Below are 144,179 nucleotides of genomic sequence, written 5' to 3'. Positions count from 1 at the left end.
TTTGCTTTGCCTTCATTTTTTCAGGTACTCAGAACCATCCATGATATTTTTAGAGGGTATATGGAAGGAGGAGATGCTAAATATTTCCTATGTAACATTCTTACATTCAGACCTTTGGAGACAATATGTTCTAGATTTGGGGAATGCCCAGCTTCTGAAATCTTGAGGACCATAGGCTTTGGTACTTAGCTAAATGTGGTGTCTTTGTGGGAAGTCCTTCACCCATGCCACATGGAGGAGCAGGTGTTTTAATACCCCAAAGGCCTGGAACTATTCTCCTTTAGGAAGCTAACACTCAGGGAATGGGTGGTGGAGACTGAGGCCAAAAAGATGAGAACCTGAGAGATCAGTGAACATTTTAAAACTCAGTTAACGGCTGCCAGGTCCCTGATTTATGTGCCACATGAGAAGCAGAGAGGGCATCTATCCCTTTTGTCGCACTGTTTTGCAAATCAAACCCACACTATACCTTTAAAAGAAAAAAGGTGAGCAAAAGACAGGTGACAGTCTTTCCCCCCTTTAAACAGGTTATAGTAGGTGATAGTAGGTGGAGGCTGGTTCAATTAGCAAAGTTGTTGGGGGAAGTTGTTCTCCGCCCCTCCCAAAGCAGCAGGTATCTGAAGCTGAGTCTTGCATGGCTCTGTCATGTCTTGCCTGGCCCTCAAGTACGAGGTTGTTGCTGTAGCAGAAAGAATGGGGCCAACTTGGTTATGCCAGAAGTTCAGAACCCATAGGCTAGAGGCCACATTAAATCCTTTTGGGAGCCAGATGGAGCCTATAGTCTACCAATGATCATCCATGCTCAAGGATGTGGTCACATGCACTCTGAGGGGGAGTAGGTTATTTTCTTAGGTACCAAAAATCATATATTTTGTATGATGTGCTTTGAAAATGTGATATATCCCTCCAACAGAATTGCAGTATCAGGAGGGTGTGTGGAACATGTGAAACAAATGAGGCGGGCACACACAAACACACTTATTATACACACACTCTCTCTCTCACACACACACACACACCACATATAAATCATGTGAAAAGACCTTCTGTCTTTTAGTGTTAGTGTCCTGTCTATAAGAAGAATAAATTATGTACCTTCAAGGAAAGAAGTTAGGAGGATAAGTACAAAAAGTGCTCTGAAATAAGAACTGCTTCCAATCACATCCCTCTTGTCATAGTAACACGAGCACAGTGTTAACATTTGTGGCATGTGACAATTAACTAAATTGGGTTTTCTGTTCTTGAACAAGGCACTTAATTTAGTGATAACAGGAATTATTTTTGAAGTTACCAACATTCAAAATGTATCATGAGGAAACTTCTTTTCTAATTCATATGATTGCCCAGGCAATGTACCTATTTCATTCAAAAAAAATTGATGGGTGGGCGTGCATTTTCTTGTCACTCTGAACATACAAGGTTATGCATTCATCAGGGACCAGTTGTCATATTTGCCATAGAAAAACGCAGCACCTGGATTTTTGCCCTGAGGGAATGGCCTCTCCCACATTTGGAAATTATGGGATGCATGAGAACATTAACATCTGAAGATTCATAGCATGCACTTAAAGGAAATGCTGGCATGTAAAGAGCAATTTAAGGGAGTCTTGTGGAAGTCCTTTTGGTTTTCCCTTCTGCAAAATGCAGACATAAGAGCTTTACCCACATTCTATAGCTCTTATAAGGTAACACGCAGAAAATATTACCATATTCAGAAAGAGAGAACTTCAGCTGCTATTGTGGCTATGTGCATATTTTAATTTATTTGAATGCATGCAAATTTTAAGATGACTATTGACGAACATTCATTCTGAGCTAAAAAAATACCTAGTAGAGTGGCAACATCAGCTCTAGGATAGAATAAGAATAATAAGGCAGAATGAAGCTGTAGATTCTTCAGTTGTTTGCAATTTCCACTGCATACATGTTCTGTGGTCTATAACTGCCCCTAAGTCTAGAGCCACTAAAAAAACAGGAACATTTTTAACCAACACTAAATTGTCACTCTGCCTGGTGGCTAACACCCTAGAAGGCATTAACAGGTAAAGCAGAGAAATGTTTTAGCAGAGTCTATAGCCGCCTCACCAAAGGAGAAGAAAATGTAGCCCTTCATAATTGGTCAGTTAAGCTGTCAGCTGATTTGTCGGAGTCATATGATCACACAAATTCTTTCATAGCTTCCAGTTACAAAAGAGTAGATTGCTTTGTTAGTGGTCCAGAACTTTAGAGAGTTAGCCTACCATGCATCATGTCCAGGCTTTACAGCATACTCATTCAGTCAAGACTGCAAAATGGTCAAGGATATGAAATACAAAAATAAGTCAAAAGGATCATCTGGAGAACATCTGGTTCCCTTGTATAATGTTCTTTTTTAATCCTCTGCTGGCAGAATTCCCCCTTGCATATTTCATTAAGTTTCCCTCTGTATAATGAACAGCTGATACACTTCAATCTTCATTAACATTATTACAAACAATCCTCATCCCACCAATACTCTACTGATTTTGCCCTGTAGCTAAAAATATAAGTTTCTTAATAGATATAGATATATAATAGGATCTATTTTTAAAAGCTCATAATAAGATCTTGACTAACTGATTAATATCAGAGTATAGAGATTTCAACAACTAAACTAGTCCTAATGTAGACAGGTGGCTGCAACTCCTAGAATACAGATGGAAATTTTATTTGCCTGCTATTTAACCGTCACATGTTTTATCTAGAGATTTTCCCTGGGTAGAAAATACAAACACACGCACACAAGAAAGGGAGGGAGATGGAAAGACCAAGTGGATGTAGAAGGAAGAGGAAACTGCAGATGATCGAAAACGTTCTTAGTTGCCAGAAAAGGCCAGCTCTTCCATCTTAGTCAAAAGTCCTCCCTTCCCCTACAAGGAAGATATGCCCTTTTCCATTCCCTCTGCCCTAAAGTAGAAAAATTCATATTTCTTTAAAAGAACACAAAAATAAGTATTGTATTTGTTTGTCTCGTGGGACACAGAATTTCCTCATACGTGGTGCTTTCAGAGACATCCAGCTAAGTTCTCTGGATCTTTTTCCCCTGACACTTCTGGTCCCAGATAATAAAGATGTCTCATTTGCCAGAGGATTCTTCAGTCTGTAAAGTCCTGCAGCTCTGAGAATATCTTGTTCATATAGCAGGCTGATCTGGGATAATCTTGAGCCTTCTAGCCAGGGATCAGTCTTTTATTAAAGACACCCGGCGTTGTTCCAGTCATTCATTTCTGTCTGCAAGGAAGGGTCGCTGAGTTCAAACAGAGGATCCATGTTGACAGAACTCGAGAGGTAATCGTTTCTCCCTTCATCCCAGGGGTGCTGAAGGAACGAAGTGGCAATTAAGGTTTCATCAAACTCCAAACTGTTCTGGTTGGATTCTGGTAGGCCATAATCCTGTCCAACCGGGCACCATTCCTGTGGACAGTCAATATGCCTTCCATGCACGGTCAGGTCTACATCCCTGGTTATTGGGCTAATGGGAGGCGTGATCTCCAGATCCTCAAAGGTGGAGAAGTCACCATTTAAGGTGGTATCGAAGATAGCCTCCCAGTCAAAGTCACCTTTCAGAGACCCAAGCTCTGTCTGTTCTTCCTGAGTAAGCATAGGGGGACTGGAGAGGCAGGCTGTCTTGTACATCCGTTTTGGTAGTGGCTGTTTGCGTTTATGGCTCATTTTCCCATCCACTAGGTTCCAGTTCTGGTCGCTGGTGACTTCTTCAAACTCTTTGAGCAGCTGTTGAGACTCCATATTGATTTTCAGCATGCTGTTTCTCCAAGAAGTCGCCACTTGGTTAGCAGAAGAACTGGAGCTGGCATCTTGCTGAACTCGGCCAGTAAAGGCTGGATGGATCTGCACAGGGGGCATCCTGCGCTTTTTGAATGCCCCATTCATCAGTCTGTCTGCATACTGAGGATCAATTTTCCAGAAGCCACCTTTTCCTGGTTCATCCTTTTCTCGTGGCACCTTGATGAAGCACTTATTCAAGGACAGGTTATGCCTAATGGAGTTCTGAAATCAAAAGAATAAACAGAGTTTAATTTTGGCAGCCTAATTAAAAAACCAGGTTAAGTAATCCTGTTTGGCATGAATACAAGATGAAGCTGCCGTACAGAATTATGAAAGTCTTTTTAGCAAGGCAGCAAACTGTAGTGGTTTAAAACATTGAGACTATGAGATCTGGAGTAGTTTTATAATACCATGGCAAGGAGTACGACACATGAACACATAGAAGCTGAATCAGATCATTGGTCCATCAAAGTCAGTATCGTCTACTCAGACTGACCGGCAGTGGCTCTTCAGGGTCTCAAGTAGAGGTCTTTCACATCACCTACTTGCCTAGTCCTTTTAACTGAAGATGCCAGGGATTGAACCTGGGACCTTCTGCATGCCAAGCAGATGCTCTGCCACTGAGCCACAGCCCCTCCCTGCCTACAGACAAACTGATGGCCTCCTTCTATCCAACATGCCTTAAAAATGGATTCACGTGTCTTTATGGTCCATCATGGTCATTCACAAAAGCAAGCCATTAAAATAACCCTATTTAACCACATGAAGTAGATGCAAATGTATTACTGTTTAGATCTCTCAGACCCCAATAAGAATCTGCTACGAATTTTATTTTATTTTAAACATTTTTATGCCACCTTTCCATTCAATCAGGGTCCCCAAGGCAGCTCACATAAAAACATTAGAACAGTTGAACAATTCAATGACAACATGCAAAATTTTAAAATAATTAAATCAAAGCACAAACAATACCAGTACCAGGGGGGAAGACCTATAACCACTACTTGGGGTATACCAAACCAAACAAAAAAGTGTTTCACCTGCTGGAGGAATACACTCATAGAATGAGTCAGACAAATCTCCCTGGGGAGGGAATTCCAAAGTTTTGGTGCCAAAACTAAGAAAGCCCTTTCTCGGGCCTCCGAAGATGACCAGAGTGAACATGTAGATTCATATGGGAGAATGTGCCTCTTTTGTTTTTTTTTAAGGGACTTTAAGAAAGCTTGATTGATCTTAACATTCTATCATTTATCCAGAGTTATAAGGGGGAAAAGAGGGATAGAAATCTTAGGGAATGTCTACCAACAATGTAGGCTCAAATAATTCTTGTGTAGAGTTGACTGCCAGTGCCACAGTCCTTAAACTGCCCCTTTATGAAGTACTCTTCAACCAAGAATTCTTGGTACTCTTGGAAAATTACAATTCCTACCTTGTACACTAGTTTCAGTGACCATTTTAACCCTGTGCACATGTTACCGTGAATGTGCATACATCTCTTTGAAAGAAAGAACGAATGTGTGTCAACTTTGCAGCTGGATCCAGAGACCAATACCTGGGTAAATGTGGGCGTTGTATCACACATGCAGCTATACATGCACTGAACGTCACATGAGAATTATCCAATGCATTTATTAAAAACAAGTGTATACTGTACACAGAGTGAACGTGCATTCACTGTAACTTATGAACCAACCTATGTAAAATCCATATTTAGTGTACACTTGATTTTTCTTTGTACATGTGTTGAGCAATTCTCTTGTTACATTCAATGCATGTACAGGTGAGAGTGTGATTGAAACCTCACAATTATCCAGATACTGGTCCCCAGGTTCACGTATAAAGTGGATGCACGTTGGGTCTTTCTTGCAGGCAGATGCATTCACTATAATATGATCTCCTGCTACTACCTGGCAGTTGGCAACCCTACCCCTAGCATTGCCATTTCTTCCAAAGCACAAATCTGGCAAGGGGCAGAACTCACTCAAGGGCAAATCCTGGCCTTTTCCCTCGAATTTTTTTGTTGTTGTTGATTTCCACTCACTGGATTTAATTTCAGCCTGAAAAAGTACACTGACGGTGGTGTTTTCATCTGCTTTAAAAAGCAGATAAATCCTTTGAAATTGCTGCTCGGTTTGCCTTTGCGGGGGGCAAAGCAATAACTCCCCCTCCCATTTTCATTGCACACTTGTATTGCCCCTTTTTCTTTTTGCCAACGGGTCACATTAATGCTACTGCATCTGTGCAAAAAAAGGGCGGGAGGCAGTGGCATTATGCCGCTGATGATGCTAAGTGTCTCCCGTGGGAAATCCCAATATTTGGAAGAGGTGATGGATGACATGCAGCGGCTCAAATTTGAACCCACTGCTGTGTGTTCCACAGAAAAAGCTGCTGTGAGGAACGACAATGGCCAAGTCAGAGCTGCAGCTTCTAATCTCACTGTAGGGGAAAGTAGAAGAAAGCCCTGTGTGTTGAAAAGGTTCCTCTGCTATATGAAAGAAAGCTTCATCTGGCTACTGGCTAGCAGAGAAACTGGTCATGCCAGTAGAAAACTGACCAGTTGGCAACCTTATAATATTGCATGAGCTATAAAGAGATGTATCTCAGACATTCTCTCTCTCTCTCTCTCTCTCACACACACACACACACACACACACACACACACACACACACACACACCATGCTTCTGGCAAAAAAGGGAGTTCCCATTGTGCAAAGTTCAGAGAGGACAGGACCAACACTTGAGAAACACTTTGTCATTTCAGCCCAGCAAGTCAAAACTCCCACATTCATGCCTAGTTACACACACTGGGGCCAGAGTCCTTCTTAAAATTGTAAACTTATGATCTGATGTCATGTCTTTGTTTGGCAGGGCCTCGTGCAAAAAATAAAGAGTGGCAAGATGCAGGGAAATGAGAGCTGGAGTGTTTAGGGAAAAAAAAACTATCTTTCCTTTAGAGTCCCTATGTTCTTTTTTCTCTTAAGCAGTCATTATAAATAGGGTCGCCAGGTCCCTCTTCACCACCGGTGGGAGGTTTTTGGGGTGGAGCCTGAGGAAGGCGGGGTTTGGGGAGGGGAGGGACTTCAGTGCCATATAGTCCAATTGCCAAAGCGGCCATTTTCTCCAGGTGAGCTGACCTCTATCAGCTGGAGATCAGTTGTAATAGCGGGAGATCTCCAGCTACTACCTGGAGGTTGGTAATGCTAATTATAAAATACACCACATGTTTTATGCCTTTCCGTTTCTAGGTACATGTATTATTCTCAGCAATATCCTCAGAATGTAGAATAGAGAAGACAACTGTCCCTCCTCTTCAAAATGTGCCTCTGTATCGATGCTTTAGAGAATGGAAATGCAAGCTGAGCATATAATTACCATCCCAGTTTAAAATAAAACCCTGCTAGCTACATAGCTGACATCTTGTGTGCAGTCTGATGCTGAGAGGACTGTCCCATCAATTACAGCCACCATGGTGTAAATGTAAAAGTAACACCCTGTGAAAGAGCCACTTAATCTGGCACAGATGGGGCCACAACACAGACACCACACATACTTCAGCCTCTCCGTATATATTTGCACACTTCTCTGAGACACATATCTGTGCACCCATGTGGCACGTCTGGATTGATTTGGCCTTTGTTCTTATGTTCACCCACGGCATCGTAATAAAAAAAGAGAGAAAATTATAAGAGACCTGAAAACAACCACAAAGAGAATGCCAAAAGAGGGACATTTTCTGTTCCCATAGAGCTATTCTAAAAAGAATGAATGTGCACGTCTGGAGCGACTTGCACAATTAGAAAGGAAACTCTGTTATTGGGTAAATAACACCCTCTTGTAGTACACAAAGCCAAGAGGGTGTTAAAAGATTGGATATGGTGAAGGATTGGGGTGGCTTTTTTTTTTTTAATGTTGCCTAGATATCTTTATGCTTATTCATCCATAATCCTTATTGCCAAAGACCAGAAACAAGGCCTGAATGCCTGGAGGGCTAAATAAAAAACCCATTCCTCTAGGCTGAAACTCTCCGGGTATCTTGGCTCCTTTCCAAAGCACACAGCTCCCACAGGAATCTCTCTCCATCTCCCCCCTGCTTATGGGTGGCATGACATTTTGACTCTGCACTTACAGGAACCGGGGCTGGCAAGGCGGGTGAGAACAAGGCGATGACCAGAGAATAGGAAAGAAAAGAAAGAAATTCCTGCAGATGTACTGGTCTCCAATGAGTCAGATTTTACTGTTTAATGAAATTTTACAAGGGTCAGAGAATACCCCTCCCCTTGGCCCAGAGTCACTTTAAAATTGTTGGAATTGTCTAAAGTTGATTATTACCCAGCTAGTTAGCATATTTCTCATTCTTCCCTGCACCAATCAATTACACCACCTGCATCTTTGCAGAGAGGGATGGAATACTATTTTTTAAGGCAACAGAAAGGGGGGAATTATCTTTTAACCTCTCCATCAGAGTTTGCAAAGAAAGTCAATATTCAAGGATCGTTCCTGTCTGTTTGTATAACACCTCCATCTTTATTACATCTAGGAGTGCTAAAATCTACAAGCAATTTACTCAGGAAGAATCTCATAGGATACCTAATGCATTTATAAATAGATGATGTTCACTGCTCCTATTTATTATTGTTTCCTCTAAGCTACCTGGTGCACGTCCAAGATGCTGTTGCATACAATATGGAAACTAGGAAGACTGGAGTACTGGATTTGGATTCTGAAGTTTTCACCTAGACATGAAATATAGTACTATTTCTAATACTACTACCTATTCCTCACCCTGTCTTCCCCATCTGTAGAACAGGATTCCTACATTTCACATTGTTGTTGCGAGGATGCACAAGATAAAGTACAGAAAATGCTCTGCATTTTAAAAGTGACATTTAGAGGAGAAACTGCATTACAATCAACATTTTATGTTCATAAGGAAAAAGACATGTGGCTCTCTTAGCCATCGTAATGCATTCTACCATTCTTCAAGCCAATTTTCACGTGTTATCCCCATCCCTACCCAACAGGAGCTTCTCCAAATATGAAATTCCCTATAAATTAAACCAGGAATACCCTTGCCTCCCCCAAAGAAAACTGGGCCATCCATACAATCTCATACTTAAAGTCTCAGCATGCCACATAGGGCTGCCAGCTCCAAGTGGGAAAATACCTGGAGATTTTGGGGGTGGAGCCTGGGGAGGGCGTGGTTTGGGGAGGGGGGGATTTCAATGCCATAGAGTCCAATTGCAAAAGCAGCCATTTTCTTCAGGGGAACTGATCTCTGTCGCCTGGAGATCAGTTGTAATAGTGGGAGATCTCAAGCCACTACCTGCCTGAAGGTTGGCAACCCAAATGCTTCAGTGGTGCTTTATTTTATTTATTATTTATTTCATTACATTTCTACCCTGCCCTTCCCAGCCAAAGGTTCTTTACTCTGTTGATACACTTACAGCGCATTTCTCAAATGCGCTGGTGGCCGCGGTGAAAGGCCTTAGGAGGCCGATGAAGGCCTCAAACGGCGCAGGGGCCCACACCGACGACGCACGCCGGTGTGGGTGGCCCCAGCACCAGTGTGCAGGCCTGGACGCCGGTCCCCGGCCACGGCAGCGCCGGGCCCGGAAGCCGCCGCAGCCTCCCACCAGCCTCCAGCTGCCGGCACAGAACACGGCAGCGAGCCGGGAGGTGTTCCGGTTCCCCGGGAGGCATTGGGCGGGGCCGACGTTAAAAGTATGTATAAAATGGAGGTAGAAAGGCTGAATGTTAAATCCAAATGTTACTTTACTAGGGTTGCCAACCTCCAGATATTAGCTGGAGATCTACTGCTATTACAACTGATCTGCAGCCGATAGAGATCAGTTCACCTGGAGAAAATGACCGCTTTGGCAATTGGACTCTATGGCATTGAAATTTGGCATTGAAGTCCCTCCCCTTCCTCAGGCCAAAGCCGAAGGGGGACCTGGCAACCCTATTAATTTGGTGGCAGTCTTAAACTGTGGTTTTAAATTCTGGTTTTTATTATTGTTATTGATATTGTAAGCATCTTGTGCTCTGTGAGTTGAAAAGGTGGCTCATAAATGTTTTAAATAAACAAATTGCAGCAGAAGATCCACAACTGTAACCTATGCCACACTGAGCTCACTGGAAGAAGGTGAGGATATAAATATGAGAAATGAATAATGTCAAGAACAACTTACCGTCTGGATGTCTTGTATCACATTGTGATTATTCCCCACCGCCACCTCCCTGCCAATAGCCAGGAAACTCTTTTGAGCAGTTCTCTGTGTTACAACTCTGTGCAGGAATCATTCAACACCACCATGAGGAGGAGTCCAGTTTTGGCAGCAACCGTGTGTCTCCTGTAACCTGTGCTCCAACTTTAAATTATCAACTGTCCTGTGGCCATGAGCATCTTGCCTCATTTAGGACTTAAGAGACCTGCTTGAGAATGAGGTCTGTGTTGGAAGGGTTGGGCTCAAACTCAACCAGATGTGCAGGCAACCTCTTAAGAAATTATAAGAGGCAGGAAGCAAAATTATGATGATTCCATTTGATGCCATCAGCATGTCCAATCATTAAGTGACCTGCTAATCGTTTAGGAGAATGATGATGTCGTTTTAGCATAAAATGATGTCGTTTTAGCATAAGGATAATGTGGCGAGGAATATCTCAGTGGGGTTTCTGTCAGAGACTCATTGCTATTGCTTACTCCTCAAGAGTAGCCACAACCATACAAATGATGCAAATGCCAGGGATATCCAACATAAAGGTTCCTGGATCATATGTGGACATCATTTTTCATTCAACTGATATGTATTTCTGGGGGGAAACAGTGCTTGCGTCGTGGGATAAAATGATTCAAGAACAGGATGAAAAATGGATGCTTGTAATATGCTGTTTTTCAGATGTCTATCTGGTGCTTGGGATTGGAAGGAAAGCACCACTCACTGTCTTAGGAAGAATATATGAAGGACAAATAAAAGATCATGAGGCATGGAGATGGCTACAATAATAGAGCCCAAATAAGCATCTTCTAAAGGCCTACTGACTAAGAACCCTTATTTGGGGTTCACGTAGGGTTGCCAGGTTTCTCTTTGCCACCGGCAGGAGGTTTTTGGGGCGAAGCCTGAGGAAGGCGGCGTTTGGGGAGGGAGGGACTTCAATACCATAGAGTTCAATTGCCAAAACGACCATTTCCTCCAGGTGAATTGATCTCTATCAGCTGGAGATAATAGCAGGAGATTTCCAGCTAGTACCTGGAGGTTGGCAACCCTCCCTTATGTTTGATATCCCTGGCATCTTCTTTATGGCCCCTTCTTTCATATATTTCTCTATCTTCAGAGTCAGTCTTGAGAAGTATCAGCTGCTAGAATTCAATTACTGTAATAAGTACTCAATGAAGTGATATTGCCAGCACCTTTGATTTCCACATTCCAATGGCTCACGGGAAGAAAACGGGGGGGAGGGGGGCAAGAAGGGCGGGTCTGTTTAACCCCAGTAATATGCAAAGTGGTCCACTGTTTAAAATGTTTTCCAGGTGTGATACAAATTGATCTAACTGGTACCTTCTATTTGTGAAATGGTAAAATCTGGAAATGGAAATTAATGGGTTGGAGGGAAGAATAGGATATGGAAGATAGTTTCTCAGTGTGAGAAGTTAACTTTCAAAGTCCTTGCAAAAGGAGAAGGAGCAAAGAGATGGGGGACAATCATGGAAAGCTCAATGACCTGCTCTTAAATACACTGAAGCTTAATAAGGCATGGCCCAGGCTAGCCTGATCTCGTCAGATCTCAGAAGCTAAGCAGGTTCAGCCCTGGTTAGTATTTGGATGGAAGACCACCAAGGAATACCAGGGTTGCTGTGCAGAGGAAGGCACTGGCAAACCACCTCTGTTAGTCTCTTGCCATGAAAACCCCAAAAGGGGTCGCCATAAGTCGGCTGCGACTTGAAGGCACTTTACACACACACACACACACAAGGAGAGTTATACCCTTCTAAGTCAATTGAACTCAATGCGTATAGAAGAGTGTAATTTTGCTTAGGATTGCACTGTAAATTGCAAGTATCCTAGGGCAAATTAGACATGATCTTAGCAGATCTGTGAACAGATCTTCTCATAATTTATTAAACGTAAATATTAGCTGAGTGGAGCCCCAGTTTGGATCAGAGTTGTAATATTAGTGAGGAGGCAAAAGAGGAAGAGCCTCTTCCTCTTTTGCACTTCATCTTCCCACCTCCTTATCCTTCCGCCTGTTTTTATTTATACCCTCTTTCTCGCCAACGGGTACGCAAAGCGGCTTACAATATCAATCTCCCCGCCTCCATTTTATCCTCACCAAAACCACCCCTATGAGGTAGGTTAGGCTAACAGACAGAATGAGAGACTGGCTCAAAATTATCCAGCAAGCTTCTATGGCAGAGCAGGGATCTGAATCTGGGACTCCCAGATCCTAGTACATCACCCTAACCACTACACCAGTCTGGCTTTCCTTATATCTCCACCTGCTGTTCATCCTTACTGGGGTGTTGTTCTCTTCTTGCTTCTATACTCTGCATGGAGCCATTTTTATTCCAGAACCACCTTACATGACTATAGTTACTGAGGTTTCTGCAGTCTTAGAAAAAGGACAAGTATTCCCTCAATCATCCTTAGCCTGTGTCCTGCAAGGGAGACATAATAAATGATTGCTATCTTTACAACGAGAAAATGCCTGTTTACATTTTCTGCCTTCTAATTTACAGCACCCTCTGTGTGCTACTAAATGCTTACTGCAGGCAAAACACTTTGATAGGAAACATACCAAGCAATCATAATTGCACCCTTGGGGAAAGGAAGTGTAGAAAGGAGCTACTGCATGAATACTACCATAATTTATTTGCTTTCTAGTGTTATGGGGGAACATCAGGAGAAACCCCTCTTGGCAGAAAACCCTCAGCCTGACCAATGATGTAGCAATATGGGTCTCCTATCAGATGCCAGAACTGAAAATTAGGGAACCTTGATCTTAGCTGGATGAGGAAGAATGATCCAGAAAGTAAGACACTAGTGCCCATATTAGGACTACAGAGAACCATTTGTTGATAGACCACAGATTGTTCTGGACTCTGCACAAGGAAGCCAGAGAGCACCATATCAACTTCTCAAGCGGAGATCCTTCATATGTAACACTTCCCTCACCAGGAAGTTGTGAGGATTAAAACCGTTGTGAAATTGTCAGTTACAGCAATAAGAAGCCAGATTATCTATATTGATTTGGGAGAATAGGTAGCCTTTAACCACAATGAAGTATCAATGGATTATGTTTTCTTTCCCTCTCCAGGAGCAAAAATAACTGCATCATGAAACTTCACCAACATGACTGATTGGCCCCACTCCAAAGGCAGCTGTCCAAGTGGGGAGGGGCATAGTCACTTACCTGCCATGTGGGGTCAGCATGCCGGAAGTAGCAGAAATTATCCGTAATCCACTTATAGATGTCTGAGAGGGTGATCTTGGTTTTCTTGCTGGCTTCCATTGCCATGCAGATGAGTGTGGCATAGGAATAAGGAGGCTTCACATGGGGATTAGTCTTGTAATCTATGTCTTCCAATGGTTGGCCTTGCAGATGTGCAGTCCTGGATGTGGAGGAGGAAATGGGCTTGCCTGGCGTATGGGGCATCCCCATGCAAGCTGGATCACCAGCCAGGGGAGAGCATGGTGCAGCTGATCCAGGAATTTTGTGATAACCATGGGGATCAGTGCTGCACGGAGAGGAGGAAGACTTGCCCATGTTGGCATTGATGATAGAGAACTCTTGAAGCCACTGTAAGCTGGTCAAGCTGTCGTCCAGGTTGCCTGAGTCTACCATGCTGCTCTCCTGACCTTTCTCTTCCTCTGACTGCACGTTCAGCCAGTTGTCAGTCATGTCAATAGAGGCTAAAATAGGAAGGTCCAGCATTCAGGAGTTGAGGGGGAGCAGGAAGGGGGGTAAAGGGGAGAGGGCAGGGGTGACAATCCTGCAACAACAACATGAAGAAGTTTAAGGTCCCTAACAATTGGGGCATCTAACAAACACACAGCCATTTGTTTTCTAGCCCCACACTCGAAAAATACTGGAGCCAAATATATCCTTAATGCCTCCCCTAGAGAACTGAGTCACGCCTGGGTGTAGGAACTCAAATCAACCTCCTTAACTATCTTGCTTTCTGTAGACCATGGTGTAAGATGAGAGTTGGGATTCATCCTAGTGCCCTCTTCTCTCTTTCATGGCAAGATCTTTCTCAGAACGGCCAAGAACCTAAGTTGCTTTGTTCCTACTGAAACATCATTAAAACCCAGATAGGAACATCCAAATGAAACAAAGACTGGGACCTTCTTCTGGGTAATAACATTCCCTTCCATCTCTTAAATGTCAGGAGTTACGACGTGACACCTGCCAACATATGCCCAATTAATCAGAGCAATACAAGGTAGCATGTATTTGATTTCTCACTTCAGATACCAGCACAATCATCTTTACAAAGAAGCAGATATGCATGAGGACATTTAAAGGCTATTTAAGGCTGTTTTGTTTTCCAAAGAACATTTATAAAAATGCTTGCCATCAAAATCAGTAAACAATAGATTCCTAAAGCCCCCACTCCCCTCAAACACTTAGGATTTCCAAAATTATCCTTGGGGTGCCTAATCAAAATGGCAAATCTGTTTCCAGCAGCCACAAACTTGAAGCCCTTTAATTCAACGCAACTGGTATCAACCTCAAGCATTATGTCGACATTAGACCTCTTGATTTCAATAGAACTAAGCACGTAACGTTTTTAGGATGGGGCATTACTAGTGAAACGAAGCGCTATCGGCTCAAAACCATCTGCTCAGGCTCAGCTGTTGCTGGATCAAGTGGTAAAATTATACCGATGCGGCTTCAAAAATCATATAGACCCCGTTCGCAAAATACAACACGCGTTGTCGAAGTTACTCAGATTGGAGAGACAAGCCAAAGATCGTGGGTGGCTACTGCGAAGCACTTGTCATATTTTCAGGCTCCCAAAACTAGAATATTTGAAAGATACCAACCATCTGAACATTGGACACACGCAGCTAAATCGAAACGCCAAATGTTTTAAGGAGAAGCCTGTTACAATGGGTACACTTGTAACTGTACACTTGATTGATTGATGGGGAAGGCCCTCCATTAGGGCACCAGACCTTAATGCGCTGGGGTGGGGTGCAATTTCCAGCCTGACATGATACAGAAATAGGGCTAAACTTATTCTGGGACCCACCCCGGTCAGAAAGAAAGAATTCTGTTTCTCTTACCTGATCCTACTACGAAAGCCCACCGCTGCCAATTTTTTACAGCTAAACTGGACTGTTGCGCGGGGTGTTAAAAAAAAGAAGAAGGGGGGGTCCAACTTCTCCTGCTCTCCCGTCGGATAAATTATGACGCCGCTGGCTGCCAGAGCCCTTTTATTCCCGGAGCCGCTGTGATTTGTAAGCCCCAGAAAGGGCTGTCAATAAGTAGCTGCTCCGAAAGGCTTCTCCGGGCGCCATGGCGACGCTCCGCCTCCGTAAACAGCTTCCGCCCTTCCCATTGGCCCTCGCGTCTCCATGGAGAAGGCGATCGCTTGGCGGTTGCGCTCCCCCCCCCCGCGCGCGCTGTTCGGCGACTTGGCGCAAACTTGGACACCTCCCCCCTCCCCCCCGCCAATCCATCTCTTTCCTCTTCTGTCTCCTCTTTTTCACCACCAGTTGATTTTTAGTCACGGATCGGGGGTGGGGTGGGACCCCCTTCCCCAAAGCAATAGGAAAGTTTGAAAGTGCGGATCCTGCCTTCCGGCATTCACAAAAGACGCCGGGATCCGTGTTTCAAAGGGCCTCAAGTGCATGTGTGTGCGTGGGGACGGGGGGGGGGCGTACGCGCTCCAGGCCAAGAGCGGCTGCCCCCCCCCCCGCTTTGCTTAGGGAGGTCGATTGGTATGTGGGAGCTGCCCCCCCCCGGGGGGGTGGCTTGGGAATGATCGCTGTGAGTTTCATTAAGACAAATTAAAGTCCACTTGAAACTGCTCCCAGATGCCCATTATTCTTCGGGATGCTAAATGGGAATGGGGGGCGGGGGGAGGGAGAGAGAGAGAGGAAAAAAAGAAAACACACCAAAATCCTTCTGCCAAGAACAAACAACCCAGCAACCAGAAAGATCCCTGCCCTGAAAAGAAAGGGACCCATTTCCAACCGCCTGCTCTTTCCTTTCACAAGAGCAAATCGCTGCACTCCACCCTGTCCTTAGCTGTTGGCTTGCCCAGGTTTCTTTTTCTTTCTTCTTCCCCCCCCCCCCAAAAAAAAGCATCCAGCAAGCATTACCTCGCCTTTGAAGTTTGTATTCGGGAGAAAACGATGAAGAGCTATTGCGGGGGGGGGGGGAGGAGGAGGAGGAGGAGGGGAGGGTATTCATGTGCAAAGGTCTCCCTTCTTCTTGAACCTTTGCCATGGCTGAATTAATAGTTACCCTTTCATGCTGCTAAGAATTTGGGCCCAAATTGACCCCATGGGTAGCTGCCGTGCGGCAAAGCAGAGTTTTCACCAGGGATTGGCTCGGGAAACTCCGCCGCCCCCCTTCTCTACCTGCTTCAGTTCTATGAAGCTGTGTTCGATTGACCTTTGGGTAACCCGAAGAAATTAGATCGAGGAGGGAGGGGGAAGGTTGGGGGACAGAAGACCCTCAATCAAAAAGATTGCTGGATCTTTCACCCCTTTTAATTAAGAGGACTGTAGCCACCGTCCTTCAAAAAATAAAGTTGGGTCATCTTGGGATCACAGAGACACCAGCCCTTCATGATAGGTTCCTGCCCTCCTCCCTCATCTAAAATGCAGAACATTATTGACAAGGATATTATTGGCTTTTTGTCCTGCCCTTCCCCCCAAAGAGAGGAGACATCTCCTTGTCATTTTAGCCTCAAAATATGGATGAGATTTACAGACCGAGGTGACCCAGGTATTTGAACTGAAATTTCCCCCCTCTAAATTCAAGGCTGTTCACATTCATTTTTGTATGCACCTCCCCACTCATCCCTCTGCTAGTCAATTCCTGGTCGAGGTTCTACCTGCAAGTTGAAGGGTGAGCCATCAAGCTCCTGGTTAGCTGATGCTCTGAGATGTTTTATTACACAGACTTTCCTCTCTCCATTCTTCTGCTGACATTTCAGCACCACCTGGGTGGTGGTATTATTCACAGTGTCTCTGTTAACCAGCCACCCCTTCTAGTTGCTGAAATCTTATTGCACAGTAGAAGAAGAGTTGGTTTTTATACCCCCATTGTCTCTGCCTTTAAGGAGTCTCAAACTGGCTTACAATCGCCTTCCCTTCCTCTCCCCACAACAGTCACCTTGTGAGGTAGGTGGGGCTGAGAGAGCTGCGACTGGCCCAAGGTCCCCCTGCAGGCTTCATGTGCAGGAGTGGGGAAACAAACCCGGTTCACCAGGTAAGAGTCCACTGCTCATGTGGAGGAGCAGGGAATCAAACCTGGTTCTCCAGATTAGAGGCCACTGCTCCTAACCACTACACCGCGCTGGCTCTCATAGAATAGTAGAGAAAGGAGTTATTGGAAACACCCAGTGCCCAGCATAGTAGAAATGTAGAGAACAGCTTTCAACACCTTGTTTTCTCTTTGACCGCTAAGTCACACTCAACAGGCTTCCTCAGGGCTGCCTTGGAAGTGCCAGGAAAGGTCCCCAACAGCGTAAGTTACACATATTGCTCCAATTCCTTTCTGAATTCAGAGAACTTCTGCTCTAGTACTGGGCATCTGACATTTACTTGCTTCACAAAGACATCAGTCAATGCCTCTGCAAGGCACTTTTCCTTTTTGGAACTGAGCCCAGCACCAACGGTAGAAGTTACAACCTCCTACATGCTCACTAAAGTAAAATTTTAAAAACATCCTGCAAAACCTGAGATAAATTATGCTCTCCGCAGTTCAAACTTCAGCTCTGCCAATTACGTTGGCGCAGATACTTGTCTAAAAACGTAAGACACAATTCCCCCTTAACATCACATTGTCTAGCTCTACAACAGTTAGCAGCAGACCAGTTCCTGACTGAAAACCAAAGTGTCTAATACCTCAGTGAAACTATCATTGTTGCTGTTCCTGCTGCGGCTAGAAAATGTTTAATAAGGACTCTGCTCATTGGCAGAATTACAGTTACATGGCAGGTGTTGTTTAAACAGTTGCAATTAACGGAGTGGTTGGTAGAGAGGAACAAATAAAATGGGAGTCTAGCGGCACCTTAAAGACCAACACAACTGTATTTGGGCGGATGCTTCCATGGATCAGAGTCCGTTTCTTCAGATGCGGTGAGTGGATCCCTCACAGTATTGTCATATTATGTAGGAGATATGGAAAACACATACACACACAAGGGTCAAGGGGCCATGACATGCAAGAATGATAGGTTAAATCTAATTGTCCTTTTCTTGGTTGGATTCAGATTTGACACAGAGACCAACCACTAATTATACTGTGCTAGCTAACACCTTCAGTGGACAGGGAATCTGAAGTGTTGCAAAAATCCTTCTCTGTCTCTGTGTTAACACCTTTTAAAACTTACGTTAGCACAATTAGATTTCACCCTGGACTTTCCTCCCTTTCATAGTCCCTTGCCTCGATGTATGTTTGTTTCTTTTTTAATATCTTCAACATAAAATGAAAGCAGAGTGAGAATCAACTCATTGCATCTGAAGGAGTGGGCTCTAGTCCAGAAAAGCTTATGCTGAAATAAAATTGTGTTCATCTTTAAGGTGCCACAAGACTCTGGTTTGGTTTTGCTGCAACAGATGAACACAGCCACCTTTCTGTGATTTGTATGTTTTTTTTAAAAAAAACACTGAGGTAGAAGGGAATGAGGTTGGAAAAACAGTCCTAAGGAACAAGAAGGAGTTGGTTTTAATACCCCGATTTTGTCTACCTTTAAGGAGTCTCAAACTGGCTTACAATCACCTTGCCTTCCTCTCCCCACAACAGACACCTTGTGAGGTAGGTGGGGCTGAAAGAGTTCGGAGAGAACTGTGACTAGCCCAAGGTCACCCAGCAGGCTTCATGTGGAGAAGTGGGGAAACCAACCCAGTTCACCAGATTAGAGTCTGTCGCTCATGTGGAGGAGTGGGGAAACCAACCCGGTTCACCAGATTAGAGTCTGTCACTCATGTAGAAGAGTGAGTTCTCCAGATTAGAGTCCACCGCTCCTATCCACTACACCAAGCTGGCTTTAAAATCTTGTTTTTAGATCTGGAATGCTCAGCTGATGGCATGTGGGCCACAGTTGGTCCCTAAAATGATGTTATTCAATCCCTCAGAAAGCCAATGAGTTCTGGTTTGCAATTCTGGGAAGTATCATATTAACCTCCATACTGTGGGAACAATCCCTGCCATGATTGCAGGCCTTCTGGCATGAGCAACTGAAGACAAACACAAACACAGCCCTGATGTATCTGGGTGCTAAAGTATACAGCCTCCCCATGGTGTTTGCCAATCTGTCAATATTGGCTCACCTTCGAACAGGAGAAAGATTTCCCTTTGTGGGAAAAATGATAACTTGCTGATAATACACAAAAGATGTCCTGTGATCAAACCCAACCCAAGTACAGAATCCAAAGACAAAATTTGTTGGAGGGAATCCTATAGCAAACGTTTGAAGAGTTTGGCAAGAAAAGGGGATGCCATGGCTCAGTGGTAGAGCATCTGCTTGGCAGGCAGAAGGTCCAGGTTCAATTCCTGACACCTCCAGTTTAAAAAAGGATCAGGAGGTAGGCAATGTGAAAGTCCTCATCCTGGGATACTGAACAGCTGCTGCCAATCTGGGTAGACAATACTGGCCTTGATGGACCAATGGTCTGATTCGGTATACACCCTCATGTGTATGTGTGTACAAACCTTGAAATTCACAGCTATGAATGGCATTAGATTTAGGGTTTTGGGGAAAAAAGAAGTACTGAACTTATCAGGATGGCAATTAATGTAATCAAATTCAGACAACCAATACAATTTAAACGTGTGCTTTCTAAACAGTACCCATCAACTGTCTTTATTTGAAGTACTTAAAAGTGAATAAAGGCACATGCAAGAAAGTCTCCCTCATCACCGTATATCCATGTTTTCTATGTATACAAACATACATGGATTTAACAGACAGTTACGACTTCCCATTATTTGGTACCTGAGGTTACATTCTGTCAGAGAGTTCTCAGGGAATTGCTGTATTGTTCTGCATGTTTGTGGATTTGCATTTTTATGTACGTTCTAGCGTGTGTCTTACAAGTTACATTCAAATGCACATTTACTCATAAGTAAGTTCACTTGGCTAGAGGGAGAGTTTCTTTCAAGTAATCTTGTATAGGATTGGGCTGTTAAAGTATGTTATTATTCCAGCTTGATTATGGCTCGTGACAGCTATGCTTAAACCGACGAGGTCCCTGAAAAGCACTGTTTGGGGTATTTGATAGCATAAATAAATATAAATTGCATCATGCCACTAGAAAAGTTTTTTAAAAAAAACTTCATATGTAATTCATTTTCTTTTGCAAGAAACTTTGGAGAACTTCTCAATAATGATGATGAATGTTTGAAATTCAAAAGGATAGTTCCAACTATTGGCCAAACTTTTCAACTTGCATGAAATGCTCTTTCAGATGGTTCTAATCAGAGGGAAACACCCTGGGTATGACTCTACTCCCCCCCCCCAAATCTGTGTGGGAAATAAAAAGCCTTGAATTACAGTAATTAGTTTGTAAAAACAGGCTGTTTGAATCAAATTGGAGAAGAACCAGTGACCAGTAGTTAACCACAGACACGTGAATTCAAAATAATGTCTTCTATTGGTGTGGGGGACCATAATAACGTCTAAAACTAGTTTGAATGATTAAATTCAAATCTCAATTTGCAAAATTTCAAGGCAGAAATTCAAAATTTCTCAACGTTTAAATTAAAAACCTGAGGGTTTTTTTTGCAATGAAAATGTTTGGAGATATATACATTTAAAGCAAAAGCGCACCTGCCAGTACTTCTGATGTGGCAAGACTAGAATTTAGTCTTATATAAATCTTCCCTGTGCATCGCCTCTTTAAAGTTCTCTGTATATGTGTAACTGCTAACTCATGCCTAAGCTAGAAGCCCCTTTGTCTGGGTTACAGGCTCTGTTTGGCTCTTGCATGCCATCTTCTGATTCTAAAGCATCACTACAACTCTCCAATAACACATCTGTGTTCCAGCAGCTTTAAATGTAATCACAAGTGGCAGTCATAGAATCATAGAGTTGGAAGAGACCACCAGGGTCATCAAGTCCAACCCCCTGCACAATGCAGGAAATTCCAAACTACCTCCCCTCTCACACACACACCCAGTGACCCATACTTCATGCCCAGAAGATGGCCAAGGTGCCCTCCCTCTCGTGATCTGCCTAAGGTCATAGAATCAGCATTGCTGACAGATGGCCAATTATCCTCTTCTTAAAAACCTCCAGGGAAGGAGAGCTTACCACCTCTTGAGGAACCACTCTAACCAGGTTTGTTATTCAAATCCGGTGGACTCATTGATCAGAGTGTATCTTACAGCTGGTTTTCTTCTAGTGTGCATTAACTGACCCCTTGCGTATATGGGTACTGTGGTGCACCCACATGCCCCACTGCCACAAAGTGGTGTGCACAAAGTTCTTTTGAGAGCCGCCACTGATGCTCCGTTGTGGCAGGTAGCCCTGTGCAGTCCCAAGGGGGTTGTGTGGGCCACTATAATGTGTAAATCACCCCTAAATGGCATTACAAAAACATCTTTGAAGAGAAAACTTTGACCATCACATGTATTGCCCAGGAATGGAGGCAATCCATTGTTATGCCCATGCCAATATGCCTGTTGCTGTTTTCCATTCTTTGTTATTCATGTTTCTTTCATCTTTTTTTAAAGTTTTTTTCTTCACAAGAGAAAATTGGTACAAAATGTTTTATAGATGGTACCTCTCTCCGAAAGATCTTCAAAAAATGTTAAAGACAAATCATGCCAATTGCTGGAAATGTTCAGAGACTGAAGGGACCTTTTCCCATCAATGGTGGACATGCAAAAAAAGTCAATTTTGGAAGATTGTACACAAAGACATTCAAAGTACTTTGCAAGCGTAATTCGAACTAGATCCGAAATCCATGCTACTGGGAATTGTTCCTACACAAATAAGTCCAATCCAGCGGGAATTCTTCCAATATGCAACTACGGTCGTGAGAATCCTGTATGCTTCATATTGGAAAAACACCAAATCCCAACAAAGACTGAATGGATGCACAAGTTATTCAAATTTGCCACGATGTCAAAATTAACCTGTTTGATAAATAAGCAGCCATTAGACGACTTTTGGCGTAAATGGCAACCTTTTTATGATAAATATGCATGATGTCTGAAACTAGTCAATTGTATTTAATAGGGCAATTAGATTTAATCAGAAATTAAAAACTAAAAGAATATAGATCAACAGTGTAAATATTTGTGTAGGATTATGTAATGGTCATCAGATGGTATATTAATTGATTGGGCTTATAATAGATTAACTTGTATCTGAGATATGTAAAGTTTTTGACTGATTTTGAATATTGAAATATAACCATTTCCCTTTTTCCTTTCCCCAGTTCCCCGTTTATTTCCGTATCCTAAAAATCCATCAATAAAAAATATATTTTTTTAAAAGAATGTATTCTGACCCAGCCTAGGAAGCAGAGTAACTGAAAATCCCTTTCTTAGCATAAGTCTGAATATGGCACACGAGAGGCTGATATGAATTCTCAACACATACAGTGTTTTATTTTACTCTTACGGGGAAATGATCAAGTCACGGTGTTAGAAAGGTTTCAGGTTTAAACTTGGCAGGTGAAAAGGCACGAAGAATGAGGGAAACTTTGTACAACTATATACAATCGAGAGTTTGTCACAAGAATGTAGGTTTTGTTAACGGGACAGGTATTTGTAACTGTTGAGAGAGATCACTGAGCATGTCACTCCTTAGATAAACAGGCATAAGCTTATTTGACACAAAATTGCTAAAGTCTGTGGAGGCAGGTTCCAATTTTCCTTCTGTAACACTTGATAGGGATCACCCCCGTTTCCTTGGAGCTATTTCCCTCAGATAAGGACTACTGGTTTCACTTCCCTCAGGATCCTCCTGGATCCTACACTCCTCTTCTTCTTCCACTCTAGCTGCCAGCCTCTAACTGCCACTCTCAACTGCCAACAGTAGAATTCTTTTTTGAACGCCCTGTCAATCAGGGTTCTCAGACCGATGGGTATAAGGCATCAGCAGTTAGCTGTCCATCACAAAGGTCTGTTGCCATTCACATAGCAAAAACACCCATTCCCCCCCCCAGCCAACCACGCCCAAAGTCAATTTCAGACAGCATCCCTTGTAAACAGCTTTATTCACCCTTTAAAGAGTCATGCAGTAATAAATACATATTGCATCGTTGCCATAGAGGTGTACATGAGCTTGCCTAGAGAGCTCCATCTCTTTCACATGGGGCATAGGCTCAAAGGTACAGTCTGTCTGCACTCTCCAGCAGGCTTACACAGCCTCCCTGTGCTCTAATAGCCTGCTTCACAAGGAAGTGTTCCAGACGAGACCCCTTCGTATCTGGCAAGTTCGGTCAGTGTCAAAGAGCCGTGGGAGGTCTGAACCTCAACTGTTGCCTTCTGCCATGCTGCAGAGTGAGCAAACAGAGGATTTAAGAGGAAGGATACATTTTGTATGGCTTCGCTTGGATGTTCTTCCTTATGTCTGAGGAACAGTCCCAAACATTTCAAGTACCAAATTTTTCAAGAACTCCTAGAATACATAGCAATACCTTTCTTCACAGAAATAATTGGGTGTACTCAATAAAACAGACACTAAGGCATTCCCACCATTATTATCTCATTCTCAGGTCTTTCCTCTGTGTATTGTTCTGTATGTGGATGACGAGCTATTGAAAATATTGAAATGAGCTGTGCCTCACGGTGAAAGAAATTTTGTTCATCTTTAAGGCGCAATCAATCTTGTAATTCCACCCACTTAAAATACTGAATTTTGAAGAAAAAAAACGCACTTCATCTTAGTTTGTTCACATAGAAGTGAGCTGGGAGGGCCTACATAGCTGACATTCGTGGTGTAGGTCATCAAAGCGGTAACCATCCCCTCAGAGTGCTTGGGAGGACTCAGAGACCATAAACATTTCAACAACCTCCAAGCTGAACGCCTCTCAGTCTGTTAATTGATAGTTTGAGGGTTGTAGCTAAGGTCTCTTGGGCCGATTTTCCATAGTGATCAGTCAAGTATAGTAAGGCTTGAGATGGGGCTGTTTTTAAATAGAAAGCTGAATGTGAGTACACAGAGGAAATGATTGAATTTGGTATGTTCAAGTTATCCCACTTACATAATTTTGTATGGTTTAAAAAAATCTGCTTAACCAGGAAAGATGGTGGTCCAAAAGGAATGCATACACACAGTATGGGAAGCAAAGACCCCCTTAAATCTATTTTCAGTTATCTTAAAAACTAGTGTCTCTATACAGCCAAAGTCAGTGCCCTGTGTTGTTACTAAACATTCCTCCCATTTCAAGTGAAAATGAAATAGTGAAGGGAACGGCAATTATGTAGTTTGGGAGGCGATAATACGTACACATGCCTGGGTTATTTGACCACATAAGGTAAGGTGGTATAGAAAGACCCAAGAAGATTTGAGTCTTCACCTTTGAAGATTCCTGCCTATTAATGGATATCAAGGCAATATCTGACCCATCCTTTCCTCCTCAAGGGCCAAAAGTCTATTTAGAAACACTTCAGGAGACCAATTTAGGCTTGCAGTTGAGATTTACCTTTCAGGGTCTGATGATCCACATCATACCCTTTGATCTTCTCATTAAGGATTAGGTAGAAGCAAAGACTCAAGCTGAAGTGAATTTCCCCTCTGCCATTACGTGACCCTTCTTACTAAATAAGCAGTTAATGCAGCAGACTTAAATTATTGCGTGGCTATATCATTAATTGCTCTCTATAGTAAGACCAAAGGACTGAAAATGCAAAGTAGTAGAGGAGGATATAGTCCTGGATGACAAAATAATGTAACCTTTAGGATTTGCAGACTCCCGTCCCACTAAATAGGTGCAGTTGGTCAAGTGTAGTCTCTATCCATAGTTTCTGCTATCTTCCTCTCTGAACTGACCTGTCTACCAGCCACCAAGCTTAATTTCCAGAATGATGAAAGCCCCCACTGATTTTAGTATAGATATTTCCAAATAGATTGTTTCAAGGAGACTGTACTGGTGCTTCAACAGACAGCTGGGCTGAGGTAGGATACAAAGATGAGATTGTTGGGAGCTAGATTGAGCAGATGGGTCCCAACCAAAGGCAAAATGCCACTACTGGGAGTGCTTGTTAAAATGGCTAGGAAATCAGTGCATCACCAAGGAAACCATCCTAATATGGCTGTAGAGTGAACAAACGTATAACCAAGACTGTGCTGATGGGGCCCTTATCATTAGGCTAGAGTTTGCATGGCCAGGCATGCAGTCGTGCAAGGGACACTCTGTCCCCCCTTTAAACCTCACCATCCGCTTACGATATGCTCCTTCATTATCTTGGTGCTTTGTGTTGAACTTCAAGGGTGGCATACTTCACCTCTTCTTCTACTCATGCTGGGATTCCACACCAGAAAAGTCGGAGGGAGCGTTTTCACGCATAATAATTCTTTGTTGCCAGGCCAGCTGCCTACCATCTCTTCCTTCCTCACTACGAGTATTTAGAAGTTCCTTATTTTTCATACAATATCCTAGGTACAACTCTGTGGAGCATAATCATTATGTCCTTAATTTTATCGCCTTGAGAAACTCTAGGAAACAAGAAACCATACATCGCTCAAATGGCTTGTGGCTCTACCTGCGCAAGTTCGAAAGGCATCTCTAACACTATAGCAGGGCGGCAGAGGAGCTAACTTCTTTTGCTGACAGAGCTACTGCACACATTACAAGGTGCCCCAGGCGTATTTTCCTCTGCATATAAATGAGACAGGGAGGAATGACCAATCCAGGTTCTGCACTGCATGGCTTTGCTAGTAGGAGTTTTTCTGGTGCAGATGTAATATTAGTACAGGTACACATTTTACATGCACCTGTTTTAAAACATGTAATGGATGGCGCAATGCTTCTTCATATCAAAAAGAGGGAGAATGGTGTTATGGCAGTCACCAAACAAATCTTTGGATGTGCCATCAATATAGAGGCAGAAGGGAAGGATGAAGTGACCAGGATATTAGAAGACAAAGAATGGAAGTGGATAGAGGTACCAGCCATTAAATCCAACTTGAGACATTCAATCAGTCTTTCTAAACGTTCATGTGAACACAGACTAAACACATGAGGAATTTGAATCAATCAATAGAGATGCTGGGTTACAATGCTATTGAAAAAATAAATATCATTGTGCAGTGTTTGACAATGTTAATGCCCACAGCTGTGCTGTTTCAGAGTTTGAAGGGAAACACGCCCAGAGAAGTGCTTTTCCTTCTTTGTACAATGTGACATCATAGAGGACACAGAGGTCCCAGCATGCACTGCATAACTTCATCACGTTCCTGGTTGATGCTGCTGGCAGACAGGTGACACCTCCAGGTCTGGCTGTGATTCAGAGCATTACCGTCTGATTTCTGGACACCTAAGAAGAAAAAGCACCTGTTATAGAGAAGAAAAGCAAGGAACAATGTAGTTCACTCCAAATAGGTGGGAAAGGGGGGGTTAATGGAACTGGTACAGATGTAAGGCAACAGAACATTCAGACAGGTTCTTAACAATGTGGGTTTGGGTTAATAGGACCCACATTACAATGAAGTTTAAATGCAATTTCGGATCGCCTTCCAACATGCCCACCAACTGAGTCAAAGCCTTAAACAAATGCATTACAAATGCGTATATGTTTTTCCACACATGCTCACAAAGAATGGAGTTCAAAAATCCTTTTACTGCCATGTGTAAATTCAGTATATATCTCCATTGAGCCCTACTTGTTTAAAGGTTGCCCCATTATGTTGCCATTTATCACAAAGATGCACCTGAAATTGGGTACCACTGTTTAAAAAAAAGTCTTTGCATTCTGCTATCCATACTAAAATATAAATAGAGAGCTTGGTTGTGGGGGTTTTCCCCCTATCAGAGGTTGTATTTTTATTTCTCTTTTAGAGAAACACCCACATTTTCCAAGTGTCTTGAAAACTGGATCTCTACCAAAACGAACAGCTGTTTCTAGCATATTTGTTGCAGCTCTGACAAATTGGCTAGTATGTGTAGAAATATCCTTTACGGGAACCTACTATGTCAAATAACATCATAACACATATACCAAATACATGCACAAACATCTTCCATATCAAACTGTGGTGTTTGAGATCCCTTTTTAGCTTAATTTGGTGGTCCCAGACTGGCAAGCAGTGGTTTTGCAGCATGAGCTGTGGCTCAGTGGTAGAACATCTGCTTGGCATGCAGAAGGTCCCAGGTTCAATCCCTGGCATCTCCAGTTAAAGAGACCAGGCAAGTAGGTGGTGTGAAAGACCTCAATCTGAGACCCTGGAGAGCCGCTGCTGGTCTGAGTAGACAATACTGACTTTGATGGACCAGTTCAGTATAAGGCAGCTTTATGTGTTCAAATGGCTACTGGCTTAGGCAAATGCCCGATGAGGCTTCTCATTCTAGGAACATTTTTATTTTACATCTAATTGCACAGCTCAGGAGCAAAAGGACCGTAAGAACAACCCCTCTAGTTCAGGCCTTTGGTCTTTGATATCAGGCAGACCCAGATATTCCAGCAAGCTGATAACAGAATAGGTTACTTTAAGGCGAATACTCTGTTCCCTGTCATCTACCTACAATTTCTGTCTTGGTTCAGAAGCACCGTAAGCATTAAGACAGGTATCTTGAGCAGCCTGACAGCTATTTCTGTACCTGCATTCTAGGTACAGATGATACCCATGAAAAGAATTCTTCTGTAACAATAATTTATAATAGACAGTAGAGGTTTGAATACTACATTGGCAGTTGCCAAGTTTCTTTCCCAGTCAATTAAATTTTTAAAAAAATATTAATTATTTTATTGGTTATCTAGTTATCTATTCATATACGAATATAAAAATACATAGTTCCGTTTTCTTTCATTTCAATCTCAGTGCGACACTGTTCAAGGTCGAATTGGCTACATGAGAAGCAGCATCAAAGTAAAGTAATAGTCAGCAGAGGTAGAGGAGGTAGCTGTGCTGCTGTCCACTCTTCGTTCTTTCCAAGATCTGTCCAGATGATGGACCAATTTCTGCACACGTATCAGAGCGCAGAAATGCACATCCTCTGAACAGTCCTGCGAATTCAATACCTAATACAAAAAAAATCCCCCCAAAATAAGGTAGTGACATGTCACAAACAAATATCGTGATAGAAGCCCACAACACTCGAGCACTTACACTCTATACTAGTTGCAAGAACAACGATGGATTGATGGAAACATGCCCAGGTATAAAAATCTTGTGCTTTGGTTTGGGTAAGTGTGACATTCCTGAAGTAATGGACTTTGATAAGAGTGATTTGATGACTGATGTTGATAAATAGTACTTGGAGACAACTTTATATGCTGCATCAGTTGGAAAAAAATGGAGGCAAGTATGCACAATATAGTACTAAACTTTATCACGGCGGTTATTTGGAATAGATGTTAGGAACCTTGCTAATGCTTTTGATGTATAGTTTAGTTTGTATTATAGGATACGTTGTGCTGAAGCTCACCAGGGTGTTACTTTTCTGTGTGAATTTTTTGTGTTTACAATGACTATTACTTTTAGCATTTAACAATACTCTGAGAAAATGATTGTGCAGAAAGTGGTTTGAAAAGGGTTCAGTACAGGCATTACTGCACTGTTGCTTGCTGGTGCTTTCCCTGCTCTGACTTGTACCTCTAGAATTAAAAGAAGTTGTACCTCTAGAATTAAAAAACCCCACCATACCATGTCAAGTATGGGGAATGGAGTCAACTAGAATTAATATACCTTGGAAGTGTCCACTATGAAATGCAATTCCTATAACATCCCTGGCATATCCAAGATTCAAATTATCTACATGTCTTGGATGAAATATGTTTATGCTGCAATCCAATGAAGCCCGTTCATATATCTAAGATAAGTTGTTTCATAGCTGGAACGTGACAGCCAGCCACACTAATCCACAAAATCAGCTGAACTACGGTCTCTTACATTTACCTTTTTTCTACTTGGTTTGCTAGTCATAGACAGAAGTCTTTTCAAGGTCAATAGGCCCAAACATTAGATCTCTGTAGTCCAACATTTCCTAAGCCATTTACACCAGTGGTTTTCAACCCATGGGTTGGGACCCCTGGATGTATCAGAAGCCCCTACGAAGCCACTATATTTGTTTTGCTGTTGTTTGGAAGGGTCTGCTGTTAGTATACATGCTTGAAGAGCAAGGGTGCCATACCTCTGACATCTCCTTGCACACATGCTGGAAAAATGGCAGGATGGTGAGGCAGTGTCACTCGGAATGCAAAGGATCCCTCCATGGCTCTGATGCTCGGCTTGCTTCTCATTATCGTACAACCCATGGTGCTCAGCTTGTGTGTCCTATACATGGTTGTCTTCTCCTACTTGGCCACTGACATCTTGCCACTACTGAGGTCCTAAATCTAGCTCCTCTTCATCCTGTCATGTGACTGATGTTGTTTTCTTGCTACTTAATGGGTCCTATGCTTCTACTTAGGGTTAAAAGGTAGGTCCTGGGTCTGGAAAGTTTGAAGACTACTGGTTTACACCACTGAGCTCCGGGAAGCCCTTCTGTGGGTGTGGTTCAATACAAGTGGTAAAAATGACTATTACCTGCCCTTGCCAAACTATTATTTGCTAGGAGAGAAAGACAGAACTTCACATGACTCATACCTATTCCTCAATGCTTATGGGACAGGACTCCGGAACGGCAGCTGTTTAGTAGAGAAGACCAAAAGCAAATGGTGAACAAGAGAAAAGACAGACACCACAAATGTATATGTGTACAACAGAGAAACGGAAAAAATACAATTGAAAAACATTTGCTATGCTGTACCTCTTCACTACCCTAGATTTCCCATAGACACCTTTGTGTTGCAACACTTTAGGATAATGTTCCAAATGAGTTGCAATTTTTCAGAAAGTCCAGTCAGGATGACAGGGGTGGTTGTTGGCATGGTGTACCCCAACTTCTAGATGTCTGTGAAGAATCTAGGGTGCTGTTCAAGACAAGAGTCTTTTTATTTCGTAAACAATCCCTCCTATCTCATTGACGTTAGAGATATCAGTAAGAAATGCATGTTCAAGGAAAGGCATAGTATTAGAGAGCTATGCTGGGCAAAGAACAGTAAACTAATACTTTGTGATCCAACATTCTTGTGAACTTTGCCACTCATATTCCTCACGGACATCAGTAGTTTTGACTACAGTTTGGTAGCCCAAAGTGTCATTAAATTCATGCGTGCCCTATTGTTTTGATATACTAAGAATGGCACCAGGAACTTATAGGAAAAGGTTCCAATGTGGATAACTGAAGCCCCAGCCCACATAGACAGTGATGTCACAATATCACAAGCTGGAGGGGGCTGCTAGCAGACCAAGATGGACACATAATCCCACCCTGTTCCTTTGGTGTTCATGATAGTTTTAATTGGCTGGAATAGCTTATAACTGGAACCTAGCCTTAGCACAAACCCAGCTTTATTTATTTTTCAGATTTACACCCCATGTTTCAAAATGACTTCCAGCAATGACAAAAACAAAAAAATAACAACATTTTAAATCACTACGCTTTGATTTATGCTAAAATGAACTTTAAAAATTAAGTTTATCCCTTACAACGTACCTGGCAATTTAAACCCAGGTTCAGTATTTGACACAGGACAATTTCAGTAAATAGATTTAATACCCATGTTAAAAAGCAGCAGCCAGGGTTTCTCCTGTCCAGCTGAAGTTGATATAGCTTGGTAACTATGTCAGAGGGATTTTATGTTAGTAAGCAAAACAATGTCCCCCAAGATAGTCTGCTTGCAAATGGAAGACTCTCTTCCGAAAAGCAAAATACCTAGCTAGAGAGGGACACCACATTCATCTTTTGCCTACTGCTGGGTACTAAAAGAACACAATTTGGCCCTTGTGACAATGGCAATTTCCTGCCATGAGGAGAGTCTGCAGCAGCACAACCCCCTAAAGGCAAACTAAGACAGTCACAACTACCCTTAGGGCTGCTTCTCATGCTACTACTTCTACTTGGGTACATATACACACAACAAATCATATACAACAAATCATATAAAATATAAGTGGCACACGCTGCAGGGCATTAACATTTGAAACCATCTCTACGCGTTTTGCCCTCTGACATATGAACCCAAGTCAGTGAGGCTCTGATTCTCCCGCTCATCTTCCTTTCCAAGTAACTGTCTCCTCTCCAGAAAACGTCACATTTCTTCTACTGGTTTACCCTACTTACCTTAGTACTTATTCACATGTTAAGGAAAGAGATAACTCAAGAGACTGAAGACCCAAAACAAAGAGGGTGAGATGTCCTGGGATTACCCCCCCTCAATTTAAATATCTACAAGATGCTACTGAAATAGGAGCTCAGACTTTGGGGTGAAGAAAATGGAGTGTGAGGGAAACTAGAAGACAGCTTTAGAAATGCACCTCTGCTGATACAACAGCCATACAATGTGTTATTCCAGCCATACGATAAAGGGCTTAAAATTACATGCATCTGTAAGGCAGGCAGCTCAGAAAGCCATTTCCCAATCTTCTGTACATATAGATTGTGTCTCACTAAATACATGCTATATCCTGTCTGGCTACAAAGCAAGGAATGGATTTGCAAAAGAATGTACCACAGGCTGTGCAGCTAAATGAAGATTTGGTTCTGCTTTGCATGGACATAATGAGCTGTCAGGGATCTGCAAGAGATTTCTGTAAGAAGCAAAGCCACCCAAAGGGTATATTCGCCAGAGGAGGTACCCACCACATCTTGTGCGGATCACCCACTGGGGCTTCCTAACATCCAACTTTCATTCATATAGCACAAATCCTGCTGGCAACACCTTGGAATATTTTTTGTGTGCGTAAACAGATGCAACAGGGATAGTGTGTGATAAGGGTCTTGACGCCATCTAATGCAATTCCTGTCTGTACCCCAGGCCCTATTTCCACTCTCTCCTCCACTAAGTATACACAAAAACAGGCTCTGCTGGAAGGCTCTTAAAGAAACCTCTTCCATGGCCTTCCCCTTTTATAATTTAGCAGTGAAATAAGAGGTGTGGGAAAGCATGCACCAAACAACTTTACTAGCAAATCAGTGGTGAGAGATCATTAGCCAATTCATTACTAGCAAATCAGTGCCATGCAGTAAGAGGAGATAGCAAAGAGGCGATTCAACTGACGGGACTTCTTCTGATGTTGCATCACTGATGCCCAGAGACATGTTTTCCTTTTACTGTGTCTGGGTTTGAGATCCCCCCCCCCTCAGCAAGGCAATGTTAGGGACACTTATCAGCAATAAGGGATACGCAATTGTAGGAAAGGAAATGTTTCTAAAATATTTAATCACATGTTCACATCCTAGCAGTTTTGTGCATGGTTTTCCCATTTAAAAGCACAGACACCTGGCCTAATTTATTCTTTTTATTTATTTATTTTTTTAAAAAACCTCGCATATGTGTCTGTCCTATTTTGTAAAAAAGTTTTTTTAACCAGCTTGCTGTGGCACTTGGGATCAAGATATGGTTCACAATTCTTTCTTATTTAAAACATGCTGTAAAAAAGAGGCTCAATTTCATTTCAGGTTGCACAAAAAAAAAAATCCACACTTCGCTTCTCTCTTATTTTTTGCAGATCTCTGCTAACTGCTCGAAACCTGTTGCTATATTTGCAACATGCCTTTCTGCTACTTGATATTCATTGCATCCTCTAGGGGTGACTTGACTGTAGATAAAGAGTGGCAGCCAGCCTCAGTTCTCTGATTTCTCAGCTTCCAAGAGCTGAAAAGTTCCAAGAGCGTGGAAAATCTTTTCCGATCATTTATTCCATCACCCTCTAATGCAATTCGCAGCCAACCTATCCCAAGGCTTGCATGGTAAAATAGTACTAGGGACTGATTCACCTTATTAGCTTGGTTAAGACAGAAGTAGAGAGAATACTTAGTTTAAAAGAACGCAAGGGGTCATGGATGCACACTAAATTGGGATTAAATCAAGGCATTTGGTTAGGACAATGCCCAGCTTTGGGGTTTTATAGGGATTCACATCATTTGGAGGCACCAACGGTACAAAGTCAGAAACTGGTGCTCCATTTACACCTAATTGCTCCAAATGACCTTGCATGTGGCTGCTTTTAAACGACTCCTGCCCCAGGAGAAAGATGACATTTGTTACTATTGTTATAGGATCTCTTATCTACTGCCACATATGCTGCTCCATAGCAAAGCCTGAATTCGCTACAGAATTTCCCAAGTGGAATAAATTATAAAATAGACAGGACCATTTAGCAGAGGAAGAGGGTTAGTTTGCTGACATCTATATAAGAAAAAGTGTGTGTGTGTGTGTGTGTGTGTGTGTAAAACAGCTTTCCTCCTCAATAACAGTGAACAAGCCCAACAAGGAAGATTCTTACAGATATCTCAAGTTTACAGCCTTGAAGCTTTGGGGAAAGTAAGATAAGCAGGTTATGGGTTGCTCTGGTTTCACAAGTGACACAAATTTACTGATGGGATCATTGGGTCTGACATGTTTCTGTTTTAAAGATTTGGGGCACAAACCAGAGAAGATCAGGACTGAAACAACGGGAGCTAAGCATACAAGATAAAGTGCAGCAGAATTTGGGGACGCCGTCTCTTCTCTGGACGTCTCCCATGGAACCCAATCCATGTCAATAGGACTTGTATAGAATTGTGGCCATGGTTTCCAGCACTGGAATCAAAGCCACCAATTCTTCTAAGGTCAAAATGCCTGTCCACAAAACTGACCACATTCCCCCCCACGTTGCATCTCATCCAGACCCATAAAGAACAGTCAGTAAAATTTGCATCCGTTAAGCAACAGGGAGAGTTGGAAAGGAGGAAAGCGCGAGTTGACCAAATGAAAACTGTGCTGGCGTAGAGTGAACATGAACTTTCACACTGATGAAATCCAGTTAGGGGTGGGGAGATCAATGAGAGAGGAGAGACACAAACGCAACACACCCAGGGTTAGTAACACAGTTAGGTGGAGATGTAACACCAGGGGCTCAGTTGAAGGCTATTCAATGTGGCTGTAGCTAGATTATGTGCATGTGAAACTACTTGTAAGAAAGAATGAAGCCTAAAGGTCATTCGTATTGTACATTGACTAGAAATAATACAAGATTAGAGGTTTAATGTTGGTGCAGAAATAGGGATCTTGCCTGGCTTTCCACTTTGGCATGAATCTGAAAGGATTGTGTAGATGTTATAAAGAGGATCTTCTGGGAGAAGAAACAAGGGAGGTTCCTTTTTTACAGTAAGAGTTGTTCGACAGTGGAATCAGCTACCTAGGGAGGTGGTGAACTCCCTCTCACTGGCAGTCTTTAAGCAGAGGCTGGACAAGCACTTGTTGGGGATGCTCTAGGCTGATCCTGCATTGAGCAGGGGTTGGCCTAGATGGCCTGTTTGGCCCCTTCCAGCTCTATGATTCTATGGCAAAAAGACAACTAAACCACTGATTAAGCTATAATTCCTACAGCCCTATCTAGGGACTGGCAATTTATCCCACCATTCTTAATCTCGTCTAGGGAGAACCTTGAAGTCTGGATCAGGCTCAGATCTGAAAGCAAGCCGTGTCCTTTAGGCCATTCACATAAGGGTGTGTCTAAACTACAAAGTTAAAATTGATTTTTTTGAAGAAATCATGGTAACTACAATTCCATGATGGGGTGCTAGAGCCCACACGGTTGTCGGATGGGACTCCATGAGTTACATCCAGCCTAAGATGACTTGGCCCCAGCCAGTATGGTGTTATGTTACAGTGCTGGTCTAGAACTGGAAAGACCTGGGTTTTGATTCCCATTCAGCCATGAAACTTTCTGGGTGACCTTGGGCCCATCACTCACTCTTCACCTAAACTACTTCACAGGGTTGCTGAGGAGACAAAATGGAGGAAGGACGAACCATACATGCTACCTTCTGGGAGGAAAGATAGGATAAAAATGTACAGCCAAGCCACACAGATCTTTCTCTTGACATGTAATTTTTTAAAATCTTTACAGAGGGGGACATTGGGGGGGGGAGAAAGTATGAGAGAGAGGAAGAAAGAAGAGGCAGGGGCAGGGGAAGTCCAGAGAAGAATATATACAGTAAAAATTAGAAATGGATCCCATGCTGCAGGCTGGGGTTAAAAGAAATTCTAAGGGAGAATGTTGTGTACCCTCAGGAAAAACAAGTTACAGTTCCCAGGGTTCTTTGGAAAATATCACATCAAAAACTGTCCTAAAAGCTGGGGAACCTATCATTTATCTCTACACTGTAGTGTAATGTAGAGTAGTCAGGGAAGACACTGTGGCTCAAGGTGCCATAGCTGAGCACTGTTCTTGCTGCTTACGGCTACATGCTGCGTAATTGTACAGATACACAAATGTTATGTGATGCTTGCTGGCAGGCAGGTGACAGGTATTCAGGGCGAGGGGCATGAAAGATTCCCCTCCCGCCGCCCTACACCCACAAAGTTCATGTTCAGCAGACTGCCACTCACCAGGTAAGCAGGCCTCAGAGCACAGCTTATTGTCCAGAGCTTTCACGCTTGCGTTGCCAATGTCATTGTTATTGTCACACTCCATACCTAGGAATGCGCCTGTCCTTTGGCCTGTAAGGGAGTTAATGTAGTTAGAGAGGGGAGGGGGCTTCGTTTTAATTTTTTCCCCTTGCTAAAGTAATGGAAAAATACAACAGTTTGTTATCAGGGTCGGGGAGGAAAAAACACCCCTCAGCAAAAGCCAACAGGGTAGAGAGTGGACAATAAGGAGTTCGGTTGCGATGCGTCTGCGTTAAGCCATCCTGACTTGTTTCCTCAACTGCCTCCATTTTCATCTATTCCAAGACAAGTTTTGGGGTTTGGGTGTTTGGCCAGTGAGGAAGATACATGGGATACAGCAAGAAATTTGACTGTGTCTGTCGAGACAATAAGCAAGCAGGCACAGAAGTAGCGTATAAGAACAGCAGGGGGATATTATAACAGCTTATGAGTACCTCCAGCTCATATTTCTGCAGACCTCTGGCCAGCATCTGAACTTTCAGAGGTTATGTGACTGCTGAAAATCCACACCCTTTCCCTAATTTGATAGCCTAATAAATTGTCACCTCCCTACCCAATGCAACGCAACAAAAATCTCACACTGTTGCAAAAAGAAAACATGATTAACATTACGTATTGCTGGACATATCCATACCATATACTTAAAACAACCAAATTGTCATTCACTCCCAACAGGGAACTCTGGGAGTTCTGGTTCTGTGGGCAGATGTTAGGGATCTCTAACAAAATTCTCATAACCTTTACAGAAGTATGATTCCCAGGATTCTTTGCCTCTTGGCATGATGGTTTTACTGATATAAAACCTTTACAATCCTAAAGTTTCTTATGAGATGCTCTAGACACAATAGCTTTTAAGCAAAAATTACAGTTGTGTTGTGTTTCATCCATGCTGCTTTCTTAACATCTAAAATGGCTGCTCACACACCTCCTCATACAACTATCATTGCAGTTTCATATGCTATCTAAGCAATCAAGTATATATTTTAGAATAGCCCTCTTTACGTTCTGAAGCGGCGACTAAAATTCACATGTAACGCATTCCAGACTACATCACTTGTGATAAGGCCCTGACCTAGTAAACAATGATGTTTATTTTACAATGGAAACCAAAGGGGTTGAGCAAACTATCTACTATAACAAAAAATACATTAATTTTATTATATATTGTGCACAATTGTATTTAAAAACACAGGGCCTAAAATAAGGCTTCCTAAAACACACATAAATGTTTTAGGAAGCCTTGTTTTAGGCCCTGTGTTTTTAAATACAATTGTGCACAATATATAATAAAATTAATGTATTTTTTGTTATAGTAGATAGTGTTTAGCTCAACCCCTTTGGTTTCCTTTAACTTTTAGGTTGAGTTTCTCCCCCCCCCCCCTTTTCTTCTTCAGTTGTTTATTTTACAACGCCATGGCTGTACAGAAAGAAATTCCTTACATTTCTTCACATTAACATTTCTGGTTAATTTTTTTTTATAAATGTAGTTTTTTTAAAACCACAAAATAGAGCCATACACATAAAGAAAAGGGAGCAATATACGGGACTTAACTAAAAGCAATATTGCCATTCAATTCAAGTGTCAACCAAAGCTCTTACAACACCAGGTCTGCTTTTTAAAAAAAGGGGGAAAAGGCTGAGTTAGAAGATCTTAACCATATATATGCCAATTCACTCAACCACTGAAATAATTTTTTAAAAAAACACAAGAATGCTTTAGGTAGTTCTTTTAAGTAAAGCATGGTGTCTCCATACCTTCATCTGGTTAACATCCCCGTTCAACCTTAAAGATTGGCAAAGAGCGAGCAAAACACTGAAACATCAAATCTGGCCTTCCTGAACAACAGCTGTGTCGATGTTCCCTTCCACTGGGCCATTTAAAAGTCCGTCCATTATCGTCATTCCAAAATAAAATGAATTTTTATGGCAACAGAATCACTCAAAACATTGGGCTCGATGATTTAAGAAGCAAAACTGATCAGCAGTCAAGGACATGGGCTTAACCAGTTTATGGATCGGGCTGCTGAGTGTCTGCTGAAGTATTTGGCTGAATGTAGGAGGTAAGCATGCAAACCACGGAAATTCCAAAAGCGCAGATGGCACTAAAGCAGAAGCATCAGCCATGGAGGGGCAGCGGAAGAGGGGAAAAGAAGGAGAATGGCATTTCCTGACCCATGGAGAGGGGTCTCCTTGAACAGTGATATCATACCCTACCTAAAAAGGCATTCACTGCCTGGTAACTGTACACAGATGAAACAAAATTTTGCAAGGGAGACACAACCAGCCAGGCAGTCTCCTATTCACCTGAATAAATAGCTTCCACAAAGCTCAGTAAAAGGGCAGTTTACGATGGTTATTGGTAAATTTGGTCCATTTTTCCTGGAGGTTTTAAGCTAAACCTACGTAAAGGAGCAGTAGCATGAAACAAGAATGGGCAGAATCATCAACCCCTACACACAAATCTGGAAGCAGCTAATATGCATGTTTTATTCGCAAGCGTGGTTTGTCAATGTCAGCTTCTATCTCTCCTATCAGAGTCTTCCAGCTACAAGTAATCATGGGTGGCCATGTATGCCCCCAAGTGGAAAAGCTCCCATTGCATATAAATGAAATCTGGGGTCTATCCATTCTGACCTAATGTGGGCAGGAGATGAGGAGGAAAGGCAGAAAAGCACACTCAATTCCACCAATGGCTTCCACAAGGACACTGGCAGTGATGGCGGAATCAGACTGGTTGACGATCCTCAGCTTAGAATAACAGCAAGCACCATGGCACTCCTCGAGTGACGAGCATTTACATGTAATAAAAGCCCAACAGCTAGGGGAATCTGGAGACAAAAGTGGTGCAGGGTGGGAGTTGGTGCTTAACCCAACCCTTTCCTCACCTGCTGTTTCACTCTTCCAGATCAGCTCTCCAAGGTGCTTTCCTTTCTATGGAGTTCCAGACATATATTTGAATTCTGCCTGTTGTGTGTGCGTGCGTGCGTGCATGTGCGCATATGTGAATGTAAGTGAGCAAACAAGCTATTTGGGAACAATTTAAATACTGGAAGTGGCAGATAAATTGTTAAACATGTATCCTTTCACCTCAGATCACTCTCCTGAAGCTGCTGTTCCCGTCAAGAAGCAGCTATTGGGCATCTGCTATATGTGTGCAATGTGTCACTGGCTCTAGGAAGCTCAGAAGAAAACCATACAATCGTTAAGAGATAGCAGTGACAGGATGTTGTAGCTGGGACCTAAACTCCCCGAGGGGAACTTCATCTTTGGGAAGACTGCAGTCCACTACAAAATCTCAGGAAGAAATAACATCCCAAATATTTGGAGTGTCCATTCGCTTTTGGATTCAGCCCTGATCTCATTCTCTTATAACCAACTCCCTAAACCCTATTCTGGGATAAGAAATGGAATGGCAAAAGGAAGGGAGGGAGAACAAACAGGCACAAGTCTTAAAATGTCAGAAACTCTGTTGCTTACTGAATTACTTTGAGGAACACTGAACCTCACATTTTTTTACTCAAAATAAAACACTTATTGTTTTCTGCCATCCATTCACATCTCCCCTACGAATCTTTCTTTGATATCTTTTCTGTACAGATGAGTGAACCTCGTCCTGTTCTATGGACCCCTTCCCATCTCCTAGTAGATACCCATTCAAATAAATGGGGCAAGCCAGCTTGACCAGAACCTACTCACTCCCCTTTCCCTTGTGAACACTGTCAGCTAGGTAATATGACCAAACAACATGAAACAAGGAGTAATTGTCCATTCTCTGTTACCGTCTTCCTGTGTGGGGGAGCCATCCTCCTCCTCCATGACATCATTCCCCTGCCACAAAAATTGACAAAACATGAATATTAAAAATAAAGACCCTCGGATGCACTGAAGAAAACAGAACAGAAGTTTCCTAGACAGAATGAGGTTTCCTCTGTCAGAGGTGGTTAAGAAAAGAACTTGCTCCATGTGAAACAAACAAGTGGTTCTTACGTCAAAGTAATCCAAGGACCCTCATTTTGATTTGAATTTTTTTGCAGACCACCTCCTCTTTCACCGACACACACCACATGCCAGACAGACTCTTTTCAAAGCATGTGTGGCAAGCTATGTATGCCCTGCAGAGGCTTCTATTCTCTTACTTCTTCAAAACAATACCCTTACATGCTACACTTCAATGTTTGGAATATCTGGGTCTACAAGGTTTGGGCTCAGAGAGCAGCCAATACTACAACAAAAAAAGACTGTAGCCTAATGTCTAATTGAGAGCCAGCATGGTGTAGTGGTTAAGAGCGGTGGTTTGGAGCAGTGGACTCTGATCTGGAGAACCGGGTTTGATTCCCCACTCCTCCACATGAGCGGCCAAGGCTAATCCGGTGAACTGGATTAGTTTCCCCTTTCCTACATGTGAAGGGTGACCTTGGGCTAATCACAGAGCTCTCTTAGCCCCACCTACCTCACAGGGTGTCTGTTGTGGGGAGGGGCAGTGAAGGTGATAGTAAGCCGGTTTGATTCTTCCTTAGAGAAAGTCAGCATATAAAAAACAACTCTTCTTCTTAATCACTCTCACCCCTTCACTCTAGACAGCAAGAGTGTTCCTTATTAATTAATAACTTCTAGCTAGGGAAGGGGCTTGGAAAAAACTTTTGGAACTACTCAAAGAAATAGAAAAAGACCAGCATCACACAAAACCCGAACATCTAGTATTCCTAGGAAGAGCTAGTGGTTTCTTTCCCAGCTATCAACCAGAATATTTCCTGGCTACTGCTGAGGTGCTCTGTAAGCTAGGTGACAATGGGTTATCAGCAGCAATATGAGCTGCACTCCCATTGCAAAAAAACGTGAGAAGGCTCCATATTCCACATTAGCCAGACAGCATGAAAAGGGCTCACCCTCCGCCTTATGAAAACTTTGTAGCATTATGGATACACTGGAGTTCCTGGACCCTTATTTGAGGAAAGCTGAAGTAAGCTATTCTTTATAGAAGAAGAGTTGGTTTTTACTCCCTGCTTTTCTTTACTGTAAGGAGTCTCAAAGTGGCTTACACCAGAGAAAGAATTTCTCTGATTCAGCTTCCCATACCACTTATGGCAATCAGGGTTGTACACCACGCAAGTCCTGCTGGAGTGTAGCATTTCAGATTACAGGTCTGAATGTCCCTCCAGAGTGTAGGTAGCGTTGTCTATGTAATTTCCTTGATTGTACATTTATCAGTCTCATTCACGCACCTTATGAGAGCCAGCATGGTGTAGTGGTTAAGAACAGTGGTTTGGAGCAGTGGACTCTGATCTGGAGAATGGGGTTTGATTCCCCACTCCTCCACTGAGTGGCGGAGGCTAATCTCGTGGATTTGTTTCCCCACTCCCACGCATGAAGCCAGCTGGGTAACCTTGGGCCAGTCACACTCTCTCAGCCCCATCTACCTCACAGGGTGTCTGTTGTGGGGAGGGGAAGGAAAGTAGATTGTAAGCCAGTTTGATTCTTCCTTAAGTGGCAGAGAAGGTCGGCATATAAAACCCAACTTTTCTTCTTCATTCACAATGTCTTTTGAATGATCTCAGAACCTCAGTCTGGTACTGTGGCTTTTGACTGAACTGTAACTTGATATGCCAACAGCATATAGCTAGCTTCTATTTGAGCAATTATAAAGGAGTGGTTACAATACAAGAACCAAGCAGACTGCATCAGGCTGGTTGAATGAACACAGCCAGAGATTGTAGATGAAACCCAGCGTGGTGGTACTTTGACCACGTAGGCACTGTTGCTCGTGAGTCTCAAATTTGGTATTATTCACCCCTAGGATAGTAGTCCCAGCCACAGAGATATAAAGATGTTCCACCTGGGCAAAAAGGAATAGACTCTAGAGAACAGGTTCACCTAACAAGTTCTGTCCATGATGATACAAATTAGTCAATGTCCCCTCACTGGTCCACACTCTTATTACTTCTCACTGATGTGACCTATCAGACAGTTACAAAAGTTACCTCATTCAAGGGTGGTCCTGAATCAATTCCATCTTAGGACTCATCAGGGATCCTTCTCCAACCAGCTTACTAATTCCTTTGACCAGTCCCTACATCCCCATTTTCTGACTACAGTTTTTCTTGACATTCTTTGTCTCTCACCAGCATTCTTCATGCCAGGCCATATAAATCCCCCAAAGGACAATCACCTGGCCACAATTAGCATTTATATCAAAGGGTATTTGTCACTCTCCTCCCTCAGATCCCGACAGTTAAATAAAAGTTTGTATCTTTACCTCAACGTCTCGCTCCTCTGCTGAAATACTAACAAAATTTGCATCTGGAGATTCAACAGGAGTTGACTAAAAGAAAGAGAGAGAAAGTAAACTTAGACTTACTGTAAAATAGCCTGTATAGATGTTTAAGGCCATCTAGAAAACTGCATAAGTAGCATCCACTCCTACACACCATACATCAATGCATCTCACCTGCTTTTCTTCTGTCCTCTTAATGAGAACGCCAACAAGGCACAGATATTATGTCTGGCTGTCATCACTGTTCCAGCTTATGTCACTCATGAGCAGCGCATACATAAAATTGTATCCAACATCGGGGCTACACATGTTGCTGCCATCTTAAATGTCAGATGAGCCATATAGCCACTGTGTTCCAACCAGACCTCAAAATGGTTTTAACTCCTTTTAAAAACCAGTATATGCTTAAAGTGTCACAAGGATTTTGAAGTCCTTGAATTGCCCTAATACAGGGGTCTCCCAACTTTTCTCACCCTGCAGGCACATTTGGAATTCTGACATGGCATGATGCAACAACATGGCTGCCACAAAATGGCTGCCGCAGGAGGCAGAGCCAGCCACAAAATGATTGCTACAGCTTAACTTTAGTAACACAGTGTAGACCCTCATGCTGTGGTGGCAGCTGCTAGCAAAGCAATATCCGCACAGCCTATCAAATCTCCAATCGTCAACCAGAAGTCTCGTTGGGCAAAAGCCCTACCTGGCCCCACACCGCTTCCTAAAAACACTTGGCAGACACCAGAAAAGGTGTTGGTGTGCACCATGATGCCCAAGGGCACTATGCTGGCGAACCCTGCCCTAGTATGTAATACCTGCAGATAATGGTGGTTTCCAATGAAGACAGAAACTGTGAATATCACCTGCAAAACACCACAGTTTGTACCACATGCAGCTTGGAGGGGCTTGGCCACACTCACATCTCCTTCTGATGGTATCCCACTGGCAACAGCGGGGGAAGGGATCATGTCCCCCTCTTCCTCAGTGCCAGGAGCCACATATGAGCCAGACATAGAAGACATGGTGTCAGTGCTGATCTCGGAGTGCTGGCTTTGGGAGGAGGCCATCGACATGACCGACTGTGCCAGACTACTGCTGACAGGACCTAGGGAAAAGAGGGCAGGGGAGCACGCAAGACATGGAGACGTTACGGAGACTGGTTATCAGCAATACGTTTGCTATTGGGTCCCAAATCCCCCTAAGAATTTCGGAAGTTAAACCCAAACTGCCCATTCTGTTGCCCTCTGAACTTTAGGCTTCGTGCCTTATTTCTTCTAGTCTAATAACGCATCTGACACCTGCACACAAGTCCTTGGCCCGTTCATCAACAGGTTCCTTCAACTCAATACCTGTGAATAAATTTACTTATCTATCTGAGCTGCTTCCAAATATTTAGGAACAGTATATAGAGGATCCTGCAGGATCTTACCCAGTTCCGCAGGACCTGTAAGACCAAGATATTCCACCAGGCCTATGGTTGAGGGCAGCAACAGTTTTCCATCAGAGCTGGCCTCCCTATCTCCCCCCGCCCATGTTCTTTTCCAGTATTTAAGTGGGGGAGACTGGCTGCTCCTCCTGAGTTGGCCAAGACCCTGCATGCCAAATCTGAGAGCCACCTTATTTCTGTTTTAATTGGATTTTAACTGGAAATCTGTTGGTTTTAAATTAATACTGTATGAATGGAATGTTTTATTGTATTTTATGGTGTATGCTGATGTTACCCGCCCTGAGCCCATCCATGGCGACCCTATGAATCATTGTCCTCCAAAATGTCCTATCTTTAACAGCCTTGCTCAGATCTTGCAAATTGAGGGCTGTGGCTTCCTTTATTGAGTCAATCCATCTCTTGTTGGGTCTTCCTATAGGGCGGGATGTAAATCCAAATAAATAAATAATAATAAAGTATAGTATCACCATTAGCTAATTAACACAATCCCCAGAAAATATTATTCTAAAAGGTGGCATTTTGGCAAAGCCATTTTTTAAACCTCAGATGCATTCTGAGTGTGCATTAGATACTGAGTTCAGGCTATGCAGACCTTCCTCTCCAAGGAGTGCAGGATGGGGGGTGGGAGAGCAGGGAACTGGAGAGTGACTTTTCTCAGGGAAACCCAGAATGTGCGAAAGATCCCAGGTTCAATCCCCGGCATCTCCAGTTAAAGGGACCAGGCAAGTAGGTGATGTGAAAGACCTCTGCCTGAGACCCTGGAGAGCCGCTGCCCGTCTGAGTAGACAATGCTGATTTTGATGGAATGAGGGTTGGATTCAGTATAAGGCAGCTTCATGTGTTCATGTGTGTGCGTGTCAAGGAGTGTGTCAGTGACGTGGCAAGACAAGTAGCCTCTTCTATTGTACCTTCTGGGGAAGAGATGGTAGAAGAAAGAGGTGTCCCTGTACACGAAGACTGGTCTATTGCACCTGATGAGGATAACGTAAGGTTTTCACTCTCAGGAGTTACACCACATTCCTGGAAAACATACCAAAAGCAAAGAGGAAAATTGTGAATTGTTTTTTTTAATTATCCTACTTTTGATATGAGATTCTTAAGTGGCTAACAATGATTTAAAAAACCCATGCTGTTATTTCCAGTGAATGAACCATTATTACAGGCTGAGTGGCAATCCTCTGGCTGACTACCAAAGCCATTGTATTCAGCTCACGTTAGCTTTGACAGGCAAACTGCAGAACCTCCCCTCCCAGTGTCTGTTCTACAGAGACTAGCTGCAATCAGACATCATGATTAAAATGGTTTAATCGGGGGTTGGTACAATCAACTCTTGGTTATTTACAAGATGCAAGTAACAACTCCTGGCTTGTCTGCTTCTTGCCTCTTCTCCCTCCTCCAGAAAGGGGAAAGTCCTCTCCATTTCTGGCCCAATGGCTGTGAAGGGCAGCGCTACCCTAATGATGGTTTGTGAATACAGACATCACAACAACCTACAGTTAGTACAAACCCTAGTTTGTAATGCTAAGTTTATAGGGCCGGCCGATAAACCTCAGTCTGTTGGACCACCTGCATTCAACAGTTACCACTAACTGGTTTTGATCAAACTACAGTTTATGCACCATGGTTTATCATGTTGACTGAATGCAGTCTTAGTTCCCAGGGGGAAAAGAGCCAAGCAGAAGCTGAGATAATGTTTGAAAGAGACCCCAAACCCTTTTAGGCCTTTTATGCAGGGACGTTTCCCTGTGGTCACCCCCGCCAACTGCTTCAGGGCTTCCTTTTGATTATGCATGCCTTTTCCGCCCGACAGAGATCACCTTGCTCTCCCCGTGCGTTTTCCCCTTGTTTTCCAGATCCTGTTTTAGCCAGAATCTGGAAAAAGCGGGAAAAATGTGTGGGGAGAGTGAGGCGACCTCTGATGGTTGGAAAAGGCATGCATAATCAAAAGGAAGCCCCAAAGCAGTCAGTGGGGGTGACCGCAGGGAAACATCCCTGCATAAAAGGCCTTATACGAAACAAAAAACATCACCTCTTCATGATGACGAGGAGACTTTCTCCTGGAGATCCTGATTTCAGATTCGCTGCAGGACTTCTCATCTTCTTCTTCATGAAGTACAGAGGAATTCTGGGAGACTGATCTGGGCAAAAGAAAGAAATCCATCAACCCACTAACACAAGTCATGCAGGAAAGCAAAAGCCATCAAAAGCTGAAAGCCACCAAAAAGACACAAGCGCCCTTGCATAGCTAGCTAAGTACATATGAAAGGCAGATTACACCCGACGGTAAACATAACTCAAGGAGAAGGGATGCCAGCCATTTTTAACCCAGCCTTTGAAAGTTTGCAGGACAGCCACAGCAGTGCAGGAGGGAGAGACGAGCAGGTCACTTACTTGGAAAGGCTTTTCTTCAGCTTGAGTCCTTGGCCACCACAATCCGACAAATGGTCAAGGGGGGAGAGTGTCCTCATGGGAGGCAGGTGGCCGTCACTGCCATATGAGGGCAGCATGCCCGAAACGTGGCTGTCCCCGAGAACGTGGACTGGAAGGGCCGCTGGGGATGGAGTGAGAGGCCCGTTAAGGGCTTCCAGGAGGGAGACCACCTCATAGCCAGGAGGGATATTCTCTGAAGACTGGAGGAACCGGAGACGGGTGTGAGAAGGACACTCTCGGCAGGAGCAAAAGACAGTTTAACAAGGGAGCTTGAGACAGATCAGCAAGCTCCAGTCCCTCCCCAATGAATCTGACTTGTACGTAAAGGCTCGAGGCTGATACCATTACGAAATAAGCAACTCTTCTATCAGAGTTGCTTAATTGACATGCTGTTCTCTGAACAATGTATTTTAAGTTTTGCTTAGACTGGTATCTTTGAAGGAGAGGTACTAGTTGCTAGACTTTAGGAGTAGTGGAATGCCATTGGGGGCCAGAGCCATGCAGGGCACAAGAAGCTACACACACACACACAACGAACATGGATATGCACACATTTTCTCCCAGACACAGCTTGCACGTATTCAAACAAAACTTCCACAATCATTGGGGCAAAACACATGCTCTTGCCCTCAACGTGAAACCTGAGGCCAAGTTTACTCATACCCACAGATGAGGTGGTGAAGTTGTGTCTGGACTGTATCTCTTCAGACTGCATTGGGGGGGAGGGGAGGGGGGAAAGAGATCATATAGCTAAAGGCTTTCCCGTTAAGAAAAAGTCCATGCATATACAAAACTAATCTAACAAGCAAGAAATCTACTCCCTGAGTAGGGTTGCCAGGTCCTTCGTTGCCACCGGCAGGAGGTTTTTTGGGGCAGAGCCTAAGGAGGGCGGGATATGAGGAAGGGAGGGACTTCAATGCCATAGGGTCCAATTGCCAAAGCGGCCATTTTCTCCAGGTGAACTGATCTCCATCGGCTGGAGATCAGTTGTAATAGCGGGAGATCTCCAGCTAGTACCTGGAGGTTGGCATCCTACCACCGATACCTACTTTTCTAACTATAACTTTTTTTAAAAAAAGAGACACATATAAGAATATTTCCCCCAAACTGCAGTCAGAAGTGGTACAATCTAGAAAACCTCATCTGCTGTTTATGTGAATTAGGCCTTTAATCTTGACGAATCTCTCTTCTGTATCGGAAGCTTTGCACAGAATCCTGGGAAAGCACACTTGCATAAGACAAATCTATGACTGCATTGCTGGGTTAGAATCCAGATCTCTGTAGTACACAATCAGAGCCTTCAGTGCCTCACTGGCAAAGAGGCTTCCAAATCTCTAGTCTTTCTTCCTATTCATGGCTTCTGGATCATATATTCTGTTTGTTTCTACTGCCATACCACTGGACATTTACAGGAAAGCTATCTAGCTGATGTTCTCATAATTCTCTATTGCCCCCCACCCCAAGCATGCACTTTATTAATGTTTAAAAGTTATAAACGATGAATGACATATATGTTCCAACAGTTTCAGTTTGGGACCCATACTGGTAGATTATGCACTTTATTTTCCCAGTAAATTGCTAAAGGAGCTCTAAACCTGAACAAAGTTGTTATTACAGGCTACCTTCTTTCATCTTAACATAAGAATGTAAGATTAGATTTGATCAAAGGTCCACTAATCCAGCATCCTGTTTCTCACCGTGGCCAGTCACAAGCTTCCAAGAAGCTCAGCAGCTGGCCATGAAGGTAACAGCACTCCCTTTCTGTTGCCCTCAGTACCCAGTATTAAGGGCGGGCTGTGGCTCAGTGGTAGAGCATCTGCTTGGCATGCAGAAGGCCCCAGGTTCAATCCCTGGCATCTCCAGTTAAAGGGACCAGGCAAGTAGGTGATGTGAAAGACTGCTGCCTGAGACCCCAGAGAGCCGCTGCCGGTCTGAGTAGACAATACTGACTTTAACGGACCAAAAGGCGGATTCAGTATAAGGCAGCTTCATGTATTCATGTCCTCTAAACATGGAAAGTCCATTAGACAATAGCAGTTGATAGACCTGTTCTCTGTGTATTTGTCTCATCCCCTTTTAAAACCATTTACATTAGTGGATATAGCCTCATCTTGAGGACTGGTTCACATGCTGTAGAGTCCATGTGATAGACACATGGCCTGTCAACAAGTGTGCACGGAAGGTCCATGCTTGGAACCCAGTTCCCAGGTGTTCAGGGGGCTGATTTGGATTGGGACTGTGCGTCATGGGATGAGGGTGCTTAAATCCTGCCTCCTGGGCTGCCATCCCAACCTGGAATGACCCTGGGAGATGCAAAGGGCAGCTTCCTGAGTCCATTTCAGATTAAAAATTGGGGTGTGTGCATGTGGGGGGGGGCTGAATCTGGTGCCCACATACCCGGGAACTGAATTCCAATGCAGAACTCCAACTTCCATCTGATCCAAAATCCTTGTGATGGCCAAGTGAACTACATAATGTGTGAATTGGCCTTGAGTCCCATAAGTTCATTGTACACCATGTAAATTACTTTCTTTTTTCTCTACTGAATATATTGTCCACTAATGTCATTCTACAATTGAGTAGTCTGTCAGTTTTGAGAAAGTAGCATATTCTGGCTATTTGTTTTTTCCTTTCCATTGGATATTGATCAACAGTGCTTCTCTTTCCCTTCTACCCTGCATGTGTTTGCAAACCTGCAATGGATATGAGCAGGGTAGGGGGTGCACAGCCAATCATCTGTCCCTGGCACATGCCATTGCATGTTCACAAATATGCATTCCTTTCCCACACCTTGCAAACATACATAGCAAACAGGCTTGCTGCATAAAATGTGAATTGACCCATCCCTGACTAGTGTTTTAAACATACCAGTGTGTTTTGAGAGTTTTGGATTTCCTGCACCCTTGACTGTGATGCTGTTGCTACACTTCTCACAGAGGTACCTCTCCCTTAGGTTCCACATTCCTCTCTAGCCAGCGGTTCTATAACTAGTCCATAACAGCTTCTATATAACTAGAAAATAGGGACATTTCTCCCCTAAAACTGAAGATTGCAACAAACCCAGGAGCCATTTCATAGTGGAAGAAAAAAGGGGGAATAAAACCCAACCTAAAAACAGAAGCTGGGTACCCCAGCCATTTCATAGTCCAGAAGAAGAAGAAGAGTTGGTTTTTATATGCCAATTTTCTCTACCTTTTAAGGAGAATCAAACCGGCTTACAATCACCTTCCCTTCCCTTCCCCACAAAAGACACCCTGTGAGGTAGGTGGGGCTGAGAGAGTTCAGAGAGAACTGTGACTGGCCCAAGGTCACCCAGCAGGCTTCATGTGGAGGAGGGGGGAATCAAACCCAATTCTCCAGATTAGAGTCCACCGCTCTTAACCACTATACTACACTAGGTCTCAAATCAGCAAGGGCAGGGGGCAAACCCAGCATATAAACTGCTGGCACACCAATACTAACCGAGTGTTCTTCTGAGTCAGACGTTTGGGACGCGATGATAGGGTTGAAGCTGGTAGGGGAAAGGGGTCCAAGTTTTTTTCTCATCGCTCGGATCTGTAGCAAGGCTCGAAATGCTGCAGAACAAATTATTGGGGGGGGGGGGGAATGAAGGAATAAATCATCCTCCAAAACACTGAAAAGGCACAAATCCTAAAAATGAGAGAGATTGTCATTAAAGGGTTCTCTTTATGAATATTTCATGCTAACTTGGTCAAGATCAAAAAAGAACAGCTTGGTCAGATCTTTAGAGAAGCCTGCTTATAATTCTTTACCTCTAAAGGTAAGCAGCAATACAATGGTCCTTAGCCACAACTGAACTTTGCATGTGTTCGGCATGCTAGGTTAATTGCCTTTACCTCTAAATTGCCCAAAATTAAAGGATCAAACAGGGTGAGCCACTGATTTTCCAGAGAAGCGAAGACTACCTCCTTTAATCAACATCAAGGCATCAAAGAGAACAAGGACTTACGTAGCCTGCAGATGGGGCAGTTGTTGGCTTGATAACGAAGTGTATCAGCACATGTGTTGCAGAGGCATAGATGGCGGCACGGTAGGATCAGTGTATCCCGGACATCCGAGAGGCAGACCACACATTCTGCACTGTTGTCGCTCACCTCGTCCTCTGCCACCTGGACAGGAGGTCAATGGCCATTTATGCTTGGTAATTAGCAGTGCGTTCCAGGCTGAAGTGCCCCGCATATTTTTTTGAGTTTTTCACGCGGAACCGTGGTTCAGGAAGTGACTACGAAGCGGGCGCATACCTGCTTCGCATTGCTTAAGAGCCCCTTCAACGCGACCTTTTGTGTTTGCTCCGCCGCCAGCAGGAAGAATCCCCTCAAGGAAACATGCAAAATCACAGCTGCGCGTTAGCTATGCAGCCGGCAATTGCTAATGGCTATGCAAACAAAGAGCAGGCAAGTGGGGATAAAATTTCTCCTTTTGTATCGGGACCGTGCATTTGAAAGGTCGCATTTAAAAAAAGAGCTTTGAGCGAGCTTCAAAACTGACCCTGCATAAATGGCCAATGAAAAATGCCAGCAGGGTTTTTTGTGTGTTGGGGGGGGGGGGAAGGTGAAGCTGTAGCACTTGAGAAGTATCAGTACATAGTTGTTAACAGATGTCACATGGTCAAATTTAGTTATTTAATTTTTTTTTACTATGTGTACTCAAGGCAGCTTACAAATAGAAAGGAAAAAGCTGCTTATTTCAGATCAAGTTGTTTAATTTGCTTGATTTATTCTAGACCACATTATCTTAGGTCTTGCTTACTTTGGAATTTTTTTTGCTGGAAGGAGATTACTCTTTCACTAACACAAGCCTGCAGTAATTCAAACAGTCTTCCACAATCATGAGGAAACTGGCTTCACTGGACTCAGAAAGGTGTAACTTTGCTTAGGATTGCTCTGCTAGTCATACACTCTTCCACAAGCTGTTGTTCTTGTATCAGAATCTTTCAATTTGTGTATGTATATATTTGTGTGTGTGTTAAGTGCTGTCAAGTCGTTTTTGACTCATGGTGACCCTATGAATCGATGTCCTCCAAAACATCCTATCGTTAGCAGCCTTGCTCAGGACTTGCAAACGGAGGGCCATGGTTTCTTTTATAGAGGCCCATTTTCTCATCGTGGGCCTTCCTCTTCCTGCTGCCTTCAACTTTTCTTAGCATTGTCTTTTCCAGTGACTTTTGTCTTCTCATAATGTGACCAAAGAACAATAGCCTCAGTTTAGTCATTTTAGCTTTGAGGGACAGTTCAGGTTTGATTTGTTCTAGAACCCACTTACTTGTCTTTTTGGCGGTCCACAGTATATTTACAAAAAACAAACTGAAAAGGATTAAGACTGCATCTAATTAAGTCACACAGGTCCAGAGAGAAGACAAGCCTGTTCCAGTATTGGGCAAACTAGGTTTTCTTTTAGCCACAAAGACTCCTACTGCATTAGCAATCCTGACTATAAAGAATGACCACAATAAGCATTCTCCACAAACAGGTCAGACAGCCCAAGTAACATGTTTGAAGTTACAGCTAAATTCCCACCTCAGCACCTCCAGCCCCTTCCTCCCCACCTAAATACCTTTGCTTTCCTTCCTTGTTTGAATGTTTTCCCAAGAGTTACCCCCTTCTCCTTTATTTGACTGATCTGGTTGCTCACCTAAAAGGTAAAGGTAAAGGTCCCCTGTGCAAGCACCGGGTCATTCCTGACCCATGGGGTGTCGTCACATTCTGACGTTTACTAGGCAGACTTTTGTTTATGGGGTGGTTTGCCAGTGCCTTCCAGTCATCTCCCCTTTACCCCCAGCAAGCTGGGTACTAATTTGACCAACCTCGGAAGGATGGAAGGCTGAGTCAACCTTGAGCCGGCTACCTGAAACCAACTTCCGGTGGGATCGAACTCAGAACTTGGACTGCAGTACTGCAGCTTACCACTCTGCATCACGGGGTTGCTCACCTGCCTCTCCCTAAATCTGGATTTTTAAAACACACTATAAATGGGGCCAGAAATTTTCCCCAAGCCCTTTCCGTTCCTGCTGCCTCTATATGTTTTTACAGAACCTTTACAGAACATGTTACATGTTCCTTGCCTCTCCTCCCCACTGGTGAATTGCCTCTCCTCCCCACTGGTGAATTGGAGACCCTGCAATCATACTTCTGACTGGCTCCAAACAACCCTGGCTTGTGTAACTACTGAAGTACCCCTTCTGGATGCATGCTAAACATCTCTGCTACTCTTTCTCTTAGATTACATTCTAGTTTATTTTGTTGCCTAGATGTTCAGATCCATGCTTTGGGAGCTGGACTTATATCGGGAACCTGCATCAATATTGTTATGACTGCTCCAGTGTGCTGATTCTGGAAGTCATCTGCTTGTATTATTCCCCTTAGTAAACTTTATTGTATATGAATTCTCATTTTTCCTTCCAAGCTTGTGGAAGAGCTTCGCCATTGTGTCAGCAGATTCACTTGCAGCTAAATTAAACAGAAATCCCGTGACGCCTTAAAGACGAAGAACATTTACTCCAGAATGCCTTTTTGCAATTCAGAGCAAACTTCACCCGATGTTCATAATGCACATCCATCACAGATATATTTACATTCAAAATTACAAACAACAGAAAGGTGGGAGAGAAGAGATGTTACAAAAGGAGGCTGGCTAGAAACAACAACTAATTAAAGAGGAATCAAGCTAGTCAGAGTAGGTGAGGGCTATTCCTAACTTTAGATAGATGGGCGGAATAGGATAAATATAGAGTCAGAATTAATCAAGGAAGGAGCAGCACGAGACACTTATAACAATTTAAAATCCATAAAGGGTGGATCACACTGAGCTATTAGCATATATAGTGAATGAGGAAACTCAAGGCTCTACTCAAGCCTGTTGAACAGATAATATTAAATCTCTTGATGAATCCTAATTCAGAACCTTTGTGTTGGATTCTTCCCCCCCCCCCTTTATAGCTGTTTCTGTGCATTAGTGCCTAGATTGGCGACCTTCCCTAAACTGGGTGTAGAACCTAAGCCAGCAGCAGTTTTATCACAAGAGTGAGAGAGGATGGGAAGGAAAATTCTTTCTTATGGCATGTGCTAGCCTAGTGTGATTTTGGACTCAAATTGGAAAGTGGGCCTCATGTATGTATGCAGAGTACACGTCTCCAAACACACATAAAAGTAAAAAAGGAAAATAATCTGAAGGTGACAGACAAGGGGTTTTCCCGCATTCTCATTTTCCTCACTTGTGTGTTCCTGTTCCTTTGGGTTTTTGTTGTTGTTGTTGTTCTGCATGTGTTTTGCTCCCTCTACTGGTTGATTTGATATTATATTGATTTATGTCCAACATAAAAACCTTCAGTTTAAATCTGCAGGGAGATATGCAGGACATAAACTGATATAATATTGAATTGACGACTAGAGGGAGCAAAACATGTATAGAACAGACCCCTCCCCAAAAAAACTAGGAACTCACAAGCGAGGAAAATAAGAAAGTGGAAAAACCCAAGAACTAACCTCTTCTCTCTATCACTTGAACACAAATATATATAAAGTCCCCCCCCACACACACTTTTTTTAAAAATGTAAAGTAATCTTTGGAGGATATGATCTTGTATGGAGGAGTGAGGGGTAGATTCTTAATCCTCTCTCTGCCTGCTGTTTTTCTGCTCAGAATAATCTCCCCAACTGCTTCTCCTCACCCAAGGTCCTAATTATTATTTGCATATCCAGAATCTCAAGGAGTGGTGAAGTTAGGGGACCTTGTGTGGGAAAAAGAGCCAACAGGCAAAGCATGAAGTACCCTCCAGTTAAAATTGCAGCCTCTTGTATTTTCATTTATTTAAAAACCTTGTTGGGCCTGGATAGTTTACCTGTATTTTCAAATTCAATTTTTACCTTGGAATCTTGTGTGTTGTATTTGTTTTCTATTCCATAGATTTCCTGAAGCAGGTAGCTCACACCATCCACCTGTAAAATAAATCAGTACAAATTGCAGAAGAAAGCAGAAGCTGAAATATGGACATCTCCAGGAATACAGATTACAACTGCCTCACTAGCAAAAAAAGTTCCTTCTTCCTGTGCTATCTTTCCTGCATCAAAAGATGACTATCACCTTCAGCCCACTTGAACACACACTGTTCGACACTGTGAGGAATTTTCTGCTTGGCTCTAGCCACAAGAATTCCTCCATTATATGTAGGGGATGGTACCTTACTGATTCGAACTAAAGCTATCCTTGGCTGGGTCACCTTTCTCCATGAGCTCCCTTTCCCTTTCTCTAAGGCTCATTGCGGCCCCAACCCTATGGGGGAGGGAACGGAACGGGGGGACGGGGCCCACGACCCCTCCCAGGGGCCAACCCCACCCTGGGGACGGAGGGCGTGGTCTTCCAAGAATGACAGACACGGCAGCTGGAGTAAACAGGCCACAACTTTATTGATTACAGCGTTAGGCATTGGCAAGCATGGAGGGTGGGATCCAGGGATCAGCTGACCCGTCTGCCAGCTGATCACCTCCTGCACCCAACCCGCCTGCTGGGTGCAGCCTGAGATGGCAGTATGCTGGGACCCACGTGGGCGGCAGCCAACCGTGTGGTCCCCTGCCACTTGGGAGGAGGCCAAACCAGGCTTAACCATTCCTGGCCTCCCCCCAAAACCCCTTATTAGGGTCCCCAGAATGGGAAGCGGGGCACGCAGGCCATCTTTCCCCCAAACTGGATCCGGCCCCATGCCCAAACCGCCAACATTAGTTGTGACAGATAGCAGCTAACCCCATGCACAAAGGGAAGGGTGGGCGGGACAAACAGCATGGAGGGGGAAAGAATGGCCGCGGCCGGGGGAGGGGCCGCCTCTTATCCCCCTCCTGGCCCGCCGGCTGGAGTGGTTCCTATTGGGTCAGGGTGGGCCCCGTGACCCCTGGAACAGCCCGCCGGGACCAGTGGATGTGGGGCGGGCGGCCGCGGGGGCGGATGGAAGCCCGTGGCCGCCATTGTCCTGCCTGGGCCGCTGCACGTAGGGCCCGTGCGGCCTCCCTCCCCCTCCCCAGGGGGCCGGCCGGGCCCCCCGACCCCCGAGCCACCTCCGGACCGGCGCCGCAGCCTGGACCAGCTGCGCTGCCGGTGAGTGGGCGCCCGCCCCGTTCCCCCTGCCCTTCCCCCCCCCCACGGGTCCGCAAATCCGGATCCCCCGGATCGGGATCCGCTGCTTGCAACAGGCTGTTGAAGAGAAATACTGGCTTGAGAGAGAGCCAGCATGGTGTAGTGGTTAAGAGCAGTGGTTTGAGGCGGTGGACTCTAATCTGGAGAACTGGGTTTGATTCCCCACTCCTCCACATCAGTGGTGGACACTAATCTGGTGAACCGGGTTGGTTTCCCCACTCTTACACGTGAAGCCAGCTGGTTGACCTTGGGCTAGTCACAGCTCTCTCCAAACTCTCTCAGCCCCACCTACCTCACAGGGTGTCTTTTGTGGGGAGGGGAAGCTGATTGTAAGCTGGTTTGATTCTTCCTTAAGTGGTAGAGATAGTCAGCATATAAAAACCAACTCTTCTTCTTGAAAGAACCATAAATCATTGACCCCCACCCCATAATATTGGTGTTACAGTTCACCACCCCAAACACCTTCTCAGGAAGGGTAAACCAAGCATACACCTGTACCAAATAACCCCTAACCACATAATACTCACCACTTGTTTCTGTTTTAGGGGTTTTACACAAAAGCTTCCATCAGCATGCTGAGGGAGAGGAAAAAGACCTGTCACTATCGCTCAAACAAGGCCTTTAAGGAAAAAACTGTGATGAAACAGAATTCATTCAAAGCATAACTGCTTTAAAATACCCATTATCTGTGCAAGGGGATGCTATCTAGTTCCTCTGTACAATCCAATTCAAGGTCTATCTTGTGCTTCAGAATCTTCCAAGAATTGCTTTGCTTTTAATTTAGTCGCCTTCACTCATCCAGCATTAAAAACAACAACCCAAAAAACCTATTCTAGCACTTATAAAAGATCATTATAGTTCAAAGTGATCTGGAGTTCATAATATTTGTTTCTCCATAAAATGATGTTATCTTTGAATCTACTTGAAATACATACATGATCATGAACAGCTACCGTGTTTCCCCGAAAATAAGACACTGTCTTATATTTATTTTTCCTCAAGAAGACACACTATGGCTTATTTTCAGGGGATGTCTTATTCCGAGGGAATCAGAACTGTCCTCCCTCTCGGCTCCCGTTCTCCCCTTACCACCCCCTTCCGGTCCCGCCCCCAGAGGCCCAGGCGCGCTGGTTGCCGGGCCTTTGAAGTGGCCGCGGGAGACTGCATCTGTTCAGCTGGGCTCCTCCTGTCTTCCCCGCCCCCAGAGGCCCGGGCGCCCTGGTTGCAGAGCCTTTGAAGCGGCTGCGGGAGACCGCCTCTGCTGAGCTGGGCTCCTCCTGGTCTTTTCCACCCCAGCCCCGGGCGCGCTGGTTGCCGGGCCTTTGAAGCAGCCGTGGGAGACTGCATCTGCTCAGCTGGGCTCCTCCTGGTCTTCTCCACACCAGCCCCGGGGTGCCTTATTTTCGGGGTATGGCTTATATTAAGCAAATGCTTAGAAATGCTGCTACAGCTTATTTTATGGGTATGTCTTTTTTTCGGGGAAACACGGTACTCGGTGGTAGGAGGAATACATGAAGGTCAATTAATTAAATGCAGAAGTTTTTTGTTACAATAAGCTGTTTCTGACTGATTATGTCAGGAGTATAACAGCACCATGGCTACTGCTTGATCAAACACCCCTTTGAAAGCTAATGACCTTTCCTCTGATGCTTGAACCCTATAAGTAGGAAACACAACAGGAAAGTTCTGCAAGCAGAGATAACACAACTACAACACATCAGAGATCCAAGCCAATGTTCAAAAAATGCTGTTCAGGGCAAGTTTCATTTCTGCATCTGGTTATGAGCTCTAGCCTTCAACTCCTTGGACGTGATTTGCTTTTATCAGCCAGGCTTCATTTCTGTTCCCCTTCTACCAAGGAGGCCAACACTGATTTGTGTGTCTGGGGACCAGGGCTACCTTTCAGACACTCCCGAAGCAAGTTTTAAATTTGGGACCTGCTTCCTCATACTGGTTGTTTTCCCAGATGGGGTGACTAGTAGACTGGAGAAAACTCTACAGGTACAGCAGGCCCTAGTGACAGAGCAATCCCATCATATCCATTGTCCCAGGTAAATTAATTGTAAGCAAAATGGGCTTTGCCTGCCAGTAAATCTACCTTGAGTGAATTCATGAGTGAATCTACCTTGTTATCAAAGAGTGATCCACAGCAAGCTCTGTGTCCACGTCTACAAGCCTAGAAGCATATGTGTGTGTGTGTGTGTGTAAAGTGCCGTCAAGTCGCAGCCGACTTATGGCAACCCCTTTTGGGGTTTTCATGGCAAGAGACTAACAGAGGTGGTTTTGCCAGTGCCTTCCTCTGTATAGCAACCCTGGACTTCCTTGGTGGTCTCCCACCCAAATACTACAAGTGCTTAAAAGTCATCACGGACAAGACATCACCAGGAAGACAGAACTCACCTTCTCAAAAGTAGCCAGCAGCACATGGCAGTGACCCATATGCTCTGTAAGACAAGAAAATGAGTAGAGATGAAAGTGTTCATGAAGGAGGGTGACACAGGTGTGCTTCAATCGCAAGCATCCAACTTCTTAACAATTAAAACATGCATCAATAGCTCATTAGAGACAGCTTTCATAGTATATTTGTACGCTGCTGCTCCTAATAAGCATTTACACAGCACTTTCAGTGTTCAAAGTGCTCCACGAACATTACCTTGTTGTAATCCTTACAACATCATTGTAAGATGTGCCAGTACCAGTAACACAATACTGCAGGCTGAGAGAGTGTGCCTTGCCTAAGGACACCTGGTCAGTTCACGGCAAATGAGAGGCTGAAATGAGAAGTTTCCTGGATCAAAGGTCATTCATTACGCTACATTGCCTCCCAAGAAATAGTAGCCAACAGGATACCTGATGCATACTCAGAATCTGGTTATGTAAACAGAAGCCATGCTACGAGAATACAATGACAACTTCCAAAGCCATTTGCTTACCGTCTCCCTCGTCCACCACTGCAAGTACCACCATGGGGTATACTTCACGGTCTAGATCAAAGCTCAGCTGCAAGGAGGAAAGAAAAGTCAAGCCATATTGGAGAAATAAGAACTGTTAGACCAGCAGAGTCATACTGATTTATATATATATATATGAATACTGATTTATATATATATATATCAGTGCATTCCTAAGGAGAGTTACTTCCGTCTAAGCCCATTCATTTCAACGGGCTTAGACTGGAGTAACTCTCCTTAGGAATGCCCTGTATGACTGCTATAGCCATGGCCCACTGAGCGCCAAACACAAGTCTACTCCAAAAAGAACATGCACTTCTGCAATTGCGTGGATATTTTCAGAATTTGCTAGGTATAGAAAAATTTCTAAAGAAAATGCCTACTGGCAGAAGAATATTAAGCTTTAGGACAGTTTCTTCCAAGTGGCAAAACATCTAACATTCAAAGCTCTGAGTTCCAATTGTATCATTTGAACACCTCTGTGAAAGGTGTTAATGCAGCAGACAGCAGTTTTAAGAACTGTTCTGTCACAGAACAGTGGCTGCCACCACCCCATCCCTCTCCAAAATGCAGTAAGTAGCTGAGGTTTGCAACTAGTTTTCTCTTGACGCTCAGTCTCCTCCTACATGCTTTGCAAGAAAATACCCCTTTTCCTTTAACCTTCACTGTCTCTTCCTTGTTGCCCAAGACACCCACTGTTAAAAAACCATACTAAGTCCTCCAAAACAGGATTGTATGCCATATAAAGTTAGTAGCCACTGTACAATAAATTTTAAAAGGAGACTGTGCATTGTTTTCCAACATTAATATGATATACTGTATGAAATGTACCATTTCTAGACAAAATTCCCAGGTTTCCATATGACAATAGCTTGTTGCATCAGAAGTAACCAGCTGATGGCTCCTTTAACTTCCTTTTCTTGTTTTGAGAGCCCTACCTCCTCTTCTGTCCATTCTGAGGGATCAACTGTATGAGAGGGGAGACAGAACTGCTGGCAAACTCCTCGCTTGTAACGGACGGTCTCAGACTGTAAACTGTTGTCTTTGGGGATGTAGCTGCCATGGAAAGAATGGAGACAGAGTGAACAGTCACAAAACAGGAGACTGTTCTTGCATCCTGCCCCATTAATGGGGAAGTGAAGCACTTAAAGAAATACAAGAAGACGCTCTTCCTCCATGCGAGATACCAGATTTTTACCACAAACGAGCAAGTCAGATTTCAAAGCTATTTCATATCTACTAACAAAGATGCCCTCTGGCATCCAGAATACTAAGCCTTCAGCCAATGTCCTCTAGTTTATCCTACTCAAAAGGTATCCTCAGGGTTGATACCAGCATCTAGAAATGTCAACCAATAGCGAGGCAGCCGTTCTCCGTTTGGATGACATCTGGAAAATTCAGCTCAGCTCAGCTTCTGATGTGCTTTTTGAGCATCTGCAGGTACCCATCAAAAGCTATTCCAGCTGAATTCTGCACATGCTATCAAAAGCTATTCTAGGCTGAATTCTGCCTCGCCATAGGTTGACAGAGCTAAAAGTCAGCCTGGAATAGCAGGTCTGAGACTCCAGTTCAAACTGCTACAGGTGCCTCTGAGATTATCTGACTGAAGAAGACGATAGTTTAATTGCCTTGGGTCGGATGAGATTCCTTCTCCCTGCATGGATGACTAACTCATCATGAGTCTGTTACCTTTGAAACAAGCCAACGTACTTCGGGTTGCTGTTCACATTCTTTGAACTAACCCCTGTGTATGGATCTATTATCTGGCTTTGCTCTTGCTTTCCATTTCTCAGGTGTCTCAGCTTTACCAGACCTACCTACATACATTGACTCCTTGCCTGATTCTACAGTCTTGCAGCCTCATCTTTTCAGCACCCCACCCACCTAACTTCACTGTTACAGACAAGCAAGCTGCAAGCTATGTGCCTCTGAACGTCCTGCTAGCACCTGCTATGTCACAGATAGCCAAAACATCCTATCTTTGCACAACTCTGGAATTAATTGAACTATTTTTGACCTCTTTGCATTCAGACCATTGGCAGATTTATTTGGTTTCTGGAATTTGCAATTGTTTAAATCAAGGTATCTTTTCTGAAAAGTAGTACTGCTGTTGAAGGGAAATGGCATTTCCCCAGTGCTTAATCCGAAGTATTTGGTTGCTGGGATAAATGCAATTTCATTCCAGAAAGCACACAACCATAATTGAGGTTTGAGAGTACAGTTGCATGCAACACAGAAATGTATTGTAAACAGCTAGAGACATACCCCCTCTGCCTATACAGACAGACACACAAGTGTATCGTTTATTAACCTTATAGAAATTAAAATTAAAACTGTTCTCTGGCTGTAGTATCCATGTGTAAATATGTTCAGATTGCCCTTTACAAACCCAAAACAACTGGCAAACACTAGCTAGACTACCTCCCCCTTGCCACCTAGTAAGCTTAAAAAACCCCAAAAACTTTCTTTAAATTCTTTTCACGGTGCCCTGAATATAGAAGTGCACTCCTTCCCTTGTGCTGTGCCTTTGGATGTGATGGTATGAAAGTAATCACTGGATCATTCTCAGCTTTATGTGTGGTAGGGAGTCCAAGAAAGCAACAGCAAGCTTTACCTCCCCATCTACCTGGAATGCATGCCCCATCCCCGAAGCCACTGGCCATTCACCAGTGGAATAACTCAAAAATGGGGCCAAATTCAGCATTCCTTGGCTCAGAGACTAGGAATGGCCTATGGGAACACGTTTACAAGTGGTCAACTCCCTGCTAGGAGGAGGAGGAGGAAGAGGAGGAGGAGAAGGAAGAGAAGAAGAGTTGGTTTTTACATGCCAACTTTCTCTACCACTTAAGGAAGAATCAAACTGGCTTACAATTACCTTCCCTTCCCCTCCCCACAACAGACACCCTGTGAGATAGGTGGGGCTGAGAGAGCTGTGACTAGCCCAAGGTCACCCATCTGGCTTCATGTGTAGGAGTGGGGAAACAAATCCAGTTCACCAGATTAGCCTCTGCCGCTCATGTGGAGGAATGGGGAATCAAACCCGGTTCTCCAGATCACAGTCCACCGCTCTTAACCACTGCACCACGCTGGCTCCACGCTGGTGCAGTGGTAGTGGTTAAGGGCAGCGGACTCTAATCTGGAGAGTCAGGTTTGATTCCCCACTCCTCCACATGAGTGGCAGACTCTAATCTGGTAAACTGGATTAGATTCTCCACTCCTCCACATGAAGCCAACTGGGTGACCTTGGGCTAGTCACAATTCTCTCCAAACTCTCTCAGCTCCACCTACCTCAAAAGGTGTCTGTTGTGGCGGGGGGGAAGGGAAGGTGATTGTAATCTGCTTTTTGAGACTACTTTCAGTAGAGAAAATCGGGGTATAAAAACCAACCCTTCTCCTTCAAAAAAAACCCAAAAGGTTAGAAGCTGCCTTGTCAATTAGTAAAGTACTGCTATGGGAGGACAGCCTCGCTGGTGCTTGCCAGTTTTGCTTTGTAAAGAACAGCACCAGCACGATGGGTGGACCGGAGCACTAAAAAGCTCCCAAAGCAAACCAAGCCGCGCCGCCCTTGTGAGGCTAGCAGTGCTGCACTTGGCTCAGACCAAGCAAATGGAGGGGATGGTGAAGGGGGGGGGCTCATCAGTCCCCCTTGAGTAAGCAGGTCCGAGTCGAGTGGCTCCTGTGATACTGCCAGTGCTGGCGGGCTTGGCTTGGTCCTGGCTGCCAGTGGTCCTCAAGGGCAGCAGCCCTCCGGAAGCTTCCCTGGTAAATTAAAGGGCCAATCCATCCCTGAAAAACACACTCATGCACAAGTGCTATAGCCAAAAGTACAGTGTGGAGGGGCTGTGGCTCAGTGGTAGAGCATCTTCTTGGCATGCAGAAGGTCCCAGGTTCAATCCCCGGTGTCTCCAGTTAAAGGGACTAGGCAAGTAGGTGATGTGAAAGACCCCTGCCTGAGACCCTGGAGAGCCGCTGCCAGTCTGAGTAGACAATATTGACTTTGATGAACCAAGGGTCTGATTCAGTAGAAGGCAGCTTCATGTGTTCACTCTTATGACCCTCTCTACCTTGCATATGACAGAGTATTATCCAATCTGGCCCTCAATTTCTAAAGATTGTACTGGATGGGTCTATTCCTCTCCACAATATTCCTCTTACCTCACTGTCCCATTCTGGAATTCCTCAGTAGCCTGATAATAGATGGTTATAGCCACACGGGCATCAGAGTCAAATGTGAACTCCACATTGTAACGGATTTTCGCTTTGCTGACTTCCTCTCCTGGAGTCTTCACTTCCTCGGTGCATCTAATAGATTGAGACGCAGTCAAACATGTTAATCTAGTCCAAGGATTTCCAGAAAATGAAAGGTAAGGTGCCCCAAGCAGACATGACATCTCTACTCTGCTAAAGTGTACACTAGATGGTTCCATACCTTAAGGAAGTGGTAACTGCTGTTGACAAGAACTGGAAACAGCTTAGCCAAGACTGCAAGGCCTGGCAGTGTGGCCCTGATGTCAAATTTCCATGAGAAAGAAGGGACAAAAGTCCCAAAGACATTTTAAAGGTTTTATGAATATGAAAACTCACAATCTCATTTTTCCATAGGGTATAAGGGTTTGGTTGAGAACAAAGGCGGCAAGTTACAGCCTGATCTCGTCAGATCCCGGAAGTTAAACAGGGCTGGTACTTGGATGGGAGGCCACTAAGAAAGGCTCTGCAGGGGAAAGCATTGGCAAACCACTTCTGCTTCTCACTTGCCTTGAAAGTCCCTTGCTGGGGTTGCCATAGGTCAGCTGCGACTTGACAGTACATATGTACATGGAAGGGTTGGCTGGCCTGGACAGTGGCAGATGTATACATTTGGAAGAGTTGTCAAATTAACATTCTATTGTAGAGCCAGCATGGTGCAAGGATTACAGTATCAGACTAGGATCTGGGAGAGCCAGGTTCAAATCCCCACTCTGCTATTTAAGCTTGCTAGGTGACTTTGGTCCAGCTACTCACTTAGTCTAACATATCTCAGTGTTGTTGTGAAGATAAAAATGGAGGGAGGAAACCTGATGTTGTAAGGTGCTTTGGGTTCTCTAAATAAATAACTAGGGGGGGAAATCGGTTCTTGTAGGTTATCCGGGCTGTGTGACCGTGGTCTTGGTATTTTCTTTACTGACGTTTCGCCAGCAGCTGTGGCCGGCATCTTCAGAGGAGTAACACTACACTGTCCTTCAGTGTTACTCCTCTGAAGATGCCGGCCACAGCGGCTGGCGAAACGTCAGGAAAGAAAATACCAAGACCACAGTCACACAGCCCAGATAACCTACAAGAACCAATGGACTCTGACCGTGAAAGCCTTCGACAATATTATGGGGGGGGGGAGTTCTACGGAGGTGCCTGTTCTCATATACAATCTGGTGTATCTTGCTGATTTTCAGTGTCTGGCCCTGCTGATTTCATCATCCCCCACCCCAGCATTTGATTGACTGATTTCAGGGCCAACTGTTTATTACAACATACGTTATGCAGCTAAAAGGAGAGAATGTAAACTAGAAGCAACTTTAAGCATAAAAGAGATGATTCAGATTTGCAACCAATTAAATGACAGTCTGATCTCTTGCCTGTTTTTTAAACAAAATCAAAATGATATACTGCTGAATTGTTTAGGATGATGAGGCAGAGTACCAGCTATAACCTCCCTTGCACGTTTTGCTTCCTTGCCTATTGTTTGGATTCTCCGGAGAAAATTATAGGCTTGTTGCCTTTGTAAGAACAGAGAAATCCCAGAGGAATAATGAGAGCATGTTGACACAATAGCACTTTAAATAGCTTATACTGCAAGTGCACCTGTTGTTGTTCTTTTTAAATAGTACCTGAAAGCATTTCACTCCAGGAACACAACACAATTAATCCAAAAGCAACTGAACATTCTTTAAGAAGCTGCATACTAAACTGTATGCCTGCCACATGCTAGACGGGACAATGAAAGACAGTGTAGTGCAATCCTGCTGTAAACACACACCAACATTGCCTTATCAAGTGTGTTGATAGGACAGAGTCTGTACATATTTCCCTTTGAATGAGATGATGCAATTGGTTGACTGAAGCCAACTCCAAAGGGTGCCCCTGGGAGTTGCCCAGGGAACACCTAAGCCAAGTGCTAAGCCAGGCGTGATCTCTGCACTGCTCTCCTGGTACTCAGGAGGCAAATGGAAAGGAAGGGTTATATGGATTGAATGAACAGTATGCTTTCTTTGGGAGAGAGGAAGGCACTTTGACCAAAAAACAAAACACCCTCACCCTGCTTTTAAAAAAATACCAATCTGGGGTGGGTATTTTTGTCTGCATGAGTGTAAACAGCCTGCAAGGAGCGATATGCCTTTTTCTATACAGCTCGTTCCCAGCATGTTGGCAGCTTCTATTCACAGTATCCAGTTCAGGGCAGACACACAGGACCCATTCTTTGCAGGTACGCTCCAGGATTGGGGAGGGGGGGAATCAACAAGCAGTTGTACAAATAAGGCCTTGAAACTGGATCAACGTGTTTGCAAACACGTCCAGGGAACTGGAAGGAGTGCCTTCCCTTGTATGGTCGTTGCCACCAACTAAGATCTCCAGCAAGGGAGTTGACCCGCTGGAACCTCCCACGGCCGCCCTGCTGTCCTTTCTGCAGGAGGCTCAACACAGCCTCCGGCCCTCCACTCTGTGCAAGCAACTAGCAGCCATCGCCACCAGACCGACGCAGAGCATGGGTGAGTTCCAACAGGCAGGAAAGAAATGTTCAATTAAAACACAGAGCTTGATCTGTGTCTTGATCTGAGGTGGGGGTTGCAGTTGATCGAGGGAGATTGTCGGAAGACTTTCAAGGGTGCCTCAGCAAGGGCTAGAAGGGCGGCCTAGTGAGAGCTGTGAAGACCACGTGCAGTCGCCAGGTTGGAACTCTGTGAATGACTGGAGGCGAAATCAGCGAAAGACCTCTCAGGAAGGTGAGAACATGCAGGTGTCTGGAGGTGGCAGAGTCCCAGTCGGGAGGACAGGGCGGCGAGCTCAGAGACTCGGCGAGCTGATGTTACAGCCGTGAGGAAGAGAGTTTTCATGAGGAGGACTGTGGGTCTGGGAGGTGCCAGCACATGTCACATAATTCTCCCAGTCAGCCTTCCCAGCTAATAAGATTCCAAGTCTGCAACTATTTATGTGACCTTTCTTGAATATGCCTTAAGAACATAAGAAAGGCCCTGCTGGATCAGACCAAGGTCCATCAAGTCCAGCAGTCTGTTCACACAGTGGCCAACCAGGTGCCTCTAGGAAGCCCCCAAACAAGACGACTGCAGCAGCAGCAGCATCCTGCCTGTGTTCCAAAGCACCTGCTATAATAGGCATGCTCCTCTGATACTGGAGAGAATACGTATGCATCATGACTAGTATCCATTCTGACTAGTAGTCAGAATAGCCCTCTACTCCATGAACATGTCCACACCCCTCTTAAAGCCTTCCATGTTGGCAGCCATCACCACGTCCTGGGGCAGGGAGCTCCACAATTTAACTATGTGTTGTGTGAAGAAATACTTCCTTTTATCTGTTTTGAATCTCTCACCCTCCAGCTTCAGCAGATGACCCCACGTTCTAGTATTATGAGAGAGGGAGAAAAGCTTCTCCCTGTCCACTCTCTCCATACCTTGTATAATTTTATAGACCTCTATCATGTCTCCCCTTAACCACCTTCTTTCTAAGCTAAACAGCCCCAAGTGTTTTAACCGCTCCTCACAGGGCACTTGCTCTAGTCCCCTGATGACTTTGGTTGCTCTTTTCTGCACCTTTTAAGTCTGTGAAAGGGAAAAGGGAAAGGGAGACTGTTCCCTGGGCCCTTATTAGATTCCACCTCTCCATACAGCCGTGAAGAAGTGGGGAGACAGGCCTCTTCTACCCTCTGCATTTCCACATCTGACTTCCCAGTCCATGATAACATCCCTCTGAAAAGGGATGCAAGCATAAAAATTAAATCCACAATGCAAGGAAGGAAGGAAGGGCCAAAGGATATAACATTCGTTACCAAGCCTAGGGCTTGCTAACCAGGCAGAGAGGCTGCCCTTACCAAGGTCTTACCCACATAGCCTTTAGTAGGTCATTTCCCCCATTCCAATCCTGAACTCTTAACTACTGGATTTTAATTGGCTCTAATTTCAGCCCAGCAACAGAAGTTAAATTAAAGTACACCTAAATCTTGTTGTCCCCTCCAGTGACCCAAGCAAGAAAGGTAACAAAAGAAAGAGGCAAACAGCCTGTCTGATAGTGTTATGGACATCTTCGTAACTCCTCCCCAAACAGCCACACTTAATCTCTACACTAATCTCTAGGAGCTACATGCGGATGTCCCCTGCTGTTAGGCAGCTAGTGGACCGCTTCCAACAGTCTGTAGCGAGACGGAGCTTCACGGGAGACAACTTTTGAAATTTGGTTCAAAAAGCAACAGAGAGCAAACAGCAAAAAAATACACAAGAGTCAATGTCAGTTGTGAATGGCACGCAAATGTCTGAATGGGTGAACTTCACCGCAAACACAGAAGCAGAGAGCCTAATTCTGTCTTGATCACAGTTTATCGGCTATGTTTATTTGAGAGCGAGAAACCCTGAAGGCTATTTAAACACAGAAGGAGCCGATCAAAAGGCCCCAGTCTTTCCTTGTTTATTGTGAGGAAATCTGGCCCTTTAAACAAGTGCACGTGCCATTCAAAACTGACTTTACCACACACGTAGTTTCTCATGTAAACTCAGGTACTTCTTTGAACCCAAATTCAACAAGTAAAGAGAGAATCTGCCCTAACGTATTTAGGGGGGGGATACCCTTTGCCAATTTCAATAGCCTACAAAATGGGCACCACATTCAAAACTGTAACATCTGTGTTTTCTTAACAGACAAAGCGCTCTTTAGCACAGGAATATATTGGGGTGGGGGAGTTTGGCACCTTGAAGATAAATTTGTCATGGAGTGAGTTTTTGCAGAACTATCTCATGGTATAAGCTTGTGGGCACAACTGTTCATGTTACAACAGATTAGTAAACCTGCTGTGAATAACTAAGGACTTAACAGCACATTTTTATTCTATTCACTGGTGCTAGTGATTGGATGGCCCAGGCTAGCCTGATCTCGTCAGGTCTCAGAAGCTAAACAGGGTCAGCCCTGGTTAGTATTTGGATGGGAGACCACCAAGGAATACCAGGGTTGCTGTGCAGAGGAAGGCACGGGCAAACCACCTCTGTTAGTCTCTTGCCTTGAAAACCCCATAAGGGGTCACCATGAGTCGGGTGTGACTTGACGGCACTTTACACACGCACAGTGATTGGATGGGTGGTGCAAGTTCAGTGCATGGATCTCAATTCCCAGGTCTGTAGGGGCTAGTTTGGATCAGGACCATGATGCATGGAGGGAAGGGCTCTTCAGGCTCCCCCCCCCCCCAACAGCTTACATGAGCTAAATCGGCCCAAGGGGATTCTCTTTGCCTTGTTAGAGAATCTTATGTGCGGCCCATTAGTACACATTGGTTTGTCCAACAGGCCAAATAACATCCCCCATTGCAGACTGAGAAAAATAATGGGGGAGGGGGTTAAGCCTCTTCTTACTGTGCACCATGGTCCTCATCTAAATCAGCCCCATGCACCTGAGAATAGAGAATACACTCTGAGCACAGAGCTCAGAGTGTATGTCTGATTGCCAGATCCAGGAGGTTGCGCAAAATCATACTGTGTAGTTAGGTTTTTAAAGAGTTATTCTATCCATTACACTTCCATCTCCTCCTTCTCCAGTGGGACTCAGAATGGTTTTCCCTCCATCATTTTATTATCATAACAAACCTAAGTGGTAGGTTAAAGTTGAGTACATGCAACAGAGCTGGTGGCACACTGCAGGATTCATAACTGAGCAGGGATTTGTACCTGTGTCTTCCAGATCCTAGTCCAGCAATCTACACCAAACCAGCTCTTCGGAAAACAGCATTTGAAGACCTTTCTAGCATGTAGGCAACTAACTCACAACACTTCATCAAGCGCTCCAAGAGCTCAGCACCAGGTTCAACCGGCTTTTGACTACCCAAAGATACCCAAGAGCTAAAGTGCCCTTTGTGTCAATCAACCAATTGCTTTTTGCTCCCACTGAGAATCATGCCACCATGAACATAAGAAAGACCAAGGCCCATCAAGTCCAGCAGTCTATTCACACATTGGCCAACCAGGTGCCTCTAGGAAGCCCCCAAACAAGACGACTGCAGCAGCACCATCCTGCCTGTGTTCCAAAGCACCTGTTATAATAGGCATGCTCCTCTGATACTGGAGAGAATAGGTATGCATCATGACTAGTATCCATTCTGACTAGTAGCCATGAATAGCCCTCTCCTCCATGAACATGTCCACTCCCTCTTAAAGCCTTCCAAGTTGGCAGCCACCACCACATCCTGGGGCAGGGAGTTCCACAATTTAACTATGTGTTGTGTGAAGAAATACTTCCTTTTATCTGTTTTGAATCTCTCACCCTCCAGCTTCAGCAGATGACCCCACGTTCTAGTATTATGAGAGAGGGAGAAAAGCTTCTCCCTGTCCATTCTCTCCATACCTTGTATAATTTTATAGACCTCTATCATGTCTCCCCTTAACCACCTTCTTTCTAAGCTAAACAGCCCCAAGTGTTTTAACCGCTCCTCACAGGGCACTTGCTCTAGTCCCCTGATGATTTTGGTTGCTCTTTTCTGCACCTTTTAAGTCTGTGAAAGAGAAAAGGGAAAGGGAGACTGTTCCCTGGGCCCTTATTAGATTCCACCTCTCCATACAGCCGTGAAGAAGTGGGGAGACAGGCCTCTTCTACCCTCTGCATTTGCATCTGACTTCCCAGTCCATGACAACATCCCTCTGAAAAAGGATGCAAGCATAAAAATTAAATCCACAATGCAAGGAAGGAAGGAAGGGCCAAAGGATATAACATTCGTTACCAAGCCTAGGGCTTGCTAACCAGGCAGAGAGGCTGCCCTTACCAAGTTCCACAACCCAAACAAACCCTGACCTGAAACTACTGACTTACTTGACTAGGCGTAATGTGTCCTTGCGAACGTTGATCAGACTTCTCAGTGTCTTCACTGGTTCCTGGGGTGGTGGGGCAGCATATGGAAACTAGACAGAAAGACGAAACAAAGGAGAGTGGACATCTGAGGAGACTATCTAGGAGGCCCTAGCTGTAGTGAACAACACAAAGTGAAATGTGTGTTTTCGCTATGAACTTTGCAGAGTTTGTAGAATCATATAGCAGGCAATTTTTTTTTTGTAGACCAGAAAGATTACTTAGTTACATGGTACTGTGAAGGATGGTACAGTCAGAGTAGCAACTTCTGTCCAGTGAAGGATTTCATGACCTGTAGTCAGGGCTCGTATTTTAGGAGAACAGAGAAACAGCATATATATGCCTCTTTAGAAAGGCACGAGTAAGTGTATGTGCACTTATACAATGCTGCCCCAGAGAATCTTGGAAAATGTGTTTAAAAGCCTGAAAAGAGTCCTCCAGAGAAGGGGGGAAATTACCCCTGAAGGGACTGAGGTAAGAAAAATGGCAATGATGTGAGCAGAACTGAAAAATGTACACCTTCCTGTCCATACAACATCCAAAGCTACTTTTGACTGCCATCTTTCCTAAAAGATTGTTATCAAACCAGGCCTGGAAAATAGCACAGCAAAGTTGGGGAAAACACAGAAACAGCATGGATCCAGGGTGATGTCATATGGATGTTCCTGAAAACAGCATTGCATTAAGGAAACCCAGGTGGAGCAAAACATCTTTGTGGAAACACCCCAAGATGTTTTGAGATGGCTCAAAATAGGACAAGTGTTTTGAATCTGGAGACTGGGTCCTCAAACATGAACCTGCCTTAAGCTGAGACCGATCACTGGTCCATCAAGGTCAGTATTGTCCACTCTGACTGGGAGTGGCTCTCCAGGGTCTTAGACAAAGATCTTTCACATCGTGTACTACCTGGCCCTTTTTAGTTAGAGATGCCAAGGCATTGAATCTGGCATCTTCTGTACGCCAACCAGATGCTCCACCACTAAACCACAGCCTATCCATGGCCTCCAAAAAGGCTGCCCAGCAATTAAGTTAAAGAGAATCTTATGATTATTGACAATTCTCAGGATACAAAGGCACAACTTAACATGACAGTCAGAGTACTGTTTTTTTTTCTTCCTTTTTTTAAATACCCTGCATTTCTACAATAAAATTCCTCAAGCACACCACCATTTCCCCTGCCCTTGCTGGATAACTTATTTTCAAAGATCAGATTATATTTGTCTCTTCACTGAAGTGGCAGTGAAACTTGCCAAGCAGCAGCCAAAAATATTCCATGCATGCATGCATTATGGCCACATTGCAGCTGCCTTGGGAACCTTTGTCCTGAGATTTCTTGCTGTTGAGCCGGCTTTTCCTGTTCCAGCCCTGAAGAGATGGTCACGTAGACTGTACCTATCAGCACAGAGATTTAGGATATTCTAGTGCAAAGATGGACACTGCTGGAAGTGCTCTTATCCATATTAGCCTCTCCCCCATCCCATCCCTTCTCTTCTCATCTTTTTTGCAGCAGCCTAATGTACCCAGTGCAAAAAGCTAAGGGTATTTTTAGTCTGCTGATGCAGCAGAACGTTGATTTAGATCAGAATCTGGCAGTGGGGACAGTGATTATTCTCTGCCTGACTGCTGCAGAATGAATACAGATCTGCCTATTTAACCAGCTGCTCTCCAGGGGCAAAAAGGCTTGATGTTTGTCACCTGCAGTGAGATGTGCCAAAAAGAAACCCTGCTCAGGAAGACTGCTCAGCTGGGAAGGATGGAAAATGAACATGCCAGAAAGTGAGCATGGCATTGCGCAAGCTATGCAGAATCAGTGCTGTGAAGCAGACAAGGATAAGCACATATGCTCAGAAGTGACCTTGAATCATTAGTATTGAGGATTGAAGCCCTCAGTGCGCATTTCAGCATGAGAACTGCACCCAAAGCAAGTTCAGTCTTCTTCACCTCGTTTCAAAGATTTTGGTGCTCTATGGAGAAAATTCTGTCACCCCTTTTTATTCCTTCTCACCTTTTGTTTCTGGATTCCTGTGGTGTCTTGTTTCTATTTCAAAACCAAGACAAAGCTTGCTCATATAACCTTAATAAGGTTTACAGTGTAGCATTTGTTCTGACGGTGCAAAAAAACAACAACTAGCAACCAACCAACCAACCAACTAGTGATGCCTGTATGCACACATCCAGAACATCACACAACATACTGAGCTTCCATTAAGAATGTTACTGTAGAAAATCTTCTAGCCCAGGGCTAAAGAAAGTAGTTTTTAGCCACAAAACAGGTATTTTCAATCCCGCTTCATGGAACATGTACCAGATAGACTGGTATATATACTTGCAAGGACCTGTGTGAAGCACCCCAGAATTCCCATCAATGTTTATTACCAATGGGCCTGTGTTTGTCCCATGTTCAGAGGTTACTAAGTGCCTTTTCCTGACTAAAGGGGACTTGAAGGGAAAAAAACAAGGTGGGGATGACTCATCTACCAACCAAAGAACTATCCAGTTCTTTTAGATATGCAGGGAACAGTGAACATACCTCAAACTACAGAGGCTTGAAAGGGAAACAGTTCAGTGTCACTTTCCCTGGAGAATAGGAAAGGCAGCGAATTCACTGTTATGGAGGGAGAAGAATGAAAAGGGTATAAAGACCCCTGACTGCAAGAAAGGGGAGGTCTTCTCAGTTTTCTCTTAGCTCTAGCACTGAAGCAGTTGGCTATCTCAAACCTTAGCTTCTTTTCCCAAGATGTCCACGTGCCACTAAACAATGGGAGAGAGCCCCATCTATGAGGCATGTGAACCATTTCTGAATGCTTGCAACTCCAAGAAATAAGAACCCATCCTTACTTTAACAAGAAGAGGATCAGAGGCATGCATTCGATGCCCGATTTGGATACACCTACCCAAAACAAACCAAGGGGAGGAGCCTGAGGTATGTGTGTGAATCTATTGATCCTTCCAACGCCTGGAGTGAAAGAGTCAAACAGGAGATGCAATCACAGAGGGGAGTCTTTGAATGGCAAAGCAGTAAAAGAATGCTAAAAAAACTAGCCCTTTAGCAAGAGATACTCTTTTAAGGTTAGGAGGTGGTAGCAATAACCCAAAAGTGATAAAAAGAACATCTGCTGTACAACCAGGTCCAACCTGGCAATGAGCACTGCATAAATGGACCACAGTTTTCCCAGAAAGAGGCTGCTACGTTTAGGGAAGGAGAGAAAACTGAAGACAGAGGGCAGATAAAGGTAGGTTGACTGATGGGTGGGAAGGAGAAAAGGAGGCAGGAAAAGGGGAGACGCTGCGGGGGCTTTCAGGGAAGGGAAAGAGGAGATAGTGAGGGAGGGGAAATGTGATGCCCCCAGTAAGTCTGTGCAGGTTCCCACTTGTACTCTTTTAAAAGGCACATGCATCCAAATTAGGACCGAATGGTCTACAATAAAAGTACCGGGAACAAATTATATAGGTTCTCGATATCAAATTGGTAAGACACTAAAAGTTTAAACAGTAAAATCAGGAGTCCCCAACCTTTTTGAGTCTGCAGACACATCTGGAATTATGACACAGCATGGTGGGCACAGCAACAAAATGGCTATACAACATGGCTGCTGCAGGAGGTAGAGCCAGCCATAAAATGAGTGCCACAGATTAACTTCAGTAACACAGTGTAGATCCTTGTGCTGTGGTGGCAGCAGCTGCCAAGGCAACATTTTAAAACATTTGCACAGCCAATCAAATCTCCAGTAGTCAATTAGAAGCCTTGCTGAGCAAAAGCCCTGCCTGGCATACGACACTACAATATTTCATGAAGTATGTACAGCAGGACAGATCTTTAGCAGTTGTTCTGGTCCCGCTTCTACGACCCAGGAGGACGAGATATGGCCTCATAGCACCTTGGCATAGACTATATCGAAATATATCACATCTCCAGATATGGGTTTTCCAATATCAATATAATAATGAAACAGCAGGGCCCTTGTCCTGCGAAGAACATCGTATTGTAGGACCTAGAAATGCGAAGAATCAGGACAGCACTCCTTAAAATGAGTCTTACGACACCTTAAAAGGTTCTCATTCCAGCATAAGATATTATGGTCATCCAATGAATTGGGCTGTCATCCAGATTAGTGTCAGTTGGAATAAAAATGTATCTGTCTTTATAGTGCCACAAGACTCCTATGTATTTTGCTGCAACAGCCTAGCACTGCCACACAGCGTGGTATAGTGGTTAAGAGCAGTGGTTTGGAGCAGTGGAGTCTGATCTGGAGAAGCGGGTTTGATTCCCCACTCCTCTCCACATGAGCCTCGGACGCTAATCTGGTGAACTGGATTTGTTTCCCCACTCCTACACACGAAGCCAGCTGGGTGGCCTTGGGCCAGTCACATTCTCTCAGCCCCACCTACCTCACAGGGTGTCTGTTGTGGGGAGGGGAGGGGAACGTGATTGCAGGCCGGTTCGAGTTTCCCTTAAGTGGTAGACTCCCTTAAGTGGTCAGCATATAAAAACCAACTCTTCTTCTTCTACTACGACTACAGAACACCAATTATCTAAGGGTAAACACAATACCGTCTCTGTTTCTTTCAGTGAACTTGGGGATTTTAAACAGTAATGTTATCTTCAGATTTAAGACCTACAAGTCTCACATTCTTCACTTCATGAGAAAGGAAGGTTTGCAGATCCAACATTCACTTGTGGCAACAAACTCCCTTATGTCAAGCCTTTTGGTGCCACCAAGTGGTAATGCTCTGTTGCTACCTTAAAGCTGATACGGTAGGAATAGGCATGGAAGGGAACAGGACAACGGCTAAACCAAGGAGGGAGAAAAAAATCAAGCTGGCGTAACAACTTAGTCCAGTGGAATAAGCTTGTCCCAAACCATGTCTCCTGTATTTATGGATAAATTAACAGCTGTAATTTTCCCTATCCTGCTGCTCTTGTTCTCTCTACTATAAATCCCTCTAACAAAGACCAGAATAATAACCTTCTCTTGCATTAATTCTTCTCTTATCCTGGAGGTCTGACATGCACTTTCCTCCTTAGCTCTGCTCCTTGCAGGCCCGTAAGAGGTGGGATATTATGTTCCACATCCTTGTGAGGTATGAGATGAAGGAAAAAGTGGGCCAGAACGAACAGGGGCACGCTGGGACACACAAGGAATGCCTATCATGAGGTGGTAACTACAATGCCATTTTCATTAGCACTAACTGCATTGCGTTCAATTGGAAATCAGAAGTAATACCATCAATAGACAATTGGCAGGGTAAACTAGCAGAATATGCAGTGATGGCTAAGCTGATGAGCATCGTGAATAGAAGACCGATGGAAGAATTTCAAAAGAACTGGAAGTTGCACTATGATTATGTAGTAAAATAATATATGTGTAGAGAATATGCAGACAGAAAAGTTATTACAGACATAAAACAGCAATAAGTAACTCTCTTTTTAGTTTAAAAACTATATACGTCAGGTACAATAAGATACTATGTTGATTATACTAGTAGATGTGTATAGACACAGGTATATATTACCAGATTTAATAACAATAAATAAGCAGTTTTTCATTGTTTAGATATATTGGTTAAGAGGTTCAGCAATTAGTATTATTATATTAATATAACACAATATTAATTAAGATGTGTATGTAGACTTGAGTACAAAAGTATATATTTTTTGCTGTTAAAGATTCATTTACTTTTAAGGTTTAAAGATTTATATTAGATAGTACAGAATGAATTATTTCTGCTCCATTTGGTATTTGGTGAGGATCTTGTAGCAGGTATGGAATATTGATTATGTATGAGCAGTATATGTTTTATGTTGTATGTATGTTTTATGCTGTTTTGAAAATAAAACTTAATTTAAAAAGAATAGTTTCTTGATGCAGGACTATTTAGTTCCTTTTTTAGATGTTACTGGTTTCTCTGTGATGGCCTTCCATCCATAGGCAACAACACAGACAAAGAACTACTAGATCATCTGAAATAAGAGTTTTCCCTAGAGAAACGAATGTCGGATATCACTCGAGTTCTGTAAGAACTACTAGCATGTGTACACGTTGGACATGTTTGGCCAGGTTAACAAGACAATCAGGAATTCACTTCAAACCACAGACAACACCAGTCCATTTTTTAGAAAATGAAATCAAAGTGGAATGGGAAGTGACAAGGATGGGCAATTTTCGGGGCTCAGACCAACCAAGGTTCCAACTAACTGGGAATTAGTGCTGCTAACCTGACTCCCACTTCATATGGGGTCTGGAACAGTAACATTTCCGTTGTACCATGGGCTGGGCCCCATGTCATGTGAGTGCTGACTACCCAAAGACCTTACACAATCCAGGAGAATCTAGCCCAGGGGTGTCAAACTTAAGGCCCAAGAGAAGGACCTGGCCCCTCGAAAGCTCTTAACCGGCCTGCGAGCCAGCCAAGGCAGACCCCCCCCCTCGATCTGGGCTGACAAGGCAGGGCCCGGCCAGACCAAGTGACATTTATGTCCTATCCGGCCCTCGTAACAATTGAGTTCGACACCCCTGGTCTAGCTTGCACTGTCAGCTGGAGGAGGGCAGGAGGTCCTTCCAACCACACAACATGGGCTGCGGTTCTGCTTCACCCACTAGACTGGACCATTAGGCCACCGAGTGCAAATTTCCAAAGCTCTCCCCCCAAGAGCCTGACCCAGTGCTGTTAAAAGAGAGGCATAGTTTGACAAGTTACTACTTTTTTTATTATTAATTGTATTAGGAAAAAACCAATGACATTAACAACTAAAAAAAAGCAGAATTACTGACAGTCTTCGTAATTTAAAATACTATATATATATATATATATATATATATATATATATATATATATATATATTGTGGGGCGCCCTGCCCCCCCCCTGCGCTCGAGACGTCTCCCGCCGGTACAGGAGGAGGTCGGGATGGAGGAGCTTCCTCGGCCTCAGACCTTTCTGAGGGCGAGTCTGGCTTGAAATGCCCCTCAGAGGAAGCCAGGATCACCGTGCCGCCTGCCCAGTCGATCCAAAAGACTCCTCCTGTGCTCCTCCTCGTCCTCCGCGTCCTCCACCCTTTTATCCTCCTCCCCCCGGTGCCGCCCTCCACCCGTCTCCGTGACTTTCCCCGCCTCCTCCCAGCTGCCGTCCCTCAGGCTTCCCTGCCTTTCCCTGATTCCCGCCTCCCGCCACGGGGCTGAGCTTCCCCGCCCCCTTCCGCTGCGGGCGTGGCCGCCCATCAGCTGTCCAGCGGGACGCCGCCCCCTCCGCTCTTCTTCGGGACCGCCTCCTGGCCACCGCCCCTCTCCACCTCCGCTGTTGCTGCCGCCCTCTGGCCCGTCCGTCCGTCGGCGAGGTTCGCAGCCCCCTGCGAAGGAGACCGGGGGGCTTGGTGAGTTCCCGTGGGAGTCGGGCCGCTTCCCCGGCGCCCTGCTTCCCCCCGCGCCGCCTGCCTGCTCCGCCGTCGGCCCAAACCCCGCCGCAGCAAGCGGCGGCGGTTCAGACGCCTCCTCCTGTGGCTTGCCCCCTCTTGGGGAAGGAGGAGGAGCCCCGCCAAGTCCGGCGACTCCCGGGGTTCCGGGGGTCGCAGGACATATATATATATATACACACACACACACACAATAAAATAAGATCAAGTCTCCCGTGCTACAGCTTATTTCTATGTCTTCATAGTCATCATTACGTCCTGAATGAGTGCAACGCATTCCTCTTTCCCGCCCTTATTTATGAAATTCTCTATTTTACTTATTGTATGTGACCATACCACATCCAATCTTATTGTATCTATGTTTTTCTGATATGCTGTTAGCTTAATTAAAACATATATTTCTTTAACATTAACCAGCCATTCCTCTATCTTTGGAGTTGATTTTTGTTTCCAGTGACTGGGAAAGGTTGTTCTAGCCACCATTATCATATGTAACACCATACAAAGTTGATCTTTAGCTAGATTAGGTACCAGATTTAACAAGAATATCTCGGGTGACAAGTTACTACTGTTGTCTGACTGCATTGCTTTATACTCTATCACCAGCCTTGAGCCTCAGCAAGAGAAGCAGGCTGTAAATAAAGCAAACCAATCATGTGTGTGTTTTAAGCCCCGTCAAGTCGCTTCCAACTCATGGTGACCCTATGAATCAATGTCCTCCAAAACATCCTATTCTTAACAGCCTTGCTCAGGTCTTGCAAATTGAGGGCTGTGGCTTCCTTTATAGAGTCAATCCGTCTCTTGTTGGGTCTTCCTCTTTTCCTGCCGCCTTCAACTTTTCCTAGCATGATTGTCTTTTCCAGTGGCTTTTGTCTTCTCATAATGTGACCAAAGTACGTTAGCCTCAGTTTAGTCATTTTAGCTTCTAGGGTCAGTTCAGGCTTGATTTGATGTAAAACCCACTTATTTGTTTTTTTGGCGGTCCAGGGTATCCGTAACACTCTCCTCCAACACCACATTTCAGAGGAATCTATTTTCTTCCTATCAGCTTTCTTCATTGTCCAGCTCTCACACCCATACATAGTAATAGGGAATACGATGGCATGAATTAACCTGATCTTGGTTGCCAGTGACACATCCTTACACTTAAGAATCTTTTCTAGTTCCTTCATGGCAGCCCTTCCCAGTCTCAGTCTCCTTCTGATTTCTTGGCTGCAGTCTCCCTTTCATAGACTGTGACCAATCAGACTGTGTTAAGCTTTATTAAATGTATGTCATATACAATCAAAATTATATGGCAATAATTTTCTAGATCGGTAACAGTCTATTCCCTATATTAAAGCAGCTGGCAGCAAATGCACAGATGCCATAAACACTGATATTAAGAAAGGCTTACTCCCCAGGACTTGTCTTGTACTGGCCTCAGCTTAAATGGGTTGTAACAGAATGACTACAGTCAGTCATCTGTCCCTTTCTCTAATGTGGCTGAGCAGATCCTACCCTACTTCATGCACACTGATAGAGCACTGAAAAACTGCACTGACCTTCCAATACTGACAAAAACAATTCAATAACAAAGGCTAAAGCAGTCATAGCGGTCCCACAAAGCAAAGGATTCCAAGCAATTCCTTTGCCAAGAAAGGTTTTATGGCAAGAACTAGATTTTAGTGTTAGTGCTGCAGACCAATAGGCATGGGCCTGAGAAGAGACCCTTGAACTGCTTCATTTTAAAGCAGTAGGGCACTGCTTGTTATTGCATTATGCTGCTTTCTAAAGTGGCTGTAGTCCTCTTTAAACAGTACGTGTAAACCGTGACTAGAAACAGAAGCTGCCAATGGGCTGGTTGGAACCCAAAGCTTAGCAGAAAGGATGAGAGAGTTTGGGTACTTCCTTACAGCTCCCAGAGGGCTCACCAAGTTTTTTTAGAACCACCACACCAGATCTATCACTCATGAAAGACAAATTAGCAGGTATCTTGCTCAGGTCAGCAAATAAAAGGGCCTAGCCCATCTCCCTGAGGAATGCCATTCTACATTTGAGAGAAAGCATAGACTGTGCTATGTTTTACCACATGCATGTCATGTACAAATAAAATTAAGCAGTATTACATTTGTATGCCTTTGAATAAGTAGATTAGAATAATTTAGGCTTCCTGTCCCCAAACTGCACAAAGTAGCCCCATACTCCAAAGTCAATGGGATTCATCTCTTGCCTAATGCACTCTACATGGGTCTGCCCTCAAAGACAACTCAGAAACTCCAGCTGGTACAGACTGAATGCCACAACCCAGCTACTACCAGACTCTAAGTGGAATGTGGATATCACTCCCATTCTGCAGACACTCCTTTGGTTACCAATCCGTTACCAGGTTCAATTCAAGGTACTAGGTATCACCTACAAAGCTCTCAACAGCATTGGACCCATTTACCTGCAGGACTGCCTCTCCTGCTATGTTCTGCTGAGACAAGTTCACTCATCTGAGCAAAACTGACTGCAAAAAAGGTAAAACCAACTAATGCTTTTTTCACAAGCCTTCCATGTGGTGGCTCCCACATTATGGTACAGTCTGCCTGAGGCTATTCGGAAGGCCCCCACAATTCTATCATTTTGCAAAAAGTGCCAAACAGAATTGTTCAGGAACATTCTCATAGAGGAACATTGGCGTGGTGTAATAGATCAGCACAGGTGGTGACTTCTATTAGGGATAAAGTTTTCCTACATTGATTGTCTTGTTGCCTTAGACAGTTATGTTTGCTTGCGTTTCCCTCCTAGTTCTTCAAAATCAATCCCGCTGCATTATTTTGTTGTACTAGGAATAATTGTTCTTAAATTCAGATATCATATTTTGTAATCCGCTTGCTGAATGGTGGAATAGTTTTTAGATTAGAGTCCAGTCGCACCTTAGAGACTAACAAGATTTTCAGGGTATAAGCTTTTGAGAGTCAAAATTCCCTTTGTCAGATACGAGTCATTCTTATCGTTCTTGTAACCTGCCTTGAGTCCCAGTGACAAAGGCGAACTAGGCATGTAAATAACCAAAACAATAATATCCTTCCTTTGAAGATGTGCCCCTCCTTGCATGATATGATGATAAAGATTATTTCCACAGTTTAGTACCAAGCTAACCTCTGTTACCTTGTTTATCACTGAAGCCCAGCTCAAGCAGTGAATGTCCAACTGAAACTCACTAGAAATCCTAGTATTTGTAAAAAGCTCCTCCAACACCACATTTCAACTTTCTTCCTGTCAGCTTTCTTTACAGTTCAACTTTCACATCCATACACAGTAATGGGGAGTATCATAGTATGAATTATTGTGATCCTGATCTTCAGCAACACTCCCTTACACTTAAGGATCTTTTCTCGTTCCTTCATAGCTGCCCTTCCATGTCTCAATCTCCTTCTGATTTCTTGGCTGCCGTCTGCCTTTTGGTTGATGTTTATGCCCTACTAGACTGTTATGCCCATCCGGGATGTCCAGCGCTTACATGCAAAGGAAGAAAGATGCGTTCTTGCTCTCCCCACACAAAGGAGAGTATTTTCCGAGTGGGCTTTAATTGCAAGCTGTATCCATTGAAATGAGTGAGTTAAGACTGAAGTAACTATGCATACAAATGTGTTTGTTAGTTATTGTGGCAACCAATTACTAAACACTATTGTTTAAGAACTATATGAATTAACACATTGGGAAATTTGATGTAAACCAACGTTTCCCCTTGATGATTCAGGTCATGATTTAAAATCTGCTGGATTTAAACTAATTCACCCCAGGCCGTGGGGCTTGGGGCATGGCATGGTTGAGGGCGGCCTGTTTAATTAAGTGCTACTTCTACAGAAAAGTAACAATTCAATTGGAAATCCCAAACAGTGGCAGTGTATCAGGATTATTATACTATCTAGTTACAAACTGTGTATGCACCCTTTCTGCCCCCCCAAATTATTAAATGTTAAGTAGAAGCTACTAATTGTGTGAGGTTACATTCCCATTTGCTTTCCCTCAAAAGAGAGAGTTGCTATCAATCGATTTTTATTAATGTTTTAATCACAGACCTTAACAATATTCAGATTAAAACCATACAAAATACATTACACTCACTATAACCCACAACACCCAAAGTGACAGGAATAAAAGTTTTAAAATGTCACAATCACATTTATACATATTATTACTAATTTAAACATATTCTTGCTACGGCAACTTCCGTGCCTAATTTTCAAAAAAAATCTTCCTTAACTTAGATGCTAACACGATAAAAAAAAGCCACACTAAGCGTAATCTTAGAATTAACGTCTGCCATTAAAAATCTAACTCGACCCTCATCTGTATCTAATACATCTGGAATATGCTGGGTTAATTTAAAGTGAATGGAGTTATAAAATGGGCAAATGAACAGAATATGTGTGAGGTCCTCTATTGAACATGTGGAGCAGGGACATACCCTCAGATTATGCAGGATTTTTTTATATCTGCCATGGGTACAAGCTGAAGGCATTGTTTGAAATTGTGCTGTTGTAAATGCTCTCCTTAACACTGGATCTAAAAGTTCTGTTAAACAATTTGAAAAGAACTTGTTCGATTTGAAGAAAGGATACCATGGGGAGAACTTCAACTTTTGCATTAGGCACATATCATTATCAATTTCTTTATCAGCAATCCATTTCCTGATATCTTTTGGGTCCCACGAATTTAAGATTTCCAGCAAAGGCAATTTATACAGTTGTAGGATTGGTATAAGGATCTTATCCCAATGATTTTCCTTTGAGTAGAACATATAACCGTAACACCAATTTTGAGTGAGAGTGCTGCTAAGAGTACAGATTGCCATTTGCCTGAGACGACAACTGGGTCCCAACTGTATCATTTTATGTTGCTGTAACTGGCTTTGATTCTTGGCTGAGACTGGCTAAGTAACAGATGGTTAATTTTGACTGCAGCTTCACTCACAAATTCTGTGCCTTACCTTCAGAAGCATCTTTCTATAAAGGAAAAAGCACAGTGAACAAATATATTGCTTCTCTTACCTTTAACATTAGCTCTCAGATTGTCTGTTCATTTTGCTAATATCCGTATTATCTGAAAACCTCTAAAATTTACCCCTCATGCTTACCTACTTACTGCTGACACTGCATTATTTACATAAAGCCTGATAAAGGACCTTGAAATACCCAATTTTAAGCTACTTTATAGCTTCCAGACCACTCAGACTGTAGAAGCTTGCTGGCTTGGCCAGCTTTCCTATGTATATTGTAAGCAAGCTAACAGCAGCAAAACTCTAATTCAAAATCCTCTTGAGAGGCACTGGCATTTGTGGATCTTTCCAACGTTTCCCTTGTCTCAGCAGTCCTTTTCAACCATCTGTGACAGTTTCACACTCACCTGAGTGACAAGCCTCATGCTGGAGAGAGGGTAAGGAGGCAGGCTGGGTAAGTAAAGGGCATGCAGGCTTCTTGCGAACAGAGCCAAAACCCTGCTAGCTGCTCTGGGCCTGCCTGCGGCACTGGTGTGGAGCCTTCCTACAGGATGTTTGTGTCCCGACCCAAGCAGACTCTTGCGGTAGAAAGCCTGAGTGCCCCTTTCTGCTATTTCTTGCTCTCCTCCCCAGCATGAGTCAGAGCAGGTTTCTGCAGCTGCTGTCTAGGTCCAAGTAAGAATTCTGAGGCAATCTGGGTGGTGGTGTGTGTGTGCGCGTGCATTTTCAGAAACCAGGAAAGAAGAAGAAGAGTTGGTTTTTATATGCTGACTTTCTCTACCACTTAAGGGAGACTCAAACCGGCTTACAATCACCTTCCCTTCCCCACAACAGACACCCTGTGAGGTAGGTGGGGCTGAGAGAGCTGCGACTAGCCCAAGGTCACCCAGCTGGCTTCATGTGTAGGAGTGAGGAAACAAATCTAGTTCACCAGATTAGCCTCCGCCACTCATGTGGAGGAGAGGAGAATCAAACCCGGTTCTCCAGATCAGGCTCTACCGCTCCAAACCACTGCTCTTAACCACTACACTATGCTGGGAGGGCCTTCTTGGCTTCTATCATCAGGGTCAGTGAATTGGTGGCATCAGTGCAAGTCTGTCTGCCCCTGCATCATTGGCATTCAGGGTCATTTTACCTCTGAACATGGAAATCCCTGTTAGCTTACATGGGTGGCCACGGAAGACTTAACTGCCATGAATTTGTCTAATCGTCTTCTAAGGCCATCAAAGACAGTTGCTACGGCTGCATCTTGTGTCAGTGAATTCCATTAAGCATGTGATGTTGGAAGAAATCCTTCCTTCTGTCTGTTCTGAGTCCCAATGTTCTGAAATGAGAGGCAATCCTTGTAATAAACCATGCTTGCACAATTTATTCACCCTTCACTATCTTCACTACTTGTACTTGTTCATCACTGTCTTCAGCATGGTAGTAAGTAAATATAATGTTCCTCCAGGCTTTTATCTTTATCAGTCTCTGTCTTTCCTAGCTACTAAATGCAATAGAAGATGATTTCACGCATTCCCTTTACTGAGCTACAGAATTAGCAACATTGCTGCAAGGGAATATAGAAGTCACTGTACTCAAAATAGAACAGGCTCACAAGGTTATCCAGATGTGTCCTAGTGCTAGGGACGCCAGCCTCTGGGTGGGATCTGGGGATCCTCCGGAATTACTGCTCATCTCCAGAGTTCAGAGATCGGTACCCCTGGAGAAAATGAATGCTTAGGAGGGAGGACTTTAGGGCATTGTACCCCACTGAGGTCCCTGTCCTCCCCAGGCTACATCCCCAAATCTCTAAGCATTTCCCAACCTGGATCTGGCAACCTTACCTCGCATTCCCTGCCAATGGCCAGCGGGGACCTGGAAACCACACCTAGTGAATGGTTTTTGTGTTGACTTATTGTCATCATCAGGGCACGTGATCCAAGTGGACAAATGACATTGCACCCAAATCAGGCCTAGGCATTAGGGTTAAGCTCAACAGAAAGACATGAAAGTACTAGGTTGGAGCCCACAGTCTGCAGACACAAGAATCCCAGATCTCTCCTGTGTTCCCCTCCTTGCAACAGGGGGAGCGAAACTGGCTGGTTGGAAACTTACAGTGTAACTGGAACTGCCGGCGTGAGGCTTTCCCTGCCTCACACCAGCAGTTCCAGTTACAGGGAAAGCCTCACACCAGCGGTTCCAGTTACACTGTAAGTGACGTCATTGCGTAGATGACGCTGGTCACTCCTCCTCTCTTCCCCCACCTACTTCCACCCACCGACCAGCTGAGAGTCGGTGAGCAACAGCAGTAATGTGCGGAAGATTGCCCGCCATAAGCGGGCAGTTGGCAACCCTATCCATTCCCCCTGCAATTTCCGGCGTATCTTAGAGCAGCAATTGGAAAATTCAAGCTTCACACCATTAATCAGCCGTTCTCGGCAGGATGGATAGGCCAGCAATGGGGAAAAAAGACTTCATTTCATAGGCTTTTCAGCTGCTGGCAGCGGGCCATGTTCAAACTACTACTTTTTGCTAAGTTTCTTTTTTTGTGAAACACTCAACAAATTTAACTACCTCTACCTATTTCTGCTTTAACACTGATGTGATCTGCTTTAAGCATTAATTAAAAGGAAATAAAAGAAGAGCTAGGGTGACGGCAAGATCGAAAGGGGTCAAAGAGATGAAACAAAAAACTGTATGCTAAATTTAAAAATTATATAATTCGTGGCTGGGAGTCCCCTAGTTTAGACTCCATGTACTGGAAATGGGGTTCCTTTTTTTCTTTTTAAAAATTTTTATTCTCACTGTGACATTGTTCAGGGCTGAATTGGCCATATGAACAGTATCGTTAAAATAAAGTACTGAAACTGGGAATACATTAACACAAGTTGCAGCGTCACTGCAATGGAATCAGAATTCTGAGTTCAAGAGGATAATTAGTTATACAACAAAACACTTTCGCAGCACAGTTATATATAACCATGCACAAAACCTGAAACCACTAAAAGGCACATTCGCTGTACATTTATGGCTCTCTTGTGCAGAAGGAAAGACTTCATTCTCCTACTCCACTCTTCGCAGATGCCAGGAATCCAAATTACTCAAGATGGGTTAAGAACACTGAGAAATGACAATGAATCACAGGGACCAGCAATTTCTGGGATTTCCTGGAAATAACGTTATGCCAGGGACATTCAACAAGCATGTGAACAGATGGGGACTGAGTGGCGAAGCAGGATGTGTGTGATGGCCCCAACATTTGCAGCAACCAACTCTAGCGTGGGTTTTCTTTCCTATTACTGAATATACATGGAATGAAAACTGATAATTATTGGGCCAATCTCAGCTGTTTCAAACTTTCCTTGCAAATATCAAAATCCAAAGACAAAAATGGAGGCCAAGGGTATTACGAGGAATCTAAAAGATCCAGGGGACGAGAAAAGAATTCTCAAAGTTATAGTGCTATTGAAAATGTAATTAGTACATTTTACCCCATCCGTCCTCCAAAGAATTCAAGGCAGCGTACATCGTTCTCGTCTCCATTTTATGCTCACAACAACCGTTTGAAACAGATTAGGCTGAGAGAGATTGATTGAGACAATGTAATCCAGCAAGCTTCATGGCATAGTGGGGATTTGAACCTGGGTCTCCTAGATGTTAACCACTACACTAGTGCTCTAACAGCTATACTACAGTGGCTGCGGTTGGTTCCTAGGTCCTTAACAGTAAATCCATTATTTCCCTCTAGTCATAACTACAGTCACTGCATGAAAAAGAAAATAGCCTTGAACAACCACAAAACGTACATCTAGTCTATTAGGAGACTGTCCTCTACAAGGTATCCTATGCTGATAATGCTCACTCCAAACGTATGCTTCTACACAACACATTCTCAAGTGTTGCACCCCCCCACACCTTTCACAATGGAAGCAAATAAGGAATTGGGATTTCAATACCCTATCTTCTTAAAATACCCTTCTGCAAAACGCCGTATCCTCTATGAGAAGATGTTGACATTTTGGGAATCCCACCTTTAAAACTTTACTCTCCAGAAGCTGGTGTCACAGCCCTGTACTTATAGGCCATATAAAAGTATATAAGAACATATGGAACAGATGAATTTGTAGAATTTTCCAATTTAAAGTTCATTGTAAAGCCATATAGAGGTTTGATTCCCTTTAAATTGGACAAGCCTAGACATGTCTAGCCAAGAGACTCTTTTTGAGGACTCTTTTGGATATTTCCACTTTTGGATATTTCCACTTTTGGATATTTCCACTTTTGGATATTTCCGCTTTTGGATATTTATGCTTTTGGATATTTCCCAGTCGTATTTATCCGATCTGTTACCTAACAATAGACTGTATAGAGCTGCAGATGTCTAAAACATTACCTAATGGTGTTATATAAGTGTTATATTGGGTTTTAAGGTTTTAATATGAAAGAGTTGTAGTATTATGTTGAAAAGATATTCGACCGTGTTGTTTAGGAGATGAAGATGTTGGTAAATATGGTAAATGTTGGCCACATTATAGATGTATAACAAAGCTACAAACCGACTGTTTAGTATATGTGGTTATGACCACCAGGTGACCTGCTGGAAGAGGAACTCCTTATATGGTAATATGCAGGGAATTTACGAAGGAGCATACAGTAGTTGTGAACAACCTCAGAGTGCATTTCACAGATCAGATAAAGTCGGGAAAAACTGATCTTGAAAACATATAAAAGAAGGAGTTTCCTAGCCTAAAGTTAGAGCTTCCAGATCTCTAACCCTTGCATGGGTTGGAGGCTCTCAGAACTCCCCAGCCGGGGGGTTCTCATGGACATCTCTATCCCTTGCGTGGGATGGAGGCTCTCAGACCTTGATCCTTGCGTGGATTGAGGCTCTTAGAGCTTTCCAGTCCTGATGGACTGGAGGAACTTAGATCCCTCCAAGTCTTTGCGTAGACATGGAGGTTCTAAGAGCTCCCTAGCTCCCTTCTTATAGATCTCTCCATCCCTTGTATGGAGGCACTGAGATCTCCTTAATCCTTGCATGGATTAAGGAGTTTTCACTAAGATCTATCAAGTCCTTGCATGGACTGAGAATACTCAGAGATTTCTCTAGGCTTTGCATATACTAGAGGATTCTCAGAAATTCCAAACAACAAATGGAGGGTCTTAGAGGTCTACCCAGTCTTAGCATAGACTGGGGACTCTCAGATCTCGCTAGTCCTTATAGACTGGAGAGTTTCACAGATGACATGATTGGGCAAAGTATGTCCAAAGGACAGTGTCCTTCAGTGTTACTCCTCTGAAGATGCCTGCCACAGCTGCTGGCGAAACATCAGGAAAGAAAATACCAAGACCACGGTTACACAGCCCGGATAACCCACAAGAACCAATGAACTCTGACCGTGAAAGCCTTCGACAATATTCTTATGATATTCTAGATACTTTGAATTAAGATACGTTTAACTAAATCAGATCTTATTTACTGAACTAACCATTTTTACAGATTTCTGTAACTGTTGTATTTTCTGAATGAAATATTTTTACTGTTTTAAGGTTTGAAACTCTCACATAGAGTTATAGAGATAGCTTAAGATTGCTGGTAACATGAAGCATACTTAAGACTCATAATGTCTGGACTTTTGTAACATTTAAGACTTTGTAACCAGACAGATAGACAGATAGACAGATAGACAGACAGACAGACAGACACAGACAGACAGACAGACAGATAGATAGATAGATTAAAACAAAACAAAACATAAAGCTGCCTTATACTGAATCAGACCCTTGGTCCATCAAAGTCAGTGTTGTCTACTCAGACCGGCAGCAGCTCTCCAGGGTCTCAGGCAGGGGTCTTTCACATCACCTACTGGACTTCTTTGCTCATATTTTTAATTAATGTGGGGAGGGTGCACACAGAAAGACTATCTGGTAACCATCTACATCATACATACTACATTATGGTAAGACTGTACAAACATATACATATTTTACTTATTTTTGAAGTTGTTCAATAAAAAGCTTACTCTTGTAAGAAATTAGTTGAGTCCTGCTTATTAGGTGTCTAACTGAATAAGATAACATACTTCTTCTCCGGAAGGGGTCGATTCTAAGAGCATAGGCACTGGAAGGCACGGCCCCGCTTCACTGAAAGTTAACAACTTGAATATATCCAGTTGCTGCCTCTCTGGTACGTGATGCTGACCATTATCAGACCCACATGATCATATTTGATAGACCACTTCTGACAGCCTAAGTCTATTTTTGATCTTCCCTCAGGCATTAACTTATATTTCTTATCCCTATTTTAATTGTAACGTTTTCTTGCTCCTTTCATCCCCCCTTGCAAGACACAGTAGAAACCCACCTTCCATTTCCTCACTCCACACAAAGAAAGGTCATATTTTTTTAGTATGGAAGGGAAGGAGGAAAAAGCTCCTCTGTCCATAATTAATGTCTTGCATGTCCTGGAGGTGCGGCAATAACGTCTGACATTTACCGCTTTGCTGAGCTAACAGGCAATAAAGCAAACTCCAGCTTGAGAGATGGAATCACAGATACACACTTCATGGCTGAACTTTAAATAAACAAATCCTGACACATAGAATCAAAGGAAGGGAGAAAGATGGGAGGCCGAGTGTCAAGGCTGCCTCGGTGTAGTAATGTAACCAAGCTTTACCTGGGTTTGGTCTCAGTAACTCGCCTAACAACACACGCCATAAAGCCAAAAAAGGTTTTATTGATGAAATTCAAGAAAATATATTATAAACGAGGCATATAGTTCAGTGGCAGTAAAATGCACAAAAACAACCAAACTGACTAGTTATCTTACTTACTGGAGTCTTAACACAGTGTAGTTGGTTCTTAAAACAAAGAGTTCCGGATCATAATACAAATAAGGAGAGGAAGGAAAGGGTAAAAAGGGGATGAGGATTCTTTTCTCTAACTATATAAAGGTAAAGGTCCCCTGTGCAAGCACCAGGTCATTCCTGACCCATGGGGTGACGTCACACCCCGACATTTACTAGGCAGACTTTGTTTACCGGGTGGTTTGCCAGTGCCTTCCCCAGTCATCTTCCCCAGTCATCAAACAGGGTTTGATTCCACTCTCCTCCACATGAGCAGCGGAGGCTAATCTGGTGTGCTAAAAGAGCATTCCTCACCCCTGCTTTTTTTGGGGGGGGGCTTTTTAACATGCATCCTGAGAGCTCAGGAGAAGTCAAAGATTCACACACTGTTTTATGTTATTTCTTCACAGAATTTATGGCTTTTGGATTTGGCTATGGATCAACACAGCTTCAGCTTTTATCCTGTCCTAAGGTACCCTTAAATCAGGTTGCAAAGAGATGACTGCATGATGACATCCTTAGTGAGGGAAATAGGTAGATGCTTTCTCTGCCACTCCATAAATCCAGGAGAGATGCCTGCAACATTCCCAAGGGGGCTATTCCCAGTAAAGATGGTATACACTATGGAACTATTATATGATGTAACTAAAGGGGAATGTGAATGGCAACTGTCTGTGCCACAGCCAGGAATACACAAAAATCAATGGAGCCAAATAATGGCACTTGCTGATCATTATCAGCATCTAAAAGCACCTGAAATGCACTAGGTGCTGTACATGAATAAGAATGCACTGGGTTTCTACCCACAGGCTCAATGAGTGGTATAGAGATACTCATTCCCAGGTAGTCTAGTAAAGCACACTCTTTCCGGCTCCGTTTCCCTCAGTGTGCCATGAAACATGAGCCTTGCCCAGTTACGCAAAGGATGTTCAAACTATGTAGTCTACCAAGCCATTAGGCTTGCAAACAGTACAAAAGAATATATGGTCATGCCTGCCACAGCTACCTGGCTGTTTTCCTCATCAGCACAGGACGTGTGGCTTTATTGGCAAGTCTGCATCATCCTATGTATAACCCAGATGAACTAGTTCTGATATAGCTAAAGGGCATAATGCAGGACAAAAATCACAAGGCGAGTTTTGCTTCTCCGCTGTTACGCATACATAGGAGAGCCCTGCGGAAATTTTCCAGCTGAAAAACAAAAGATCCACGCCATTTATTAGAAAAATAATGATTACATTATAGGGACAAAAAGCAGCAGGAATGTTTCAAGTTACCATGACAAACTAGCTGTAGACACCACACCCCATTGTCATCGGGAACGGCATGGAAGTAATTTACTAGTGTACAAGAGGTGGCGTATGCAGAGGATTCATGCAAATTTTAACAGAATAGATTTCCCCCCTTAATTTTCTTTAAAAAAAAGCTTTTGAAAGCTGTGCATTTTTCTATTTTGTGTGGGGGCGGGAGCAAACACAAGCAATCCTGCTTGTTAACAACCACCACAGCAAAGCAATCCTCTCTGCAGCTATGCTATGATACTTAACCACTATGTGTTGACTGAACATTGAACCATTGTGTTTGAAGTAGGGCTACCCAAAGCAAAATAAAATGTGGCCGAGGCATGCTTTGCCAGATCTCTAGGTAAACCCTCACTACTTCCTCTGAAACACCTGATCTTGCCCCCTGTACTGTAACTGCTAGATTAAAAGGCTCAATTGTTGATGAAATTCCATGCTGCCACAGATCCATTTTGATGACCCACATCCCTAGTTAGACTGTGCCTCAGTGTGGCTAAGGCTTCTCCTTCTCCACTGAGGAGGAGGAGGAGGAGGAAGAGGAGAAAGAGAGTTGGATTTTATATGCCGACTTTCCCTACCACTTAAGGAAGACTCAAACCAGCTTACAATCCCCTTCCCCTCCCCACAAAAGACACCCTGTGAGGTAGGTGGGGCTGAGAGAGCTCTAAGAGAGCTGTGACTAGCCCAAGGTCACCCAGCTGGCTTCATGTGGAGGTGTGGGGAAACCAACTTGGTTCACCAGATTAGTGTCCGCCACTCAAGTAGAGGAGTGGGGAATCAAACCCAGTTCTCCAGGTTAGAGTCCACAGCTCCAAACCACCGCTCTTAACCTCTACACCACGCTGGCTCTCTCAGTGCAAGAACAAGCATGCATTGACAGATTGAAGAGCAGAGGGGTACTACCTTGAAGTTTCACAATCCCCAGTGTTCAACTGAGTCCCTGAATCAGATTTAGAAACAGAAATTCAGGACTGTGGCTTTAATCCTATCAGACCAATATCAGATAACCAAATCAAAAATAAAACCCTGGAAGGAACAGGCCTAGTGTAGTGTGCAACAACCTGCCATAAAGCAAAAGAAGAAGAATCCTGTGGCACCTTAGACATTAAATAGCTCACGGTAGCATAAGTGGGATTGAGCATACTTTGTCAGATGCCGCTTGCAACTCAGCAGGTCTGGCTCTCATCAGTATATAGATGAGCATTCACTTGAGTATGCCACGTTGAGTTCCATGATGGAAGAAAGGCAGAATATAAATAGCGAAATGTACTTATCTGGGAGTTTAGTTGTAAACTTGGCATTGGTCAGAAAAAAATGCATGGAAAAGCAAAACCATGATGCAATTACAACCCTAGAATCATATTATAACAACTTCTCCTACCGCTACTGGTCTGTTCCCAAGGAAGTTGAGGTCGGTGTTCTCTCCAAAGAGGTAGCCCTCGGGGTATGTAGAATCAAACTTCTCACCTCCCATGATGAAGTGACTGGCAAAATAGCTTCCTGAAAGAGAAGAAAAGAGAAAGAACTAGGAACAAAGAAAGAAGCCCAGTACTGCTACAGCCTCCCCAGTTCCCCAGGTAGTACCAACATCCAAGGCAGAGCTACAGGGTTTGGATGAGAGAGCAATGTGTCCCGGGAGGGGGCCCCAAGCCCCCTTCCCGGGCCGAGAGGCGGCCCCCACACTCACCAGACGTCCTCGGAGGGCTGCATCACCAAGACTCCCTCTCCCCTCCGCAGCCCTCCAAACCGGCAGGAGGGGAGAGAGCCGTAGAGCCGCCTCAGGAGCAGCCAGCCGCCGGCCCGCCAGCCCGACCAGAACCGCCACAGGAGCCGCGGGCCGCTGCCACACCAGCCCTGACACCGCCGAGGGAGCCGGGACCCGACAAGGCGTCAGCCCAGGCGCCACAGCCGGAGGCGCCGCAAGCCGTCCCTGCCTCGGCGGGGCCTGGGCCGCTGAGGGCCGCCAGCCTACAGGGCCAGCGGCGGGACGAGGAGAGCCCGGGAGCAGCGTGGGGAGGGCAGCGGCGGTAGCTGGCCTCCCCGCGGCCCAGCTGTCCGGCGGGCGAGCCCGGGCGGGGAAGAGGCGTGGTCCGCGCCTGACTTCCCCTGGCTGGGGGATGAGCCCTCCCAGCCCTTATATGGACTTCTGGGGGGAGGGCTAAGGGCGGAGCTGGGGAGGGACTTCTCTGGCCTGGAGGGTATATAAGGCCAGAGAAGTCTGCCTGCCGGGGAGGATACAGACGCCAGTGTTGTGCTACAAGGTGTGTCCTGTGGCAACCTGGCGACGGCCGAGGGAGAGTCGAGCTCTGACTCCCCCTCGGATTGGTCTGAGGCGGAAGAGATTGTCTCAGCCTCAACGTCCTCCAGGTCAGAGACCCTCGTGACGGCCACGCCCAAGGCGCAGCGCGACACAATGGAGGTGCACAGTGTCTTTGTGACACCTGTCTTGTTTATAAATAAAGAAGCAGGACATGTAGAAGCAAAAAGGAAGTGATCATATCACTTGGCAGTTGCCAAGTTTTCCCCCATGTAATCAACTGAGCAACCTGATGCCCTAGTTGTCATAGGCATATTTATTGTTGTTTTTATTGGTACTCTTTGTTGTTGTTGGAACGGTTGGTTTGTGCTCAAGACTGTTGTCATAAGAGCAGAGAATAAAAGAAAGAAAGTAAAAGCAAAAAGGGCAACAGATGGACCATCCTACATCATGATGTAGACCGACTTGCACCCCCAAGGACTGCACCTTTAGCCAACTCACAGCTTGGTCTCTCTGCTTCTTTCTCCATCCATGTCAAATGCCAATATCTGCTGTTTCCTCCATTCACTCACCAACTGGCCCTCCTCCCCTTACTGGGGATAAGGAACATCACTTTCTCCAAGTTCTTAAGGGTCTTTCAGCACTAGAGCTATCTGAAGACCACTTCCTGGCAACTGGCTCACACTGGGAAAATATCTACCACCGTGAACGTTCTTTTGTTAGAGGCCTGGAATCTCAAAGAATGCCATTTTAGGCAAAACTACAGCGATAGAGAGACCTACTCACAGGACTCAGAACAGCGAACAATATACCGTGTACAAAGTGAAGCATCCGGAAAAAAAATATAATATTCTATACAGCCATGGAGTGTGAAATTACTAAAAAATCAAATTTAAGTTTTACAGCCCCAAGCTGCTAGTTCCTGTGGTTATGGACAAATAATTGCAAAGTCATTCGCTACAAGCTTCAAAACTGGAAGAGGAGAGGACACAGCAAGTCAGTTCACAACATATTTTAAATTTAGCATTTCCTTGTCCACTGCAAACATATTCCTGACTGCTCTACCATGTATTCTCCCGTACTATCCCTATTTCTTGTTTTAAAAAATGTCCACATTCTCTGATTTTGCAGCTAATACAAGGGATAAATAATAATTACTTAGCACTTGGACAGTACTCCAAACATTCAAAGCACTTCATCTTGCTATAATCCATGGAACAATGCCGTAAAGTAGGTCAGTGTTATTATCCCCAAGTGGCAGGTGGAAAGCAAAGGCTGAAAAAGAGGGAAGGCAACCTAGTGAGTTCCAGGTAAAGATGATATTCAAACCAGGAACTTGTTTGCAGCTCAGACAAGATAATAATTATGGATCTCTGTCTGTTAAAGGTAAATTGTATTCACATGTTTGGATCAAGGTCATGCAGGTAGGTTTAACCATTCAGCCTCCACTCAGTTTTGCTAACGCAAACTGCAGCATTATAGAAAAAGAGATTCACCCTTTAAAAACATGCCTTCTCTCCCTTTAAAATACTAAGCACAGTGTGTGTGATTTCAACTAATAAAACCAAGCAAGAGTTTGAAGAGATAACAGCCCTCACCCTTCCCTGCGTGGCCCGATTTCAAATCAAGAGTTACATGAGCACGCAATTTACCTTTTACAGACACACAGAGGCCTGTGACCTTATCATACAGAGTATGCCCTTGTGTTATTCACGTTAGGCTTTTCTGCATGTTTCCCCCCCTGTCAGTTCTGCCCCCATAGTGCTTCGGTTTATCCCGATTTCTGCACACATTTTTGTGCCTTTAGTTTTCAGTTTTTCTGATTTTCCTTCCATTTCGTTTGAGACCATTTTTAGGCTGATGTTTTTCTGGAAGCTGATTTTGAGTTGGCTTTTCCCTCGTGTATAATGTTTCTGCCAGTTTTCTTTATCCCGCCCACTCCCATGTACCTCCAGCCCACTATCTGAAGACCAGACTGTCATCATCGACAAACCACTCCCCCCCCGACCCTGATGACAACTGGTTTCATTTTTTTTTTAAGCTGGAATTTCAGAAAACCTGCTTGACAGATCATTATAGCAGTGTGTCAGTATATCAACATTTTAGTGCCTTTTAAGAAAATGCAGCCATGATATCGATATCAGCATGTGCAAAAAATAAAAAGTGCTGTGACAGCCACAATTAGGGTTGCCAGGTCCCTCTTTGCCACCGGTGGGAGGTTTCTGGGGAGGAGCCTGAGGAGGGCGGGGCTTGGAGAGGGGAGGGACTTCAATGCCATAGAGTCCAGTTGCCAAAGCAGCCATTTTCTCCAGGTGAACTGATCTCTATCGGCTGGAGATCAGTTGTAATAGCAGGAAATCTCCAGGTAGTACCTGGAGGTTGGCGACCTGGAGGTTGGCGACCCTAGCCACGAATGACACCACCAACGATGACAGCACCCTCCATTGAAAATCCTAACTATTTAAAGCACGTACAGAAGAAAACAAACCGACTCCACAACTGTGAAATGCAGAGGGAGGGAAGACGTGAGGAAGAACCATGCCCAGACTGATTCCAGTGCTTGTGGATCGACTCCCAAGAAAACCAGGAGTGAGATGAGTTTGCAGAAAAGCCCTGTTAGCAATTCTTACAACATTCCAGCTCATCATAGCAGGTGCCAGACCTCCACTGAAACATTTTTCACTGAAACTCTTATATCCTGTTTGCTAACAATCTGTTGACAAACAGACCAAATGCGAGGAAATTGTACTATTTGCAGCAGTGGTACAGGGGTCTGTTCTACCAGCGGTCCGAGTAACAGACTGCATTTCCCCCAACAGGGTTTTAAGCCCTGCTAACGTCAACTGTTACATTTCCAAAGGGTAACCCTCGTGCGACTGGCTGCATTTCCTCCTCCATGCTGGAGACTCAGAATACAGCGGTGCTAAATTTATTTGAAGGAAACGGTCACAGAGATTTGCTTGTCTTGAACAGAAAGAGCTGCCCCTCTCCAGCCCTGCCGCAGCATTTCCTAACCTCTTCCATACAAATCAGTGGATATCCTCGGGCTTTGTGTGTAGACAGGAAAATGTTAACCCTCAGCGCAACTGTGGAGACTTCATTCAAACGGTTATCCTTCAGATATGCCTAACCTTTCTCCCTTGCTTCCTCCTGAATTTGCCTGAAATGAAAGGAGGGCAGTTTCAACAAATTTCAGCACAACACACTGAGGCAAAGAGAGAACTGAAGGCTCTTCTGGACATCAGACAGACCTGGTCCCAAGATTGTCCAGGGGCTAGAGGAGGCTTGCCAAGTCAGCATTTTCCTGTAGAATTCAGGCTAGTGGGGACCCATGAAAGGGCATTTCACAGGAGTCCAAGATGAGAGCCGGAGGATGCTTTCAGAGAGGGACTGCCATGAACGCTTCTTTTGTGGTTCAAAAGTTAATTTTTAAAGAAATTGAACAGTAATCTGGAAATCTTTACATATATGTAGAGTTCTGTTTGAATATAGACCATACCTCTCCATAAAGGAGGAGTCCCCACCATGGTGTCCATGAGTGCCATGGAACCAGGGTTGCCAACCTCCTGGTGGAGCCCAAGATTGTCCAGGGGCTAGAGGAGGCTTTCCAAGTCAATATTTTCCTGTAGAATTCAGGCTAGTGGGGACCCATGAAAGGGCATTTCACAGGAGTCATCTGCAAATTGTTTGTCCCCTTCCTTGAAGGCCTTCTAAAAAAATGTAAAGACCTGCTCAGGTGTTTTAATCTGTGTGTTTAGCCTGACCCTCTATGGCGGGGGCCCCCAACCTTTTCAAGCCTGCAGACACGTTTGGAGTTCTGACACAGGATGGTGGGCGCCACCACAAAATGACTGCCTCAGGAGGCAGAGCCAACAACACAATCGCAGGAGAGTGAAGTTATGCATAGTAACTCTTCAACATTTCACGCAGTTCTTTTTAAAAAGATGCCTTTTAACACGAACATAATGTTTAAATATATTTTCTTGCATACACACAGTAACACAGCCCAGATCCTTGTGATGTGGTGGCAGATGTGGCTGAAGCAACTTTTTACAAATCTGCACAGCCAATAAGATCACCAATGGCCAATCGGAAACCCTGCTGGGCAAAAGCCCCACCTGTCCTCACCCGTTTTCTAAAAACGTTTGGCGGGTGCCAGTGAAGGTGTCGGCGGGAGCCATGTAGGGTTGCTAGCTCCAGGCTGGGAAATACCTGGAGATTTTTGGAGTGGAGCCTGAGGAGGGTGGGGTTTGGAGAGGGGAGGGACTTCAATACCATAGAGTCCAATCGCCAAAGCGGCCATTTTCTCCATGGGAACTGATCTCTGTCGGCTGGAGATCAGTTGTAATAATGGGAGGTCTCCAGTCACCACCAGGAGGTTGGCAACCCTGGTGCCATGGCACCCATGGACACCATGGTGGGGACTCCTCCTCTATGGAGAGGTATGGTCTATATTCAAACAGACCTCTACATATATGTAAAGATTTCCAGATTACTGTTCAATTTCTTTAAAAATTAACTTTTGAACCACAATAAAAGCGTTCATGGCAGTCCCTCTCTGAAAGCATCCTCCGGCTCTCATCTTCTCCAGGAGCTAGAAAATTTACGAGTCCACCAGATATTACTACAAGGCTTGCGATATAAAATAATAAGGCTTAGCAATACCCGACAAGCTGTATAAGGAATTTAATCAAAAAGTAACGAAGTTATCTCTACAGCTCACATACAAGGTTTATCCTCCCTTCATATTAACAGTCAATAACAGCTATATGCCCCCAAACTGTTGTGTAACACAACAGATATCCTCCTAGGTCTCCAATACCTATACTCTTTACCTTCAGTTGAACACATGAAGCTGACTTATACTGAATCAGACCCTTGGCCCTTCAAAGTCAGTATTGTCTACTCAGACCAGCAGCAGCTCTCCAGGGTCTCAGGCAGGGGTCTTTCACATCACCTACTTGCCTCGTCCCTTTTAACTGGATGCCGGGGATTGAACCTGGGACCTTCTGCACACCAAGCAGATGCTCTACCACTGAGCCACAGCCCCTCCCCTTTCAACCTCAAATGCACTTTTAACCCGATTAAAGGATTTAATTTAAAAAGGTCAAACAAATTTTTAACAACCTCATCAAATCCAGGCATACCGGGAATAATAGATAGCCCTTGTTTTTCAGTGGGTGGGGGAAAAGGAGGCTTGGTCTTTGATAACTTTTCATTTCAGAGTAGCAGAAGGAAGGGGAAGAGAAAAGGCAGACGTGGTAACAAAGCTCCCAGGTCTTAAACTAGAACGACTTAATTTCCAGACTTGTTAAGAAGTCATATAGGAGCAGTACGCTTTTTGGCTGCCATTTCACGACATGTCAGGGAGTACAAATATTACTGTAGGTCCTATATCTGGAGGAAAAGGTGGCAGCCAAAGGGCAGAATATGAGTCAGCTAAGCTGTCAAGGAACCCTTCTGACAGGACAGACTGCTATTCCGGTGTTGTCGGATTGCATAGGTGAAGTCCACAAGATGGATCCTTCCTCCACCAGCTTCTGGAGGGCTGCTGCAGACACATGAAGGAGCAGCATCACAGGATCCCCCCCGCCCTCAGAAACTGGGCCTTTTGGCATGCCACAGGGAGGACATACACAGCAGCACCCATGCCACAAAACAAACACTCGGGTCAATGGACAAATTATAAAGCAAGAAGGGATAGGAGGAGGATGAAGTGTACAAGCTGTGAGTGTGGGCTGAAACCACAAGTTCAAATTTTGCCTTTTCTCTCCCCGCTGCCATCCCCCACCCCACCCCAGAGGCCTGCAACACAGGGAAATAATACTGACCTATAGGGTTGCCAGCTCCGGGTTGGGAAATACCTGGGGATTTTTGGGGTAGAGCCTGAGGAGGGCGGGGCTTGGGGAGGGGAGGGAATTCAATGCCATAGAGTCCAATGGCCAAAGCAGCTGTTTTCTCCAGGTGAACTGATCTCTATCAGCTGGAGATCAGTTGTAATCTCCAGCTACTACCTGGAGGTTGGCAACCATACTGACCTAACTTACAGATCTACCAGGGATTCCTTCGATCATGTATACAAAGTGTGTTGAATATTCTAGTGTGGTGCCTGTGGGCTCCATGGCACTCACTTAAGTGTTTTGAGAAAGTGGGCATGGCCAGGTGGGGCTTTCGCCCAGCTGGGCTTCTGATTGGCCTCAGGAGATCTCATTGGCTGTGCAGATTTTTAAAAAGTTGCTTTGGCAGCAGCTGCCACCACAGCACAGAGATCTTCACTGCATGACTGAAGAAGATGTATGCAAGAAAGATACTGTAAACATATTTATTTTAAAAGGCATCTTAATAAAGAGAGGGGATATGATAACCATGTTCAAGTACTTGAAGGGCTGTCATATAGAGGAGGGTGCCGAGTTGTTTTCTGTTGCTCAAGAAGGTCGGACCAGAACCAACGGGTTGAAATTAAATCAAAAGAGTTTCCGTCTAGACATTAGGAAGAATTTTCTAACAGTTAGAGTGGTTCCTCAGTGGAACAGGCTTCCTCGGGAGATGGTAAGCTCTCCTTCCCTGGAGGTTTTTAAGAAGAGGTTAGATGGCCATCTGTCAGCCATGCTGATTCTGTGACCTTAGGCAGATGATGAGAGGGAGGGCATCTTGGCCATCTTCTGGTCACTAGGGGTGTGGAGGGGGGAGGTAGTTGTGAATTTCCTGCATTGTGCAGGGGGTTGGACTTGATGGCCTTGGTGGTCCCTTCCAACTCTATTATTCTATGATTCTAAACTGAGCTTCTGCCTGAAATGTTGAAGAGCTATGCATGACCTCACTCCCTGACATTTTGTGGTTGGCTCAGCCTCTTGTAGCAGTCGTTTTGTGGTGGCACTCACCACCCTGTGTCAAAATTCCAAAGGTGCCCACAGGCTCAAAGAGGTTGGGGACCCCTGTTACTACAGTATCTCCACCAAGACTAAACAAAATTGATATATGGGACTTGAAGGGAAAAAACTGCATTCAGGTGAGCGTAACTCTTAACTGTACTGGATTGCAGCTTCACCTTCATTTGATTTTTTTTTATCCCATCCTTCCTCATAGGAGCACCTGGCAGCATACATGGTTTCTTCCGCCCCACTCTATACTCAAAACAACCTTGTGAGATGGGTTATGCTGAAAGAGAAACTGACTGGCCCAAGGTTACCCAATGTTACATGGCAGAGTGGGCGTATGAAATTGACTCTCCTTGTTCGTAATCCAACATTTTAACTGCTATACCTGGCTTTGTGCCTTAGATGAAGGAGTCTTGTGTATGAAAGTTCACATCACAATAAGATTTGCTGCTCCTGAAGGCATTACAGGACACTGCTTCTGTTATGAACTGATGTACACGGTTATTCTTCCAGAACTGTACAAATTATTCAGGCTTTGCCTTTCCCTGACTCTTAAGCAAGGGACCAAATCCAATCACCATATGACAGTAGCTCTGCTGCTGATAACATTCTCACAGATCCAACAGTTCAGGAGTAAGAGGCTCCACATTCCTTTTTCAAAAAGCGAGATGATACATTCCTGTCTCCAAAGTGATTTACAATTGTGTGTGTGTGTGTGTGTGTGTGTGTGTGTGTGTGTGCGCGTTGAAGAGGGTTAATAGAGGTCCTGTTCAGACTGCTAATTCTCTTGGTCCTCTCTTGTCTTCAACTTAAAGAGAACTGAAAATCAAGAATACTCAGAAACTGCTTCATAGGCTTCTGAACACTTGCTTACATGAAAAGGTAAAGGTCCCCTGTGCAAGCACTGGGTCATTCCTGACCCATGGGGTGACGTCACATCCCGACAGTTACTAGGCAGACTTTGTTTACGGGGTGGTTTGCCAGTGCCTCCCCCAGTCATCTTCCCTTTACCCCCAGCACGCTGGGTACTCATTTTACCGACCTCGGAAGGATGGAAGGCTGAGTCAACCTTGAGCCGGCTACCTGAAACCGACTTCCGTCGGGATCGAACTCAGGTCGTGAGCAGAACGTTATAGCTCTCTCACACTTCCACCACATATGAATGAAGTCTGCTTGTTTTTTATCGCAGTACCAGCAACTATCGTTCACTGATTTGTAGATTTTACTTATTCTAATTGGAGTGCGGGCTCTTTGCTTACATAACCGTTACTCATTTGTTAAAAACTTTACAACCTTTCTGCTTGGTCTAACCACTCAGTACTGCAGATCACTATTTATAGATTAAGAACACAGGCCAAGTAACATGCATATAAAGCCGCAAAATGAATCCATGTGATAAGGAGGGTTGAGTCTCTGACTAATGGACTGAATTGGATGTTGAAGCCTCATAAACACTTTTATGTGGCTCTGAATTATTTAATCAGTCCTGTGAATGTTCCAGCATGCATCTGATCATGACTCTTCACATGCTAGTACTAGGTACTTATATTTTCTGGGCCACCACCGCACTGTCCACATCAATAGCATTTTATCCTTCTTTGGAAGCTGTCTTGGATACTATCCTCTGCAGAAAGACAGTATATAACTTTTTAACTTTTAAAGGTAAGTGTATTCACAACTCTGGTTCAGCATATGCAAGTTTGCTGGCATAGACTACAACTAAATTACAAAAACTTAGTTCTGCACCTTATGACAAGCTTGGTGCTACAAATGACTTTTCTCACTTACCAAACTGCAGAAAGGTAACACATTTCCCAAGTGAAAAAGTCAAACAGTGTACCAGGCACCAAAACAGATAGAAGTCACTCATCATTTAGGAAGATTCTGTTATCAATTATTGATGCCTGCTGCTTGCTGGCCCCATTTTTTTCCATGTGCATAATTTATAGGGAAACAGAGCTGCAAAGACACAAAAGTAACCATCTGAAAGTACACTACCCAATTTATGCCCTTGTGGCTCACCAAAACAAATACAAACACACAACCGGAGGGGAATGTGAGGGCATGTGAGAGTTAATAGATTATTCTAATGAAACATTAAAAACTGTTCTAGAGGGTGGGACTACGTGACATGATCCAAGTCTTTCAATGGTGAAATAGCCAACCAAGCTACCAGTTACATAGTCTCTGGTCCAAATTGTACCTCTGCCAAGACTCACTAAAAAGGCCAGCAAGCCTTAACCTCCCCCTTCTACCTGGAGGGGACAATACTGTCCTTAGATGACTATAGTAAGGATTCCTTGAGATAAGGTATGGAAGCACCCAGAGCACTCCAAGTATTATACAGACACTAAGCCTTGTCAGCTGATTTCTTGCACTCACCTTGTGGACCAAGATTTGGACGGCTAGGTCAAATCAGGGTGAGAAATTCAACCCCTTCAGCTGAATTTCTAGGCCTCACACCTAGGCCTCACACCTGGAGGTGCCCTCAGCAGCCTCCAAAAGATCTAATTTATCTACAACCTGTCTCAGCTCTAGAGCACTGTACTAAGTTTTCCCCATCAAACCGACATTTTGGTTTCTTCAGAGAACTGACACTGTTTCTTAGTGCTCTGTTGGTTAGTTCAGATTCTACTGAATTCGAAGCGGCTGAGTTGCTGTCTTTGACTGCAATTTTATGGATTTCATGTGCAATGTTGGGGGGGAGATTCTATTTGTACACCTTCCTGAGGACCGGGTTATCCACCTCAAGGTGGAGCCTGGAGTTATCCTGGAATTACAACTGATCTCCCTGGAGGAAATGGCAGCTCGAGGAGGCAGACTCTATGGCATCACAGCTCCCTGAACTCCCTCCCCTACCCGAACTCCACCCTCCCCAACTACTGCTCCCAAATCTCCAGCAATTTCCTGTGCAGTAGTTGGCGACCCTATGTGGAGGATCGGTTGCTCGTGAACAGTCAAATTAATTGTTTTGAATGGCTACAGTATTGTATGCCGTATTCGTAAGCCGCGCTGGGGGTATTGAATGGAACAGGAACACACTAGCTTACTAAACAAGCATCTCAGAACATCATTAACAAAGAGAGCTTCAGGGAAAGCATGGCAAGCCACTGCCCTTTTTAGCTTAAACTGAGACGACACAGGAGAAAGGTAATGCTGTCAGTCTTGGTGCAAAAACTGACAAGTTCCTTCAACGTTCTATCTTCACCACTCCTGCATTTTCTCACCCAGGCATGACAGCAGCCCCTTCCAAAGAGCCATATTAATTGTATCCTGCCCTCCCTAAACACACTTGAAATGGGAGCTCATTGCCAATTTGTCAAGAAGGACCGCACAACTGCCGGGAAGAATAAAGTTAACAACCTCTACAAGCAATTAATATGCTCCCTGACAAGCTGATAACCCAACACTCTGTTTACTGGCGCCCGGCAGCAAAACTTAACAATAGTGAGGGACATAAAAATACACTGTCTTAAAAATAGCGAGCAGGTGAGCATTAACTAAGTAGACAATGGAGACATCATATTTTATCTCTTCGAAAGAAGCTCGAGTTAGGCGTTACCAGGCTGCCTTAAATTGCCATCGCAGCTCTCAGGAGCCTGGTCCCCATGGCCCTGTTTGTATAGCAGCTACTTATTAGTGATGCCCATCTCCCATACAACACAAGTAACTAGGTGGGTGAAGAGTATACACCTGGAAAGCAGAGAAGGATTCGAGCGATTTTCTTTGAACAAACTGTAATACATGGGAGGCTTCTTTCTGGCTACGAAACTTTGTTCTGCCCTGATGGAAACTACCCTCTAAGGAACAGTGCCAATAAACTATGCCAGGGGGCCACAAATTTGTTGAGTCTGTGGGAGCATTTGGGACTTTGTCAAACGGCAGTGTGCACCACCCAAAAATGCCTATCATGGGGCGCAATCACAAAATGTTGGGAGATGCAATACCATCAACAGACAATTGGCAAGAAAAATTAACCGAATACGCAGTGATGGCTAAGCTGACAAATATCGTGAACAAAGGACCGATGGAAGAATTTCAGAAGAACTGGAAACTGTATTATGATTATGTAGCAACTTCATGTATGTGTAGCAAGCCAGTAAAAGGTAAAGTAACAGCATAGATATAATATTGGTAAATAATTTAACCTATGGAATAATGAAAATAGGCCTATGTTTAATAGATATAGATGCATAGGTATATTTTTGATAAAAATAATTAAAACAAATATGAAGTGTTATTCATTTCTTAGACATAATGGTTGAGAGGCTTAGCAAATGATAACAAGTATAAGATAATACCATTTATATTCTCTAAAGTAATTAGTTGGTGTGAAGGTCAATGTTAGAATGCAATTTTATATATTCTCCTCGTGTGAAGATTTATTTACTCTTAAGATTAGTGTCAGTATACCGGTAGATTGCTTTAGTTTCACGCCATAGGGTACTAGATGAAGACCTTGTCACAGGCAAGAAGCATTGATTATATAGTGGAATAAGTGTGGTATGTTGTATGCGTCGTTCTATGTTATTTGAAAAATAAAAAAGTTATTTTTAAAAATGTTGGGAGGTTCCAAGCCCAGCATCCACTTAATAAGGGGACAATTAATCTGAGCGGGTAGATCCCTGCAGACCCGAACGCCCCTGCAGACTAAAAGGTCTCTTCTGAATCACCTCTAATGAGGTGGCAGCGTGACAGGATTGGTTCTTTGCCTTAGGAAGAGTGGGGAGGCAGGGAACATATGGTAAGCTTTTTAAACACATGCGCCCAGCACAGTGGTGCACCCAGCTGCATAAGCAAGGCGGGGGGCAGAGAAAAACACTGCTGACGAGAGACTGTGTCCAGGCATTTCTTGCAGAAAAGTTTAGTTAGAAAATTCATACACTGCCTCTCCAGAGACCTACTCTGACATAATAGTAAAAACAGCATAAAATCATTACAATTAACAAACCATAGTAACAGTAAAAAAAATGACCAAGCAGAAATCCAACATATACAGCTTTCCAAGTCTCTTGTTCTTTATGTAAGTAATGAATTTCAGCTTGGCATATTTATAAAAGGTACCATTCATTACCAGCACAGCAACACTTTGTAAATTCCACACATTTTCAACACACACTGCGTTCTTAATTATATTATCCACACACACAAGCAGAGAACCTCAAGAACTTGCAGGGGGGAGCACCTCAGCTTCCTTCCTCCCCACATTATCTCCTCTTTCCACCTTCCTGGCAGTCCCCATATACTTTTCCCTTTCCCAGCTTCCTTCCAACCCACCAACCTTCCCTGCCACCCAATCTTCAGCTTCATTTATTATTTGTTTAATTCATTTATACCCCGCCTTGTCCCCCAATGGGGATTCAAAGCAACTTATATCACTCTCCTCTCCACCATTTTAGCCTCACAACAGTCCTGCAAGGTAGGTTACACTGACAGTGAACGGCTGCCCCAATGTCACTCATTCATAGCAGAGTGAGGATTCAAACCTAGACTCCCAGATCTTATCACGACAACATACAGGCTTTCATGAGATGGCTGCTGTTGAATACTAGTGAGTTGCCAGGTTGTCCGCTGGTCCTGAGTGAGTTGTGCAAGTCACAGGGTAGAGAATCACCCAGTGATTGCTGCCAGGTCTGGCCGTGATGACTCCTCCTCCAGAGTTGGAGGGAGGAGAGACAGGGTAGACTGGGATGTCAAAATAGCCCTGGAAAGGGCCCTGCCCTTCCCCTGGCTTTTACTGTCAGAAACCAAAAGCTAGCAGTATTGTTGTGGTTGCCTAGCAACTCCCATAATGGCCACTGAGGGCATTCATTTCTTAAAGATACAGACACTGCTTTTATTATTTTGGGGGGTTAACCTTTTTATAAAAAAATTCCTGCAAACCTGGAAAGATCTGTCTTGTCCATTCCTAGGTCCAGTCTCTGGATTTAAATATCTACAAGATTTGACCACACTAAGAATTTTACACACACACAGATAGAGAGAGAGAGCAAGGGAGAGGGGAGGAGAGAGAGAGGGGGGAGAGAGAGAGAGAGAGACCCAGAAATAAAGCAGAGGCCCTGTTAAAATTCTTCACTGATGAGACTGCACAGATGTGTGCAAACTTGTATTGAGCTCTGAAAAACAATCTTGCCGGCCCTCCCACCGGACAAACCCATCCATGCATTAAAATCACATCATCATAGATCAGCCTCACATAACCCACACGACAAATGTGCCATTAACACAAAGCAAAGGTTAGAAGCACATGCAGGTCTCAAGCAGGTGAACAAAGCTGCAGGCTACATGTCAAATCACACCGAAGAACATAAAAAACCCTGCTGGATCAGCTCAACGGGCTATCTAAGCTGACATCCTGTTTCCCACAACAGCTATGCAGAATACCCACAGGCAGAGCCCACAGGCCCTGATGATGCTCTCAGCAAAGGGCATTCAGAGGTATACTGCCCTTGAACATGAAAATTCAACTTAGTCATCATGGCTGATAGCCACTGATAAACCCATCCTCTCTAAATATGTCTAATTCTCTTTCAAAATCATCTACGCTGGCAACCAATTACTATATGTTGTGGCAGTGAATTCCACATTTATTTATTTAAAATATTTACTAGCTACCTTCCATATGGGTTTCAAGGCGGCTTATCATTAGGTGTTGTATAAAGCAATGTTTCCTTTTTGTCTGTCCTGAATGTACTGCCCATCAACTTCAATGTTTGCCCTTGAGTTCTACTATTTGAGGAGGGAGGGAGAGAGAAAAGGTTCTTTCTATTCACTTTCTACACAGCATGCGGAATTTTATAAATGCATATCACATCCACAATTCTTCTTCTTTAAAAAAAAAAACTGAAAAGCTCCATAGTATTTTGTGTAGAGAAGATGCCTTTGCCCTTTGCTCAATTTGATTATGCTTTTCTGCCCCTGGGCAGCATACTAGTAAACAAACTGCTAAAAGGCAATTCTAAGAGACATTTAGTCCATTTTATAGACTACAAACATAGTCCTTGAGTCTAGAGGAAAAACCTCAGTCAGCAAATCCAGAGCAGAGCTCCCAAAATATTTGCAGAGCAGATGACTAGAGTGAGTGAACCAAGCTACAATTATTGAAGTACCAATAAACACTGTAAGGTCTGATAATACCAACTGATTTTGTGAGGATAGGAAGTTGTACAAAAGGACATCCTTGTCACACTGGCAAATTTCCAGGTTATTTGGCCCAGTTTGATGGAGAGAGGAAGAGGATTTTGTTCCTGCTTCCCCACAGCATCACGGTACCTTTGTACACCTCCTAGGGCTGCTGTTCTAAACACCCACGGCCTTCCAATATCTTTTTTGCCTCTTTGTCTTTGCTGGGTAGCTGCACCTGGGCCATTTTAAATGGCAGACCAAGAGCTGTATACAGATGCCAGCTCATTTTTTAAAAAAACTGCCACAGCACAGCCATTTTTTTTCCAACCAACCTTTCTGAAATCGGATTCGTTTTTTATGGCTCACAAAGGAGATGTTCCACACCAAGTTTCATACGGATACGAGTCATATCTATTTTATGAGCAGAACTCGCATGCTTCATAAAGAATGCTGAAATTCCACTCTGCCTCTACTGTGGAGCTGCAGCAGCCCCGTAACAAGCACAGATCTCTCTCAAAGATTGCTTTGAAACAGGAACTACAAAGCAGATAAGCTGAAGAGAGACATTTTGATAATAAAAAGGTATTTCTGAGACTTGTTTATGCCTTTGTTGCAGAATATGAATGGATCTACAAACAGATCTTCACTAGAGGGGAAATCTTTTTTTCAGGCATGTAAGTTACTGCGTAATCATTTGGACACTGGCACCTGAACCAAGGCAGCAGCTCTAGATCAATGTATGCCTAGAATTTCCTCCCTTCTTCCATGTTACTTAATAGAAAGGAAGACATGCTGTGCCCTAGTAGCTACACTCTGAAGCCACCATCTCAGCTAGCGTTGCCAACCTCCAGGTACTAGCTGGAGATCTCCTGCTCTTACAACCGATCTCCAGGCAACAGAGATCAGCTCCCCTGAAGAAAATGGCCACTTGGGCAATTGGACTCTATGGCATTGCAGTCCCTCCCCTCCCCAAACCCTGCCCCCAAAATCTCCAGGTATTTCCCAACCCGGAGCTGGCAACCCTATCTGCAGCCCACCCGCCACTGCCAATCTGCAAAAGTACAGTCAAAGCCTTAACTCATTAATCACTGACTGAAACACGGGATTCAGTCTAGTCAGATATTGATCTGATCTATGAAAGATGTTTAGCAGTGATGACAATAATTGTTTCTATTTCTAGTTGGTCCAAACACGAGCAGATAAAGAGCTCAGTAATCACCAATACTGGGTACATTTATAGGTGCAAAAAGAAAAAAACTGAAAATGCAAGATGCAGCAAATTAAAATCCCCCATTCGAAATAATAGGAATGCGTAGCAGCAAAATCACTGAGAATTGTAGCAAGACTACCTCTTTAACAGCAAGAATATATAACCCAAGGGTCCCCAAACTTGTTGAGCCTGCGGGCACATTTGGAAACAGCATGGTAGGCGCAGGAACAAAATGGCTGCCACAGGAGGTGGAGCCAGCCACAAAATGATTGCCACAGCTTAACTTCAGTAACACAATATAGATCCTTGTGCTGTGGTAGCAGCTACTGCCAAAACAACATTAAAAAAAATCTGCACAGCCAGTCAACTCTCCATTAGTCAATCAGAATCTGTGCTGGGCAAAAGCCCTACCTGGCCCTGCCCACTTCCTAAAAATACTTGGAGGGCACGAGAAAAGGTGCTGGTAGTTGAGATATGCCCTATAAATCTATGTCATGATATCTGCTATAAAAATGGCACAGGTAAGAGGATTCTCATGACCATGGCTCATGAACAGTGAGGTGGCCAAGTTTGTAGATGACACCAAATTATTTAGGGTGATTAAAACAAAATCGGACTGTGAAGAGCTCCAAAAGGATCTCTTCAAACTGGAGAAGTGGGCATTAAAATGGCAAACGAGATTCAATGTAAGCAAGTGTAAAGTGATGCATATTGGGGCAAAAAATCTCAACTTCACATATACACTGAAGGGATCTGTGCTGGCAGCATCAGACCAAGAAAGGGATCTTAGGGATGGTAGTGGATCACTCGATGAAGATGTCAGCCCAGTGTGTGGCTGCTGTGAAAAAGGCAAGTACCATGCTGACCATAATTAGACAAGGAATAGAGAATAAGGCTGCTGCTATCATACTGCCCTTGTAGAAATATATGGTGAGACCACATTTGGAATAACAACACCTAAAAAAGGAAAGGAAAGGGCAGAGCTTGAGAAGGTGCAGAAAACAGCAACCAAACTTATTAGGGGACTAGAGCAACTGCCCTATGAGGAGTGGTTAAGGCAGGGCTGTTTAGTATGGAAAGAAGGCGGTTAAGGGGAGACATGATAGAGGTCTATACAATTATGCATGGTATGGACAGAGTGGACAGGGAGAAGCTTTTCTCCCTCTCTCATAATACTAGGATGTGAGGTCATCTGCTGAAGCTGGAGGGTGAGAGATTCAAAACAGATAAAAGGAAGTATTTCTTCACACCACGCATAGTTAAATTATGGAACTCCCTGCCCCAGGATGTAGTAATGGCTGCCAACTTGGAAAGCTTTAAGTGGGAACTGGACATGTTTATGGAGGAGAGGGCTATCCATGGCTACTAGTCAAAATGAATACTAGTCAAGATGCATACCTTTTCTCTCTAGTATCAGAGGAGCATGTCGAATATATTAGGTGCGGTGAAACTCAGGCAGGATGGTGCTGCTGCAGTCGTCTTGTTTGGGGGCTTCCTAGAGGCACCTGGTTGGCCACTGTGTGAACAGTGCAGCTGCTTGGACTTGTGTGAACAGTGCAGGACTTGATGGACCTTGGTCTGATCCAGTATGGCTTTTCTTATGTTCTTATGGCTGATCTTAGAACATACCCATTTGGGAGTTTTCTGCCCAGCCAGTTTGCTACTTTAACACAAAACCAGAAAACTAAAATACAGTTCTAAAAATGCTTGCTCTATCATGCAGGATTTCACACATCCTTCCTAAGGTAGGGAAGGAGGGAAAGACCTGAAACAGGTTACACACGGACACTGAATAAGGGACTGAATAAGTACCTCAGAATACTTGTTTAAAAACACAGAGATGTAGATAGGCCATAAGAAGCAGGGATCCGAATGCAGATAGAAGTGCTTTCTGGCTTCAAATCAACCAGGTTATATTGCAACAAAAATGTATGTCAATCATTGGATTAAAGACGTGCTTTTCAGACTATTTTCTAACATAATTACTTCTTTGCATTCCTAGTCATTATCATTCATATTACTAGCTGCCTTCATCAAATATTTACACATCACTATTCATACTGAGATACTGCATTATTGGCCTTACATTATTTTTCTGATAAAAGCCAGAATGCTGATATTCAGATGACAGCCCAAATACACATCAAATAAAATATATTTTATGTACAGTGCGAGCCCAACATGCTAAACTTATGAGTTTGTTGGAAGTAATCCAAAAAAATTATATTTTTAAATCCTTTTTAAAACGTTTTTAAAAATGAAAAGGCACAGAAGGAAACATACACTAAGGTCACCCATCCATATAAGGAGCCCCGTGGCACAGAGTGGTAAGCTGCAGTACTGCAGTCAAAAGCTCTGCTCACGACCTGAGTTCTATCCCAACAGAAGTCGGTTTCAGGTAGCTGGCTCAAGGTTGACTCAGCCTTCCATCCTTCTGAGGTCGGTAAAATGAGTACCCGGCTTGCTGGGGGTAAAGGGAAGATAACTGGGGAAGGCACTGGCAAACCACCCCACAAACAAAGTCTGCCTAGTAAATATCGGGATGTGACGTCACCCCATGGGTCAGGAATGACCCGGTGCTTGCACAGGGGACCTTTACCTTTTACACCCATCCATAAACACAGCACTTACAGACTAGAAAGTCTTTGGGTACCTTTTAAAAATTAAAGGAGACAAAAATTAAAGGAGGCAAATAAGTGAAGGCTGTACATGTATTCTAAGGCCTTTTATGCAGGGATGTTTCCCCGCGGTCACACCTGCCGACTGCTTCAGCACTTCCGTTTGATTATGCATGCCTTTTCTGACCGTCAGAGGTTGCCTCGCTCTTCCCATGCAGTTTGCCCACATTTTCCAGATTCTGGCTAAAACAGCATCTGGAAAACACGAGCAAAATGCGCGGGGAGAGCAAGGTGACCTCTGACAGTCGGAAAAAGCATGCATAATCAAATGGAAGCCCTGAAGCAGTCGGTGGGGGTGACCGTGGGGAAACGTCCCTGCATAAAAGGCCTAAGTAGACTCTCAGTCATGACAGAACAGGTTAAAGACTCAGCAGGTGGTAACCTGACAATGTAGCTGCAATGGCCAAAAGAGAAATTAAATGGGCAGGGCTTACCCAAGCATCCCTTCCAACTGGAAGCACAGAAAGGGAGAAGAGAACACTATCCAAGTGTTTACAGCCCCACTTGTATTTCACAAGCTTGCCACATAACGAGTGCCAAGGAATGACCCTTTGGCAGCATCAGCGTTCAGATGCACATATAATGTCACAGTAAATAATGACACCAGACTCTTCCTATTCAGCTGTTGCCACCATTGCCAATTTGCAACCTAACCTACCTCACAGAGCTCTTGTGGAGATAAAAATGAGGTAGCACATGCACAGCACCCTGATCTCGAGAAAAGCCAAACAAAGGTGATAAGCAGATGATTTGCTGTCTCCATTGAACCCTGTAAGTGGAAGGCATCTTCTGAACAAAAGGAAATTAGTGGTTGTTTCATATGTTACAAAAGTCCCACTGAAAAGTCACTTTGGCTATTAACGCATGGCAAGGTTCTTATTTGTTTGTCCCTGTTCTGCCTCACGCTTTGTGATCCCGCATTCAAAAAAATTGAACACATGGGGCGACAGTCCAGGGACAAACAAATGCCAGCAGAAGCCACCTTTCCACCCCCACCCTGCACCTCTCCCCCCCCCCTGCCCCTGCGCACTCCACCTCCCCCCAGCCCACCTTCAATCAGTCCGGAGCCCGGAGCCCCCACTGTCCAAGACGGAGCAGCGGCTTCCTGCGCCCATGCCGCACACTTCCAGCTGCCACCTTGGATAAAGGACTAGGTGAAGGCAGAAGCGGCTGGAAGTGCGCGGCGTTGGTGGCGGAAGAAACCGCCGCTGCCACCGCTTCGTCTCTCACAGTGGGGCTTCGGCCTGCAGGCTGTTGCGAGGTGTGCTGAAACCTCAACTGGTTCTGGGGGGATGGGGGAGCTGGAGGAGGGCTTCAGAGTGGGGGGACAGTGAGAGAGGAACGGGTCCAGGGGAGAAAGAAGCCGCTATTGTTGCTGCTGCTGCCGAGGCTGGGGCCAGGCGGTGGGGAGTCAACCCGCGCGCTGAGACACACGGGCAAGAACTCACGTCTGTTGTGCTCCTTACTTTTAAGTCGGAATAAAGCAGGGGCAGGGAAACATGGGGAAGTTTTGGATTGAGGTAAGTTGATCCCGCTTTCATCTTGTGACCATGCGTGTGGACAACAGCGATTCGCTACAAATAGCAGGATAATCGCAGAACAAAATGGCCATGCATTAATGCCCTTTGTTGGGAGGTCTGTAAATCCTACACAGTTATGTGTAACTATCAGCCATACATGTTGGCTACTTCATGTATATTTAGTGTGCATGTGCTGGGAATCCAGAGTTTCCTAAAACATATCAATGCAGTTGCGTATATGCACACTGATGCATGTGATATTTATACAATTTCCTACACAAAGCAAAATGCTGTGTGGGAACATTATAACTCATGAAATGACATTAAAATAATTTCTGTTACTCTACATAAACCTTGCCAATTACAAACAGTTGCTTTCAGCCATACAGTGTATCTCTTACATGCCCCTTTTCTGCCATCTGACACCTCTTCTCATCCTCACATCCCCCATCTCTTAACCTGAGCACTCGCAAGACAGGGTCTTCAGATCTGGACCAGGAAAATCTTTTTCCACCTTTTTAATTTTTGTAACATTTGCCGGATGATACTGCTGTTTTCAACCTTTTTAAGCCAGTCACTGTCCCTTAGCACCACTAATAGTATGCACAATCGTGTAACACCATCGATACATTACAGATCTGTTGTGACAATTTCTGAAGCAAGGTATGTGAAATGTTTTGAATATTCAAAGACATGTTTTGTAAATACTAATTAATAGTGTTATCAATAACCCAATGGCATTAATCATACATTACATAGTAACGTTACATAGTAGCAGTGCTTTTCAACTTCCAAAAGTTCTTCTCTTGAATGACATAGGGGGGGGGGGGGAAAGGAGGCTTGAGAGAGAAGGAAAAATCTAGTCCACAGCACAGAATTGGAGCCAATTATAGAAGTTTAAAATTGGCACCAGTCCCAAGAGGATTAAAACCTAATTAAAGATGGTTAAGTTATTGTGGATGGTTTCTAAAAAAAAAACCCTGCCACTTCTGAGGTCATAAAGAACACTCAAGTATGGGGGTGAGAGAGAAATACAACCAAATAGATTTTTTAAAAAGTTTCAACAATGACAATGCCCGAAAGCTGTACAGCAGCATGCCTAAGAAGCCTGAGCCACTGACTGGAGAAAAAATCTATACGTTTACACAGTACATTTTTCATTTGATCCCCAGGATGCTTTTGCAGCTTACAGCATTGTGCTGAAGGCCCAGCAGGTGGTATATCTTGAAAAGAATCTTGGCTGTGCCGCATTCGTGGGAGCGCTCTCTCATTAGCTATCTGTACATGCCTAGCTTTAAACTTACAATTATGAAATTCTGCTGCAGACAATACGGAAAAGAAGAGTTTAAAGACTGGCATCCAGCAGGCAGTATTATCCAGAATCTGTTTGTTCACCACAAGGTTGGCATGCTCAGAGCAGCTCACGACATCAACTTATGCACAGCCCCATACAGCTGCAGTCCTGTCCCACTGCTGATGATTCTGGGGGAATGGCTACAGATATGCACAAAGCAGTTCAGGAAAACTCAGGTCTCAGCTGACCCGTGTTTAATTTTAAATCTTATCAGTAGGGTTGCCAGTTCCCTCTTTGCCACCGGTGGGAGGTTTTTGGGGCAGAGCCGGAGGAGGGCGGGGTTTGGGGAGGGGAGGGACTTCAATGCCATAGAGTCCAATTGCCAAAGTGGCCATTTTTCTCCAGGTGAACTGATCTCTATTGGCCGGAGATCAGTTGTAATAGCAGGAGATCTCCAGCTAATACCTGGAGGCTCAGCAAACTAGAAACAGCACTTCACAAGCTAGACACAATGATTATAAAGTAGTGGTATTTAATAACATATCCACCACTGATAGTATATAGGCAAAAACATGTGTTGTTAATTATTGCCTTAAAAGTAACACCAAAGAGAGGACTATGCCTTGTTACAAACAAATAACAGTATTATAGGTAAGTCCATGAAAGGGGGTGCCAACCTCCCTTTCTTCCACAGCTATGCTTCTTGAGAGTAGCAATTCAGTAGTGCAGTTGTTCTCAACAGAAGCCCGGTGATCTTTCTGTTTCAGCGATTAACACCTTCTTCAGGGATCAACACTGGCTGTTATTAACATTCTCTGCGTATTTATGAGATATTCTCATACCACATGTTATATGCTTGAAATATAACCATTTAAGTTATCACAATAGTTTGATTATTTAAAATAGCCTACAACTGAAACTTTGACTACTAACATATTGCAGTTGTATTTACTAGTCTGAACCTCCAGATACTAGCTGGAGATCTCCCGCTATTACTACTGAACTCCAGTTGATAGAGATCAGTTCACCTGGAGAAAATGGCCACTTTGGCAATTGGACTCTGTGTAATTGAAGTCTTTCCCCTCCCAAACCCCGCCCTCCTCAGGTTCTGCCCCAAAAATCTCCAGGTATTTCCCAGCATGGAGCTGGCAACCCTAACTTAGTTCAGCCTCCTGTTTCTAACACTGCCAGCCAGATGCTTTTTTAAGTCCACACAGAATAAAGGCAACAGCCCCCTCCAATTGTGGCTCCCACCCCATCCCAGCAACCAATACTCAGGTAAGTACTGCCTTTGAAACTGTAGGCTACATTTACCTATCATGGTAATAAGCCATTAATGGACATAACATCTATGAATTTGTCCAAACTTCTTTTAAGGCCAGCTGAGCAAATACTCATCTCCACATCCCTTGGGGAAAACTTCCATAAATGCCATCCGCTGCGTGAAATTGTACAAAAAATTCTTTTGCCTGCTCTGAGCTTACTGCCAATCAGTTTCACCAGTTGAGCAGAATTCTAATTTTATGAAAAAGACAGAAAAATGTACATCTATTCACTTTCCCTGACACCATAAATCATTTTATTCAACTTTATCATGTTCTGCCCTTTAGTAGTCTTTTCCCTTATCTAATCTTCCCGCATTTGGGCAGGTGTCCTACTCCTCAGTAGTTTTGGTTGTCCTTTTCTACTGCTTTGCCAGCTACAATGTTTTTCCAACTTTGAGACAGGGTGATTAGAAGTGTAACCAGTATTCCAATGCAAACACACCATAGACACCAGAATAAGAGAAAGAAGGGAAAGAAGAGTAAGAGCTGGTTTTTATACCCTCATTTTCTCTACCTTTAAGGAGTCTCAAACCGGCTTACAATTGCCTTCCCTTTCCCTCCCCACAACAGACACCTTGTGAGTATGGTTGCCAGCTCCAGGTTGGAAAATACCTGGCGATTTTGGGGTGGAGTAGGCAGGGCTGAGAGTTCTGAGAGAACTGTGATTGGCCCAAGGTAGGTTTGCCAACCACCAGGTACTAGCCGGAGATCTCCTGCAAGTACAACTTATCTCCAGCCGACAGAGATCAGTTCACCTGGAGAAAATGGCCGCTTTGGCGATTGGACTCTATGACAATTAAGTCCCTCCCCAAACCCTGCCCTCTTCATGCGCCACCCTAAAAACCTCCCGCCGGGGGCAAAGAGGGACCTGGCAACCCTAGCCCAAGGTCACTCAGCAGGCTTCATTTGGAAGAGTGGGGAAACAAACCAGGTTCAGCAGATTAGAGTCCATCGCTCTGATGGTTTTCATTTTTGATCCATTCATAATCCCCCTGCAGAAATTTCTATTTTTGTTGCTGCTGAACGTTGAATTGGCCTTCAGTGAGCTGTCCACCATGGCCCAGTTCTCTTCCCTGAATAGGCACAGCCAATTTAGACCCTTTCAGCATATACATAGGATTTTCTGCCCTGCTGTTGCTATTTTGTTACTCACTTATCCAGTCTGGAGAAAGCCTCTTGGAACTCTTCACAATCCACTTAGGTTTTTACCATCTGGAATAATGTTGAGAGATACACAGCAGAACCTCCTTCCTCATGTCTGATTCCAGATCATTTGTGTACAAGTTAAATAGTACTAGTCCAAATACAGATCCACAAGGGACTTCAACTGCTGACTCCCCTCCATTATGAAAACGGCCCATTTCCCCCTACCCTTTACTTCCTGCTCTTTAACCTGTTACAGCTCCATAAGAGCTTCTTCCAAGACACCTTAGCTACTCAGGAGCCTTTTGTAACAACTATGTCAAGAGGTTTTTTTGAAAATCGAAAAGTATAATGTCTACCAGACTTCCCCCATCCACATGCTTGCTGATACTGCCAAAGCATTCTAAAAGCCCAGGAGGACAAAAAGACTGCCCTTTGTAGAAGCCATCTGGATTTGTTCTTGTAAAGCTTGTTCTTCTCTGCATTCAACAAGGCTAGCTCCAATTTTAAAAACTTACCAGTTTATCCCCAGAACAGGCATTAGGCTGACAGGCCTTTAATTTCTGAGTTTTCCCCTAGTTTCTTTTTGTTACTTGATGGCACACCGGCTACTTGCCAATCTTCTCTTAACAGGGCTGATTTCAGTGATAAATTGCAGACCTTTTGTTAAATGTGCGGTATTTTCTTATTTAAGAAATCTCAGGTACACACAAGCTGGCTCCAATGGCTTGGACTTTGCCAATTAGCTCTAAAACACTGCCCTTTCTCATGGCTGTTTTGACGACCCCCCCCAAAAAAAAACAATAGTTCAGATGTTAATCTCTTTCCAGCATCCTTTCTGTTGAAGCCAAATGCAGACTCCCACTCCTCCTTCAATATTCCTTTCACACCTTTGATCTCTCTAAAGGTACTATGGTTCCCTGGCTACTTTTGTATTTTCAGAATGTTTTTACTTCCTTCGCAAACCTATTTGCTTCTCAAGTTCCTTCGTTTACCTATTTAAAAGGTAAAGGTCCCCTGTGCAAACACCGGGTCATTCCTGACCCATGGGGTGACGTCACATCCTGATGTTTACTAGGCAGACTATGTTTACGGGGTGGTTTGCCAGTGCCTTCCCCAGTCATCTTCCCTTTACCCCCAGCAAGCTGGGTACTCATTTGACCGACCTCAGAAGGATGGAAGGCTGAATCAACCTTGAGCCGGCTACCTGAAACCAATTTCCGTGAGGATCGAACTCAGGTCGTGAGCAGAGCTTGGACTGCAGTACTGCAGCTTACCACTCTGAGCCACGGGGCTCTATCGTTTACCTATTTATCTTGTACAATTTCCTTGACATAGGTATTAAACCCCATTGGCTCACTCTTGGATGTGTTTGTATCCGTTTCTCTCTCTAAATAATCATGGGTTTAAGTTTTAACTTTTATTATTAGCATTTTAATGCTGTCTCTCAAAAAACATGTTCCTGAGACAGTGTACAATAAAAGTAAAAGAATAATTAAAACTATCTATAAAACCCATCACTGATCAATTAAATCAATACACAGCAAAACTAGTGCAATTGGGAAGAAAGTAGAAATTTCACTTCACTTAACCTTCTTGCATTGGGGAAATTTAGGGTTGCCAGGTCCCTCTTTGCCACCGGCGGGAAATTTTGGGGGCGGAGCCTGAGGAGGGCACGGTTTGGGGAGGAGAGGGGCTTCAATGCCATAGAGTCCAATTGCCAAAGCGGCAATTTTCTCCAGGTGCGCTGATCTCTATCGGCTGGAGATAAGTTGTAATAGCAGGAGATCTCCTGCTAATACCTGGAGGTTGGCAACCCTAGGGAAATTCCTTCTTAAATTAAATGCAACAATGTTGGCATGTCTAGGCATTTTGCCGATCACATGCATGCTGAATTTGGTCATGCTGTCACTGTTATCAAGCATTTAGCAACTCTTTCATTTGGGGATGACTCAGTGTTGCAAGGGGTGGGAGGGAGAGTATTTTTATCCCCTTGGACAGAGCTATGGAGAGCCTATCAAATAAATATGAAGCTCACTGAAACCTGGAAACCACACAAGAGCTGTTACAATCCCCCTGTCAACAGCAGATGATCCACAGCAGATCATCTGACTATTATGGTCTGAAATCACAGCATTATCCAAAAGAGCAACCATTGCCAGAGGTGTGCAACAGAGAATTTTCAATTTCCAAAGATTCAATGGTTCATGCCATTGCCAATACAAAATCAGACAAGCTTGGCACTCGCAAAGTTGTAATTAATATTTTTTTCCAGATGATTATCCATACAAAGTTCATATTTGTATGTCTCCTCTTATATGGCAGAAGGAATACTACAAACACCATTCTCATAAGGATCTGACCAGTAATGGATATGATATAATGCTATGGAGAATGACAGAGAAAGTCACACACCCCACCACCACCCTTAAACTCCGTGGAAGAGAGTTATTTAAATAGATGAGTGGACAATCACATCCAAACACACCATGCACTGGATGTGCTAAAATTAGTATGACAACAATTTTTAGTGCCTGGGGGGGTGTTCTTGCACATTTAAACAATGTAAAGGAAGTTTACCTTGTCTTTAAATTTTACAAGCATTACTCCAATAAAAATAATTCTCACCTAAAGCTCATGTGCTCATGTCCCAAGACAGACCCCAGCCTGGCCTGTCTGGGACCGCTGTGGCCACCCCTGGAGGCCCCCACTCCCTCCTCCGCAAAAAGCACAAGGACGGCGAGGCAGGACCTCCCCGCCGCGATCCCCTTACCGAAAGAGCTTGCTTATTCTCTAGGGAATCAAGCAGGACTGGGACCCAGGACGAGTGCCAGCCGACTGGAAGGAAACGAAGAGGCCAGGGAGCTGCGCCAAAGGAGAGCCCCATGAGGGCCAACAAGCCGGCAAAGAAAGGCACTGGCTGGGCTGTGCTGAGTCGGCCAGGCGCAGCAGAATGACGGAGGGAAAAGGGGCAGCAGCATCGGACGCCACACACCTTACAGTGGTGGAGCATGTGGGCATAGGAGGCATGGCCAAACGACCCCCACCTCGCATACCAGCCTATCCCAGGTGGAGAGGAACCCGCACTCTGTTGCGACCTCCAGTATTGACTGCCCCAGGGACTCAGCGGCCCAGAATGGAGCCAACAGACAAGCCTCCCTCCACAACCATGGATTTTAACCAATTTGGTCAATGAATGATGGAACAACAAGGAAGGATGATGAGAGAAATGTGGCAGCAGCAACAAGAGGCCCAGCAAAGGTTAGTGAGAGATATGACTCTACAACATCAGGAGTCGCAGGCTAACCTGTTGCGAGACGTATGTAAGACTCTGGAGAGCAGACTGGTGGCAATGGGGAATGGGTCAGGAGGGACTAACCCGAAGATTCCCCCTGTGCCTCTGTCGAAATTAGGGCCAGGCGATGAGGTAGATGGTTTTCTGGAGGCGTTCAAGAGGACGGCAGAAGCCTCCGGCTGGCCCAAGGAGAGGTGGTCCTTCCTCATTGGGCCCTACCTGACCGGGGCCGCCCAGACAGCCTTAAAGTCACTCCCGAAGGCAGATAGTGCCAAATATGATAGTCTTAAGACCGCCATCCTGGCACGGTATGCAATTTCTGAAGAGACCTATCGGCAGCGGTATCGCCAGATGACATGGAAAAAGGGTGAGCCCCCGAGGGCTTTTGTAACAGCGATAAAGGACATGGCCGACCGATGGCTCCAGCCCAAAGTCCATAACAGTCAGTCGGTGGTCGAAAGAGTGGTCCTGGAGCAACTAGTACAGGTAGTGCCAAATAGGGCCAAGGAGTGGCTGATTTGTAATAAACCCAAGACGTTGGAAGAAGCGATGACATTGCTTGAGAACGTATCAGCCCTAGAGACGCGGGGAACAGGTTCAGAACAACCCCGAGGAGACAGGCGGCCCGGCAACCCTATCGGGGCCCCACAGGGGGGACGGGCTCGTCCCCTACCACATTTCGCAATGGGAGTAGGACCCCGATTTAAAGGGCCCTCCTTACCTGCCAGCAAACCTACAGGGGCAGCAACCAGTGAAGGCCAGAAAGGGCCACCCCGAGGTGAAAATGCAACTCTGGATACCTCCAGCAAGGGCCCCTGCTTTACTTGTGGACAGTGGGGACATTTTCGCCGTGAATGTCCCTTGATGGAGTGCGATCTAGGTTGGGAGCAGGCCCTGCAAGCAGAGACGGTGGGGAGTCGTCCCCCTTCCCTGCTGACTCAGATATGGCTACAGGGACAACCCCTACAAGCCATGATAGACAGTGGGTCCTCCATTTCAATGATATTGACCTCCCTGGTCCCACCCAACCTACCTGTGATCCGTGAAGCCAGGGTAGCCTGTTTCCACCAACATACAAATATTTACCTCAGTAGCCCATCCCCAGACTGATGGATTAGTGGAGCACTTTAACCGAACCCTAAAGGGGATTTTAAGAAAGGTAGCCAGCGAACGACCCAGTCAATGGGATTTGATGATAGATCCAGTGCTTTTCGCGGTTCAGGAAACGCCTCAAGCTTCAACAGGTTACGCACCGTTCGAGCTACTGTATGGACGTAAACTTCGAGGGATACTAAGTTTGATAGAAGGGGAATGGAAAGGGGAATCCCACGAGGGAGGGGGAGCCGAACCCTCAGAGTATATGAGGCAGTTGAGAGAACGTCTTGAGACCTCTAGGGCAATGGCAGCCCAACATCTGTTGCAAGCTCAAGAAGTGCAGAAAGCATATTATGATAGAACAGCCAAACCAAGGTCCATTCAGGTAGGGCAAAAGGTCCTCGTGAAGGTGCGGATATTTGAGACAGCCGAGGGAGATCCCTGGAGGGGTCCATTTGCAGTGACACGGGTCATGGGCCCATGTACATACGAAGTATGATGTGGTACGCGGGGTCGACAAAGAAAACAGGTCCACATAAATGATCTGAAGGAGTGGGTGGATCGCCCACGAGTGTCACCTGGGAACCGAGCCCTTAGACCTCCGTGAAGGAGACATTCCTTGGGCCGAAGATAGTGTCACCACTGTGGCTCCTCACACTGATGTCACCTTGTCGCAGGAACAAAAACAACAGGTTGAGGAGTTACTCAGACGGGTACCTCCCGTATTTGACCGGGAGCCGGGAAGGACAGAATTGGTGGAACACGCTATCAGGACACCCAAAGGAAAGGTGGCCCGAGCTCCGTGGCGCCCAATTCCATAGAAACTGTGGGAAATAGTGGAAAAAGAGGTGTCAAAGATGCTTGCCAAAGGGATTACAGAACTGTCACAAAGTGCGTGGCGAAGTCCAGTCGTCCTCGTCCCAAAGCAGGATGGCTCCATACGCTTCTGTGTCGACTATCGGGAAGTAAACAAACTGACCACATTTGATGCATATCTAATGCCCCGAGCTGACATCTTGGTGGAGCAACTAGGCTTAGCTCAGTATATTTCAGCCCTGGACCTAACAAAAGGGTATTGGCAAATACCCATGAGGGCAGCAGATCAAGAGAAAACAGCATTTGCCACCTCGTCCGGCTTGTATCAGTTCAAAGTCATGCCTTTCGGGCTACATGGGGCTGCCGCAACCTTTCAGCGGATAGTCGATATGGTCTTGGCCCAATGTCAGGGATATGGCCTGGCCTACATTGATGGCATTGTGATCTTTCGTTTCGATTGGGACTCCCATCTTCGTCATCTAGAAGCTGTACTGCGGGCCTTGTATGGCGCCGGTCTCAGGGCCAATCCAGGGAAAAGCCACATTGCCTTCAAAGAATTGCGCTACCTGGGTTACATCGTAGGGAACGGGCAACTACGACCCCTACCTGACAAAATAACCACTTTAGAATCTTCACCGCAGCCCAGGACCAAGCGGCAATTACAAAAATTCTTAGGAATTGTTGGTTACTACAGTCGCTTTATCCCCCACTTTGCAAGCCGTGCAGCCTCATTAACAGACTGTCTTCAGAAGTCGGAACCCAATAGGATCCGCTGGGATGAACAGCGGACCTCAGCTTTTGAAGACCTGAGAATGGCACTGTCCCGTGCCCCGGTCCTAAAGAGTTCTGACTTCGAGCGTCCATTCAAGTTGCATACGGATGCATCAGATGCAGGACTTGGGACTGTCTTGGTGCAGGAATACGGAGGCCAAGACCACCCTCTTTTATACTTAAGTCGTAAACTCCACCCTGCGGAAAAACGATACGCCACCGTGGAAAAAGAGGCCTTGGCTGTGAAATGGGCTGTAGGGAACCTGCAATATTACCTGACTAATAACCCTTTCATTCTCATAACAGACCACGGCCTGCTACAATGGTTGGCCAGGATGAAGACCATAATGCGAGGGTGCTACGCTGGTATATATCCCTGCTTCCTTTCCAGTTTTCAGTCCAGCATTGTCCGGGAGCCCTTCACCTGCTGGCCGATTATATGTCCTGAGTATTTGAGGGGGCACAACACTGGATGAGGCTCCACCTAGAGGGTGTGTGTGTCCCGAGACAGACCCCAGCCTGGCCTGTCTGGGACCGCTGTGGCCACCCCTGGAGGCCCCCACTCCCTCCTCCGCAAAAAGCACAAGGACGGTGAGGCAGGACCTCCCCGCCGCGATCTCCTTACTGAAGGAGCTTGCTTATTCCCTAGGGAATCAAGCAGGACTGGGACCCAGGACGAGTGCCAGCCGACTGGAAGGAAACGAAGAGGCCAGGGACAGAAGGCCAGCGAGCTGCGCCGAAGGAGAGCCCCATGAGGGCCAACAAGCCGGCAAAGAAAGACGCTGGCTGGGCTGCGCTGAGCTGGCCAGGCGTGGCAGAATGACGCTGCCGGGTGATCCCCGCCCAGCCAACCAGCTGAGGGGCGGGTGGGCGTGCCCAGGACACGCCCGCGCTTGCGCCAGGTCCGGGAGCCTGACGAATCACAGGGGAAGTGAGGGCAGGGTTAGCCCAGCCCTAATAAGGGCTTGGGGTGGGGCCACAGGGAAGAGGGATGAGAGCCGGGCCTATAAAAAGGCCGGTAGAGTGGAGGCCGAGGAGGAGGGTGGTCAGAGGTTCCATTACTGACGCCATCAGGAGAGAGACCCTGGCTTCCACTGAGGGAGACAGTGATTCAGACTCTCCCTCAGCATGGTCTGAGGCTGAGGAAACTCCAGCGGCTCAACCCCTGCGGGCATCGGAGGGAAAAGGGGCAGCATCGTCGGACGCCACACGCCTTACAGCTCAGAATTTGTTTGAATCTTACATTTAAACCACACTTGATTCATTTTTTCCCTAATCAAATATTTCAGTTTAAGTATTTAAGACATCAAACAAAAATGCAATACTTTAGTTTTTTTTACTAAATGTCAAAATAAACATACTAAATCAGATTATGCTCTATTAGAGCAGCATAAAAAGTTCCAATCATATTTTTCCACAACACCCAAACCACTGACTACAGCACAACAACTCTCCCCATACTGGGTTCCTCTTCTTTCAGGTATCTCTTCTCCCTTCCAATTAAGTGCTAACCTACATTATTTATTCAAACCCCATGGTTGGAGGCAGCTTGCAATACATAATTAAAAATAGCGAACAGTAAAACCTGTCGTGGTGCAGGCGAGGAGCGAGGGCTGAAAGTTGTAAGCGTAGTCTGGGGAACAGTCCAAGGTCATTCACAGTGAAGGCAGAGTCCGAGATCTCAATACAGGCAAGGGAAGTCCAAGGTGTTAGTCAGAGCCAGTCCAAGAAGTCAGAGTACCAGGAATCCAAAGGATACCCGGGGAAACAAGGCCGGTACACCAGGAGGTTGGTGACAAGTTGCTTGCACAACAGCCAAGCCTAACTGATGGCTTAAATCCCTTCCCCTGCTGCTGTAGCAGAGCCAGCTGATGCTGATGAGGCTGAGTTCACAGGTGGTGCTTCAGCCCTGCTCTTCCTCATCACTGCTACTGGGGAGGTTCCTGTGTAAAGCCTTCAGCCTAGCACTCTGCCGTCTCTGCTGCATTGCCAGACGAACCTGTTTTCTTTTCTGCTCCAGTGGCCTTGGCGAGGCCTCTGGAGACACTGCATGTTGCAAGGTGTCAGGTCCAACTGGAGTCCTTGAGCTGGCAGGCTTCAGGCATGGCGAGTCATCTCCTGACTTTGGCTGATCCTCTATTCTGGCCTCTACTTCCTCTTCGTCAGAGGAGGTCTCTGCAGGCTGACTCTCTGCAGGCTGACTCATGACAAAATCCCAATTGCCTCCCCAACCTACTAAAATGGTTCATTAAAAGCTCAGATGAATAAAACAGATGTATTGCACCTCCCAAAAGTTTAGAAGGATTGCTCCCCCCTCCTCTCTTTGGGGAGTCTCATCCATAAAAAAGGAACAACCTCAGAAAGTACAGGCCCTCATTAATGCCAGGCAGGACCGACTTTTATATAAGAACACCTTGGTGGTGGCAAGTTGAAGAAGAAGAATTGTTGGTTTTTATATGCCAACTTTCTCTTACCACTTAAGGAAGAATCAAACTGGCTTACAATCACCTTCCCTTCCCCTCCCACAACAGACACCCTGGGAGGTAGGTGGGGCTAAGAGAGCTAGGACTAGCCCAAGGTAACCCAGTTGGCTTCATGTGGAGGACTGGGGAATCAAACCTATTTCTCCAGATTAACGTCCGCTGCTCATGTGGAGGAGTGGGGAATCAAACCCTGTTCTCCAGATCAGAGTCCACCGCTCCAAACCATCACTCTTAACCACTACACCATGCTGGCTCTCGCCATAGACCACAGCTGGCACATGGGGACATATGAGCAGAGGTGATCCTTTAGATTTGTGGGATCCTTTAGATATTACTTGGGGGAGCTTTGGGGGGCAGGCATTGCACAACACTGCAATTCCACTTCCAATTATGCAACTGGAAGTGAAGTTGCAGCATTTCTGCAATACCCTTTTTTATCCCCTAAAGGTGGGAGACTGGATAGTGGGATACCTGGTCCCCTCAGTTCCAGGTCACTAAAAGCTTTTAAAGATTCATAAGCAGCACCTTGAATTGAATTTGGAAACAAACTGGCAGCCAATGACGTCGTTCTAAAATAGGCAAGTTGTATTACCAATGGCCATCCTTAATTGTGTTGCCAGCTCCAGGTTGGGAAACACCTGGAGATTTTGGGGGCGGAGCCTGAGGAGGGCAGGGTTTGGCGAGAGGAGGGACTTCAATGCCATAAACTCCAATTGCCAAAGCCATTTCCTCCAGGTACTGATCTCTATCAGCTGAAAATCGTTGTAATAGCAGGAGATCTCCAGCCACTATCTGGAAGTTGGCAACCCTAACCCTTAACAATAATTGGGCTGCTGAACCAGCTGTAATTTCTGGGTTGTCTGTATAGGAAGCCCAACTGTGAGGTTAGATTGGCATGTCTAGGAAAAAAGAGAGCTGGCAAACTAGATGCAGCTGGTACACAGCACCCCTGGCCACCCCCCAACCTGCTTTTTAAATGCTAAGTCTGGGTCCATTGGCTCTTAACCTGCTCTGCAAATGCCAACTCTACTCACCCACTGCTGGTGGATCCAAACCTCAGCTTTTCTGACAAGCATCCCATCTGCCTTGTCTGAATTCAGCTTCACCTTTTTCTCCCTTGGCCACTGAAACATGGCCTCAAAACTCAGGTTGGACACATGTGGACATAGAACTGGACATCAGACCAACCCAAAGCTTCCGAGTTGGGAGGCAGGGGCTACTGTCTCAATGAAACATTTGAAAGACATTGTCTAGATTACATGACAGACTCAAGATGTGAAGGGTTTCTGGGATTGTTCCTCTTCATGCTGCTAGCCAGAAGACTTTCTATCTCCCTGACATACTAGTTTTCTAAGTGCAAGCATTTTGTGAGAGCTCAGAGGCAGAACATCTACTTTCCATGCGGATAATCCTGGGTTCAATCCCTGCCATCTCCAGTTAAAATAACCAGGCAGTAGATGATGTGAAAGACTTCTGCCTGAGATGCTGGAGAATCACTGCCACTTTGAGTAGACGATACTGACCAATGATCTGATTCATGTCTTCAAGTGTACATTCAGAGATGCAACCCCCACTGCTGGCTGAAGAGACACCACCCAGGAAAACCTTTACCCCTTCCTTGTGCAGCCGATTGGTTAAAAACTAGTTAGACACAGAGCCAATCGCCAGTTTCTGAAACCAGTTAGAAACAGAGAGCCAACTGCAGGTTTCTGAATAATCTAGATTTTGGGGGCCAGGGATAAGCATCTGATCTGCATCTGATCTGCAGTAACCATAACATTCAGACAGGTCATTCAGTGGTGCTATAAGAAAAGTTTTTTCAGAGGATACCTTTACCCCCAACTCATCTGGCAAGTCATACAAGCGCATTCTCATAGACTCCATCAACAATCCTACTAGGTCCTCAGTGTGCTCTGCATACGGTTGCCAACCTCCAGGTACTAGCTGGCGATCTCCTGCTATTGCAACTGATCTCCAGCCGACAGAGATCAATTCACCTGGAGAAAATGGCCGCTTTGGCCATTGGACTCTATGGCATTGAAGTCCTTCCCCTCCCTAAACCCTGCCCTCCTCAGGCTCCACCCCTAAAGCCTCCCGCCGGTTGCCAAGAGGGACCTGGCAGCCCTAGCTCTGCAGTACAGAAGATGTTCTGTTCCTACGCCTGCCTGCCTATCAATACTGCTAATTTTCCTGCAACTGGGGAAAAGGGGGGGGGAGCCGCTGACATGTTGCAGGAATTTTAAAACAAGACCAAGGCAGGGAACAAGACTGGAAATTGCAAGTGTAAAAAACATGCCAGACAAAATTCACCACAGTAGGAAGTTTCCAAGTCGTATTTACCATAATGGTCAATAAAGTCCTGCCAGAGCATACCTTTCAGCATACTGAGCAGCGGAACAACCTTTAACAGAATAACCATAAAAGCTTACAAGTAACACACTCCTTCCACAGGTACCAGTGCACAGTGAACTGAAGAAAATGTGGGTCTTAAGACTTCCTGCATGCATTTAAGGTTTGGAAACGGGAGAACTAGAATTCTTCCAAGTTTGATACCATGGATTTGAAGACTTCGGATTCCTGAGTCATTGCAGGTGGTAACTAGTTTATTAAAGCAAGGCAGCTTGACAATTACTACTATTGCAAAATCTCTGTACTTTTCTGAATTATGTTTGAATTTTACATGATTATATCTTACTTTGTGCCTTCCTGTATTTCATGGTCCTTTGACCTTGCTGTTTACATTCTCCCCCCCCCCTTCATAACAATATATGTGTCTGCCTGCAAAGGTAAAAGGTAAAGGTCCTCTGTGCAAGCACTGGGTCATTCCTGACCCATGGAGTGACGTCACATCCCGACGTTTACTAGGCAGACTATGTTTACAGGGTGGTTTGCCAGTGCCTTCCCCAGTCATCTTCCCTTTACCCCCAGCACGCTGGGTACTCATTTGACTGACCTCGGAAGGATGGAAGGCTGAGTCAACCTTGAGCCGGCTACCTGAAACTGACTTCCGCTGGGATCGAACTCAGGTCGTGAGCAGAGTTTGGACTGCAGCACTGCTGCTTACCACTCTGCGCCATGGGGCTCTTGCCTGCTGAGTAGCCACTAAGTAAATCCGACAAAGTGGACTCTACTTCATGAAAGCTCATGCTTTAACAAGCTAACAGAGCTACGATACCCATCTGGAATGTTTAGGGTTTTTTTCCCCTCCTAGGTGGTTTACAGAATGACACAAAATAAAATCCCCAAACCAATTAAAATTCAGCGCACACATTACGATTGGCTGTGCCGTCTTATTTATTGTACATCGGTTAAACAGAAGACTCACAACTCATTGTGTTTCAGTCATTTCCATATCCATACCACTCGTTTAGCAATTTTTACTTTAGCACTGTCTGTTTATGCCAATTTTGGCAGGAGTCCAGAAGTAGAGACTGGGTTTTGAAGAGATAATTTCTTGAGGGAATAAAGTTTTCTTAAAGTAAAAAAAAAAAAAACCCACACAATTATTTCCAAGAAGTATTATAACCTATTACTATTTAACATTCATACCGTGCCTACAGTACATGATCCCTATAAAGAGTCCTTCATTCTAAGTAATAGCAAGACCTTATCATACGTTTTCTACTAGCTCAAACTGGCGATCCAACCATGAAGCAAATTCCAGAGGGACAGCTATGTTTGTGTACTGGAGCCAAACCAAAAGAGAGTCTAAAGACTAGCAAATTACTGTGACATAAGAATTCTTGAGCCAGAAACCACTTCATCTGTCCTCAGTTTGTGGTTAATGTTCCCCTGCACCCACCCTCCTATTTGAATTTATGTATATATGTGTATATATATATATATATATATATATATATATATATATATATATATATATATATATTCTGCCAACTGAGGCCTCCATTTCACACCTTCAACAAAGTGGACTCTAGCTCATGAATACTGTTGTAATGCATCAGAACCCTGGCTACATAGATCCCTCTCCTAAATTACCTATGCCCCAATAAATATGGCGGTCTTTTAGATGCCACAGAACTTTGTAGTTTTACCCATCCTTGGCTTGGAGAAATAATCAAGGACATTTTCACGGGGCGCATGTGTAGGGCTGCCAACCTCCAGATGGTGGCTGGAGATCTCCCACTATTACAACTGATCTCCAGGCGACAGAGATCACCTGGAGAAAATGGCCACCTTGGCAATTGGACTCTATGGCATTGAAGTCCATCCCCTTTCCAAACCTCGCTCTCCTCAGGCTCCATCCCATAATCTCCAAGTATCTCCCAACCTGGAGCTGGCAACCCTATGCATGTGTGTTTTAAAATAAGTCATAAAATTCCACTGAGATCAGTCTTCTGGAATCATGAAGGTGGAGCTAGAAGAGCAATATGGTTGATTCTCTCCTAATTCCTTGCACTGAGAAAATAGCCCTACATCCAAACAGACACAGATTAGTTCATATTACAGAAAACAAGAACCAACAGTAACATCAGAGGACAGAAAAGGATGAGTTAGGCCAATGCCAGTGCTGCCTACAGGTCAAGACTCAATAGCCCATGAGTTGTGGACGTCTTCTGGATGGGTCTTCAGGCTGCTGGTACTTGAGATAATGCAGCATCAGTAGGTTTCAAGTCCACATTTATTGGGTGGGGGGAACCACAGCTGGGCTCCAAAGGCACATAAAATTCTACAACAAATTTCCATATAACATAGCCATGAACAGATAAAACAAGAGCCAGCGTTGTGCAGTTGTGAGTGTCTGACTGGGATCTGGAAGACCCAGGTTCAAACTGCTGCTCTGCCACTGATGCGTGCTGGGTGACCTTGGACCAGTCACATACTCTTAACCTAATCTCCCTCACAGGGCTCAATCCAAGTTCCTTAGAGTCTACAACTGCCAAGATGTGTTCCAAACGCTTTGATCAGATTGGAAACTGGCATGGTGACGATGGAGGCAAGGACTGTCCTGTCCTCAATTTATCTCTGGCTAAAAATTAACTTCAACCCTAAGGGTCTTCTCCCACTGATCCTTTGTGACTAGAGCAACTGTCCTATGGTGAGCAGTTAAGACGCTTAGGGCTGTTTAGCTTAAAAAGAAGGCGGCTGAGGGGAGACATGATAGAGGTCTTTAAAATTATGCATGTTTTGGAGAGAGTGGACAGGGAGACGTTTTTCTCCCACTCCCATAATACTAGAACACGGGGTCATCTGCTAAAGCTGGAGGGTGAGTGATTCAAAACAGATAAAAGGAAGTATTTTTTCACACAACACATAGTTAAATTGTGGAACTCCCTGCCCCAGGACATGGTGATGGCTGCCAACATGGAGGGCTTTAAGAGGGGAGTGGACATATTCATGGAGGAGAGGGGTATTCATGGCTGTTAGTTAGAATGGATACTAGTCATGCTGCATACCTATTCTCTCTAGTATCAGAGGAGCATGCCTATTATTTTGGGTGTGGTGGAACACAGGCAGGATGGTGATGTTGCACTCGTCTTGTTAGTGGCTTCCTAGAGGCACCTGGTTGGCCACTGTGTGAACAGACTGCTGGACTTGATGGGCCTTGGTCTGATCCAGCAGGGCCTTTCTTATGTTCTTATGTTGACACTTTTAGGTCAAAATGGGTGATAGCCATAGAAGACAAATTAAATAACTTGGATTTTACACCCCTAGCACTACTACAGTTAGAGTGGGAACAAGCTAAGTTAATTATATCCCAAAGGATTAAAGACACTGAGAGACAAGAAGATTTAGCAAGGGCACCTCTATTCATGGCACCCCTCCATTCTAAATACATCCTAGCACCAGCAGCCTATCTCCACTATTTAGAGATAAATAATTATAGAAGGGCCTTTTCCTTGGCCAGATGTGCAGCCTTACCTTCTGCTATGCTAGAGGGGAAATTTAAGAAGATACCCTGGGAGGACAGATTCTGCCCCTGCAAATCAGGGGACTTAGAAACTATTGAGCATGCCCTCCTGAACTGCAATTTTTATACATTACCCTGTTTGAAGCTTACTGAGCCCCTCTTATCGAGAATGGGACCTGGCAGGGCAGGAGAAGGGGTTGAGATGCTCCTACAGGGGGATACCGTATATACCCGTGTATAAGCCGACCAGCGTATAAGCCGAGGTGCCTAATTTCTCCCCCAAAATGGGGAAAAATTAGGCACCCGCGTATAAGCCGAGGGTCGGCTTATAACCCCTCCCCCCCCAGCAGGCTTACCTGGTGCGCAGGCAGGTGGCGGGGGCCCCACCCGCGGCCCAGGAGGGCCCCCCAGGGCGCTCCTGGCCGGGGGGAGCTGTGCGCGCCCGGCGGGGGCGGCGGCGCGGCCCTGCAGCGACCACAGGAGGCCCTCCCAGGGCGCTCCTGGCCGGGGGGAACTGAGCGGGCCCGGCGGCAATGGCGGCGGCAAGTTCCCCCCTCCCACCCTACTCTACCGTATTGACCCGCGTATAAGCCGAGGCCAGCTTTTTCAGCCCTTTTTTTGGGCTGAAAAACTCGGCTTATACACGAGTATATACGGTAATCCTTCAATCACTCTTCAGGTTGCGAAATTTTGCATGGCAGCAATGAAAATTCGATGCCATAGAACAGCCTCTTAGCGTAATTGACAGATGTGTCTCGGTTGTAATTTTCTTTTTAAGCGTTATAAGACTCGGACTATAATTCTTTGCTTGTAAGAACATATTAGTCCATGTTTCTTGTTTTTATCTTGTTTTACCTGGCTAAGGGCCGAAAATAAATTATCTATCTATCTATCCATCCACCCATTCATCCATCCAACCATTCCTCACAGGGCTGCTGTGAGGAAAAATCAGAGGAGAACGATGTAAACTTCTTTCGGTCCTCACTGGGGTGCAAGGCAGGGTATAAATATAGTCAACAAAAAAATTAAAGATACTCAAAGAAGGAACCCACACCGCCATACACAAACTCCTTCCATATGTCTTTGAGCACCAGCTACAATCGTCAGGCAACCATCTGTTGACTGTCACACCACTTAGGGTGGCCTGTCTGGCATCAACCAGAGCCCTGGGCCTTTTCTATTATGAATACTATTGTAACACAGCAGAAACCTGGCTACACAGATCCCTCTCCAAAATTACCTATGCCTAGGGTTGCCAACCTCCAGGTAATAGCTGGAGATGTCCTGCTATTAAAACTGATCTCCAGCCGATAGAGATCTGTTCACCTGGAGAAAAACGGCCACTTTGGCCACTGGACTCTATGGCATTGAAGTCCCTCCCCTCCCCAAATCCCACCCTCCTCAGGCTCCTCCTCAAAACCCTCCCGCCAGTGGTGAAGAGGGACCTGGCAACCCTACCTATTCCCCAATAAATGTGGCGATCTTTTAGATACCACAGAACTTCCACCTCCCTGAAGTGTGGGGGCTCCCTGGAGATATTAAGATATTAAGAGGCCCTGCAAGGCCTGAGTGTTTGCCAGGGCCTTTAAGGGGGTTTAAATGGCAGTCATCTTTTGCAGGGGGCGGAGATTTTGGGCTTGCTATTTTATCTTTGGTTTTAGCTGGGGATGCTTTAACTATTATTTTAAGCCACCATGAACCAAGAGGAAAGGCGGGATATAAACATTTTAATAAATAAATAAGACTGTGGGTAAAAGTGACATAAGAGCCCCGTGGTACAGAGTGGTAAGCTGCAGTACTGCAGTCCAAGCTCTGCTCACGACCTGAGTTCGATCCCGACGGAAGCCGGTTTCAGGTAGCCGGCTCAAGGTTGACTCAGCCTTCTATCCTTCCGAGGTCGGTAAAATGAGTACCCAGCTTGCTGGGGATAGAGGGAAGATGACTGGGGAAGGCACTAGCACACCATCCCATAAACAAAGTCTGCCTAGTAAATGTCGGGATGTGACGTCACCCCATGGGTCAGGAATGACCCGGTGCTTGCACAGGGGACTTTTACCTTTAAAAGTGACATGGTGGAGAAAAGTGGGACAGAGACTCCTTCCTGTATCATAATAATGCTGCCCATAATATTTATTTAGATTTGTAATCTACCTCAATCTAAAGCTAGGGACAATTAACAAAAGGGGGAAAATCAGCTAAACAGAGTAAGATTTCGTCCATATCGATGAAATTTCCCTACCCTTTCTAACTTAACCCCAAGCCCTATATATCGCCGAGATGAAGAAGCTTCAAGTCTCCCCATTAGTCCTCCTTGAACCCACTTGCCTCACACCCTTGAAACACGGCAAATTTTTCACACACTGCTAGCTGAGACTTTCAGCCTGAAATTACACAGGCATCATAAAATGAAGGAAGGCTGGAATGAGACTGTAAAGCAACTTTCCTGTTTGGCTATCAATCAATTAAAAAACAACAACAACCTGTCAGGAACATTCGAATCGGCCTTTGTGTTTTTACCTGTGCTACCATCAGCAGCAGAGAGGCTGAACAGGAGTTTAAGAGGCTTGTGGGATTTCAGAGTGACATTAGTTCAGCTTTACGCTACCTCCTATAACATCCGTAACCATTTCAGGTGCAACATGATATGTTGTTATGAAGCGGGAATGTTTTTTTGGGTAATAACAAGCAACTACTTCAAGCAAAAGATTAAGTTGTCATATATTTAAACAGACAAGACTGGGGGGGGGAGATAAAATTATAGGGGGCTGGGTTACCCTGGAGATCCAGGAATCTGAACAAACCAATGGTGTGTGGCTATACATTCAGTGGCAAGACAGAGAAGCACAACCTTGGGACTGTACTGCCTCAGCATTATCTACATAGCAGAGCTGTTGCGAGTATAAAACGAAGGCCCCTAAGCTCCTTAGAGGAGGAGATTTGAGGAATGTATATTTCAATAGCAAATAATCCAATCTGATTTCATATAATGTCTGGGTTGGACTTGGATAGTTAGTGTGAGAGGGGGTCCAGATGGCATCTGTACATGGGGGACCATGGTGGCTCTCATCAGCTCTTTATACAGTTCCATTTTTAAAAAATCCCACAAAGACCCCTACTCTGGCTGTAACAAGTATTCATGTTTATTAATAATACTATTTGTTCCTACAAATATCGCTGATTCGTCAAGACTCTCAAGTCAGCCAAAGAGCAACTTTGGCTGAAATGGCACCTCCAATATTCCATGAAAGTATGCAGTGCTGAATGAGGACAGAAAGACGGCACCATCTGCAAAGAGCAAAACAACCATTGATTGGAGATGCTCAACACTCATAAACTACAACAGCAAGAGGTTGGAGGCACAGAACTTTGGCACTGATGAATCAGAGCTGCTGCATTTACCCCATCACTCACTAAATTCCTCTGCAGTCCTCCTGTTTGCCTCCCTTAGCAAAAATTCATTTTTTTTAACCTTTTAAATCTTTTTTCACTTATTCAAGTGATATACTTCACCACAACTAAGAAATATCTGCTTACACACAATAGGTTCTCCACAGAGAGAGACATATGAACTATTAGCCATGGCTGCTAGCAAAGTGGTACGCAAAGGTCGCATGCCTGTATATCAGTGGTTCCCAACTTTTGAATATGAAGACCTCTTTTTAACATCAACAAATTCTGCGGACTCCCCCCCCCACCCCGTGACTGTTGTACTAATAATATAGTATGTGGTGCTTAAAATGTTAACAGGAGGGGGGAAAACAGAAATTTGAGATAAAAGATTTTGTGAGGGGGAAATGCAGGATTGTTTTGTTTTGTTTTTGGTCAGGAAACTTCTACACCCCGGTGAAGGAATCAAGAACAAAGTTTTTTTACCTAGGTACTTTTACTTGTTCTTCCCTCATCCAACCTCTACAACATATATTTGTTTTAGAGCAGCGGTTCCCAAACTTTTTGAATCATGGAGCACTTTTCAGGAAGAATTACCAAAGATCACAGGTTGGCATAGCCAGAAGCTGAACGCAACAGGCTTCTCCTCCAAAAATGGCCTTCCTTCCTACTGCCATGGTTCTCCATTGCACATTGATGACAGTCAGTTCCTATACTTTCTCATCCTATGGACCAGCTGCACATTGCTAGAGCCTGATGGGCTGGGGAGGGGGGAGTAGGGAGGGGAGAGAATCTGGAACAGAGAAACAGCAAGCATGGAAAGCTCCCTTCCCCCTGCCTTGCCACTCCTCAAGAGATGGCTTTTCATTTTAAAAAGTAATCTTGGGGGCTTCATTACAAGCATTTACATGTCATGGGTAACTTACCCCAGCAGCAGCCTCTGGGCTGGAAACGTACCACACGGAGAAGTGAGGATGCACTTACACACCAGATTATTATCCCGTTCATATACTGTAGAGGAGGATCCCTGCACCAAAGGTTCATAGAATCATCGTAGAGTTGGAAGGGACCACCAGGGCCATCTAGTCCAACCCCCTGCACAATGCAGGAAATTCAAAACTACCTCCCCCACACACCCCCAGAGACCCCTACTCCATGCCCAGAAAATGGCCAAGATGCCCTCCCTCTCATCATCAGCTTAAGGTCATAGAATCAGCATTGCTGACAGATGTCCATCTAACCTCTTCTTAAAAACCTCCAGGGAAGGAGAGCTTACCACCTCCCGAGGTTCTCTCTTGCAAGTAGCAGCTCCTGACAAAAAGCATTTTTGTTAGCAAATAAGCATGCCAAAAAATCAGAAAGGGAACATCGGTTACAGACATCAATGGCCTGAAGGGTAAGGCCATCAAGGACACAGCACATAATATAGATCTGGAAATATGGGAAAACTTGTGGAAGAGGGAATATAAATTTACAATTACCAATGAAATAAGAGAAAACTTATATAAGATGTTTTACAGATGGTACATAACTCCGATACTGTTAAGTAAAATGAAGAAGGATGGTATGGATTTATGTTGGAAGTGTGGAACCAAAAAGGGTACATTTATGCATGCATGGTGGTACTGTAAGAAAATTATGAGATTTTGGAGATTAATAATAAAGGAAACTAATAATTTGATTAGTACAAAATTTAAAAAAGATCCTGCAATTTGTTTATTGGGAATTCCTGAAAAGAATATGGATAAATAGGATAGAGTTATATGCCAATATAGTTTTGCAGCAGCAAGAATTACAATAGCAAAAAATTGGAAACAAGTAAATAAACCTTCAATTAAGGACTGGAGAGAGAAATTGTGGTTGTATATGTGGATGGCCAAACTTACAGAGTCTTTACATGGTAAAGATATGGAAGAGTTCAAAAAAACTTGGTTAAAAGCCATCGCATTTTGGGATGAAATGGCAAAAATGAATTTTACAAGTATAGTTAATGAATTATAGATAAATGGTAATGTAGTTTATATAATGATAGTTTAAGGTAATTTTAAATACTGTCAGAATACTTCTCCGGACGTCTAGTGGTGGTGGGACACTCATTTAAGGTGGGTGGAGGGTATTTGGGCACTGTTTATTCTATAATATTATAATAGAAGATGTAAAACTGTAGTATGTGTTCTTTTTGTATTTTTGTTGTTTTTTTGTTATTTGTTTATGTGATTTATAATTTGCTATGAAAACTAATTTAAAATTTATTTATTTTTAAAAAAGGACACAGCACAATTCCTCGGAATGAGAAGGCACCATTTAATGTACAACCAAAGAATGTGGTGGTTGTTTTAAAATGGCCACCATCTGGTTAAGATTACAAATCTCCCCCCAAAACACCTTTTATCCCACATGATGGAAAAGAAGTTGCTAAATGCCAACAGCCAGGCAGATGTTTTACCAAACCAATTCCAGCTGTTTTGCATGCCGGAAAAATGCACGCATGCATTTTCAGTATAAAAGCAGAGTTTACTTTAGCAATGACTCTGCAAAAGCCCTTGCAGACAATTAACAAGTAAGTTGTAAGACTGCAGATACCAGTAAGGGCCCTTTTTCTTTTAGTTTGCTAATTACTTATCAAAATTATTACCTACAATTTTAAATAATCAGCATTTAACAAATCATGTTTGTTGAACACTACTATGTTAGTCTTCAAAGTGTGCAATTAAAGAAAAATGAAAAACCACGACTTAAGATCTCTTTACGTTTTACTCTAATAATAAAGACATGCCATCTTTAAGCTTTTAACTTAAGACCTCACTCTTTTTAAAGTGGAGTTACTATTATACAAGGGCCCCATTACTTGCAATGGCAGGAGATCTGTAAATGGATCCCCCACCATTTTTCAAACATTGTATGGAGACAGTCAACTGATCGTCCCCATGACGTTGTCATGCTCTAATTCTCCCCCCCCCCATCCTCCATCATTTGTGGGACTGCAATTTAAAATGTAAGCAGCAGCAGAGAATCAAGCCACAATTGTTATACTAAGCTAGATCCAAGCAGACAAGCCTTTGTGTTTTCATCAGGCAAAGAAATGGAAAGGGGGTAGAGGGTTACATAACTGCATATTAAAGGAGAATTTGGAGTCAAGCATATATTCACAGGACCAGACGAAAAGCCATGAGGTTGCAACTTCTTCAAACACTGCTGTCAAAAGAGGTGAACCCTAACCCAACTAGGCTGACTGTCAGATAGGGCTTCTGACCGCTCTGTTTCCAAACAAGATGGTTTCCCCGCGAACAAGATGGAGTTCTCCGTGCACTCCTCCCCCCCCCCTGTTTTGCACACAAGCTCTGGCCAGGGATTTACAATTGTATTGGGACCCGCCCGTGTAAATCTCCGATCTGATATCGGGTCCCGTGCACAAAGCCGAGAGCTCAGCCATCTCCTCCACGGATTGCTCACAATTGTTTCTGTTCAGTTTTACTTAAGTCGTTACCGGCAGGAAACGACTACATTGTTTCTTTGTTCCTGTAACCCTATTGTATCAGCCCTATATATGTATCCATACTCCCCCAGTCATGTATTCCAGCCTTGCTCGTCTCTTTACTGAAATCACTGACTTTCGGAATAAATCCTTGAATCGCTGCTCTGTCTGGATTTGAGTTCTATTGCCTGAAATGCCGTGCATTTGCTGAAGCCTGACATTGACAAATGCCAATGAAATGAAAACTTTTTCATGAGATGCAAATTATCAGACAGGTAGGGGTCCTGAAAAGGTGAAGTTATTCAGCAAATTCAGGCAAGTGCATACCTATGAAGAAAGACCGCTAGTCAGAGTGGCCAGTGGTGAATTCAATGGACCAGTGCACTGGCACGGTGTAAGGGGGCTTCATATGTTCAAACTGTGTCACATGAACACATGAAGCTGCCTTATACTGAATCAGACCCTTGGTCCATCAAAGTCAGTTTTGTCCACTCAGACCAGCAACGGTTCTCCAAGGTCTCAGGCAGGGGTCTTTCACATCACCTACTTACCTAGTCTCTTTAATTGGAGATGCTGGGGGTTGAACCTGGGACCTTCTGCATGTCAAGCAGATGCTCTACTACTGAGCCACAACCCCTCCTGACAGCCCACTAGTCCATCTAGTTCAGCGCTAGCTATCCTGACTGGCAGTAGTTCTCCAGGATCTCAAACAAAGTACCTTCCCAAAACCTACCACCCTAGATCCTTTTTAATGGGGCATTTGATTGAATCTGGAATCCTCTGCACATAAAGCATGTGCTCTCCTATTCAGTCACACAACACACACCCCAGGATTCCCACTGCTGAAGCCTATGTGCTGGCTACTATAATCACATGCTTTTCCATGTATAATCACACAGGTACCACTCATTCATCGCAATAACAGAAGAGGGATGAAACAAGAACATTCAAAGGAAAGAACCATCTCATGTCTAACCAGGGCCATTTATGCACGGGAGGTTTTGCCGCTCTGTAGATGCACATTTTCTCAATCCGAATTCTCATGGGGGCTTATTTTTGAGTTTTGAGAATTCAGATGGGGGAAATGTGCATCTAGAGAGTGGCAAATCCAAGGCAAAACCTCCCGTGCATAAATGGCCCAGAACTCTCCAGAGACTGGAAACAGGGTTCTACACCCTTGTGAGCCTCTGAGGGCACCAAACTCCTGTTGTTTTGAATTATGCTATCACCATGGCAATTAGTCCTCCAAACATGGAATTAGAAATAATTAGCAAACAAGATTTCTTTATATAGTCTTCTGTAGTAAGGAAAGACGTTGATCCCTTTCTAAAAAAAACCCCACAAAATTGCGTAAGCATCAAAACAAATGGTAACAAAAATTTGTCAGGAATAAGATATTATTAGTTTTCTAGCATTCTAATTTACTCAGAAATAAGTCCTTCCTAGAGTTACACCCAAGTAAGGAGGAATACAATTTCAGCGATGTGGCATAATTCCGTTCACATTTAACCCAAAACTAGATTTCACAAGGTCAATGGGGCATACTTCTTAATAAATGTGCATAGGACTATAGTGTCAGATAATTTAAAAAAATGAAACTGGGATATGGAACTATACAAATAATCAAAACACAGAATATATACAAACAGTACAAGGTACAGAGTATATGGTTGTCACTGCTTTTTCAGGCTCTACTCCTGTGCTTGTAACCAAAGTAACCAGATGCAAAGGAAGACAGTGTTCCTGTGGCTATAGCAAGAGGACTTTCACCGATTGCAGATGGGAGGACTGGCACTTTCATGGAGGAAAGGATATTCATGGCTACTAGTTAAAATGGATACTAGTCATGATGCATTCCTATTCTCTCCAGGATCAGAGGAGCATGCCTATTATCTTAGGTGCTGTGGAACACAAGCAGGATGGTGCTGCTGCAGTCGTCTTGTTAGTGGCTTCCTGGGGGCACCTGGTTGGCCACTGTGTGAACAGACTGCTGGACTTGATGGGCCTTGGTCTGATCCAGCAGAGCTTTTCTTATGTTCTTATGTAACTTACCAGGAGAGTTCTTGGTGAGTCACTGGTGGTCAGCCAGCCAACACCCCAAGAGCTGCACCCATACCCATTGCCATCTATCTATCTATTTTGTGATTTCTAGCCCACCCTTCCCGGCCTTACATCAATTAAAATTTACACCAACAATATTAAAACTTATAATAATAAAACCCAATTAAAAAATCAAGCAAATCCAAAGATGGCACAGCAATCCCGTCCTATTGGCCAAGCAAACAGGCAGGCATCCCCCTCAGATCAACCTGATATACACTTAGGGGGAGAGTAGCCACCACATTGCCACCACAGGACAAGTCTGACCAAATCGGGCCCCCGTGGCACTCCCAGGACTGCAGGAGCCCACTGGCTCTGCTTTTTCCGGGCAATTTTAACCTCACAATCTGCCTCCCCCCAAATGCAGACGTCCTCGCAACTGTACAACCAACCACCCCTGTCAAAATGCTCTCTTCCATACTACCAATGGGATAGGAAGTACTCGTCTGCAACTGGCAACTTTAATAGCAATCTTGGCAAAACGTTAGCAGGTGAAGTTTTTTCCCCTGGCGCTGACAAGAAGTGTTGGCAAAAGCGCCACCGACTTCATTTCTGCACATTCGGCTATTGTTCAAGGTGCAGGAGCAGAGCCAATAGAAAGGCAGCATACACACACATACACATTGCAAGGCACAGTCTTATTCTATTTCTTTTAAAATGTGCATCCCTGGACTACCCTTACCCTTATTTTCCTTTTTTTTTTTTAAAGGAAAAGCAGAGCCAGACAGCTGACTAAAGTTACCCGTGAGATCAATGGGAATGGTTTTGTTTTAAGGACTTATTGATCTCCTTCTACCCAACGCAACATTTGTTGCTTCAGTAAGCCGGCCTTTTCCATACACTGTGCCAAAGCTGATCGATACCAAAGGCCACCTAACTATGGGATGGAAAGCATCACCCAGCAGGGCAGACGGGATCCGGTAAATCCCAATTAGCTCAGGAGCCAAACCTGCAAATAGACATGTAGGGATCGAAAACCTTCCTTTTCAAGAAGAGGCACAGGTTACAGCCCTACATCCGCAAGCGCACGTAGCACAAATTCTTACATCTGCAGAAAAACTAGACTCGGGGATACAACGGGAGTTTTCCTTGAATAATGGGGTAGAGACCCCGGAGAAAACGCCAGGATTCCCTCCAAGAGGAACGACAGCCGTTTGATACAGTTTAAAAGAGAGAAAGAAGAGGGTTGGTTTGTTTTTTACCCAAAAGCATGATGCCACCAACGTTGCCTTGTCGATCCCGATGCCACCGCAATTCCCTGGTCCGGCTCAGGACCCCCGACGAAAGGGAAATCACAGTCCCAGCCTTCAGACCTTCCCATCCACTTGCTGAAATGCTCCTTCTTCTCGCTCCCCCCTCAACTCTCCGAAAACTCAGGCGCTGCCCCCCAGATGCCAAGAAAGCGGCATTTTCGCAGAGGTGCCAGGCTATTTGGAGAGGGGGGGATGCGAAGAGAAGCCAGAAACAGGAGGGAGAGCGGAGTCCCGGCTCCCCCCCCCCCCAGCACCCAGCAGCATTAAAGCGACCCGCTTCCTCCGGCTGGAGTCCACCGTCCAGCCAGAGTCACGCCGCTCCCCAACCCCTCCCCGCCTGCCCTGCTAAGCCTTACCGGATTTAGGAGGATATCTGTAGATGGCATTAGAAGGGACGTCCACCTCTTCCACGCCGGCGTTCTGCCTGCTGGTTAAGGCTCCCATGGTCCCACCTCAGCAGGGGGCATCCGTCGGGGGGAGGAGGAGGAGGAGGAAGGGGGGCAGATGCCTACTAGATGCCTACTAGGTAGGTGGGTGGGTGGTGGGTGGGGGTCAGCCGCTTCCCTCCCGCAACGGCGCCGGCCCCTCACTGGCGCCGCTGCCGCATTGCCTTGCCTGCTGCTGCCCCCAAGGGGGTGGCGCTGCCTGCTGCTGCTGCTGCCGCCGCGGAGCAGGGGACCCAGGCAGCCGCTCCCCCGCCGCCTCTCCCCATCGCTCATTTGCCGGAGAGCCTGGAGGGGCTGGAGGCCGGGGCCGGCTCAGCGGGGCTGGCTCGGCGGCGGCCCCTGCGGCAGCGGCATCGCGGAGCGGCAGAGGCGCGGCTGCCAGCGCCGGAGGCCACAACAGCGCAGCCCGCAGCCTCAGCGCCGGACACGGCTGCTGCTGCACATGCCCCGCGCGGCGGCAGCACCAGCCGCAGCAGCAGCAGCAGCAGCAGCAGCAGCCGCCGTGACGTCGGCGCCCGCGCTCGCCTCCTCCAGCCAATGGAGGCGGCCGGGGAGGGAGGAAGGCAGGCAGGCGGCCGGCCGGCCGCCAGCCTGCCCGGCTGCTCGCTCGCGCGGAGGGCCTAAGGGGAGGGGCTGTGGCTCAGTGGCAGAGCATCTGCTTGGCGTGCAGAAGGTCCAAGGTTCAATCCCCGGCGTCTCCAGTTAAAGGGACCGGGCATGTAGGTGATGTGAAAGACCCCTGCCTGAGACCCTGGAGAGCCGCTGCTGGTCTGAGTGGACAATACTGACTTGGTTGGACCGAGGGTCGGATTCAGGAGAAGGCAGCTTCATGGGTGTTCATGTGCGTTCACCTTGGGAGGAGCTGGAAAAGTCAAAATGCGGCACACGCGCGCGCACCCTTCTCCTCCGAGAAGCCGGACGGGGGGAGGAAAGTTTTTTGGCAGAACCCTGGCAAAACCCCACCCCGGTTAAGATGTTATCATTAGTATTCGCGTTATTGATATTATTAGTGTACTAATAATAAATAACAAATCGTATTGTTTCATTAAATACCAATAATTAGTTATTATATCATTTATATTATTATTTATACAATAATAAACATTATTATTATACTGTTATATTATACTATACTATTATATTATACTATTATAATATTATATTATTGTACTATAATATTTATTGGCATTATACTATTATATTATACTGTATTATACTGTTATATTATACTATATTATATTATACTATTATAATATTATATTATTATATTATAATATTTATTATTGTATAAATAATAATATAAATGATAGAATAAATAATTATTGGTATTATGATGAAAAAATAAATTATTATACTATTATATTTTACTGCATTATAATGTTATATTATACTATTATAATATTATATTATTATACTATAATATTTATTGGCATTATACTATTATATTATACTGTATTATACTGTTATATTATACTATACTATTATATTTTACTATTATAATATTACATTATTATACTATAATATTTATTATTGTATAAATAATAATAAATGATAGAATAAATAAATATTGGTATTGTGATGAAAAAATAAGATGTGTTATTCATTATTAAAATAATAATCATTGTTATTAGTATTAGTGGTAATAGTAGTATTACAGTGCATTCCTAAGGACAGTTACTCCATTCATTTAAATGGACTTAGACTGGAGTAACTCTCCTTAGCAATGCACTGTTAGGGAGCCAGTGTGGTGTAGTGGTTAAGAGCGGTGGTTTGGTGGACTGTGATCTGGAGAACCAGGTTTGATTCCCCACTCCTCCACATGAGCGGCGGAGGCTAATCTGGTGAACTGGATTGGTTTCCCCACTCCTACACACGAAGCCAGCTGGGTGACCTTGGGTTAGTCACACTCTCTCAGCCCCACCTACCTCACAGGGTGTCTGTTGTGGGGAGGGGAAGGGAAGGTGATTGTAAGCCAGTTTGATTCTCCCTTAAGGAAGCCCACATTGACTGAAATGGGTTGGAAGTCTGTCCGATTATTCCATCCCAAACAGGTCAAAACGTATCCTCAATCCCGTGGCTGGCTCACTTTGCACCAAAGGGACAGGTTTGTTTTATTATCCTGAATGCTGGTTTCATAACATGACAATGAGCACGGTACCAAAGGGCCTGGGGATACATCCCACCATCGTCTTCAATATATATTTGTTTACTACACCATATTGCTGTGGATGAGAATGATTGCCATTTGGTTCATTCCTCTCACAAAGAAAAAAATTACTGCCCAACTGTTCTAAAAGTAAGAAGAAAAAGAAGAAGAGTTGGTTTTTATATGCCGACTTTCTCTACCACTTACGGGAGAGTCAAACTGGCTTACAATCACCTTCCCTTCCCCACAACAGACACCCTATGAGGTAGGTGGGGCTGAGAGAGCTCTAAGAGAGCTATGACTAGGCCAAGGTCACCCAGCTGGCTTCATGTGTAAGAGTGGGGAAACTAGCCCAGTTTAAAGTCCACTGCTTTAAACCACTGCTCTTAACCCCTATACCACGCTGGATGATCTTCGTATAGGGTCATCCTCTTGCACAACAATGACACTATTTATTTACGCACTTCATTTATACCCCGTCTTTCCTGCCAAGACTGCTTACATTATTCATCTCTCCTCCAGTTTATCCTCCCAACAACGTGTTTGGTAGGCAAAACGGAAAGTGTGTGACTAGCACAAGGTCACCCAGCAAGCTTCTGTGGCAGAGTGGGGAATGGAACCTGGGTCTCCTGGATCCAGTTGACTATAGAATCTGCTGGTCAAGGAGGAGAATATTCTGGACAGCATGTTACCTGAAACAGAATCAATCCATGTTAGGGACTTTCCTGCAGATCTGGTGCCATCTTCTCCATTTCTGCAACAGTTGCCTCTTCTGATGAGCTCAGCTAACAATGCACAGTGCAGGAAGCCCTTCCTTGGTGATCTTGACCCATGCTGGTTAAGATCTACCCAAGCGATCAGCCAATAACATAAGTGGGGAGCTGGGTCTTTAGGTGGGGCAATACCCATTATTGAAGCCTATGCAGCTGACCCATTAATCAGTCCTTTGTTTACCAGCAGAGGGAGCTCTCTCCATTCTTACAATGGACTATATTGGGGCAAATTCCGTTTAGCCAGTCCCTGCCTGACTGCTGGAGCTGTCATCAGTAACCAAGCAGACTCTAGACATGAAGGATTCTGGGTCAGCTGGGAGCAAGCAGGACAGTTCCCTGCAGTTCTGCAGAAGCCTGTTAGCATCTGAATTCATCCTTGCTGTCCAGCCTCATGCTTCTCCGGATAGAAAGTCAGCTTTGTGGTTTCCATTAGCATTTTGGTACAGAACATAGGACACATTAATCAAAAAGATTGACCTGTTTTTTGTTTTTGTTTTTTAAACCTGAATCAGGACAAGTGGCCACCATAGTTCAAGTACATTTTGCTTCTGAAGCAATGTCAGCTCAAATCTGTGCGCACTTGCGAGGAAATCGGTCCCATTGAGTCGAGAGAAGCATATATTCCTTTGGCACACATACCTGGAAAATCAATGCAACTTATATCCAAGTAAGCATACACAGGATTGTCTGCAAATCTATATTCAGGGGGAAAAGAGTCCTGTTGGCTAAAGGCTTATTTCTGAGTAAACTAAATTCAGCACAGTTGCAAGGTTTAGTTCTCACTTCAGCCAGTCTTGTAGACATCAGTATAGTTTATATCATATACTACTTTTCAAAAATAAAATTCAGAGTGATTTACAACAGAAATAATCTTATTACAATACAAATAGTAACTGAACAGCTAATAATAGACACGAAAGACTGTACAGTTATGATAAACTCCAGTATTTGTACTTGATTATTTGTGCAGTCTGGTATGCCAGAACCAATGATTAAAAAGTAATGCATTTCCTATTTAAATATAGATTCTTTATAGGTGGAAGGCACTGAGCTAATGATTATATTAAACTCCCCAGTTCTTCCACATTTTTAAAGGTTAGATGTGCTTTAGTGCTCAGAGCTAAGGCGTTCACATGTTTCAAAGTCCTTGGGGCAACCGAAGGGACCTACAGTCAGATGGTGGTGGGAATTCTTTCCTGGAAAATTTAGTTCCTGGGTGCACGTGGTTCAGATTTGAATAAGGACTGCAGGGAGAGGGTGCTTTAAGTGTTTCTCCCATGTTCTTTTCCTAACCTGAAACAGCCCTGGGGGACTGCTGTTTGTCCTGTTGGAGAAACTTAAGTGTAGTGATAGCTATGCACA

General features: G+C 44.5%; 2 protein-coding genes across 2 annotated transcripts; both read right to left on the bottom strand.

The window, feature by feature from the left end:
• Positions 1-3,076: 3,076 nt before the first annotated feature.
• On the bottom strand, positions 3,077-13,743 carry FOXJ1 (forkhead box J1). The gene is made up of 2 exons (XM_056857885.1): positions 13,214-13,743; positions 3,077-4,026 (listed from the first exon to the last, which is right to left on the bottom strand). The coding sequence occupies exons 1-2, from the start codon at positions 13,733-13,735 to the stop codon at positions 3,211-3,213; spliced, it is 1,338 nt and encodes a 445-aa protein (XP_056713863.1). The 5' UTR covers positions 13,736-13,743; the 3' UTR covers positions 3,077-3,210.
• A 12,574-nt stretch (positions 13,744-26,317) lies between these two features.
• Positions 26,318-139,929, bottom strand: RNF157 (ring finger protein 157). The gene is made up of 19 exons (XM_056855935.1): positions 139,809-139,929; positions 90,860-90,978; positions 68,934-69,022; positions 62,037-62,183; positions 58,820-58,937; positions 57,864-57,930; positions 57,331-57,374; positions 55,458-55,505; positions 53,670-53,741; positions 49,757-49,916; positions 49,249-49,361; positions 45,748-45,986; positions 45,386-45,494; positions 44,265-44,376; positions 42,830-43,014; positions 41,895-41,960; positions 39,421-39,469; positions 35,582-35,692; positions 26,318-26,479 (listed from the first exon to the last, which is right to left on the bottom strand). The coding sequence occupies exons 1-19, from the start codon at positions 139,894-139,896 to the stop codon at positions 26,349-26,351; spliced, it is 2,067 nt and encodes a 688-aa protein (XP_056711913.1). The 5' UTR covers positions 139,897-139,929; the 3' UTR covers positions 26,318-26,348.
• Positions 139,930-144,179: the final 4,250 nt, after the last annotated feature.

Source organism: Euleptes europaea, chromosome 1, assembly GCF_029931775.1.
Source record: "Euleptes europaea isolate rEulEur1 chromosome 1, rEulEur1.hap1, whole genome shotgun sequence".
Lineage (NCBI taxonomy): Eukaryota > Metazoa > Chordata > Lepidosauria > Squamata > Sphaerodactylidae > Euleptes > Euleptes europaea.
This window is presented reverse-complemented; position numbering and strand designations above follow the sequence as displayed.

Bases quoted from the DNA above. Each gene is read 5' to 3' on its own strand.
- RNF157 (XM_056855935.1), bottom strand. From the start codon at position 139,896: ATGGGAGCCTTAACCAGCAGGCAGAACGCCGGCGTGGAAGAGGTGGAC. The intron at 57,931-58,819 runs GTAGGGCTCTCA...TCCTCCTTGCAG, and splicing joins CAGAATGGACAGAAGAGGAG to CTGAGCTTTGATCTAGACCG. The intron at 49,362-49,756 runs GTAAGTCCTTGT...TTTGTTCTGCAG, and splicing joins CTGCCCCATCTGCAGGCTAC to CATTTCGAGCCTTGCTACAG.
- FOXJ1 (XM_056857885.1), bottom strand. From the start codon at position 13,735: ATGCTGGACCTTCCTATTTTAGCCTCTATTGACATGACTGACAACTGG. The intron at 4,027-13,213 runs GTAAGTGACTAT...TTTTGATTTCAG, and splicing joins ATGCTGACCCCACATGGCAG to AACTCCATTAGGCATAACCT.